The following is a 140,867-nucleotide window of genomic DNA, read 5'->3' as shown; positions in this document are numbered from 1 at the left end:
TGAGGCAGGTGGCTACTAGGAGCAGGGCTTTCTCCGCTGTGGCACCCCGGTTGTGGAATGAGCTCCCCAGAGAGGTCTGCTTGGCGCCTATCTGTACTCCTTTCATCGCCAGCTGAAGACCTTTTTATTCTCTCAGTATTTTAACACTTAATTTTAACTTAAATTTAAATTTTACTGTTTTAACTCTGTATTTTAATCTTATATCAATTTTGCTGCATGGTTTTATCCCGGTTGTGCTTTTTATACTGTATTTTGTATTTGTGCTTTTAACCTGTTGGTTGTTTTATTATGGTTTTAATTTTTGTGAACCGCCCAGAGAGCTTTGGCTATTGGGCGGTATAAAAATGTAATAAATAAATAAATGATGATATAATATATTTATTTCTTACCCCCCCCTTTCCCTCTGGATCGAGGCAGGTTACAACATAGAATACAAAACATTATAAAATACATAAAACTGATTAAAACATATAAAACCACTACATTATTAAAATAATCATCAGACATCTTAAAATTCGACTGGGTAGGCCGGAACTGAAAGAGGTTTTGTTAAGGGAACCTGCTAAATTTGGCCAGTGCGCGTGGGTGCAAATTTTATTTGGTTCAACTTTTGATAGAATATGAGCTGAAAAGAATTTTGATGTGGCAGAAATGGCACCTGTTAGATAACTTCCATTGCTGGAAGTGGGTGAAAAGTAGATATTTCTATTGGATTTTTCATTTTCCCATTTTTTGTGTGGTTGGATGGTTCCCATTTTGTGTAGAGTACTCTTCAACCGTTTTCTGTTTACCGCAATATAAAAAAGACAATGTGGAACCATCCATAGCTGCCTGGTCTAGGAACTTAGCCTTCATGAGAGTTTTAAGAAATTGTTTAAAATGTTAGCTTCAATCTCCCCGTTGTGTTGGAGAGGATGCGATGAAAAGGGCTTTTACTTACATATGTGGTGGGAGTGTAAGGCCCTGAAGCACTTCTGGGAAACCATCTTCAATATAATTTCTAAGGCCACTGATCAGATAATCTTGCCAGAACCAAGCCTGGCCCTGCTGGCCCTGCCCAACGCTCTAAACCCCTCCCTTACCCATAAAGAATTGGTATTTATTCTCCTTACGGCAGCTCGTTTAGAAATCACCGAATATTGGAAAGATCCGAAGGGCCCTACACTCACTGGATGGAAAGGGAAAGTGTGGGATATAGCCTGCTCTGAAAAATTAACCTACCACCGCAGAGTCTCGTCGGGCCAACTTAGCTATGACCCATTCAGTGAAATATGGTCTCCTTTTCTCGATTATATCAATGGTACAGATGTGGCATCCAACTCTGGTTTAACAAATCTTCCTCTGACCACAGTAAATTGAAGGAAACAAGCTCGGTTCAGCATCTACAGAAATCGTGTTTGTGTATTTATTAGAAACGTTGTCTGACTTGTATGTTTTTATATATTTTTTTAACTTTTTAAACCGCTTTGTTAAATAGAGTTTAATAAGGTATAAATTTTTTTAAAAAATTAAAAATGTTACCTGTTTTTATGGTTTTAAATTTTGTATATCGATTTTTAATGTTCTATCTTTTAATCTTTGTAAACCGCCCAGACAGCTTTAGCTCTGGGGCAGTATATAAATGTAATTAATGATGATGATCTGGATTCCTTCTAACTAAAAGGCCCTGGAGGAAAATGGCTTCAATTTGGCCTCCAAAATCTTCCACCCAATTTGTGGGTCAGCTGCAAAAAAACAAAAAAGCCTGATAGAACTGGTTTTATTTTTCTATACCCAAAAGGAAAGCCATCCAAGCAAGGACATTGATAGGCCTACACCCTTGATGGGAACCAGACCCAGAATCTATTTCCTATTTATTATAAAGATCCCTGAGTGTCCATTGGTATCAATGGAAGATTTTTTCCTTCAAAGCCAAATTGCCATACAGGGCACAGTTTTCTAGATTTTGAGGTGGGAAAGGAAGTAGTAACTCCTGCCGTTCCCACATGCTGCAATAGACCCTACAAGTTAGGGTGACCATATGACCAGATTTGCCTGGATTTGTCAGGGTTTTTGATGACAAATCCGGGAGGGGGAGGGGAAATCCGGATTTTCCCAAAGTGCAGCTCTAATGGGAATTAATAAAAATGCTTATAACTCTGTCATTTTTTAAGATAAAGACATGAAACTTGGCACAATGGTAGCTCTTAGGAAGGGCTTTAGTCATACCAAATTTGAAACAGATCTGTTCATCCATTGATTTTTTAGGGTTTTTTTAAAATTGAGGTTTTAAAATTATTATTTTTAAAATCATATTTTTTAAAGATAAAGAGATGAAACTTTGCACCTTGATAGGATTTAGATAGAGCTTTAGCCACACCATAGAATCATAGAATCATAGAATAGCAGAGTTTGAAGGGGCCTACAAGGCCATCGAGTCCAACCCCCAAATTTCACCAAATTTGAAACAGATCTGTTCATCCATTGATTTTTTAGGAAATTTTTTTTAAATTGAGGGTTTTAAATTATTATTTTTCAAACTGTAATTTTTAAAGATAAAGAGCTGAAATTTGGCACCATGATAGCTTTTAGGTAGAGCTTTAGCCATACCAAATTTGAAACAGATCTGTTCATTCATTGATTTTTAGGAATTTTTAAAAAGTTCAAAGTTTTAAAATTATTGTGTTTTAAAACTGCTGGAGCCATATCCTTCGAACTCAGGTTGTCAAACCTCCTCTTTGGGGTTTTGCATATTGAGCAGTTTCAGCCCTTGGCATTAAGGGGATCTCCAGTCTTTAGGTAAACTGCCACAATGCCCACCCTAACGTTAGAGTAGAGAAACTTGTGACAATTATACACAAGCTTTTTTAAAAAATTGAAATTAAAAAAAGCCAGCCATCTGGCCGGCCAGTAGCAAACCCTGTTAACAACAACAGCAGCTTGCAATGAGTGAAGATACAGTCAGAAAAGATATTTGAGGGAAGGGGAGAATGTATCACACAAAGCATAGCAAAAGCTTCAAAGTACAGCAAAACCTACAAAAGTAGGAGTGAGTGAAGTTAATTTCAGATACATTGAATCTCTCACTTCTTTATTTCAGTGATTTTAAAATTAAGATGCTATGTAGAACAGATTTGTCTTAAATGTGTGCTGTAAAATCAGACATGTGACCAAGGCTATGTTCGGGTGGGCACTTGGTACTGGACACGCCCCCTTGGGGGCCAACCATGTTGTCCTCCTTTTTGGTTTCCAAAATATGGTCACCCGACTACAAGTAGGCACTAAACCTTCTAGCAACATCCCTGCATCAAAGACCTCAGTGTTTGTTGAAGTGATTCAGTCCTGATTTTTCCCTTGTACGGTTTTTATACCGTTTGTTTTATACTTTGAATGGTTTTAGTTTTTGTGAACCGCCCAGGGAGCTTCAGCTATTGGGCAGTATAAAAATGCAATAAATAAGTAAGTACACAATCCATCAATCTTTATTTACGGTCAACAGACCACCATTACAGCATATAAGTACACGGACGTTAATAAAAAATACACGATGGTAAAAAAAAGAAGGGATACAAAATCTGTAAAAAATGCTAATCAGTAGGTTTAATGATCAGACATTCATAAGTGGTCTATGAGAATAGCCAGATTAAAACATTTGGCCACTTGCTCAGTAATAGGCTTATTGATACCGTGAAGTAAGATCATAGAATCATAGACTAGCAGAGTTGGAAGGGGCCTACAAGGCCATCGAGTCCAACCCCCTGCTCAATCCACCCTAAAGCAGGATGGAATGAAGGAATCCACCCTAAAGCAGCCCTGACAGATGGTTGTCCAGCTGCCTCTTGAAGGCCTCTAGTGTGGGAGAGCCCACAACCTCCCTAGGTAACTGATTCCACCGTCGCACTGCTCTAACAGTCAGGAAGTTTTTCCTGATGTCCAGCTGGAATCTGGCTTCCTTTAACTTGAGCCCGTTATTCCGTGTCCTGCACTCTGGGAGGATTGAGAAGAGATCCTGGCCCTCCTCTGTGTGACAACCTTTTAAGTATTTGAAGAGTGCTATCATGTCTAAGAGACTCAGAGCTTTATCACACCAGCGTTATACCGTGCAATCACTGTGAATTGCACACAAAGGACTCGGAAGTCTTCCACCTTATAATCTGCTTTGATTGTGAAGTACTCCCATGCATTCTGCTTTAATTGTGCTTCAAAGCCAAAAGATTCGCCATATTTAGCCCCTACTCAGAAGAGCATATCTTCTGAGCTGCAGCTGGGGCACAGGAGCAGGATTTTAAACAAATGCTTACATCTGTGTAAGATTTAAAGATAAAAGCACCAACATTGGCACATTAATAGATATTAGGCAGAGCTTTAAGCATACCAAATTTGAATTGAATTGGGTCATCCATTGATTTTTTAATGATTTTTTTTTTTACATTTCCCCCCTTAAACTCACTTCCTGGTATTGCTGTCGCCCGGTAGCAAAAACAACAACAACCGTGAAAGCTAAGTGCTACGGGGATAATCCGAGGGAAGCACGTACGTGGGATGACGTTTTCAGGAGAGCAACCAGGGGAACGCTGTATAATATTAGGTCTTTCCTGGCCTCTTGATAGTAACTGCAGTAAAATAGTACATGCAACTAGACTCCACCCCGACGTCATTACAGGGGCAGCCTCTAATATTCTTTGGGATTTTCTTGAATCTGCCCTCCAGTAGCTTAGAGGGGAGAATATTGAATCTTGCTAAGGAGAATGCCTTCCTGTATTTAGGGATATAAGGACGGTTAGCCAAAGTACACAATGAGGGACAGAATTGGGATCTTCGGTGACCAGGCACTATTGCTTTTAACCCAAAAGGGCTTTCCTCTGTGACTTCAGGGGGAATTTCGAGAGGCAGCTGAGAGTTCGTCCATGCCAGGCGGAGCGGTGTGTGATGTTGAGCAGGGACTAAAATGCAGAGGAACAAAGCAGGATGATGCTGAGGCCAGCCCACTGGGTAAGGGAGGGACGTGCCTTTTTTGTGCCTCGGTACTGGGGTGCCCTGAAGGTCCCGTCTGATCTGGGTTCAGTGGTAGCTCTTTCTCTCCTTTCCCAAAGCCCAGGGGTCGTTTGCTTCAGAGTACATCATACACTTTTCCCCAGCCTTGGCTACTAATGTCACTTAGGGTGACCCTATAAAAAGGAGGAGTAAAAAACAGCCAAAGGCAAGGGCGGAACCAAGTAGTCTTCTACAATAATATTATTACCGTATTTCTTCGATTGTAAGACGCCATCGATTGTAAGACGCACACTAATTTCAGTACCACCAACGGGGGGGGGGGAAACCCTAAGACACACCCGCGATTCTAAGACGCACCCCATTTTTAGAGATGTTTATATGGGGGGGGGAGTGTGTCTTAGAATCGAAGAAATAGGGTAGTAAAAGTTTTATTAAAGTGCCAGGTGCCTACGCCTAGCAGCTTCTGCAGACAACTGCGCTAACGTTATAAAGCCCTGAGGAAGAACGCAACCTGCGTTTGAAACGCGTAGGCACCTGGCACTTTAATACAACTTTTACTAATAATAATAATATTCTACTGTTACTTTCTACTGTTAGTTTTACCCTATCCTGTGCCTGCTTACCCTACCCTGTACCTGTTTGCATTCTCTTCCCCTCCTTATTGTTTTACTATGATTTTATTAGATTGTAAGCCTATGCGGCAGGGTCTTGCTATTTACTGTTTTACTCTGTACAGCACCATGTACACTGATGGTGCTATATAAATAAATTAATAATAATAATAATAATAATAATAATAATAATAATATTGTAGAAGAATACTTGGTTCCACCCTTGCCTTTGGCTATTACTCCCCCACACTGGAGGCCTTCAAGAGGCAGCTGGACAACCATCTGTCAGGGATACTTTAGGGTGGATATCTGCATTGAGCAGGGGTTTGGACTTGATGGCCTTGTAGGCCCCTCCCAACTCTGCTATTCTATGATTCTATGATTTCGGAGGGCCTTGAATCCATTCTGAGTTTCAGTCAGAACCAGCCAACACTCTGAAGGAACTATCCTAGGTGCAGAAGCCTCTATATTCTGGCTGGTTCTGACAAATGGATTAATGGCCCCTCCACAATCAGAGCCACCAGCCCCCACTGATATTTTTTTTTTTTATCGTGTTCGTTTCAATTCTCCCAACCTAGCCCCTTTCCCTCATTTCTTAGACTACAGCGCCCTCTGGTGTCTTTAAATATTTCCTGCAGTCCTCATATTGCATTTTCCCCTTCGCCTGGCACTTCTTGGATCCTGAGAGCCTGTTTCAGGAGGTAATGATAGGCTATAACCTGGAGCACCACTGGATCTATCCTGACCAGAACAATAAGGGTGCTCCAGCTAGATCTCCAGTCCTGCCTCCATTCTTCCCCTCTTTTCCACACTAGAGGCCTTCAAGAGGCAGCTGGACAACCATCTGTCAGGGATGCTTTAGGGTGGATTCCTGCATTGAGCAGGGGGTTGGACTGGATGGCCTTATAGGCCCCTTCCAACTCTGCTATTCTATGATTCTATCTCTGTCTAATCAGGGTTTGTCAAAGTCATCTAATTGCTAGAGGTGTAACATCCCTAATGCTTCTTTTAACCACATGTTTTGGCAATGCGCAACAGTTGCCACTTTTGGAGAGGAGATTATATGAATAAAACTTGTATTGGAACACTCTTTAATATTTACCGATGTAATTATCCTCTTAAATTATCTACCTTCTCCCTGGAATTTTGCACACGTTCAACGCAAACAGATTAGATTGTCTGTGCCCTTTTGGCAGCTAAAAAGACTGATATTACATAAGGATAAATGCTCACCTCCTACGCTACAATGGATTGAAGACCTTACACCACTTTCAACGTTTGAATGGATGGTATAGAGTCACCATCTACAGATGGATGCTTATTTGGATATTTGGTCTGCTTTTGTTAAAGTTTATGTATAATTCTTAGAAAGAGATATTTTCATTTCATAGGCATGCATTGAAATTGATATATTCCAATTTATATAGCTGCATTTTTTTTCTTTTCCTCTTTTTTTTTTTTTTTTTTTGGTTAAATTGAAATTTCACAATAAAAATGAATTAAAATTTAAAAAAATCCCTGTATAATAGCAGCAGCAAAAGCATGGAAATGTGGCCTATCGCTTCAGGCCCAAACGTATCGGGCTGTCTATGCTGTGGAATTGACACAAGCCACAACCATGCCAAGTTCCCCACAATAGGATCAAAACTCCAATGCCTCTTTATATATACACCCAGCCAGCCCCTGAGTTCTTCAGGCCTTATTTGAAATAGCATGGCAGCAGGCCTCCTCTGTGGCAGCCCCCACCCTCTCCCACGTGTGCTTTGGACTACTGCAACCTTCTTCTCTCTGGCCTTCCTTCATCTCACATCAATCCGCTGGTCTCTGTCCACCACTCTGCCGCTAAGATCATCTTCTTGGCCCACCGCTCTGACCATGTCACTCCACTTCTGAAATCTCTTCATTGGCTCCCAATTCACTCCAGAATCCACTATAAACTTCTCCTGTTGACCTTCAAAGCTTTTCACGGTCTAGCTCCTGCCTATCTCTCCTCTCTCATCTCACACTATTCCCCCGCTCGTGCTCTCCGCTCCTCTGATGCCATGCTTCTCGCCTGCCCAAGGACTTCCACTTCCCTTACTCGGCTTCGTCCTTTTTCTTCTGCTGCCCCTTACGCCTGGAACGCTCTTCCAGAACACTTGAGAACTACCAACTCAATCACAGCTTTTAAAACTCAGCTAAAAACTTTTCTTTTCCCTATAGCTTTTAAATATTGAGTTTGTTCTGACTCTATACTGTTAGCTTCACCCTACCTGGTGCCTGTTTACACTTCCCTGTGCCTGTTTGCATTCTCTTTCCCTCCTTATTGTTTACTGTAACTTTATTAGATTGTAAGCCTATGCGGCAGGGTCTTGCTATTTACTGTGTATAATCTGTACAGCACCATGTACATTGATGGTGCTATATAAATAAATAAATAAATAAATAAATAATAATAATAATAATAATAATAATAATAATAATAATAATAAAACCTATGCAAGCTTCATAGAATCATAGAATAGCAGAGTTGGAAGGGGCCTACAAGGCATCGAGTCCAACCCCCCGCTCAATGCAAGAATCCACCCTAAAGCATCCCTGACAAATGGTTGTCCAGCTGCCTCTTGAAGGCCTCTAGAGTGGGAGAGCCCACAACCTCCCTAGGTAACTGGTTCCATTGTCATACTGCTCTAACAGTCAGGAAGTTTTTCCTGATGTCCGGCTGGAATCTGGCTTCCTTTAACTTGAGCCCGTTATTCCGTGTCCTGCACTCTGGAAGGATCGAGAAGAGATCCTGGCCCTCCTCTGTGGGACAACCTTTTAAGTATTTGAAGAGTGCTCTCATGTCTCCCCTCAATCTTCTCTTCTCCAGGCTAAACATGCCCAGTTCTTTCAGTCTCTCTTCATAGGGCTTTGTTTCTAGACCCCTGATCATCCTGGTTGCCCTCCTCTGAACACGCTCCAGCTTGTCTGTGTCCTTCTTGAATTGTGGAGCCCAGATTTAAGATTTAAGCCCAGATTTAAGCCCAGATTTCAAACACCTCTTGAAAACGTATTTGTTGACACAGGTTTATCCTGACTTGTAAGGGACCATGAGCCTTTCTATACAAAGCTTTTAGTGTGAGTGCGTGATTGTTTGCGGGTCCATTCCATGACGTCATCATCCTCCAGGGCCTCTCCCGGGCTTTGCAAACATTATCACTTTTCTTTCCTACCGCCAGTATCAAAGGCAGTATGCCTACGTATACCAGTTGCTGGGGAACATGGGCGGAAGGGTTCTGTTGCACCATGTCCTGCTGTGTTGGTCCCTGGTCGACAGCTGCTTGGCCACTGTGTAAACAAAGTGGAGATGGTCCCTTGATCTGATACAGCAGGGCTCTTTTGATGTTATAATGTATCCCAGCGCAGTTTAATGCCGGAGGGAGGATTTGCAGTGCAAACCACTGCATTCCTTAAACATGAGGAAATTGTGATCTTGATGGAATTATGCATGGTATGGCGAATATGGATAGGTAGGCTGACCATATGAAAAGGAGGACAGGGCTCCTGTATCTTTAACAGTTGTGTTGAAAAGGGAATATCTGCAGGTGTCATTTGTATATATGGGGAACCTGGTGAAATTTCCTCTTCATCACACCAGCTAAATCTGCAGGAGCCCTACCCTCTTTTAAATCTGGTCACTCTCGTATAGCGCCTGCAGCTTTAACTGTTGTGATGAAGAGGGAATTTCACCAGGTTCCCCATATATAGAAATGACACCTGCTGAAATTCCCTTTTCAATACAACTGTTAAAGATACAGGAGCCCTGTCCTCCTTTTCATATGGTCACCCTAGGATAGGGAGACATTTTTCTCCCTCTCTCAAAATACTAGAACCCAAAGGGGTCATCCCATGAAGCTGATTGGTGGGCGATCCAGGACAAATAAAAGGAATTACTTTTTCACACAGCGCAGAGTTAAATTATGGAACTCACTGCCACAAGATGTAGTGGTTGCCACCAATTTTGGATGGCTTTAAAAGGGGGTTGGATCAATTCCTGGAGGCAAAGGCTATACATGGCTACTAGCCCTGATGGTTGGGTGCTATCTCCAGTATTCGAGGCAGTAAGCCTGTGTGCACCAGTTGCTGGGGAACATGGGTGGGAGGGTGCTGTTGCACCATGTCATGCTTGTTCATCCCTGGCTGATGGCTGGTTGGCCACTGTACAAACAGAGTGCTGGACTAGATGGACCCATGGTCTGATCCAGCGTGGCACTTCTTATGACAACTCCCATCAGCCCCTGCTGCCCAGGGACAATGGGAGTTGGAGTCCAGTGGCATCTAGAGGGCCACAGCTTCCGCACTCGTGTTCTAACCCTCCTTTTGATCCACCTCTCTCCTTTCTCCCTCACACACAGATACCCTATTTCTTCGATTCTAAGACACACTTTTTTCCCCCATATAAACATCTCTAAAAATGGGGTGCATCTTAGAATCACGGGTGTGTCTTAGGTAGGGTGATCCTATGAAAAGGAGGACAGGGCTCCTGTCTCTTTAACAGTTGTATTGAAAAGGGAATTTCAGCAGGTGTCATTTGTATATATGGGGAACCTGGTGAAATTTCCTCTTCATCACAACAGTTAAAGCTGCAGGTGCCCTGCCCTCTTTTAAATCTGGTCATTGTAGAATAGCTCCTGCACTTTAACTGCTGTGATGAAGAGGGAATTTCACCAGGTTCTCCATGTATACAAATGACACCTGCTGAAATTCCCTTTTCTATGAAACTGTTAAAGATACAGGAGCCCTGTCCTCCTTTTCATATGGTCACCCTATCTTAGGAGGTTTTGGTTTTTTTCTGTTGGTGGTACTGATATTAGTGTGCGTCTTACAATCGATGGCGTCTTACAATCGAAGAAACACGGTATATATTTTTCCCCTATTGCTTTCTGGTGGGGAGCCGCCTTAAGGGTTAAACGCACAGAGAGGGAGCATGGCTAGAGAGGCGACGAGGGAGGAGGGGCCCTGCCAGCAATCCCTGGGATATGGGGGTTTTGAAGAGGTTTTGAATTTCCTTGCAGCAGAAAGCAAGACAGGAGGAAGAGGAAGAGGACCCGGCCTGGAGAGGTCTGTGCAAAGGGTTGGAACTGAGGTTGGGGTGCATTTGCAAAAAGGGGGGAAGGGATCATTGCAGGAGGCTGCATGGGGGTCCCCTTCCCCCCCTTCCTTCTGCTCCCCCCACCACCACTTTGCTTCCTTGCAAAGAAAATGCCTTTGCAAGGATCGTCTTTGCAAGGATCGGGCTCTCTCCCTGCGCCCACCCCTGTCCCTGGGGCCAGGCTGAAGATTTCCACCAAACGAGCCTGTCTCCTTTGGATCTGTTGGTCTTCCCATCCTGCATCCCCCCTACTCGGTAATCCCTGGGATGTGGGGATTTCCTACACTTAGTGTGTGTGTGTTTTAGGGGGGAATGCACTCTGCACCGGCTCAGGAGCACATTTACCCCTTCGGTTCTCTATTTATTTTTGCTTCATGCATCCTAGGGGTTTACATAAGAAGAGCCCCGCTGGACCGCACCAAAGAGCTCAAGTTAAAGGAAGCCAGATTCCAGCTGGACATCAGGAAAAACTTCCTGACTGTTAGAGCAGTACGACAATGGAATCAGTGACCTAGGGAGGTTGTGGGCTCTTCCACACTGGAGGCCTTCAAGAGGCAGGTGGACAACCATCTGTCAGGGATGCTTTAGGGTGGATTCCTGCATTGAGCAGGGGGTTGGACTCGATGACCTTGTAGGCCCCAACTCTGCTACTCTATGATTCTATGAAAGGGCCATGTAGTCTAGCCGTACCAAATTAGCCACCCGGGGGGCTCTTGGTTGCCCGCAAAAGCAGGATGGTGAGGGCATTAGCCTTTGGTGCTCAGGGGCACTTTGGCTGTGATCTCAGGGCCAGCATATGGCCACCACAGGCTCGTAGCCAGTGCTACCCCGCCCTCCTTGATTCTTTCTCCTTTTAAAGCCATCTGAGACTCCAGTGTCAGAGGCAGTAAGCTGGGGGACATGGGTGGGAGGGTGCTGTTGCATTCGTGTCCCGCTTGTGGGTTGACAGCTGGTGGGCCACTGTGTGAACAGACTAGATGGACCCTCGGTCTGATCCAGCAGGGCTCTTCTTAGGTTTTTAAGAGAATGGTAGCAGTTCGCCTCCACACACGCTGCGCGCATTAATAATGGAATGACACGCCGCTCTGCACATGCCAGAGAAAGAGGACTGTACCACTTCAAACAGCAGTAGCAAACTGACGTAGCGGGAGTGCTTAACTGGGAGTTATATCCCTGAAGTGCTGGCTTTCCGCTTTCAGGGAGGGCTTTTTACACGCAGAAGTGTTCAAAACTGCTGACGCGCACACATGTAGTCTGAAGGGCTACAGTCTTGAAATGGTGGTCTTCTGCATCATTTGTTTTTGCTCCAAGGGGAACCCATTCATTTGCTCTAAATGAAACACCATTCCTATCCATGGTGGCTACATAACCACGGTTTAAACATGCTCGCTAACCTTTTACTGCGAAAAGGTTAGTGGCCTAACCATGGCTTAGCATGTCATCTGAACAGGCCCAACAAGTCTTGGGGCACCGTAAGGGCTAACATTTCTTATGGCATTCGTTTTCATGAAGTACAGCACACTAGTTTTTGCCATAATTCAAAGTCGCCTTATACCAATCCATGTAGCTTAACTACATTTTGCATCCACCCTCTTATTATGCATTGTCCTTATAATTTCTTTGTTTTTATATCTTTATTACCTGACTTTTATAGCGCCTTTTAGGGTGGTGTATGAGAGTTCATAATAAAATATCCATCCAGTTAGAACGTCACTACGCCTCCTTAAAATTGGGCAGAACCAGTTTAACCATCAACGGCAATTAATAAAAAGCAGACTGAAATAAAAATGCCATTTCACAAAAGTTTCCAAAGACGGGACCACTCACAGAATTTTTATAGTTAGTTTTAGCGCAGTAAGGGCCGGGAAGAGGAGGGGAAATGTACTGTAATTCCGTAGCCAAATAATTTTTAACACATTCAAAGCGTTCCCCCCATCATTAGAATGTGAAATTGCCAATTTGCCAAAGCGTAAGAGCTGCAGGAAAAAAATAGAAATAAAATGTAACATATAACATGTGGCAAAATATTTCTAAAATGAAAAGTGGCTAGTTTATTGGAGTTTTTATACATTTAAGAACATAAGAACAGCCCTGCTGGATCAGACCAAGGGTCCGTCTAGTCCAGCACTCTGTTCACACAGTGGCCAACCAGCCATCAGCCAGGACCAACAAAGCCGGACACGGTGCAACAGCACCCTCCCACCCATGTTCCCCAGCAACTGGTGCACACAGGCTTACTGCCTCACATACTGGAGATAGCACGCAACCATCAGGGCTAGTAGCCATGGATAGCCTTCACCTCCAGGAATTTATCCATCCAAATTGGTGGCCATCAACACATCAGACATATCACATTGCAGCGATATGGCTGCAAGAAAAGCAAATGCTATTTTGGGCTGCATTAATTGAAGTATAGCTTCCAAATCACGTGAGGTACTGGTTCCTCTCTATTCGGCCCTGGTTAGGCCTCATCTAGAGTATTGCGTCCAGTTCTGGGCTCCACAATTCAAGAAGGATGCAGACAAGCTGGAGCGTGTTCAGAGGAGGGCAACCAGGATGATCAGGGGTCTGGAAACAAAGCCCTATGAAGAGAGACTGAAAGAACTGGGCATGTTTAGCCTGGAGAAGAGAGGATTGAGGGGAGACATGAGAGCACTCTTCAAATACTTAAAAGGTTGTCACACAGAGGAGGGCCGGGATCTCTTCTCGATCCTCCCAGAGTGCAGGACACGGAATAACGGGCTCAAGTTAAAGGAAGCCAGATTCCAGCTGGACATCAGGAAAAACTTCCTGACTGTTAGAGCAGTGCGACAATGGAATCAGTTACCTAGGGAGGTTGTGGGCTCTCCCACGTTAGAGGCCTTCAAGAGGCAGCTGGGCAACCATCTGACAGGGATGCTTTAGTGTAGATTCCTGCATTGAGCAGGGGGTTGGACTCGATGACCTTGTAGGCCCCTTCCAACTCTGCTATTCTATGATTCTATGATCTTGTGGTAGTGAGTTCCATGATTTAACTGTGCGCTGTGTGAAGAAGTCCTTCCTTTTATTTGTGCATTGATTTGTGACCATTCTCTTTTTCATTGACTTTTCTGTCTCTTTCTCCAGGCAGAAACTTGGCGCGCCTACTTAGATCGCTGCCCTGTATTCTAGAGTTTTCTGTAGCACGGCGTTATTTTTGTGGGGGGCGCTCGAGGATGAAAAGGGGGGACCGCAACCCCGCAGGCCCCACATCGGTGGACATAACTCAGGGAACCGGGAAAGCCCCTCATGTCCTCCAGGCTGGGAATATCAGAGAATTCCTGAAAAGGATGCCGGGAGAACAGATTAAGGAAGAACCAGGGGAGAGTTCCCTTCAGTTGTGGGAGGTCCAATGGCAGGAATTCCTGAAGACGGTGGAGGCTCCTCACCCAGGTTTGGGGATCCCAGGGCTTCCAGAGAAGTCCTCCCCATGGGACGACGCCAAGGCCTTCCTGGCCTCCTTCGAGCAAGTGGCCGAGGCCTGCCGGTGGCCCAAGGAAGAGTGGGCGGCCCGACTCCAGCCGGCCCTCAGTGGAGAAGCCGAACAGGCCTTTCGCAGGCTGCAGGCCCGAGACAGAGAGGACTATGGGATGGTGAAGGCGGCCATCTTGCGAGGGGACGCCCTCAGCAGAGAGAAGGTCCGCCAGCACTTCCGCCGCTTCTGCTACCAGGAGGCCGAGGGGCCGCGGTTTGCTTACATCCGACTCCAGGAGCTTTGCTGCCGTTGGCTGAAATTCGAACGGCACTCCAAGGAGCAGATCCTGGAGCTGCTGATCTTGGAGCAGTTGTTGACCATCCTGCCCTCCCACATCCAGAGCTGGGTCCGGGAACGTGGGCCAGAGACCTGCTCCCAAGCGGTGGCCCTGGCCGAGGACTTCCTTTTGAGACAGGAAGTGGACCAGAGACAAGAAGACCAGGTGAGGCCTTCTCACTGCGTGGTTCCACCCCTCTCTGAGGGAGTCAATAGTTCAGGGTGGACAACTTGCATCCTTCTAGATGTTTCCGGCTACATTTCCCATCATCCTTGTATGCTGGCTATGACCTCTGGGAGTTGTAGGCCAAAACATCAGGAGTTGTCCACCCCTATAGATGATTATTTATGGTTCTTCATAGACTGACGAAACGGACATTGAGTTTGGGAAGATTCTCATATATCTTTCTAAATGTAGATACGTCTGGAGTCCCTGAAGTGTCCTAGCGAAGTTTCTGCCAGGATCATGTTTCAGTTGCCTGTTGCTCCTTTGTGCCTGTGAAGGGGGAAATGGTGGTGAGGCCTCTGGATTGGCAGGCCCCTCTTGCCTTCGGCTCCGCCCACCCCTGGAAAGCTCCTCCCAAATTGAGTTCGGCCCTCAGACTAAGAGAGGTTCCCCACCTCTGCCCTAAGCTGATAGGAATCCTTTCTGCTTTTTTCAGGTGACCTTTGAGGAGGTGGCCGGGAGTTCCTCCGAAGCGGTCCAGCCTCCATCCGCGGCCGAGCAGAGGCAGCTGTGCATGGCGACCAAGCAGGAAGTTGATGACGGAGATTCCAACCTGTTGGGTAAGGAGGGAGGCGCCTTTTAAGACGGTAGCGCTCGCACTGGTAACTTCTAGGCTCGACTTCTGCAATGCACTCTACATAGGGCTACCTTTGTGCCTAGTCCAGAAACTTCAACTAGTTCAAAATATAGCTGCCAGGCTAGTCACCGGTACACCAGTCTTAAAATCTCTTCACTGGCTGCCAATTAGTTTCTGGGCGACGTATAAAGTGATGGTTATCACCTTTAAAGCCCTACGTGGTTTGGGTCCAGGCTACCTGCGGGATCGCCTTCTCCTATACAATCCGCCCCGCAGACTCAGGTCCTCTGGGAAGAATTTACTCCAGCCAACAAAAACAAGGCTGACAGGTATTACCCAGAGGACCTTCTCTTCTGCCACTCCCAGACTGTGGAATGGCCTGCCGGGAGAGATTTGTCAACTTAACAGTCCTCCAGAATTTAAGAAAGCCGTAAAGACTGATCTCTTCCGGCAGGCCTACGCAGTGAAATTTTAGTATGCTTTTAGGATGTTTTAAGGATGTTTTAACAATATATACTATGTTTTTGATCAGTATTTTATACTTACTGTTGTTCCTCGCCTCGATCCAAATAGAGAGGCGGGTAAGAAATAAATTTATTAATAATAATAATAATAATAATAATAATAATAATAATAATAATTTTATCTGTCTTGAGCTCTTGGATGCTCAGCGTGTCTTTTCTTGGCTGGCCCTACACCTTCTGGCCCCACAGATGTTTTGACCTGCAATTTCCGTCATCACCTAGCATTGGCTATGCTGGGTAGCTGAGAAACAGTAGTTTTTGTTCTGTTTTATTTCTTTAGGGTATTCCCATTGCAAAATAGTTCTTGGAACATTTGTGTGCCTTCTATGACATCACAGTAGCATACCCAATGCTTAGAGCCGCACACAATTACCCTTTGACAGCTCAGGAAGAGGGGACCCGGTCATCCCCCTTAACAAGGTGATCGAAACTCCACCCCCTTTCAATGGCTCCCGTTCGCAGAAACAGGGGAGTCCGGAAAAGAGGGTGGACCCTAGATCAGTCTTAAAACCACTTGCTGGAGACTCAGGGGTGTGTGCAATGAAAGCGGGAGACCCCACAAAGGTCACTTCAACACTACAAACCCTGAGGATATCCTTGCTAAGGGGCTGATCGGGTCCCCTCTTCCTGAGCTGTTAGAGGGTAATTGTGTGCAGCTCTAATCATTGGGTAAGCTACTGTGATGTCAGAGAAGGCACATGAACGTTCCGAGGCGATAACCAGCACTTTATACTTCGCCTGGAAACTAATTGGCAGCCAGTGAAGAGATTTTGAGACTGGTGTAATGTGGTCCCACCCACCCCAGGTGTACCGGTGACCAACCTGGCTGCCATATTTTGAACTAATTGAAGTTTCCAGACTAGGTACAGAGGTAGCCCTATGTAGAGTGTATTGCAGAAGTCGAGCCTCGAAGTTACCTGCGCGTGCACTACCGTCTTTAGGTCTTCTGACTCCAGGAAGGGGCGCAGCTGGCGTATCAGCCGAAGCTGATAGTAGGCACTCCTGGCTGTCACATCTATCTGGGCTGTCATTTGGAGCGACGGATCCAGAAGCACCCCCAAGCTGTGAACACAGTCTTTCAGGGGGAGTGTAACCCCATCCAGAACTGGTTGACACACCTCCAAACCCAGTTTGCGGCCTTTGACAGCAAGCACCTCCGTCTTGTCTGGATTCAGCTTCAGTTTGTTTTTCCTCATCCAGCCCATTACCGCCTCCAAGCATTCATTCAGAGGAGACACACTATCCTTAGCTGACGCTGTTGTCGAAGGCATAGAAAAATATATTTGGGTGTCATCGGCATACTGATAGCACCCCGCCCCATGCCTCCAGATGATCTCTCCCAGTGGTTTCATGTAAATATTAAATAGCATTGGGGAAAGGATGGCATCTTGTGGTACGCCACACAGCAGCTCCTTCTTTGAGGAGCAGCTATCCCCAAGCATCACCATCTGGGACAAAGAGGGACAATCACATGGGCAGAGAAGCGATGGTAAGCAAACACGATTCCCCCCCTCCCCATGTGATGACAATAGTGGTGTCAACAGAAAAGGCCACAAAAGGCAAAAAGAAATGAGAGAACACTCTTTTGCCTGCTTTCCCTTCCACACCCAGAACAGGGCATTGCTGGTCCGTGACACTCCCCGTAAGTTCCATTTTTCTCTAATTCAGGGACTGAGTTGTTTGGGATTTGTCATTTATTTCTCCAGCGGTCAAAGGGTGGATGACCATAAATGAGGAGGAGGAATATGCACCAGAGGTTCCTGAAACGGGATGTCCACACGGGACGTCAGTGTGGAAAATAGAGGAGACCCTTTCCCAGTGTTGCATGCAGGAAAATACCCCGGCGAGTCAAGAAAGACCTGAGTGCCCACAGGAAACCCACCTGGTGGAGGAAGCCAACACGTCGGTTCCCTGTGGAGGGAGCTGCAGGATCCCCAGTGAAACCACGGCCCCGGTAGGACTCGACCCCGGAAGGAAACGAAACCCTTACGGATCGTACCCTAGAAGTTCCGGCATCCCTCCAAGAACTCGCACCGGAGGCAAACCGGTCAGGTGCCACATCTGCGGGAAATACTTCCTTTGCAGCTCCAAGCTCGCCGTCCATCAGAGGAGCCACGTCGGAGAGAAGCCCTACAAGCGGCTGTATTTGTGTAACGCCCAGCACGTGTGCCCCCCCAACCTCAGCGCGAATTGTCCGGGCCAGGCCACCGTACTCCACAAAATGGTCCCACGGATCCGCGGCCAACGGTGGGAAGGCAAAGAGGTGGTGGCCCTCTTGAACGGCATCAAGGCCAGCCCCGCCTTGGCCCTCCTCATGAGCAGCAGCTCTCAGAGGGGGCAGCAGCACTGGGAGAAAATTAAGGACCAGCTCCAGGCCCAAGGCTACACCAGGAACATCGACCAGCTGAGATCAAAGTGGAAACAGCTGAAGACGGACTTTTTCGCCGCCGGCCGGCCCGCTGCAGAAGGGAGAGAGAGGCCCAGCATCATACCCCCTTATTTCAACCGGATGAGGGGTGTGTGGGATGCAGCAGGGCGGCCCCCCTTCAAGGACCGTCACCTGCCAGGTAAATCGAAGCGTTTGTTTTGTGTGAGCTGGGCAGGGGGAGGCGGACCAGAGAGTTCGGTGCCGCTTTTGACGAACTTCCTGAACAGGGAACTGCCATGAAGCTGATTGGTGGGAACGGCCATGAAGCTGATTGGTGGGGGATTCAGGACAGACCAAAGGGAGGACTTCTTCACACGGCGCTGTGTTCACTACCACAAGATGGAGTGGTGGCCGCCATTTTGGATGGCTTTAAAAGGGGGTCGGATAAATTCCTGGCGGAGAAGGCTATCCATGGCTACCAGTCCTCATGATCATGTGCTACCTACAGCATCAGAGGCAGTAGGCCTATGTACTATGGTGACCATATGAAAAGGAGGACAGGGCTCCTGCGTCTTTAACAGTTGTAGAGGAAAGGAAATTTCAGCAGGTGTCCTTTGTATGCATACAGCAACTGGTGAAATTCCCTCTTCATCGCAATAGTTAAAGCTGCAGGAGCCCTCCTCTCTTTTGTATCTGGTCAAGAGGGCAGGACTCCTGCAGCTTTAACTGTTATGATGAAGACAAAATTTCACCAGGTGCTACGTGCGTTCAAATGACACTTGCTGAAATTCCTTTTTCTATGCAACTTTAAAGATACAGGAGCCCTGTCCTCCTTTTCATAGGGTCACCCTATATGTACACCAGCTGCTGGGGAACATGGGTGAGAGGGTATTGTTGCATAGGGTGACCCTATGAAAAGGAGGACAGGGCTCCTGTATCTTTAACAGTTGTATTGAAAAGGGAATTTCAGCAGGTGTCATTTGTATATATGGGGAACCTGGTGAAATTCCCTCTTCATCACAACAGGTAAAGGTGCAGGAGCTATACTAGAGTGATCAGATTTAAAAGAGGGCAAGGCACCTGCAGCTTTAACTGGTGTAAGGAAGAGGAAATTTCACCAGGTTCCCCATATATACAAATGACATCTTCTGAAATTTCCTTTTCAATACAACTGTTAAAGATACAGGAGCCCTGTCCTCCTTTTCATAGGGTCACCCTATCCTGGTTACATTCTCGGGGTGACATGGCCATCAAGGCTCCACCAACCCCTAGGCTCAGCCTTCCAAGGGCAGCTGCTTTTAGGGGGGCGGGGAGCTCTCACTTTCTGTCTCCCAACTGGGAGCAAGTGTCCAAAATTATGCATGGTGTGGAGAATGTGGATAGGGAGACATTTTTCTCCCCCTCTTTCGTAATACTAGAACCCAAAAGGACCAATCCCATGAAACTGATTGGTGGGAGATTCAGGACCAGTAGAAGGAAGGACTTCTTCTTTTTCACACAGCGCAGAGTTAAACTAGAATCAAAGAATAGCAGAGTTGGAAGGGGCCTACAAGGCCATCGAGTCCAACCCCCTGCTCAATGCAGGAATCCACCCTAAAGCATCCCTGACAGATGGTTGTCCAGCTGCCTCTTGAAGGCCTCTAGTGTGGGAGAGCCCACAACCTGCCTAGGTAACTGGTTCCATTGTCATACTGCTCTAACAGTCAGGAAGTTTTTCCTGATGTCCTGCTGGAATCTGGCTTCCTTTAACTTGAGCCCATTATTCCATGTCCTTCACTCTGGGAGGATCGAGAAGAGATCCTGGCCCTCCTCTGTGTGACAACCTTTTAAGTATTTGAAGAGTGCTATCATGTCTCCCCTCAACCTTCTCTTCTCCAGGCTAAACATGCCCAGTTCTTTCAGTCTCTCTTCATAGGGCTTGGTTTCCAGACCCCTGATCATCCTGGTTGCCCTCCTCTGAACACGCTCCAGCTTGTCTGTGTCCTTCTTGAATTGTGGAGCCCAGAACTGGGCACAATACTCTAGATGAGGCCTAACCAGTGTCTTCTGAACATGTCCCGGCTTTCTGGCTTAACCATTGTGGTTAAAGCCCTGGTTTAAGGTGTCTTCTAAACACGGCCCAGCTTTCTGACTTAACCACCATGGTTAAGTATAAACTTTATTGCTTGTTAGCCAATCAGGCCATTCGCAAACAAATAAAATAGTAGCAGAATAACATACTAACATAATAACATAATGGCATATCCAAACTCAATCTCACCACAGTCAGAAGAATAATACAAGCTAATAATATAAAACTGATAGTAGGCTCAATTGGAGTACCTGTACTGGCCCGCAAGTAATCTCAGATTAGTAAAATTTAATCCTATATGGCAAACAGAAGCTTCCGTACCTCCAGCGCCCGCTGTACAAATTTTGCAGTCCTGTACGATATATAATGATCAGAGCCTAACAATAATATCTGGGTTACATTTTTAGGTGACATGTGGTTGAACCCGGGAATCAGGGGCACAAGGTTTAAGGTGTCTTCTGAACGGGCCCAAACAGAGGTCAAATTGTTTTCTCCGTCTGCTTGCAGCTTCGTACCGAGCCCGAAGGCGCGAACTGGAGCGATGCGAGGAAGATGACGACGACGATGAAGTGGAGGTGCAAGGCCCTTCCTGCTGACAAATAGACGTCCCGAACTCGAACTAAGGAGCAACAACCTGCGTCGCCTTGTGTGTGTGTGTGTGGTCCCGTACACCAGCAGTGAAGAGATGCAAACAGGGGGGCACCGTCAGGAGCATGAGCGGCCAGTGTAAGGAAAATAAACTTGAACCTTCATGATAATGAACTTCTATAGATCACCCTTGTTAGCGCTGACTATGCTCAACATTCCGTAGCTGGTAAGGCTGACAACAGCCCTGAGAGGTAGGCCGGTACGTTGTATTATCCCTTTATTTATCTAGCTGTTACATAGGCCATGTGAACACAGAATCATAGTAGAGTTGATCACCCTATAGTTTGCCACTGTGTGAACAGAGTGCTGGACTAGACGGCCCCTTGGTCTGATCCAGCAGGGCTCTTCTTATATTTTTATGAAGCAGAATGCAAATCATAGAATCATAGACTAGTACAGCTGGGCTCTCCCACACTAGAGGCCTTCAAGAGGCAGCTGGACAACCATCTGTCAGGGATGCTTTAGGGTGGATTCCTGCATTGAGCAGGGGTTTGGACTCGATGGCCTTGTAGGTCCCTTCAAACTCTGCTATTCTATGATCAAGGTTCTGGAAACAAAGCCCTATGAAGAGAGACTGAAAGAACTGGGCATGTTTAGCCTGGAGAAGAGAAGATTGAGGGGAGAGCACTCTTCAAATACTTAAAAGGTTGTCACACAGAGGGGGGCCAGGATCTCTTCTCGATCCTCCCAGAGTGCAGGACACAGAATAACGGGCTCAAGTTAAAGGAAGCCAGATTCCAGCTGGACATCAGGAAAAGCTTCCTGACTGTTAGAGCAGTACGACAATGGAATCAGTGACCTAGGGAGGTTGTGGGCTCTCCCACACTAGAGGCCTTCAAGAGGCAGATGGACAACCATCTGTCAGGGATGCTTTAGGGTGGATTCCTGCCTTGAGCAGGGGGTTGGACTCGATGGCCTTGTAGGCGCCTTCCAACTCTGCTATTCTATGATTCTATGCTTTACAGATATAACATGATGCATCAACCTGCATGGTCACCAATGGCAAACTACTGGTTTCCTAACAAAACTGTACATGAAAATTACTCCTGATGCAATCATATCACCCTTTTACAAGAAATAATTTCTAACGCATGATACACATAAATCAAAACCACAGTTACAGTTTATTGACACATCAGTATAGTAACCTTGTAAACTAAGTTTATAATACGAGGTTAAGTCTGTTGTTTTCTTGTTCTTATCAGCGTTGTAAAGTTTATTAACAGGCCTCTGGTTTGTTTGTTTGGTTTGCACGGTAGCTTCTTCGGGAAAAAAACACAATAACGAATCGGCTGAAACCCATGGATTATTGCGGGGTAAACACCTCCAAAATGCAAAACAGCCGGTATGCCTTGAGCTTGGAGAAACGCGAATAGCAGCTGAGGACCTTATAGGCCCCTTCCAACTCTACTATTCTGTGATTCTATGGAAGCGGCCTACAAGGCCATCGAGTCCAACCCCCTGCTCACTGCAGGAATCCACCCTAAAGCATCCCTGACAGATGGTTGTCCAGCTGCTTCTTGAATGCCTCTAGTGTGGGAGAAGAGCCCACAACCTCCCTAGGTCATTGGTTCCATTGTCGTACTGCTCTAACAGTCAGGAAGTTTTTCCTGATGTCCAGCTGGAATCTGGCTTCCTTTAACTTGAGCCCGTTATTCTGTGTCCTGCACTCTGGGAGGATCAAGAAGAGATCCTGGCCCTCCTCTGTGTGACACCCTTTCAATTATTTGAAGATGAGCCTGACACATCTCTCCAAACCACAATAAGGCCGTAGCTAGACCTAAGGTTTATCCCAGGATTGTCCTGGGGTCAAATCTGTTCATCTAAGTGCCACACAGGGCATCCAGCGCTTGGGCAGGAACGAACCTGGGATGATCTTGGGATAAACCTAAGGTCTAGCTACGGCCTAAGTGACTAGCAATTGCCCATCCAGTTTGTAAATGTTTAGAGATTTTTTAAAAAATCCACAAGCAAGACTTTTAAATGTGAAACACCAGGGAGTGGAACTGGTGTTTTATGCTGAAATGTTTCGCATCATAAATTCTGTTTGTTTAGAGAGAGAGAGAAATCTTTTAAGATTTATAAACTGGATGTGCATTTGCTGTTTTTTATTGTGGGGTCTTGCTGTTTTTTAATTTAGAAATAAATAAATGTAGCTCACATGAAGAAGCTCTATTCACCTGGCCTGACTCTTTTTTACTTTAAACTAGAGATATCCATCTCCAGGTAATCCAGCCCTATGTGGGCTCACCAGACTTCTGCAGTACACGAAACTCGGCCTGCCTCTGCAAGCCAAGCTGTGCATTTTTTCCCCGAATTCCAAGGGCTTTTGATTTTTTAAAAAAATATATATTTATTTTTATTTGCAGAAATAAACATTTGAGTAATTTGCACACATTTTGGCCACTGTGCGCAGAGTTGCGCAAATCGCTGTCCAAATTTGTGCAAATTATTCAACCTGCAACTGCAATTTGCACAAATATCTATTTCTGCGGAAGAAGTGTTTAAGAACATAAGAATTGCCATGTTGGATCAGACCAGGGATCAATGTAGTCCAGCACTCTGTCAAACCATCTGTCAGCCAGGGACCAACAAGGCAGGACATGAGTACAACAGCACCCTCCCACCCATGTTCTCCAGCAACTGGTGCACACAGGCTTACTGCCTCGAATACTGGCACACAACCATCACGGCTAATAGCTATTGATAGCCTTCGCCTCCAGGAATTTATCCACCTCACCCCCTTTTAAAGCCATCCAAATGGGTGGCCATACCCACATCTTGTGGTAGTGAGTTCCATAGTTTAACTATGCGCTGTGTGAAGAAGTCCTTCCTTTTATTTGTCCTGGATCTCCCACCAATCAGTTTCATGGGATGAGCCCTTTGGGTTCTAGTATTTTGAGAAAGGGAGGGAAATGTCTCCCTGTCCACATTCTCCACACCAGGCATAATTTTATACACCTCTCTCATGTCTTCCCTCAGCCTCCTTTTTTCTAAGCTAAACAATCCCAGTTGATGTAACCTTCCCTCCTAGGGGAGATGCTCCAGACCCTTCATCATTTTAGTTGCCCTTTTCTGCACTTCTTCCAGCTCTATAATATCTGTGGTGTAAAAAAAATTGTTTTTTTTAGTTTGCGCTAGTTTGGCATATATTATTGCAACCTTGGGAGTTTCTGAAACGTAGTAAGAGCCCGAATAAATACAAGGTTATTTTGCAAGTTATTCTTGAACGTCATTTCTTTCCTAACGCTGATATTTTTCTTGCCTTGGCAGTTGACAAGTTGGTGTTCCAGATTTATGGGGCTCAAGAAGCAGGTGACTCTCCCGAGATGGGGAAAACAAACAGTCAAAGATCTCTTTCTCTCTCTCTCTCTCTCTCTCTCTCTCTCTCTCATGGATCAGGCTGTAGCCCACCTTCGCCTCCAGTGGGGATGAAGGAAGAGGCGGTCCCTAAACAGGAAGATGCTTTCCTGATCTCTCCCACACCAAGCTGTCCTTTTATTTTTGTTTTTCTTTACTTCAAAGGCCCATTCACAACACGTACTCCCATTTTCCCTAGTCGGAAAACATTCCCCACTCCTCCAAAGGCTCTTATGCATTGTTAGAAAAGAAATAAAAGCTTTTTAAAATGCTGGTTTTGAATCTTTTGTGTGTTTTGGGGTAGTGGTTAGGGTGACAATATGAAAAAGAGGACAGGGCTCCTGTATCTTTAACAGTTGCATTGAAAAGGGAATTTCAGCAGGTGTCATTTATATATATGGAGAGCCTGGTGAAATTTCCTCTTCATCACAACAGTTAAAGCTACCCTCTTTTAAATCTAGTCACTCTAGTATAGCTCCTGCAGCTTTAACTGTGATGATGAAGAGGGAATTTCACCAGGTTCCCCATATATACAAATGATACCTGCTGAAATTCCCTTTTCTATGCAACTGTTAAAGATACAGGAGCCCTGTCCTCCTTTTCATATGGTCACCCTAGTAGTGGTTGAGACGAGAAATATGTCCCAATGACAAGAGCAGCTCTGTGGGGCGCTCTGGGTGTGGGGCGCTCTGGGCCCCTGCTGGGCTGTGGGTCTTTGGCAGCTGCCTGACCAGAAAAGCTATTTGTAGAGTGACCATATGAAAAGGAGGGCAGGGCTCCTGTATCTTTAACAGTTGCATAGAAAAGGGAATTTCAGCAGGTGTCCTTTTGTATGCATGCAGCACCTGGTGAAATTCCCCCTTCATCACCACAGTTAAAGCTGCAGGAGCTATACTGCAGCTATACTGCGACCTGATACAAAAGAGGGCAGGGCACCTGCAGCTTTAACTATGGTGATGAAGAGGGAATTTCACCAGGTGCTGCATTCATACAAAAGGAACCTGCTGAAATTCCCTTTTCTATGCAACTGTTAAAGATACAGGAGCCTGGTCCTCCTTTTCATACGGTCACCCTAATATTGTGTGCTCAAAATGCCAGGAATACGCTGGTATTTAGCAATCAGGAGAGTTTCCTCCCTGCTTTTTCACTCAACCTTTGATACCTTCCTAACTATATAAAAAGGGGAATCCTGAAGAGGAAAGCTGCTTCCCTAATTCCAATATCCAGCCTTCCCTGACCTGAAGTCCCGCGAGGGGGAGGGGAGGGGGCACTCCTTCCAGAGGCACAGAAAAATGCCTCAGAAGGGCCTCTTCTGGGCGGACGCCATAGGAAAGATTTTTTTCCTCTCCTCCCCGGAAAAGTGCCCCCCGCTGAAACTGCCCCCCCCCCTGCTGCCACCGCCTTTCCTTACACTGCTGCTGCCGCCGCTGCCTTGCCCCATTGCTGCCCACCTAGCCAGCCAGCTGGGGTCATTCTCTTTGGTGCACGTATGCACGCCCTGCCTCTCCCAGAAGTCCCAAGTCTCCAAAGACTTCTGGCATGAATTGTCTGAAGTCCCGTGAAACTTGAGACTTCTGGGAGAGGCAGTTTCCGGAGGCCTGGAGAAGCACACCCTACTCCAACCCCCCACTGCCAATCCAGGGATAAAAGGGCCTCTATTAAGAAGCCCTTTCACCCCTTGTTTAATATAGTGGGGAGGGGTCAGAGCAGGACACATGTTTCCCAAGCCTCCAGAAAGTGTGCAGATCACCTACACCATTAGCGTGGTTGGGAAGATAAGCTGCGCACGTGATGGTATCCTACCAGCCACGCTAATGGCGTAGGCGATCTGCGCACTTTCCGGACCCGGAAAACACGAGCCCTGCTCCCCTCCCCCGGGCACCTTTTCTGGACATAAGATAAAAAATTAAAATTCCTCCCGCACCCCTACTAGGCATAAAAAGGAGGACATATCCGGGCAAAACCAGACAGTTGGTCACCGTACCATTCATAGCCTTCTCCAGGAATTTATCCAACGCCCTTTTAAAGCCATCCAACCCAGACCATGTTGCTCCTTGTATGCATTTTATATGTTGAAAATATAAAATCCAGGTGCTGACACTATTAAGGGAAAGTATAGTAAACTTTGAAATTTCATAACTCTTTTGTTAAGTTGTGACAAAGAAATCTGAAAGCACCGTTCCCTATCAGGTTAGGGGAAATTTCCCTAAGAGTTGTTAATGGCACAAAGCTATTGTTGTTGTTATTATTGTTGTTATTATTATTATTATTTGTATCCCACCTTTTGCCCAATGCTGGGCCTCAAGGCGACTTTACTAGGGTCACCATATGAAAAGGATGACAGGGCTCCTGTATCTTTAACAGTTTTATAGAAAAGGGAATTTCAGCAAGTATCATTTGTGTATATGGAGAACCTGGTGAAATTCCCTCTTCATCACAGCAGTTGAAGCTGCAGGAGCTATACTAGAGTGACCAGATTTAAAAGCGGGCAGGGCACCTGCAACTTTAACTGTTGTGATGAAGAGGAAATTTCACCAGGTTCCCCATATATACAAATAACCCCTGCTGAAATTCCCTTTTCAATGCAACTGTTAAAGATACAGGAGCCCTGTCCTCCTTTTCATATGGTCACCCTAGACTTTACAGAATTAAACATCTACAGTTAAAAGCTATAAATAGAAACGTACAAAAGTTAAATACGTTCCTATATTAAAACATTTAAAATACATGACAATTTCAAAAGTCCTAGGCTTAGGCTTATTCACCAAAGGCCTGCCGGAACCATGAATGTTTAGACAGAAAAAAAAGCCTACAACTCCCAGCATGCCCCAGCCAGCAGGGAGTGCTGGGAATTGTAGGCCTTTTCTTGTCTGATGCACAGGACCCGCCCTAAATTGTCAAGCGAGCTCTTTGGAAAGCTTGAAAAAAGGGTTAAGCGGACAGAGATTCTCTTCCTAGAGAGGGCAGCAGAGAGATGGAATAAAGCTCTCTTTTTTCATCTCTCTCTCTCCTCCCACCCCCCAGCCTCTGTCTCTCCTTTTAGGAGGAAGCGAGGGAGCCTGGAATTGGGAGGTTCCTGGAGGGGGTGAGCATGCAAAGGCTGGGGGTGGGGGGAGAGAAGGGGGGCTTCTGCAAAAGAGGAGGGAGGGAAAGCAGCACCAAGAAAGGGGGGCAGAAAAGAGAAGGGGAGAGACCTTACCCACCCTTTTTGGGGGGTCCTAATCCCTTGCTGGCTTCCTTTCCGGTTGCATCCCTGAAAATCCTTTTCTAAATCCCCCCACTGTCCATACATCACCTGCCCCTTCAACCATGCACTTTTCTTTCCTCCAGATTTCCTTTGCAATCTGGAAGAGGGTGGAATGGGGGGGGGAGCTTCCTTCCCCCTCCCCCTCAATCCAACGCCCCCACCCCACTCCCAGCATCCATTTCTAGCTAGGCTGTAGGGCAGACATGAGGGCTGGCTCTCTTCCAAGGGCTGCCCGTCAGGCGCAGGGCAACCCTATGGAAAGGAGGACAGGGCTCCTGTATCTTTAGCAGTTGTATTGTGAAAGAGGAATTTCAGCAGGTGTCATTTGTACGCATGCAGAAGCTGGTGAAATTCCCTCTTCATCCCAACAGTGAAAGCTGCAGGAACCCTGGCGGCTTGACCAGATACAAAAGGGGGAGGGCTCCTGCAGCTTTAACTGCTGGGATGAAGAGAGAATTTCACCAGGTGTACAAATGACACCTGATGAAATACCCTTTGGAATACAACTGTTAAAGATACAAGAGCTCAGTCCTCCGTTTCATATGGTCACCCTAGTCAGGTGGGAGAGACGGAGCTACCAAGAAAGGTGCAGGACGGGAACCGATGGGTGGAAAGGGCAGATTTGGGGGAGACATTAGGAGGGACTTCCCAACGGTAAGAGATGCACAGCTGTGGGATCGAGCAGTGGCGGGGGGGTGGAGTTGGGAAACCCATTTGCCCCAAATATAGAGCCACACCATGTGCACATTGGAACAAACCCAGGCCGGTCCAAGACATAGCCTGACATAAAGCCCTCTCCCGTTTCGTGTAGAAAAGCTGCCTAAACTGTTTCTTCAACACTGGTGATGGAACAAGCATCCTCATAGAATCATAGAATAGCAGAGTTGGAAGGGGCCTACAAGGCCATTGAGTCCAACCCCCTGCTCAATGCAGGAATCCACCCTAAAGCATGCCTGACAGATGGTTGTCCAGCTGCCTCTTGAAGGCCTCTAGTGTGGGAGAGCCCACAACCTCCCTAGGTAACTGATTCCATTGTCGTACTGCTCTAACAGTCAGGAAGTTTTTCCTGATGTCCAGCCGGAATCTGGCTTCCTTTAACTTGAGCCCGTTATTCCGTGTCCTGCACTCTGGGAGGATCTAGAAGAGATCCTCCATTGAACCTGAAGGCAGCAGGCTTGCTTAAGGGACATAGGGCAGGCCGTGAGGCACACAGCTCTCTCCAACACCTTATTGCCACCTCCTACCATTTGCTGCCTGAGGCGGCTGCTTCCCACTTCCTAATGGTAGGGCCGGAACAGGTGAGCCCGGCTGACTGGATCACTGAACAGGAGCCCCTACACGCAGCAACAGTTATTTGCAGTTTCTACTCCTTCTTCTTTCTTCGTTTTAATAAAATGTGAAATTATACATTTACAAATATAATTTGTCATGCGTAAGAACATAAGAAGGGCCCTGCTAGATCAGACCAAGGATCCATCTAGTCCAGCACTCTGTTCACACAGTGGCCAACCAGCCATCGACCAGGGACCAACAAGGCAGGACAAGGTGCAACAGCACCCTCCCGCCCATGTTCCCCAGCAACTGGTGCACACAGGCTTACTGCCTCGAATACTGGAGATAGCACACAACCATCAGGGCTAGTAGCCATGGATAGCCTTCTCCTCCAGGGATTTATCCAACCCCCTTTTAAAGCCATCCAAATGGGTGACCATCACTACATCTTGTGGTAGTGAGTTCCATAATTTAACTATGCGCTGTGTGAAGAAGTCCTTCCTTTTATCTTTCCTGATCTCCCACCAGTCAGTTTCATGGGATGACCCCGCGTTCTAATATTTTGAGAGAGGGAGAAAATGCACAAATCCAAATGTTCCTGCAATAGGCATAACTGTATCATACAGCCAATGTCTTTTCTTCCTCTTCATTGCTATTTTTAAGCAAAGGTGCAGTCTGCCATGAAGCTGGGAATTTACTTGTGTTCATGCACTACCCCCTCTTCCATTTCCATCTCTTCCTCCAGGCAGAAGCTCGGCACGCCTATTTAGATGACTAGAATTTATTCTAGGACTTTCGAAACAGTGCGTCGCTACTCTTTGTGAGTCACCGGAGGACAAAAACATGGAGACCCAAGACCTCACGGGCTTTAGACTCGGCGAGTCTCCAGGAGGAATGAGAGAAGCCCCGCACGTATTCCAAGCTGGGAGTATTGGAGAATTCCTTAAAAAGAGACCAGGAAAGGAAGTCAAACAAGAACCAGATGATTGGGAAAGCCAATGGCAGGAATTCCTGAAGACGATGGAGTCGGCTCATTCAGGCTGGGGGGTCCCGCTTTTGTCTGAGGATCATGTAATCTGGGAAGACGCCAAGGCCTTCCTGGCTTCCTTCGAGCAAGTGGCCGAGGCCTGCCGGTGGCCCAAGGAAGAGTGGGCGGCCCGACTCCAGCCGGCCCTCAGCGGAGAAGCCGAACAGGCCTTTCGCAGGCTGCAGGCCCGAGACAGAGAGGACTATGGGATGGTGAAGGCGGCCATCTTGCGAGGAGACGCCCTCAGCAGGGAGAAGGTCCGCCAGCACTTCCGCCGCTTCTGCTACCAGGAGGCCGAGGGGCCGCGGTTCGCTTACATCCGACTGCAGGAGCTTTGCTGCCGTTGGCTGAAATTCGAACGGCACTCCAAGGAGCAGATCCTGGAGCAGCTGATCCTGGAGCAGTTGTTGACCATCCTGCCCTCCCACCTCCAGAGCTGGGTCCGGGAACGTGGGCCAGAGACCTGCTCCCAGGCGGTGGCCCTGGCCGAGGACTTCCTTTTGAGACAGGAAGTGGACCAGAGACAAGAAGACCAGGTGAGCCATCTCGCTGTGTAGTTCCCATGATGACCTAAGATAGGGTGACCCTATGAAAAGGAGGACGGGGCTCCTGTGTCTTTAAGAGTTGCATAGAAAAGGGAATTTCCGCAGGTGTCATTTGTGTATGCATGTCGCACCTGGTGAAATTTCCTCTTCATCACAACAGTTAAACAGTTAAAGCTGCAGGAGCTATACTGCAGCTATACTGTGACCAGATTTAAAAGAGGGCAGGGCTCCTGCAGCTTTAATTGTAGGGATGAAGAGGGAATGTCACCAGGTGCTGCATGCCTACAAATGACACCTGCTGAAATTCCCTTTTCAATACAACTGTTAAAGATACAGGAGCCCGGTCCTCCTTTTCATATGGTCACCCTACCTAAGATCTTCGCCCATCTCTGGTAGTAGTTTCTGGCTGTTGTTGCTGTTGTGATGTTGACTGTTGATCCTTTGGTGTTTTTGCCCTGCCCACTTTTGCCTTTGGAACGTAGCCTCCAAGAGTTTCTTCAAAATAGAATTTGCCTCTTGCAGCCCACCCTGGATTAAGCTTTAAGCTAGGGTGACCCTATGGAAAGGAGGACAGGGCGCCTGCACCGTTAACAGTTGTATAGAAATGGGAATTTCAGCTGGTGTCATTTGTATGCACGCAACACCTGGTGAAATTCCCTCTGCATCACAGCAGGTAAAGCTGCAGGAGCTATACTAGTTTATTTATTTTATTTATTTATTTATTTATTTATTTAGAGTATTTTTATCCTGCACCTCAGCCAAAAGGCTCTCGGAACAGCTTACAATGTATCAATAAAGAAGACAGTCCCTACCCTCAGGCTTACATTCTAAAAAAAAGACATGACACACAAGGAAAAGTGATTCCATTGTCGTACTGCTCTAACAGTCAGGAAGTTTTTCCTGATGTCCATCCGGAATCTGGCTTCCTTTAACTTGAGCCCATTATTCCGTGTCTTGCACTCTGGGAGGATCGAGAAGAGATCCTGGCCCTCCTCTGTGTGACAACCTTTTAAGTATTTGAAGAGTGCTATCATGTCTCCCCTCCATCTTCTCTTCTCCAGGCTAAACATGCCCAGTTCTTTCAGTCTCTCTTCATAGGGCTTTGTTTCCAGACCCCTGATCATCCTGGTTGCCCTCCTCTGAACACACTCCAGCTTGTCTGCGTCCTTCTTGAATTGTGGAGCCCAGAACTGGATGCAATACTCTAGATGAGGCCTGACCAGGGCCGAATAGAGGGGAACCGGCCTTGCTTGCAGTTCACCCAGTGGAGGCTGGAGGCTCTGACACCTGTGGAGCCTTGAATCTACTCCAGGTTTCAGCCCAAACCAGCCAGACCTCTAAAGGTTCAGATGCACCTTAGATAGCTCCTTCAACGGGTCTGCCAACAAGCTTCATCCCACGTACCTGCTTCTCTCGGATTATCCCCGTAGCGCTAAGCTTTCGCGGTTGTTGTTGTTTTTGCTACCGGGCGACAGCGATCCTTTGCATACCAGGAAGTGAGTTTAAGGTTGGAAGTGTAAAAAAAATCATTAAAAAAAATCAACGGATGACCCAATTCAATTCAAATTTGGTATGCTTAAAGCTCTCCCTAATATCTATTACTGTGCCAATTTTGATGTCTTTATCTTTAAAGCTTACGCAGATGTAAGCATTTGTTTAAAATCCTGCTCCTGCGCCCCAGCGGCGGCTCGGAAGATACGCTCAAAAAGTAGGGGCTAAATACGGCGAATCTTTTTGATTTATTGCACAATTAAGGCAGGCTGCATGGGAGTACTTCACAATCAAAGCAGATTATAGGGTGGAAAACTGCTGAGTCCTTTGCATGCAATTCAAACTGATTGCACAGTATAACGCTGGTGTGATACAGCTCTGAAACCCAGACCAGATTCACCACCCACTGACATCGAAGCCACCAGCCTCCACTGGATTCAACACTTTTGGGAGGAGGGGGGACGATCCTGGACTTACCGGCTTCCAGGATCGTTCCAGGGCGTCCAAACAGAAGCGTGACGTCCTGGAAGGGAAGAGGGACACACCACCCGCGGTCCTTGGGATCATCCCTGGACCGCGGGTAAAACCAGGATAACCGAGGTCTTGATCATCCCAGGGAAATGTAGGGATTGTCCCTGCCTGCTCCCGGGATCCCCTGTGTGTCATTTGGAGGCACAGGGACGATCCACGGACAATCCCGGGGGAAAAGGCAGGTGTAGAAAGGCCCCAGTCTAGACTTCCCAGGACAGTTGTGGTACCCTGAGATAGATCCTCTCTGCCATTGCAGGTGTCATTGGAGGAGGAGGAGGAGGAGGAGGAGGATGTGAGTTGCTCTGTAGCAGGCCAAGCTTCGTCCGATGCTGAACAGAGTCAGCTCTGCACAGAGATGAAACAGGAAGATGACGAAATGGAGGCCAACCTGTTGGGTAAGGTGGAATATGCATTTTTTGTGCCTTTAGAGCTTGGATGTTCTGATTATTATTATTATTATTTATTTATTTATATAGCGCCATCAATGTACATGGTGCTGTACAGAGTAAAACAGTAAATAGCAAGACTCTGCCGCATAGGCTTACAATCTAATAAAATCCTAGTAAAACAATAAGGAGGGGAAGAGAATGCAAACAGGTACAGGGTAGGGTAAGCAGGCACAGGGTAGGGTAAAACTAACAGTATAAAGTCTGCACAACATCAAGTTTTAAAAGCTTTAGGAAAAAGAAAAGTTTTTAGTTGAGCTTTAAAAGCTGTGATTGAACTTGTAGTTCTCAAATGTTCTGGAAGAGCGTTCCAGGCGTAAGGGGCAGCAGAAGAAAATGGACGAAGCCGAGCAAGGGAAGTAGAGGCCCTTGGGCAGGCGAGAAACATGGCATCAGAGGAGCGGAGCGCACGAGCGGGGCAATAGTGTGAGATGAGAGAGGAGAGATAGGAAGGAGCTAGACCGTGAAAAGCTTTGAAGGTTAACAGGAGAAGTTTATATTGGATTCTGAAGTGAATTGGAAGCCAATGAAGAGATTTCAGAAGCGGAGTAACATGGTCAGAGCGGCGAGCCAAGAAGATGATCTTTGCGGCGGAGTGGTGAACAGAAACCAATGGACTGATGTGAGAAGAAGGAAGGCCAGTGAGAAGAAGGCTGCAGTAGTCCAACCGAGAAATAACCAATGCATGAACAAGAGTCTTGGCAGAAGAGACAGACAAAAATGATCGAATCCTGGCAATATTATACAGGAAAAAACGACAAGATTTAGCTACTGCCTCAATATGAGGAATAAAGGAGAGCGAGGAGTCAAATATAAAGCCAAGGCTACGAGCTTCCTTGACCGGAGTAAGCGTAACATCATTGACAGTAAGAGAGAATGAGAGATGAGGAGAAGGTTTAGGAGGAAAAACGAGCAATTCAGTCTTTGCCATATTGAGTTTCAAACGACGATGAAGCAGCCAAGCTGAGATATCTGAAAGACATGCCGAGATACGATCGTGAACATCAGGAGAAAGTTCCAGAGATGACAGATATAGTTGTGTATCATCGGCGTACAGATGATATTGGAGGCCATGAGATTGAATAAGCTTGCCCAAGGGCAACATGTATAAGGAAAACAACAACGGGTGTCTTGCCTGGCTGATGTGTCTTGCCTGGCTGTAGCAGTGTTTCTAGGCCTGGGTCCATAGGGCCGTGCCTTGAATCTATTTCCCAGGGTCCCAGTTCTATTCTACAGGACCAGGGCCGGCCCTGCCATTAAGCAGAGTGGAGCAGTGGCCTCAGGCGGGAAATGCTGGGAGGTGGCAGCAAGGTGTTGCAGGAGAGACCTGTTTAAGCCATGTGGCATGCCTGCACTGCTTAACTTAGCTTGCTGTCTTCAGGTGCAGTGGAGGATGCTGTGCCACCATCTGTGTTGAAGGCAAATTCATCTACCCACCCAGCTGGCGTTTGCACATGGGATAGGAGGGGCGGCACCTTGTTCTTGGCCGCAGGCAGCAAAATGCCTTGCAGCAGTCCTCTACAGAGCCCTACGCCTCCCTTTTTAAGCTGATGCAAAGGCAAGGAGCCTTTGCTAGGAACATCTTTAGATTACTGCAGTGCCCTCTACATGGGGCAGCCTTTGAAGATGGTTCGGAAGCTGCAGCTCGTGCAGAATGCGGCAGCCAGATTGATAGCTGGAACAGGGAGGTTTGAGCATATAACACCGATTCTGGCCCGCTTGCATTGGCTGCCTATACGTTTCCGAGCCCAATTCAAGGTGCTGGTTTTAACCTATAAAGCCCTACATGGCTTGGAACCGCAATACCAAGTACATTGTTGGTGCTAAATAAATAAATAAATAAATAATACCTGATGGAATGCCTCTCCCGACATGAACCTCCCTGTACACTGCGCTCAACATCCAAGGTCCTCCTCCGAGTGCCTATTCCGAGAGAAGGTCGGAGGATGGCAACAAGGGAGAGGGCCTTTTCAGTGGTGGCCCCTCAATTATGGAACCATCTCCCTGACGAGGCTTGCCTGGCGCCAACATTGTTATCTTTCAGGCGCCAAGTCAAGACTTTTCTCTTCTCCCAAGCATTTAACAGCATTTAACGACGCTAAGTTTGTTTTCTAACGAACCCCAGAACTGTTGTTTTTTAAACCGCCCAGAGAGCCCTGGCTATGGGGGCGGTATATAAGTATAACAAATAAATAAATAAATAAATGGATACTGATGTTTTTATATTGTTGTTTCTATGTTTCTAAGGGTTTTTAAATTTTGTATATTTTTTAATGTTTACTGTTTTAACTTTTGTGAACCGCCCAGAGAGCTTCAGCTGTGGGACGGTATATAAATGTAATAAATAAATTAAATAAATAAATAAATCTTGTCTGCAAACCCCCACCCCCTCTCCCAACTCTTTCAGGCTCTCACAGAGAGCTCCCCCGGCTTCTCAAGGCCGAGTCACGGGGACTGGAGCTCTCCTCTGGGAACTCCGACAGAGAGAAGCTCAAACAGATTCTGACAATCCAGAGGCCCAAACCCTTCCAGACTATGAGGGAATCTACACAGCGTACTGAGGATGCTTGCATGCGCCCCCAGTGCGCCCCCAAAGCGATCGTGTAGATTCTGCCCATTAGAGACGGAGGAAGAGGAGGAGGAGGAGGAGGCTGGGGAATCCGGCTGCGTCCTTGCCGCCACCGCCCACCTACCTACCCGCCGGCCGGGTCGAAGAGCTCGGCGGAAGAAGGCGGGGTGGAGAGCGGAAAAACTCTCCGACCCAGCTGGCTCTTTCGCCGGCAGCAGGAGGTGGCGGTGGCAAGGACGCGGCCGGATTCCCCAGCCGCCGCCTCCTCCTCCTCTTCCTCCATCTCTAATGGGCAGAATCTACACGATCGCTTTGGGGGCGCACTGGGGGCGCATGCAAGCGTCCTCAGTACGCTGTGTAGATTCCCCCTACGTCTAATGAAATCTTAGCTAAAAACTACAAGGCCTCATGGCAGTGCTGAAACTATCCCTGACAAAGAAGGAGGTAATCAGCAGGCTATGGGGAATCCCAGGCTTTCTAGAAGTGCAAAGCATTTTTAAATCCCTAACGCAGGGGTCCCCAAACTTTCTGAACCAGTGGGCACATTCGGGGATTTGAGCAACGGCTAAGGGCACCACCACAAAATGTTTCCCGTCACCTCTGTGAATCTCGGACTGTGTTTTACTCAGCAAAAGCCTCTGTTGGACACTGCAACATCTCTTTAATAAGGGGATGTCTTATATACATACTGCTTGTTTTAAATATATGTTTTGGCAGTGTCCACGGCTTGCATCTTAGAATCATAAAATCATAGAATAGCAGAGTTGGAAGGGGCCTACAAGGCCATCGAGTCCAACCCCCTGCTCAATGCAGGAATCCACCCTAAAGCATCCCTGACAGATGGTTGTCCAGCTGCCTCTTGAAGGCCTCTAGTGTGGGAGAGCCCACAACCTCCCTAGGTAACTGGTTCCATTGTCGTACTGCTCTACGTATGTAACACACTCTTCTTTTAGGAAAGAGGATGTTACACAGATAAACTTTGTACTGGAACAGTCCTTCATATTCACTGATGTACATGCTTTTAGGGTGACCCTATGAAAAGGAGGACCGAGCTCCTGTATCTTTAACAGTTGCATAAAAAAGGGAATTTCAGCCGGTGTCATTTGTATGCATGTCGCACCTGGTGAAATTTCCTCTTCATCACAACAGTTAAAGCTGCAGGAGCTATACTGTAGCTATATTTTGACCAGATTTAAAAGAGGGCAGGGCACCTGCAGCTTTAACTGTTGTGATGAAGAGGGAATTTCAACAGGTTCTCCATATATACAAATGACACCTGCTGAAATTCCCTTTTCAATACAACTGTTAAAGATACAGGAGCCCTGTCCTCCTTTGCCATACGGTCACCCTACATGCTTTTTCAAATTATTCACCTGCTACTATCAGCATAAATGGATTATCTGTGCCTTTTTGACAGCTAAAAGACTAATATTACAACACTGGAAGGAGAAACGCTCAACTCCTATAATGTAATGGATTGAGGACCTTAAAATGCTATAAATATTTGAAAGGATGGCATGTAGATGCCACCTTCAAATGGAGTCTTATTTGGATCATAGAATCCTAGAATAGTAGAGTTGGAAGGGGCCTACAAGGCCATCGAGTCCAACCTCCTGTTCAATGCAGGAATCCACCCTAAAGCATCCCTGACAGGTGGTTATCCAGCTGCCTCTTGAATGTCTCTAGTGTGGGAGAGCCCACAACCGCCCTAGATAACTAGTTCCATTCCCTCCTCTATGTGACAACCTTTTAAGTCTTTGAAGAGTGCTCTCATGTCTCCCCTCAGCCTTCTCTTCTCCAGGCTAAACAGGTCCAGTTCTTTCAGTCTCTCTTCATAGGACTTTGTTTCCAGACCCCTGATCATCCTGGTTGCCTCACTAGGTCATTGGTTCCATTATCGTACTTCTCTAACGGTCAGGAAGCTTTTCCTGATGTCCAGCCAGAATCTGGCTTCTTGTAAATTGAACCCATTATTCCGTGTCCCGCACTGTGGGATATTAGGTCGTCTTGTGTTAAAGCTAGTTAATTGCTAGGAAGTTGTATGCATTTCATATGTATTCATTGCTATGGATATATACAAATCCATTGTATATATATTTAAAAGGAGGTGAAATTTAAAATAAATTAAAGAAGTTTTCATATCGGGGATGCTTTCAAAGGTGCCATTAGATGTGCATGTTCATGCCATGCTGGAGACTCCTGCCCTAAGGGGAAGGGAACCCCCAAAACTGTCCAATGCACACTGAATAGAACATGTGAGGTCCTGGTTCCTCTCTATTCGGCCCTGGTTAGGCCTCATCTAGAGTATTGCGTCCAGTTCTGGGCTCAACAATTCAAGAAGGACGCAGACAAGCTGGAGCGTGTTCAGAGGAGGGCAACCAGGATGATCAGGGGTCTGGAAACAAAGCCCTATGAAGAGAGACGGAAAGAACTGGGCATGTTTAGCCTGGAGAAGAGAAGATTGAGGGGAGACATGAGAGCACTCTTCAAATACTTAAAAGGTTGTCCCACAGAGGAGGGCCAGGATCTCTTCTCGATCCTCCCAGAGTGCAGGACACGGAATAACGGGCTCAAATTAAAGGAAGCCAGATTCCAGCTGGACATCAGGAAAAGCTTCCTGACTGTTAGAGCAGTACAACAATGGAATCAGTGACTTAGGGAGGTTGTGGGCTCTCCCACACTAGAGGCCTTCAAGAGGCAGCTGGACAACCATCTGTCAGGGATGCTTTAGGGTGGATTCCTGCCTTGAGCAGGGGGTTGGACTTGATGGCCTTGTAGGCCCCTTCCAACTCTGCTATTCTATGATTCTATGTTGTCTGTACGTGGAGAAATTAGTGGAAAGGAATGAAGAGGGTGGAATTTTGAAGAGAAACACTCCTCACCGCAACATTTTTGGTGCAGGCCCACTTTGTCACAGACTAAGTCGTTTGAAAATCTCTCATTTATTCTCCAGGAGATCAAGAGTGGATGACCCCGGATGCTGAGGAGAAATACGTGCCAAAAGATTCAGAACTGAGACTGCCGTGGAAAATGGAAGAGAATCCTTCCCAGTGTTGTGACAAGGAAGGGACCCCAGCATGTCGGAAAAGGGGCGAGCGTCGGCAGGAAACCCAACCAATGGAGGAAGTAAATGAATCCATTCCTTGTGGAAGAGATGCCATAGGTAAGAAACGAAAGCCCTTTTGTCTCTTGGGTTCTTTTGTCTCTTGGGTTCTCGGATGCTTATCTAATTTGTTGTTTATTTATTCCAGCAACTACTACACAGGAGAACGAAAGTGAGTGGGATCCATGCAAGATATCGTCAGAAAGAGTTGGCCGTGAGGAGTTGAAAGGGAACATTTGTAATCAAGGTGGATCAGAAACACAAGAGGGAAAGAGGAAGGATAATCCCCTTCTGGGTCCGAGTGGGGAATTCAGTGGGAATCCAATCCAGCAAAAAAAGCTAACAGAAAAGAGAAGAAATCAGTGCCTTAACACTCCTTGGAGATGCCATGCTGGAGAACCCACTGGGAAAAGTTTCAGTCGGAGCAAAAACCTTCCTGAACGTCAAACTCTCCACAAAGGGGAGAAACCGTACAAATGCTTGGAGTGTGGAAAGACCTTCAAGCAGAAGAGGAGCCTGGCTACACATCAAAGAATGCACACAGGGGAGAAGCCGTATCAATGCTCGGAGTGCGGAAAGAGCTTCAACCACGCCTCAAGCCTCACGTCACACAGAAGGATCCACACAGGGGAAAGGCCCTATAAGTGCTTGGATTGTGGGAAAAGCTTCTGTCAAATCGCCAGCCTTACTTCTCATCAAAGAACCCACACCAAGGAGAGGCCATTCAGCTGCTCAGAATGCGATAAGAGCTTTTGTAGTCGTTCGGATCTGGTTAAACACAAGAGAATCCACACGGGGGAGAAACCCTATAAATGCTTGGTATGCGGAAAGACTTTCAGCCAGAGGACACACCTTATTAAACATCATATAATCCATACCGGGGAGAAACCATACAGCTGCTCAGACTGCGGCAAAAGGTTCACTGACAAATCAAGGCTGACTCGGCATCAAAGGATCCACACAGGGGAGAAACCCTACAAGTGCTTAGAGTGTGAGAAGAGCTTCAATCGGAACACAAACCTCGCTTCACATAAATTAATTCACACAAGAGACAAGCCGCGTTACGGCTGCTCAGACTGTGGCAAAAGCTTCTCTCACAAGTCAAGGCTTCTTGAGCATCAAAGAATCACACATGGGAAGAAGCCCTATAAATGCTTGGTGTGCGAAAAGAACTTCGGTCAAAGAAAAGATCTCACTTCACATCAAAGCATCCACGTAGATCGTAGCAGTGTCCAGACTGAAGTTTATCTATAATTTACTCCATATTTCCTTTTTTTTCCCCCATTTAGAAACATTGGCCTGGTTCAGAGGACGCTCTGGGCTTTGTGGTTAGTTTAACCATGTTCAGCTGTGGCTAACGCTAACCCCATGCGGAATGCTTGCAGGCAACACTTTTAACCCTTTTGTGGTTAAGTTTTCCTTAGTGAGCCTAACCACAATGTGGTTAACAGGGCAGATGGTTAGGGAAAACGTGTGTCAGACGAGACCGTAAACCATGGTTAAGCATTCCGTTAACCATTTTGTGGTTAAGCAGCATGGTTTAGTGTGTTGTCTGAAGGGGGTCACTGTGATATTTAAAATTGAGGCCTTTGAAGTATGTAGTTACACTTGCATTATTATTATTTAGTTTGATTGATTGATTTTGTTTTATTTTGTTGAAACTTATAATTAAAAAATTGATCAATCCGTGCTACCACTTGCAGCAGAGGGCCAGTGAGCAAGTAGGCCATGGCATTGCCGGCTCCGCCTTCTCACCACCACTAGGGTGACCATACGAAAAGGAGGACAGGGCTCCTGTATCTTTAACAGTTGCATAGAAAAGAGAATTTCAGCAGGTTCTTCTGTATGCATGCAGCACCTGGTGAAATTCCCTCTTCATCACAACAGTTAAAGCTACAGGAGCTATACTAGAGCGACCAGATTTAAAAGAGGGCAGGGCACCTGCAGCTTTAACTGTTGTGCTGAAGAGGGAATTTCACCAGGTTCCCCGTATATACAAATGACACCTGCTGAAATTCCTTTTTCAATACAACTGTTAAAGATACAGGAGGCCAGTCCTCCTTTTCATAGGGTCACCCTAACCACCACCCTTGGCTTGGCTAGAGGAAGAGGCAGTGCAAACAAGCAGGTTACAATGAAGAAGAGGATAGCAATTATTATTATTATTATTATTATTATTATTATTATTATTATATCGTTTTGTTACAAAGCGCTGTACATGAAGTAAAATAGGTCAGCTGTTTACAAAATACAATAAATGCAATAGTTCTAATTAAGGTCGGTCAACTGGATTTAAAAGAATATAACAATAAAACTTAAAAAAAAAAACCATATAACGTGTGTCCTGACCACCGCAAGGACCGTCAGCGTGCTCTACCTCAGGAACAACCAGCCAACCCCCTTTATTCAAAGAGGAAGGTTTTCAAACCTATATTTTATTTTATTTACAATATTTATATACCACTCCCCATTGAAAATTTCGGAGCGCTGTACAAGATTAAAAAAAATAAAAACAGAATAAAACACTTCAAAATCGATTTTAAAAGAAGCAAAATGTACAGTGAACCGTGGCTGGTTATTAAGGAAAGGCTTCCAGGAATAATGACGTTTTCAGGAGGCGCTGAAAGGGATACAAAGTTGGCACCTGCCTGACCTCCAGAGGAAGGGAATTCCATAGGAAGGGGGCCACCACGCTGAAGGCTCTTCCCCTGGTGGACTCAAATCGGAGGATGGGTCTATGTGGAACCACCAGGAGCAGGCCCTCGGAGGACCTCAGTGATTGGGCAGGTTGGTAGGGGAGAAGGCGCTCTCACAGGTATCCTGGTCCCAAATTGTTTAGGGCTTTGTACACAAGTACAAGAACCTTAAACCTGGCCCAGTAGCGAATAGGCAGCAAGTGCAGTTCCCTCAGCAGAGGAGTTACATGCTGGAAAGGGGCAGCTCCAGACAACAGCCGAGCTGCAGCATTCTGCACTAGCTTCTTGAACAACTCCCATCTCTCAGTTAACCGCAGTATCAGGGGGAGTGAATTCCACAGCAAAGGGGCTCTTGTTCATGGGTTCCTGCCAGGTCCTGGCCCCTTGGAAGGTGCCCAGCTAAGCCTACCCCTGATACCAGCCCTGGCTCCAATTGTTTGATGATTTTCTTGCAAATGTGCTTTTCTCATTGATTGATAATTTTTTTAGGGTTTTGTTTTTGTTTTTTAGTTTTCTCTCTTTTAGTGTTCACCTTGGATCCTCACCCACCTTGCACCCAACACCATTACAGGACCTAATAGTGCCATCCACAACATCAGGGTTTCATTCCCTTAATCATCTTCCAATGCAATATATGTCCATCTTCTGTCAGCAGTGCCCTTCAGCATGCTCTTCAGAACGCTCTACAGAAAAGAATCTGGCAACAGAAACAGCAATATTCAAAAATACAGTGGAAGAACACTTAAGCCTCCCAGGACACTCTGTCACTGACCTTAAAGTGACCATTGTGGAGCAAAGAAACTTCAAAGGAAGATTAGAGCAAAAAATGGCTGGGTTAGAATTCGTCAGCAGGTTCATTTCCATCACCAGAGGGTTGAATCAGGATAAAGGTTTTTTTATCACACTACATGTATTCGTTGGCTTATCTTGTGCCAGGGTGTTTGTCTTATCTGGAGTAACTCCACCGTTAATGACCATTGTTATTGAGGCAATCGGCATTTTCTGCATTGAATTTCCTTCTGACCTCACTGTTCACTATTCTTTCTCCCCTACATCACCACCCTATGTACTGTATATAAACATGAAACTCTCCCTAATATTCCGTGCATCTGATAAAGTGGCTAAAGTCCACAAAAGCTAATGCCAGAATAAATGTGTCAGCCTTTAAGATGCCACAAAACTCTTTGTAGTTTTTCCTGCCGTAGATGGAGTGAGGCTACCCTCTGGAAATCTAGACTAGGTTTTGATAGATGGGTTCTGCCATGTTATTTTCATATCCTAATTGTTCTTGCGGTTCACTACCAAAGCTGTTTTTAAAATCTCTTTTCATTTTCTAGAAGTATTGTAACATAAAGTCAGTGTATGCCTTATGCATCCGGTGTCTGTGGCGAGGCGCCCCAAGAAAGCCACAAAGGGCCTGTTCAGACAACACACGTTAAGCCATGGTTAGGCCGCTAACCTTTTTGAAGCAAATGGTTAGTGAGTTTGTTTAAAGCGTGGTTGTGGTTAGGATTCGTTCACACAACATGCTAAGCCGTAATATTTAGCACAAAATGTTTAACCACCGTGTCTTAGCGTGTCATCTGAACAGGGTCAAAGAGCCTAGCAAAAAGCCTAGCGTGAGGGCCAAATATGTCTTTAAATCCATATTTATCAGCTATGACTTTTTACAGTTGAGAAGGCGGATGAACCCCAGCCTGGACTTTTTAAAAGTCTCCTACGCTACAGTCCCAATCCGGATATGCGCGTGTGTGGAGTTTATGGAGAGAGAGGCTTGTAACGAGAGAGCACAGACAAATCGTTAAGGACAAACTGCTTCAACACTAGGGTGGCCATATGAAAAGGAGGGCAGGGCTCCTGTACCTTTAGCAGTTGCATAGAAAAGGGAATTTCAGCAGGTGTCATTTGTATGCATGTCGCACCTGGTGAAATTTCCTCCTCATCACAACAGTTAAAACTGCAGGAGCTATACTGCAGCTATACTATGACCAGATTTAAAAGAGGGCAGGGCACCTGCAGCTTTAAATGTTGTGATGAAGAGGAAATTTCACCAGGTTCCCCATATATACAAATAACACCTGCTGAAATTCCCTTTTCAATACAACTGTTAAAGATGCAGGAGCCCTGTCCTCCTTTTCATATGGTCACCCTAGTTTATGGAGAGAGAGGCCTATAACAAGAGAGAGCACAGACAAATCGTTAAGGACAAACTGCTCCAACACGAGGGTGGCCATATGAAAAGGAGGACAGGGCTCCTGTATCTTTAACAGTTGCATAGAAAAGGGAATTTCAACAAGTGTCATTTGTATATATGGAGAACCTGGTGAAATTCCCTCTTCATCACAACAGTTAACGCTGCAGGAGCTATAGTAGAGTGACCAGATTTAAAAGAGGACAGGGCCCCTTCCAACTCTGCTATTCTATGATAAAAATGCCAGGAATATGCTGGTTTTTAGCAATCAGGAGAATTTCACCCTATTCAACACAGAATGCTGGCAAGAAACGTCTAAATCAGGAATATAACAGCAGCCTTGAGCAGCTTATCAACTGATTCTGGCTCCTGACAAAGGATTTAACAATCCGAAACGTTGAGTTTCTTGGATATCAATAAAAGCTTTCCACAAATCTTACAGCACCAGAGCCTGTCTCTCAGCCACACCTATAACAAGAGAGAAACAGGCCTACTTTGTGTGATCAGGAGTTGACAAAGCATTCCATGTTTTCCTAAACTGAATCACCGTCCTCTCTGGAAAATGTCCTGCCTCGCTGAGGTGCTGGAATAGGTCACAAAGCTTACTATCACCTCATATTCTTCCCAGTAAAACCACCCTTCCCAAACCTCATGCCCTCCAGATATTTTGGACTAGGGTGACCCTAGGAAAAGGAGGACAGGGCTCCTGTATCTTTAACAGTTGTGTTGAAAAGGGAATTTCAGCGGGTGTCATTTGTATATATGGGGAACCTGGTGAAATTCCCTCTTCATCACAACAGTTAAAGCTGCAGGTGCCCTGTCCTCTTTTAAATCTGGTCACTCTAGTATAGCTCCTGCAGCTTTAACTGTTGTGATGAAGAGGGAATTTCACCAGGTGCTGCATGCATACAAAGGAACCTGCTGAAATTCTCTTTTCTATACAACTGTTAAAGATACAGGAGCCCTGTCCTCCTTTTCATAGGGTCACCCTAGTTTGGACTTCAACTTCCATGAGCTCCAGCCAGCATGGCCAATAGTCAGGAATGCTGGGAGCTGTAGTCCAAAACATCTGTTGGGCACTGTATTGGGGAAAGCTGCAGAAGACTGAGATGGCTGGGACATTAGCAAAGCCATGGAGGACAAAGGCCTGTTTCAGTGAAGGCAGCCAGTAAAAATAAAGAGGTGAAGACCACAAGAGGGAATGAGGAAGAAGGGGGCTATGTTGGCTGGCTTGTTAGCCTTACTTCTCCCTCTCATGGGGTAGGCCACAGCCTGTGCCATTGTTTGGAAAGAGTTCTGGTTAACTAGGGTGACCATATGAAAAGGAGGACAGGGCTCCTGTATCTTTAACAGTTGTATTGAAAAGGGAATTTTAGCAGTGGTGTCATTTATATATATGGAGAACCTGGTGAAATTTCCTCTTCATCACAACAGTTAAAGCTGCAGGAGCCCTGCCCTCTTTTAAATCTGGTCACTCTCGTATAGCGCCTGCAGCTTTAACTGTTGTAATGAAGAGGGAATTTCACCAGGTTCTCCATATATACAAATGACACCAGCTGAAATTCCCTTTTCTATGCAACTGTTAAAGATACAGGAGCCCTGTCCTCCTTTTCATATGGTCACCCTAGGTTAACACACCTAAAAAAGAAGATGTTTGTGTTGGGAAAATAGCAACTAAAATGGTCAAAGGGCTGAAGCAACTCCCCCATGAGGAAGGTCACAACATCTGGGGCTGTTTAGCTTAGAAAAAAGGTTAGTGAGGTGTACCAAATTATGCATAATGTGGAGAAGGTGGATAGGGAGACATTTTTTTCTCCTTCTCTTATAATACTAGAACCAAATGGGCTCATCCCATAAAGTTAAATGATGGGAGATTCAGGACGTATGAATGGAAGGACTAGACTATAGCTAGAGTGTCCAGATACAAAAGAGGGCAGGGCTCCTGCAGCTTTAACTGTTGTGATGAAGAGGGAATTTCACCAGGTGCTGCATGGGTACAAATGAGAACTGCTGAAATTCCCTTTTCTATGCAACTGTTAAAGACACAGGAGCCCTGTCCTCCTTTTCATATGGTCACCCCAGTAATTGGAACAGAATGGGAAACAACCCTTGATTAGCGTGTCGTCCGAACTCAGCCAAGGTGTGCCCCCGTGTGCGGCTTTCGCCGGACGCGTTTCGAAAGGGTTAATCTGAGCGAGCTCTGCTTCCTAGAGAAGGCCAGCTGGAGAGAAAGAGATGAAAAGAATGAGCAGCCGATGCCCCTTTTTCCTGTAAAGGGAGGAGGGAGATTGGCTTTGAATTTCTTTACAGCTGCAGAAAGAGGAGGAGGAGGAGGAGGAAGAAAAAGAAGCTCAGCTAAGAAGGTGAATGGAGGGGGCGGCAGGCAGAGGATAGAGGGAGGAGAAGATTTCTCTCCACCCCTGAACCAAAAAACCCATTCCTTGCAGATTAGGCGAAAGAGGAAGACCCTTTTTGTCTAATATTCAAAGGGATGTTAGGGGTTATCCATGTAGTTTTGTATAGGGTGGATTGTGGGGTGGGGTGCTTTGCAATCCCATATGGACTCCCTCCCCCCCCCCCAGCAGCCTCTCCCAGCCTGGTGCCCTCCAGATGTTTTGGACTTTAACTCCCATCAGCCCCGCCAGCAGGGCCAATGTTTAGGAATGCTGGGAGTTGTAGTCCAAAACATCTGACCTATATGGACCTCCTTCCAGCAGCATCTCCCAGCCTGGTGCCCTCTAGTTGTTTTGGACTTCAGCTCCCATCAGCCCTGGGCAGTAGGACCACTGGTCAGGAATGCTGGGAGTTGTAGTCTGAAACATCTGACCCGTATGGACCTCCCTCCAGCAGCCTCTCCCAGCCTGGTCCCCTCTAGATGTTTTGGACTTCGACTCCCATCAGCCCTGGCCAGCAGGACCAATGGTTAGAAATGCTGGGAGTTGTCATCCAAAAGAACTGGTGAAGACTGCCTTACAGACTGGCAGATGCGCTCTCTCTCTCTCTCTCTCTCTCTCTCTCTCTCTCTCTCTCTCTCTGTGTGTGTGTGTGTGTGTGTGTGTGTGAAGTGGATCGTGGTCAGGCCCATCTTTTAATGTACCACAGGAACTCTTCATCTTTTTGCAACTTTCTGTAAGGGTAAATGGGTAAGGCAGTCCTGTGCATGTCTACTCAAGAGAAGTAAGCCCCATTGAGTTCAGCAGGACTTGCTACTCAAGAGAAGTAAGCCCCATTAAATTCAGTAGGGCTTGCTACTCAAGAGAAATAAGCCCCATTGAGTTCAATAGGACTTCCACCTAGAGTGACCCTATGAAAAGGAGGGCAGGACTCCTGTATCTTTAACAGTTGCATAGAAAAGTGATTTTCAGCAGGTGTCATTTGTATATATGGAGAACCTGGTGAAATTCCCTCTTCATCACAACAGTTAAAGCTGCAGGAGCTATACTAGAGTGACCAGATTTAAAAGAGGGCAGGGCTCCTGCAACTTTAACTGTTGCGATGAAGAGGAAATTTCACCAGGTTCCCCACATATACAAATGACACCTGCTGAAATTTCCTTTTCAATACAGCTGTTAAAGATATAGGAGCCCTGTCCTCCTTTTCATATGGTCACCTTACACAAAATAGTTAATGGAATGCATTAAGATTCAGAAATTTCCTGACTATTGAACATGTTTTAAGTATAATTTCTGGATGTTGGTGTGGATGTATTTTGGGAGGCTTAGTTTCTAAAGGTTTTCTGTAAAAAAGAGGGGGGAAACATTGAGGTGATGCCGGTGACTGAAGGAATAATTGTAACTTTTTCCTGTTGCCATATTATTATTATTATTAATTTATTTTAGTGGTGCTAACCCTACTGGGGGTTGACCATTTATCTGAGTCAATTCTCTATTTTCCAGGCAGGAGTTTAGTACCGCTGTTTAGCTCGCTGTCGCGTATTCTAGAGCTTGCCTCAGCATGAAAATGGAAGAGCAAACTCCCTCAGCCCGGAGGCAAGGAGAAACTTCGGAAGGGGCAGGGAAAATTCAACACGGCCTCCAGAAGGCTGCAAGTCGCAAAGCCAGGGCAGATTTGGAGGGAGGAAGCGACCCCTGTGAAGCAATGCATTCTGGGAATACTGGGGGACCCTTCAAAAGGGCCGCCCCACGTCAGGTGAAGAAGGAATCAGAGCAGGGCTTGGCGCGTTGCTGGGAAACCCAGTGGCAGGACTTCCTGAAGACGGTGGAGTCCCCTCACTCGGGTTGGGGGGCATCACAGTCGCCGGAAGAGCCCACCCCGTGGGACGACGCCAAGGCCTTCCTGGCCAACTTCGAGCAAGTGGCCCAGGCCTGCCGGTGGCCCAGGGAAGAGTGGTCATCCCGACTCTGGCCAGCCCTCAGCGGAGAAGCCGAGCAGGCCTTTCAGAGGATGGAGAGGCAAGACAGAGAGGATTATGGGAAAGTGAAGGCGGCCATCTTGAGAGGGGACGCGCTGAGGAGAGAGAAGCAGCGTCAACATTTCAGGCATTTTTGCTACCAGGAGGCCGAGGGGCCAACCGGCGCTTACAGCCAGCTCCAGGAGCTTTGCCAGGGATGGCTGAAGGTGGAGAGACACTCCAAGGAGCAGATCCTGGAGCTGCTGATCCTGGAGCAGTTCCTGGCCATCCTGCCGTCAGAGATCCAGAGCAGGGTCAGGGAATATAGCCCGGAGACGTGCTCTCAGGCGGTGGCCCTGGCTGAGGATTTTGTGCTAAGCCAGCGAGAGGCCGACCATTATGAAAACGAGGTGAAGTCATGTCACTGGGATTGTAGGGTGACCATATGGAAAGGAGGACTGGGCTCCTGTACCTTTAACAGTTGCATAGAAAAGGGAATTTCCGCAGGTGTCATTGTTATGCATGCAGCACCTGGCGAAATCCCCTCTTCATCATAACTGTTAAAACTGGAGGAGCCCTGTGTGGAGGAACCCAAAAGGGTGGTTCCCCTTTTGTTCGCTGAGTGATGGTCAAAGACTCTCAAGACACAATTTCTCTCTCTTTAGAAAAGGTTTATAACGAGCAGCCTGCAGTGCTGCAAGGTGGCAACCCCTAGAGGACCTGAAGGACTGCCCGCTAATTTCAGGAAAGACTAACTTATTTTTATTTATTTATTTATTTATTAAAAATGGTAAGCGTTAAAAGTATACAAAATTTAAAAACCATCAAAAACATTAAAAAACAGTATTAAAACAACAGTATCCATTTAAAAACAGCAATTCTGGGGTCCATTAAAAATAAACTTAACATTGTTAAATGCTGTTAAAATGCCTGGGGGAAGAGAAAAGTCTTGACCTGGCGCCGAAAAGATAACAATGTTGGCGGCAGGCGAGCCTCATCGGGGAGATCGTTCCACAGTCGGTGGGCCACCACTGAAAAGGCCCTCTCCCTTGTTCCCATGAGTAGGCACTTGGAGGAGGACCTTAGATGTTGATAGGGTCAGTTCCCCCTAGAAACAATGGCAGAACCTTCCAGCCAATCATAATACAGTTTTGCAATACAGTAACCAATGATAGACAAGGCATTTATGCACGTGCAGAGTGCAAATAATTCTAAGACCAAAAAAAAAATACATAGATGGGTATTGCAATCATTTAAGCAACCATACATACATCTGTTTCTTTTTTGTGGTTTAGCTTGCTTTGAAAATATCTCACTCCACCCTCTAACTGTTTCTGTTAAGACACCGTCCTGTGACATGTATTTCAACATAGACCATCAGTTGTGAAAGTGGTTGCAGTCTTAATATATGTTAGTTACGCTGAAAGCATAAATCTTATGATTTATAATGAAAAGGCCAAAGCAGTTTATTTTCTTATACCTGTGGGCATAGGTAAAAAGATGCCACCCATCTTGATTTCCTCGACACCTGCCCATTTTTATATCTGGTTACGCTGAGCAGGGCGTCCGGGGAGTCGGAACGCACTCAGCCTCCTGGACGTCAGCTTATTTCCTTCAAGTTGGGCCAACTCCATGTGCATCAAGTCGAGCCAGTTCGTGGATTTTCCGGATGTTGTGTTTTTATCTTTTTGCAGGAATGAACATTTCCACAAATTTTGCTTCTTCAGTACACATGATTTGCACAAATTTCGGCTGTGGGTTGTGTAATTGGCTCACCTTTTGGCTGTCATTTGCTCAGATGGCGGCGGCTGAAATTGGCGCACATTGCAGGTGCGATGTGTGCAAATTTCTGTGAATGAAAAAAAAACCACCTGAAAACGTTCCCGCATTTGGGGGGGGAAACGGGGGACACCATGAAAATCCCCAAATGGGTTGCCACTGCTTTGGCGCCGAGGTGGGTCAGGCAACCCCCAAAGCACCTCCAAGCAGAATCGAGGCTGCTTCAGGGGCTCCGAACCGGCCTCCGAGGTGGATCGGGGGTGTGCACAGCCCTAGTCTTTTGCAGATTCAGGAATTTCCTGACAATTGAGCATGTTTTAAGTTTCACTGCTTTCTGGCTGTTGGTGTGGATGTATTTTGGTAGGCTCAGTTTCTGGTGGTTTTCTGTATAGTTTTTGGATGTGATGCCGGTGACTGATGTGACTAACAGAATAATTGTGACCTTTTCCTCTTGCCATATTTCTTTGACTTCCATGGCCAGTGGTGTATATTTTTCTCTCTTTTCCTCTTCCTTTTCAACAACATTTTTGTCATTCGATATTGCTATGCCGATGAGGTATGTGTGTTGTTGTTTTGTCTATGACCGTTCTGTCTGGTTGGTTGTAAGGTATTGTTCTGTCAGTATGAATTGTTCTATCCCAGTATATTTTATGCTCTGCATTTTCCAAGATTGTTTCGAGTGAATATGTATAGTATGGTGTAGGTTGTTTGATAAGGTTGAATTTGATGGCCAGTTGTTGGTGAATTATTTTTGCAGCTGTATTGTGTCTGTCCGTATAGTCCATTCCTGCCAGAATTTTACATCCTTCTGTTACATGGTTTATTGTTTCTTGGAATTGGCATTTCCTGCATAGGTCTGTTATCTTTTCTGATGTATTTTTGGTAGTTCTTGGTTGCTATAACTTGATCCTGTATAGCATTATTATTATTATTATTATTATTAATAATAATAATAATAATAATAATAATAATAATAACAATTTATTACAATTATAAATATATCATTATACATCACTATTATTATAAATCATTATTATGAAGTTCCTAACATCTTATATCGGCCTTCATCAACATGGGGCCCTCTGGATGTTTGGGATTACACCTCTCGTAAGACCAAGCGACCAGGGATGATAGGAGCAGTAGTCCCCAATATCTGGAAGGGACCACCTTGGGCGGAGAGTGTCCTATGTAGTAATAGAGAGCTCATTGCTTGAGTCTGGATCCTTAACTTAGCCAAAACAGCACCACCCATGTGCAAGAAGGAGGCATCTGTAAGGTCAAGGGCACCTCAAGATTGCAAGAAGGCCACACACAAAAACATTAGGGGGGGGGAGGGGAAACCAAAAGTGGGAGAAGAGACGGACCCCAAAACAATTCTATGAGGGCTGAGCGTGCTCAGTCGGCTCAGAATGCTGGCTGACTGTTGAGGAGAAGGAACGGTATATTGGAAAAGGGCATGGCTGGCTTTTTTGGTTCAAGTCCCACTTGTGTTTATTTATTTCTTAAACATGGTCCTGGTTTCTCAACTGTACATAGCAATGGAGCTCCTAGATTCAGGGCGAGAGACCCTGAACACCCTTCCACCCCAAATTCTCTCTCCCAACCCTGTCGTTCTACACTGACAGAGTTCCTCTGTGCCTATTGCAGGTAGCCTTTGAGGAGGAGGCTGCGGGCTCCTCTGAAATGGGCCGGGATCCGTCTGAGATCGAGCAGAGCCATCTGGGCCTAGAAACCAAGCAGGAAGAAGAAGATGGGGAGTCCATTCTGCTGGGTAAGGATGTCTCACTTTGAATGTTGGATCCCACTGCGTACACCAGTTGCTGGGGAACATGAACACACACCGCTACGTGGAATGGAGTGGACAGACACCTCCCTCTGGGGGCTATTGGGGTGCACCATGGTAAGGGTGTAGGGGTGCCAGTGAATGTGGCTTCACTCAGACAGGGTGGGCATAATTCTGACAAGGCTTCACTGTATCAAACAAAGGGATATTCGGTAGTAAATAGAGAACTGTTTTTATTGATCTGAGGTGTCGTTTCTCCAGTTGGTTTGGTTTGGCTTTCTCTCTTTATTTCAGTAGGTGATGTGTGGGAGAGCGAGGACGAGGAGGATCTCCCTGGGATGTCATCCGAAACAGGCACACATGAGGTGTTGAAAGAGAACTTCTGGAATCAAGACGGATCAGAATGTCAGGAGGGGATTCACCTAGAGAAGGGGAACAATAAAGACATTCCTTGTCAGGATGGGGACTTCCATGAAATCATAATTCAAGACGACGAACAAACAGAGAAGAGAAGGAGTAAGTGCCTCAGTGCACACTGGAGAATCCACACAGGGGAAAAACCCAGCAAAAGCTTAATGTTTGGGAAGAGCTTTAATCAGCACAGAAACATGACGGAATATCAAATGCTCCACTCCGGGGTGAAGCCATATAAATGCCTGGAATGTGGAAAGAGTTTCAGTCAGAGCACACACCTTACTTCACATCAAAGAATACACACAGGGGAGAGGCCATACAGTTGCGCAAATTGTAGCAAGAGCTTCAATCAGAGCACCAGCCTTATTCAACATCAAAGAATCCACACTGGTGAGAAACCCTATAAATGCTCTGAGTGTGGAAAGAGCTTCCGTCATAGCACAAGCCTTACGTCACATCAAAGAATCCACACAGGGGAGAAACCATACAAATGTTCTGATTGTGGGAAGGGCTTCTGTAATCAATCCGGCCTTATTAACCATAAGACAATCCACACAGGGGAGAGGCCATATAAATGCCTGGAGTGTGGGAAAAGTTTTAGTCAGAGCACACACCTGACTTCACATCAAAGAATCCACACAGGGGAGAGACCGTATAAATGTTCAGACTGTAACAAGACCTTTTGCGATCAATCGGGTCTTGTGAAACATCAAAGGATTCACACCGGGCAGAAGCCATATAAATGCTTGGCATGCGGAAAGAGCTTCAGTCAGAGCACAAACCTTATCAGACACCAGAGAATTCACACAGGGGGCGAAGCACCCATATTGATGTCAACATACCCATAAGGCAGCAGAAAGGCCCCTGTTCCAAATGCCTTTGGTTTCCAAGACTTGGAAGTTATAGTTTTATCAAATATGGTCCCTTCAGTAGTTGCTACTTTGTGGAAATCCCTGTGTCAGGCTTGTGACTCATTTGTGGTTTTAACTGGTTAGTTTCAATTGCATGTTTTAATTAATGAGTTTTAACGGTCAAAATACTTTAATTCGTGTTTTATTATTTTATGTAAACTGCCTAGCGAATACTTCTGGATCGGGAGTGGAAATTATGTCACAAAATAGTTGGGTGTATGGAATGTGCTCCAATCAGAGCTCTTGTCTAAATTCACATGAAAGAATGTACGCGGGGGGGGGGGGAGGAATAGATACATAAATCAAGCTTCCCCCCGCCCTGCAACACACATTGGTGTTCTTTACACAAGAAGAGCTAACTCATTCTCAACAGTTGAATGTGGGTTGTTGTTAACCTGTGGGTTGTTAGTTGAACCATGGGTTAGTGTGTTGTCCAAACCCAGAACATTTTCTGTGAGGTGGCTTGTTAACCACCCAGACTGTTGGGGAAATACCCCAACCTGATAGGGAAGGAACCACTCCACGACCGATCCAGGCACAGAGACTCCTTTATTAGATGGATGCGCAGAGGAGACAGCTCTTACCTGATAGAAATCGATGGCAGAAACTCTCTAACCATCATCCCCAGCCACATACATTTATAACCTTTCAAGCCCCTCGATGCGTTATACAAGAGTCCCTCCTCCCATCTTCTACTGATTACATATTTTCTACATTTTCCATAAACTAACCTTTTTACGAAAAACTATGTTTCAGGTTATGGCAACTGTGTCCCTGGTATGTAACTTCTTGAACTTTTGATAAGGCCCCTGCCACGGTCGACCAAGGATGTCTCCAGCCAGCTGCAAGACACTCCTGAGTGCCCATTGGGGGTAGGGGTCTTGTTGATAAGGCTTGGAGGTCCCTCTATGTCTGGAGCCAGTTCTGGGCTCCACAGTTCAAGAAGGATGCAGACAAGCTGGAGCATGTTCAGAGGAGGGCAACCAGGACGCCCAGGGGTGTGGAAACAAAGCCCTGTGAGGAGAGACCGAAAGAACTGGGCATATTTAGCCTGGAGAAGAGAAGATTGAGGGGAGACATGAGAGCACTCTTCAAATACTTAAAAGGTTGTCACACAGAGGAGGGCCAGGATCTCTTCTCGATCCTCCCAGAGTGCACGACATTGGCAATTCAGCATCTGTGGCTAAGAAGGCGATTCTCACCTAAAGAGATCCACACCATTGAAGAGGATAACGCCAGAATGGCACATTTATTGATGTTTACACAGATTCAAAAGTACAAGCTAGTTTAAGGGGAGCAAATGGAGACTTAAAAGTAGTTTCAAGACTTTTAAGGTCCTCCTTTCCATAGGGTCACCCTATAATCCCAGTGACATGATCTCGTTTTCATAATGGTCAGCCTCTCGCTGGCTCAGCACAAAATCCTCAGCCAGGGCCACTACCTAGCGTGACCATATGAAAAGGAGGACAGGGCTCCTGTATCTTTAACAGTTACATAGAAAAGGGAATTTCAGCAGGTATCATTTGTATGCATTGAGCACCTGGTGAAATTCCCTCTTCATCACAACAGTTAAAGCTGCAGGAGCCCTGCCCTCTTTTGTTGTAAACCGCCCAGAGAGCTTCAGCTATGGGGCGGTATATAAATGTAATAAATAAATAAATAAATATTGTATCTGGACACACTTGCTATACTTTAATGGTTGTGATGAAGAGGGAATTTCACCAGGTGCTGCATGCATACAAACAACACCTGCTGAAATTCCCTTTTCAATACAACTGAAAGATACAGGAGCCCTGTCCTCGTTTTCATAGGGTCACCCTACCACTCCCTGAGAGTACGTCTCCGGCTTACATTCCCTGACCCTGCTTTTTCATAGGGTTACCCTAATATTGCTGACATTTACATATTGCTGGAAGTACAACCACCCATGGAAAGGGTCCTGTTGTGGGGGACAGCTGGGGTGGCAGGTACAACTTCAACGTTTTAAGCATTATTTAATCATCCTGGGGGGTTGTGGCAGAAGTTCATTAATAACACTGCATACAATGACAGCATTTTGCTGTAAGTCATTCTCAGCCGCCACCCCACTCCCGGCAATATTTCAGGATAAATATGTGGATAACACTGGACTATATTCCAGGATTGCCGTAAGGCACTTCAGCCCCTCCTGCAATGTTTCAGGAATCCTATGCGGATTATAACACTGGACCACATTGCAAAGTTGTTGTAAGCGTCTCTGCCAACCTCCGCCATAATGCACATTTTATTTCTCCCAGCCTCTCATTGGTCATACATGCCGGACAATTTAAAATAATTTTTTTAAAAAAATACAAACCATTTTTTTTTAATTTCTCCAAAAATTCATATTCCCCACCCCCCATGGAGGAAGATGTAGGTAAGAAAAAGAACATGCATGTGGGGAGGGGCTTCTCTAGGGCTGGGGGTGGGTTGGACTGCTGCTTAATCACAGCTAGTCTTACTTTGTTTGTTTTTTTCATTGAAAAAACTGTCCGCCCCTCTAATCAGATTCACCATGCAGTCCTAAACTTGTGTAGTCATCAGTAAGCCACATTGAGTTCAGTGGGACTTACTCTCAGAGAAGTGTGTATAAAATTGCAGCCAACTCAAAAGATCACCAAAAAGTGTGCAAGCTTTTGAGAAGAGATCTGATGAAGAGATCTGTAGATCTCTAAAGCTGGCACCATTTTCGTGATCCTTGACTTGGCCTACTGCGGATTTTGTCATTTTTCTTATAGCCATCATAGCTGCCTTGGGTTGTTGTTTTTAATAAAATTGCAGCCTCACGCACCATTAAATAACTCCTTTTTTTAAAAAAAAAAATAGCCTAGGAGTCTGATCCTCAGACAAAGAGATTGTCAGTCTAAATTTTGTACGTCTATGATGCAAAGGGAGGGTGTCTCTGAGCAAAGGGTAAAGAGAAGAGGTGTGGGAGGGACAGAGCAAGCAAACAAATAAAAATCCAAGCCCACCTTGCCTACTAGCAAGAGCTCAGTGAGGAACAGAGCCTGGATTCCTAGAGAGGCATGGCAAATCATAGAGATAAGAAATAGTAGAGTCATGTGTCACTTCGGAGTTTAGATAGGAAGAGCCATTTCATAAACCACCCCCCGGTGTGGAAATGACAGCTGTCCATAGATGTCAATGGACAAATCCAAAATTTTAACATAGCTCTGAGTGACTGGACACCAGTTAATCTCCCCAAACAACACAAATAAAATAAAATACCTGCTCTATCTAATCCAAGTCTTCTTTTGTGTCAATCATTTCTTTACTTTGAGGGAAATTCCTAAACATTTTGTACAAATTCCAATGCCATTGCATGCCACACACGACCCCTTATATTACAACTTAGAGCAGGGATAGGGCTTGTAGGTGTTTTGGACTACAGCTCCCATCAACCCCACCCAGCATGGCCAGATGCCTGGGATTATGGGAGTTGCACTCCAAAACATTTGGAGAACGCAATGTTGCCTAACCCTGATCTAACCTGTAATTGAGAGGTTGTGCACAGAATGTTTTGGCACTGGAATTTGTATTGGTTGGTGTAGCTGGGAGTGAGGGGTTTACAACAGCCCTGCAGTGTAGCTCACTCCAATTATTGCAGATTTAGTGAGGGGTGGGGCTCAGCTTTAACAACAACCCTGCTGTGTAGCGCCGTCTTAATCTTGCACACTGGAGTCTGGTTGACAGTGGTCTATAGCACTGGTACACGACCTGTGGATGCATTTGGGAATTTGAAATACTGCTGTGAGCACCACCACAAAATGCCTAATCTACCTTTCGCATCTATGATTCTCAGGCTGCATCTTATTCAGCAAAAAGTTTTGCTTCGTTTCTATTGGATACCACAACATCTCTTTAATAAGGGATTATCTAATTCAGTTAATTGCTGGCACTGCAATACAGCTAATGCATCTTTTGAGCATATGTTTTGGCAGTGTCCAGTCATTGCTTCTTTCTGCAGGGAGGATATTATTAAGCAGAAAAACTTTGTACTGGAGCAGTCTTCGATATTCACTGATGTACCCGCTCTTTTAAATTATTTCCTTGTTTCATGGAAATTAACAAATGGTCAGGCGTAAATGGATTTTCTGCACCCTTTTGACAGCTATTGCAACATCAGAAGGATAAACACTCCCCTCCTATAATTGAGGACTTTAGAACACTGTAAATATTTGAAACGGTGGCACTGTAAATATTTGAAACGGTGGCATCACCTTCAAATGGGTATTTATTTGGGTATTTGATCCCGTTTTGTTGCAGCCCATATGACATATGATTACTAGAAAGTTCTGTGCATTTCATACAAATCCATGTATGCATATTTTTTAAAAATGTGGATTTTTTTTATTTAAAAAAATACAAAAAATTGGGTGCCTGCAGGCACCACGTTGGAGACCCCTGATCAAAGTGTAGTTCAGTCTTGCAGGATGGGGGGTCAGGTGGTAACCAAGAGAATAGTGTACAACAGCATAGCATAGTGGTTAGAGTGTTGGACTGGGACTAGGAAGATCCGGGTTCTAGTCCCCACTCGGCCATGGAAGTCACAGGGTGACCCTGGGCCAGTCACTAACTGTCAGCCCAACCTACCTCACAGGGTTGTTGTTGTGGTGATAAAATGGAGAAGAGGAAGATTATGAACGCTGCCTTGGGTTCCTTGGAGGATAAAAGGCAGGATATAAATGCAATAAATAAATAAATACCTTGCAATATGGTCCATGCTAGGAGTTGTAGGACATTTTTTCCTACTCCAAAAAATGTTAGGGCTTTTTTTTCTGGGGCATGCTGGGGGTTGTAGGGCTTTTTTCTTACAAAAAAATGGTAGGCCTTTTTTCTGGGGCATGCTAGGAGTTGTAGGACTTTTTTCCTACAAAAAAAATGGTAGGCCTTTTTTCTGGGACATGCTGGGAGTTGTAGGACTTTTTCCTACAACAAAAAAATGGTAGGCCTTTTTTCTGGGGCATGCTAGGAGTTGTAGGACTTTTTTCCTACAAAAAAAATGGTAGGCCTTTTTTCTGGGACATGCTGGGAGTTGTAGGACTTTTTCCTACAACAAAAAAATGGTAGGCCTTTTTTTCTGGGGCATGCTGGGAGTTGTAGGACTTTTTTCCTACAAAAAAAATGGTAGGCCTTTTTTCTGGGGCATGCTGGGAGTTGTAGGACTTTTTTCCTACAAAAAAAATGGTAGGCCTTTTTCTGGGGCATGCTGGGAGTTGTAGGACTTTTTTTCCTACCCCCAAAAATGTTAGGGCTTTTTTTCTGGGGCATGCTGGGAGTTGCAGGACTTTTTTCTTACAAAAAAAAAATGGTAGGCCTTTTTTCTGGGGCATGCTGGGAGTTGTAGGACTTTTTTCCTACAACAAAAAAAATGATGTTGTTTATTCGTTCAGTCGCTTCCGACTCTTCGTGACTTCATGGACCAGCCCACGCCAGAGCTTTCTGTCGGCCGTCGCCACCCCTAGCTCCCCCAAGGCCAAGTCTGTCACCTCCAGAATATCATCCCTCCATCTTGCTCTTGGTCGGCCCCTCTTCCTTTTGCCTTCCACTTTCCCTAGCATCAGCCTCTTCTCCAGGGTCTCCTGTCTTCTCATTATGTAGGACTTCACCCACCCACCCCGTCTAAACAGGCACAGGATTGCGCCCTTATTTTGTTGGTTGGGGAAGCAGGGAAGGCATGCTGATTGCCCAACACGCCTGCAGTAAAATCTTGGATCCCTTCATTCTTTTCTATGGCTCTGGCTGGGCAGAGGGGGTAGGGGAACTTCGGTTGAAACCAGAAAGAGCCCGTCGTGCATCAGTCTACCTGCTTATATATCTATGTTCCATATTCGGGTCCGCCCCCTTTTTCCCTGCTCTAGTCCTCCTCTCCTCCCCACCCCGTCCGGAAATTAACTCAGTGGCTGCTCTTCTTTTGAATGAGCTTCCCTCCCACCGCTGGAGTTGCTGCTGCTGCTTTGTGGTCCTTTGCTTGGCTTTCTGGGTGAGTTTAAAGAAGAATTACTGGGGTTTTTTTCCTTCTTTTTGGGGTCCCTCCAGAGGAAAGAGAAGCAGAAAGGAGATCTCTGGCTGGGGACGAGGAAGGGGTTCAAGGAGGCAGGACAAGAGGTGGTTTACTTGGCTGCTGCATTCAGGGCTGTCCTTGTAGCAATACCAGTCGCATGCATGGCTGGCTGGCTGGAGAACGCTTGCGAGTGGCTAGTCCAGCACATCTGGAGGGCGCCAGGTTGGGGAAGGCTGTTGCAAGGGAGGATTCTGGGAGAGCTGCTCCTGGGATCCCCAAAACAGGGGGTGAGGGGGGGGGTGAGGGCTTTAAAGGGCTTCCCAAGCAGATTGTGGTAGAGGTGGATTTCAAAGAGATGTGATTGAGGGAGGGGGAACCTGAGAGGGAAAACAGTGAGGCTGCTTTAAGGATCTTCTTTTGGAGGGATGACAGCTCCAGGAGAGAGCAGATGGCACACAGAAAATCCCCGTTTCAGTTCTTGACATCTCCAGTTTCACTTGGCTATTTTAAAAAAAAAAAGGTCATACAAGAACCTAAGAAGAGCCCTGCTGGATCAGACCCAGGGTCCATCTAGCCCAGCACTCGGTTCACATAGTGGCCCACCAGCTGTCGACCAAGGACCCACAAAGCCAGATACGGTGCAACAGCACCCTCCCACCCATGTTCCCCAGCAACTAGTGTATATAGGCTTATTGCTTCGGATGCTGGAGGTAGCACTTAACCATCAGGGCTAGTAGCCCTTGATAGCCTTCTCCTCCAGGAATTCATCTACCCCCTTTTAAAGCCATCCAAATTGGTAGCCAGCACTACATCTTGTGGAAGTGAGTTCCATAGTTTATGCTCTGTGTGAAGAAGTCTTTCCTCTTACCTGTCCTGAATCTCCCACCAATTAGCTTCATGGGATGACCCCTTTGGGTACTAGTATTTTGAAAGAGGGAGAAAAGTGTCTCTCTATCCACATTCTCCACACCATGCATCATAAGAACATAAGCAGAGCCCTGCTGGATCAGACCAAGGGTCCATCTAGTCCAGCACTCTGTTCACACAGGGGCCAACCAGCCATCGGCCGGGGACCCACAAGCAGGACATGGTGCAACAGCACCCTCCCGCCCATGTTCCCCAGCAACTGGTGTACACAAATCAAATTTTATTAAGGCAACCCAGCATGGGTTTTAGCCAGATACAAGAGTCATGATATAAAAATATTACATTACAGCATTGTATTAAACTTCAAATATTGAACTTTTACATATAAAATATCATATATAGTGCTGGGATTTTTACCAGCAATCTTAGTTATCATCAGGGGACACTAAGTCTTTCCTAATTTTTGCTGCTTTCACTGCAAAGCAAGCCAGGTTTAACAAGATGGATTTCGCAGTGTTTTGTAAATAGGTAGCCAATTTTATCCAGATCTGTATAATGAGTAATTGAAGCCAGAAATCTCGCTAGATGTTTATCCCTAGGGGTGTTGTATAGTTTACAGTATAGAACATATACTGTGCCGCTTCTGAATCGGACAAGGCCCGAGGGAGGAGGCTGCAGAGACGGAGCTCCAAACATAACCTCCCAAAGATAAGAGTTTTAACTTTAATTTTATACGGACATTTTAACTTATTTCTATCTCATTTACTATCAACTGGTGTACACAGGCTTACTGCCTCGGATACTGGAGATGGCACACAACCTGGAGAAGAGAAGATTGAGGGGAGACATGAGAGCACTCTTCAAATACTTAAAAGGTTGTCACACAGAGGAGGGCCAGGATCTCTTCTCGATCCTCCCAGAGTGCAGGACACGGAATAACGGGCTCAAGTGACAGGAAGCCGGATTCCGGCTGGACATCAGGAAAAACTTCCTGACTGTTAGAGCAGTGCGACGGTGGAATCAGTTACCTAGGGAGGTTGTGGGCTCTCCCACACTAGAGGCCTTCAAGAGGCAGCTGGACAACCATCTGTCAGGGATGCTTTAGGGTGGATTCCTGCATTGAGCAGGGGGTTGGACTCGATGGCCTTGTAGGCCCCTTCCAACTCTGCTATTCTATGATTCTATGATCAGGGCTAGTAGCCATTGATAGCCTTTGCCTCCAGGAATTTATCCAACCCCCTTTTAAAGCCATCCAAATGGGTGGCCATCACTACATGATCACTACACCATACCTTATCCTGAATAGAAGAACACCAGGCAAATCAACTTCTGGTCTCATCCTATTCTTTTTTTAAAAAAAATGTGTAAAGGAGCTTTGGAGGGCTGTGTATATTCTCCCTCTTTTCTGAAAATTTTTTTTTTTTTTTGCTCCTCCTTCCTCCCTCCAGGACAAAGCCCAGTTCAGGGATAAGGTTATGGCCTTGAAGCAGCCGTCGAGGTCAGGATTTGGCCTCCCGTCCCTGGTGGGGCCAGAGCAACGGCATCGTGCGGGCTTCAAAGTGGAGAGTCAAGAGACAACGGTCCTCAATTCAGGGGGGGAATTGGGGCATGCAGGAAGTGCTCCCATAATGCGTGAGGGGAAACGTGTTGGTGTGGTGCTGCAAAGGTCTCCAGGAGAGCAAGTGAAAAAGGAACCGGGGGAGGGGAACCTTCAACGTTGGGAAGTCCAGTGGCAGGAATTCCTGAAGACAGTGGAGACCCCTCGTTCAGGCTGGGGGGTCCCACAGTTGCCGGAGGAACCCAGCCCGTGGGAGGACGCTACAGTCTTCTTGGCCTCCTTCGAGCAAGTGGCCGGAGCCTGCCGGTGGCCCAAGGAAGAGTGGGCAGCCCGACTCCTGCCGGCCCTCAATGGAGAAGCCGAGCAGGCCTTTAGCAGCCTGGAGGCCGGAGACAGAGAGGATTATGGGAAAGTGAAGGCCATCATCTTGCGATGGGACGCTTTGGCCAGGGAGAGGTGGCGTCAACACTTCAGGCATTTCCGCTACCAGGAGGCCGAGGGGCCCAGAGGGCTATACAGTCAGCTCCAGGAGCTTTGCCGTCAATGGCTGAAGGTCGAGAGACACTCCAAGGAGCAGATCATGGAACTGCTGATCCTGGAGCAGTTCCTGACTGTCCTGCCACCAGAGACACAGAGCTGGGTGAGGGAGCATGGCCCGGAGTCCTGCTCCCAAGCGGTGGCCTTGGCAGAGGAGTTCTTGCAGCTGCAACGAGAAGCTGACAAGAGGCTGGAACGAGAGGTGAATGGGATTTTGTTTTGTTCTTTATTTGAGTCTCCTGAATAGGGTTGCCAACTGACCAGAAAAAACTGGGGCGGCCTGCGCCTGGGCCCCTTTCACAGCAGCCTGGCCGGCAGAAATCAGCAGCTGACGCTTCTCACCACATGGAGATAATGCTGCTGTCCGCAAGGTAGCCTGCTGTTAAAGTGCAGAGCACCATTTGGTAGAACGGAAATTGGCAACTTTAGCCGCAAAGTCAGACTTGACGTTTTCTGGCACGTCCCTGTCGTTGGCTGGTTTCTTGGCTTTTGCGCAGCTCTTTCTCCATGATGCTGGGAGTTCTGGTATGTGGGACTCCGCCCCCTTTTGCTTTGGCCCCGCCCAGCACTGGAACATGGCCTCCAAAAGCTTCTCTGAAATTGAATTTGTCTCTCTGGCTGAAAGAAGTTAGACACCCGTAGTGCACACCATACTTATCTAAGCAGACGCATGACTCGATAGCAGCTCTGATGGGTTTGCCTAGAGCAGGACCTCTGACCTTAATCTGTGTAGTGGAGAGCCGGGAAAGCTTGTATTATTATTTATTATTATTACATTTATATCCTGCATTATTTTTTCTTCTTGCAAAAAACTCAAGGCGGCTTACATGATCTGCCTCCTCTCCAATTTTATCCTCACAACAACAACCTTGTGAGGTAGGTTGGGCTGAGAGCCTGTGACTGACCCAAAGTCACCCAGTGGGTTTCCATGGCCAAGTGGGGACTAGAATCTGGATCTCCCAGGTCCCAGTCCAACATTCTAACTGCTATATCACATTAGTAGTATTATTATTATTATTATTATTATTATTATTATTTTCATTTCTATACCGCCCAGTAGCCAAAGCTCTCTGGGCGGTTCACAAAAAAATACACATCTCAATACAAGGTGATGAAAACAAAATATAAAATCTCTAACCTCTTTAAAACCGTCTAAACTATTAAAACATTTTCAATATGATACTGGATAGAAATAAATGCCCCATTGTGTTTATTTTATTGTTTTATTATCGTTTTATTTATTTTCAATATTTATATACCGCTCCCCATTCAAAATTTCGGAGCGGTGTACGAGATAAAAGAAAAACAGAATTAAAAACTCATTAAAATAGATTTTTAAAAGAATCAAAGAGCAAAGTGAACCGTGGCTGGTCATGAAGGGAAAGCTTCCTGGAACAAGGACGTTTTCAGGAGGTACCGAACGGAATACAAAGTTATTTACAAAATGTGTATACCGTTTCATATCTAAACCAGATTGGACCTGTTCAGATGACACTTCAGGGACTGTAGTTAACGAAATTGTGGTTCTCTGGCCCTGACCATGAGCCATGCTGTCACACACAACACTAGGGTGACCATATGAAAAGGAGGACAGGGCCCTGCCCTCTTTTAAATCTGGTCACTCTAGTATAGCTCCTGCAACTTTAACTGTTGTGATGAAGAGGGAATTTCAACAGGTTCTCCATATATGCAAATGACCCCTGCTGAAATTCCCTTTTCAATGCAACTGTTAAAGATACAGGAGCTCTGTCCTCCTTTTCACATGGTCACCCTACACAACACTTTAAACCACGGTTAGAGCCACTAACCCTGCTGCAGACGGTCCGATTGGGGTTAGAAAGAGACCAGGGTTTAGCACAACACATCACACACAACAGTTGCTGCTTCACCAAAAACCTTAACCTAGGGTGACCATATGGAAAGGAGGACAGGGCTCCTGTATCTTTAACAGTTGTATTGAAAAGGAAATTTCAGCAGGTGTCATTTGTATATATGAAGAACCTGGTGAAATTTCCACTTCATCACAACGGTTAAAGCTGCAGGTGCCCCGCCCTCTTTTAAATCTGATCGCTCTAGTATAGCTCCTGCAGCTTTAACTGTGGTGATGAAGAGGGAATTTCACCAGGTTCTCCATATATACAAATGACACCTGCTGAAATTCCCTTTTCTATGCAACTGTTAAAGATACAGGAGCCCTGTCCTCCTTTTCATAGGGTCACCCTACTTAACCAGCAGGGTTTAAGGGGTTTTCTAAACACGCCCATTCTGGAGCAGTGAACATAAAAATGGCCTGGGAGTGGAGGACAGTCTTAACCTGGTGCCGAAAAGCCGAGTGTTGGTGCCCGGCGGTCATCAGTGGGGAAAGGGTTCCATAATCGGGGGGGGGGGATCACTCACAAGGCCCTTCCCCCTCGTTGCCACCTTCCAAGGCCTTCCGGCTTTTGCTCCCATATGTTGAAAGCCAATCCTTCTAACGTTTCAGGTGCCTAGCCCTGTGGTGGAATCGGTCTCCGAGGCGGAGCAGGCCCCATCTGACAGAGGGAAGAATGTGCCGTGCGGAGAGGCCAAACAGGAGGAGGAGGAGGAGGGAGAGGATGGCGAGATCGGGTCCCATGCTGAGCCACTAGGTAAGGATTCCTGGCTCCTGATTTCTGAGGTACTGAAAAGAGAGTAAAACTCTGGTGTTCGATGAAGTAAATGAATGGTTTCAATAGTTTTCTTTCAAAAATAATCCAACGATTAAAACAATAGGAAAAACCATGTATTGGGAGCTCAACGTTTCAGACCCAGAGTGGTGCTTCCTCAGGAGATAGAAGTCAATACATCGAGATATTCGAAAGCTGCACATATTCAATATTTTCACAATCCATTAGAAAATATATATCAACGTATCTTGAAAAAACAGGAACAACACCCGTTGTGTGATGATTTATACAACAATATAGACCTGCCCTCGTAGTTTTCATACTGAAATGGACTTTGAACATTATGCTCATTGTGTGTATGGAGTTGTATACCATAGAAACATAGAATAGCAGAGTTGGAAGGGGCCTACAAGGCCATCGAGTCCAACCCCCTGCTCAATGCAGGAATCCACCCTAAAGCATCCCCGACAGATGCTTGTCCAGCTGCCTCTTGCAGGCCTCTAGGGTGGGAGAGCCCACAACCTCCCTAGGTAACTGGTTCCATTGTTGTACTGCTCTAACAGTCAGGAAGGTTTTCCTGATGTCCAGCTGGAATCTGGCTTCCTTTAACTTGAGCCCGTTATTCCGTGTCCTGCACTCTGGGAGGATCGAGAAGAGATCCTGGCCCTCCTGTGAATGACAACCTTTTAAGTCTTTGAAGAGTGCTCTCATGTCTCCCCTCAATCTTCTCTTCTCCAGGCTAAACATGCCCAGTTCTTTCAGTCTCTCTTCATAAGGCTTTGTTTCCAGAACCCTGATCATCCTGGTTGCCCTCCTCTGAACACGCTCCAACTTGTCTGCGTCCTTCTTGAATTGTGGAGCCCAGAACTGGACGCAATACTCTAGATGAGGCCTAACCAGGGCTGAGTAGAGAAGAACCAGTACCTCACGTGATTTGGAAGCTATACTTCTATTAATGCAGCCCAAAATAGCATTTGCCTTTCTTGCAGCCACATCGCACTGTTGGCTCATATTCAGCTTGTGATCTACAACAATTCCAAGATCCTTCTCGTTTGTAGTATTGCTGAGCCAAGTATCCCCTATCTTGTAACTGTGCATTTATTTATTTATTTATTTATTTATTTACCACTCCCCATTGAAAAATTTCAGAGCGGTGTACAAGGTAAAATGAAAATAAAAACAGAATAAAACAGTTAAAACAAAATTTAAAAGAAACAAAAACAGAAATCCAAGGCTGCATGTTAAAGAAAGGCTTCTTGGAATAAAGATGTTTTCAGGAGGCGCCGAAAGGAGTTCAAGGTTGGCACCTGCCTGACCTCCAGAGGCAGGCAATTCCACAGGAGGAATTTGGTTTCTATTTCCTAAATGTGGAACTTGGCATTTATCCCTATTAAATTTCATTGAATAATTTAAATTTCACCACTTAAACATTATCCATTTATAACATGATTGAAAGCTATCAAGTCCTTCAGACCTAGAATTTCTCCATACGGCTTTAATAGTTCTATAGTTTCTATAGAAATTCTTAATGCCTTCTTTGTTCTATCTAAAAAGTCTGTGCTGCGTGTCTTTCACATTAGAGGTCAATACCGTTCTTAAACGTTGTCAATCATGTTATAAATGCATAATGTTTAAGTGGTACACAACTCCATACACACAATGTGCATAATGTTCAAACGACACCGAGTGAGCTTCCATGGCCGAGTAGGGACTAGAACCTGGGTTTCCCGGCTCCCAGTTCAACACTCTAACCACTACACCACACTGATCCTTGGAGCCCATGTATGTATGCAAAGCCTATACTGTACCACTGAACTGTGGTCCGTCCAGTGGAGGTTGGTGGCTCCGATGTCAGTGGGGATGTGAATCCCCTCTTGGTTTCGGTCAGAAGCAGTCTGAACTCTTGGATAGCTCCTGTAGAGTTCTGACTGGTTCTAACTAAAACCTGGAACGGATGCACCGCCCCATTGACATTGGAGCCAGAGGCCAGAGATCCATCTCTTTTGCAGGGGTGTTAGTTCCGTTTGATTGCTTCTTAGAGAGGCTCAGTTCTTCCTTTTCTCCATCTTCTCCATCTCCTCTCTTTAATTCCAGCAGGTGATGTGTGGGAGAGTGAGAATGAGGTGGAACCAGATGGGGTCTCTTCAGAAACAGCAGAGCCTCAAGAGCCGGAAAAGAGCATTGCCATTCCAGAGGGACCAAAGAAGCAAGAGGTTAAACACAAAACAGAGAAATGGAAGAAAAAAACCAGTAGTGGCCAGTGCGGTGGCTCCCAAGAAATCCAAACCCAGCAAAAAACATACAAAGGGAAGAGATGGATTAAGTGCCCTGTCTGTGGGAAAATCTTCTGCCGACAGACGAGCTTTAATGCACATTGGAGGATCCACACAGGGGAGAAGCCAAATAAAAACTTGCATTTTGGGAAGAGCTTTGGTTGGAGCACAAGCCTTACATCACATCAGAGAATCCAAACAGGGGAGAAAGCTTATCAATGCCCGGGCTGCGACAAAACCTTTTCTGATCTGCCGAGGCTCAAAAGGCATCAGAGAACCCACACGGGAGAGAAACCGTACAAATGCTCATACTGTGGAAAGAGCTTCAGTCAGAGGCACCACTGTGCCTCCCATGAAAGAATCCACACAGGCGAGAAGCCATATAACTGCTCGGATTGTAGCAAGAGCTTTTGTACCAAATCGAGTCTTAATGCACATCGAAGAATCCACACAGGGGAAAAGCCCCACAAATGCTTGGAGTGCGGGAAGAGCTTCAGCAAGAGTACTAACCTTACTTCGCATAAAAGACTCCACACGGGGGAGAAACCTTACAAATGCTTGGTGTGTGGAAGGAGCTTCAGTCGGAGTGAACACCTTACTTCGCATCAGAGAATCCACACGGGGGAGAAACCATACATCTGTTCATACTGTAGCAAGAACTTTTGCAGTAAATCCAGCCTTAAGGCACATCAGAGGATCCACACAGGGGAGAAACCATATAAATGCTTGGAGTGTGGTAAAAGCTTCAGGTGGAGCACATACCTTGCTTCACATCAAGAAATCCACAAAGAGGAGAAAGAGTATAAATGCTCAGAGTGTGGAAAGAGCGAACACCTAACTTTACATCATGGAATGCACACAGAATAAAAGCTATGCAAAGCCTGTCTGAGCATTCAAACCTTATTTGCCATCAGAAAACTCACACAGCCAGAGACACTGTATACTTGTTCAGAAAATGGCAACATGATCAGACAATGGGCAGCTTGTGATGCGTGTCTGTGTATTTAGACATGAGCAGCATTCAGAACGGGAACCTTTTGAGTGTGGGGGAATCCTTAATTTTGCACCAGGAAGTCTTGAGAGACAAGCAGTCACGTAACTAGCAGGGCTGCAGTGTTTACCCAGTTAATCATTCAGGCTGTTCCATTAAATAAATGTTTAGTAGACTAAAAAGGGGGCCCAATTAATTGAGCAACAGATATATTAAGAAAAGAATTGTTACGTTTTAAGACAAGGGCTTATAAAACTGCACCACTTTAAAAGAGAGATTCTCCCTTCCCTCACACAAAGGCCTCTTAGACTATTATTTATTTGTTTTTTTATTTATTTATTTATTTATTTAAAACATTTATATCCCACCCTATATCAATAAGATCTCAGGGCGGTGTACAGATAAAAACGTACAGTATAAAACAGCAAATCTACACAGCGAAAAACAAATTAAACCATGAACCAAGTTAAAACAATATATAATTTAAAAGCAGTAAAACTATTAAAACAGTTAAAACAATGTGCCAACTTAGTGAATTCAGCCATTAAGAACTTCATTAAGAACTTCAACTAGTTCAAAATATGGCAGCCAGGTTGGTCACCAGTACATCTAGGGGTGAGCATATGACCCCAATATTAAAATCACTCTGCTGGCTGCCAATTAGTTTCCGGGCAAAGTACAAAGTGTTGGTCATTACCTTTAAAGCCCTACATGGTTTGGGTCCAGGTTACCTGCGGGATCGCCTTCTCCCATATAGTCCGCCCCGCACACTCAGGTCCTCTGGGGTGAACATACTTCAGTCAGCTAAAACTAGGCTGACATCAGTTTCCCAGAGGACCTTTTCTTCTGTCGCCCCCAGATTATGGAATGGCCTGCCGGAGGAGATTCGTAAAATTAACTCTGTGTGATTTTAAGACAGCTTTAAAGACTAGCCTTTTCCAGCAGGACTATCCAGATCAATGTAAAATCAAGAATTTTTAAGATGTATTAATTCCTGTTCTAATGTTGTTCCCCACCTCGATCCAAAGGGAGAGGCGGGTAAGAAATAAATTATTATTATTATTATTAATTATTATTATTATTATTATTATTATTATTATTATTATTATTATTCTCTTTGTTAAAAAGCCATGTTTTCATTTGGCGCTGGAATAAAATCAGCGTTGGCGCCAGTCGGGCCTCCAAGGGGAGGGCTTTCCACAGTCGGGGTGCCACAGCAGAGAAGGCCCTCTCCCTTGTCCCATCATAGCGTATATGTTGCATTGATGGGATGCAGAGAAGGGCTCCTCCAACAGATCTCAGGTCTCGGGCAGGCATATATAAGGAGAGGCGCTCTCTCAAGTATCAAGCTCCCAAGCTGTTTAGGGCTTTAGACGTCACTACCAACACCTTGAATTCCGACCGGAAGCGTATAGGCAGCCAGTGCAATTCCTTTAAGACCGGTGTTATGTGGTCTCTGTAAGATGTAACCACCAGTAGTCTAGCTGTGGATTTTGCACTAGCTGCAACTTCCGAGTCATCTTCAAGGGCAGCCTCACGTAGAGTGCATTGCAGTAGTCTAATCGGCTACTTAATCTAATTAGACTAACGGCTCAACCCTACCAGGATGCCCATCTTCGCCTCCGCTCTCCTCCTGCTCTGCATTTTTGCTAGACGGGCTTTTTCGCCCATCTAGCTGAGGCTCTGTGGAGTGAGAAGGAAGGAGGCTGGGGAGGCAGGAAGATTCTTTGTAAGCCAGACTCCCAAGTCCCCTCCCCTCCTCTCCCTACCCACAGAACTGCCCCCTTTCCCTCCTCTCCGAGCATTTTTTAACCTAAAATTTTGGGGGGACTTCCGCAAACCTTGGTTTTCCCCCAAGCCTGCTGATAGTTCCCTCTTGTGCAATGAGTGATGCCATTTCAGCTGCTTAAGGATTGGCGCTCACAGACTGAACATCCAAGGGAACGACACGTGTGAATTCTAAAAACAAATAAAATACGTTCCTTGCTGCAAAAATACTGCATATGCCCATGTGCAAATTTCATCTATGGATCAATAGCTTTAAAAGTGATTTAGGGTACAATCATAGAATCATAGAATAGCAGAGTTGGAAGGGGCCTACAAGGCCATCGAGTCCAACCCCCTGCTCAATGCAGGAATCCACCCTAAAGCAGCCCTGACAGATGGTTGTCCAGCTGCCTCTTGAAGGCCTCTAGTGTGGGAGAGCCCACAACCTCCCTAGGCAACTGATTCCATTGTCGCACTGCTCTAACAGTCAGGAAGTTTTTCCTGATGTCCAGCTGGAATCCGGCTTCCTTTAACTTGAGCCCGTTATTCCGTGTCCTGCACTCTGGGAGGATCGAGAAGAGATCCGGGCCCTCCTCTGTGTGACAACCTTTTAAGTATTTGAAGAGTGCTGTCATGTCTCCCCTCAATCTTCTCTTCTCCAGGCTAAACAGGCCCAGTTCTTTCAGTCTCTCTTCATAGGGCTTTGTTTCCAGACCCCTGATCATCCTTGTTGCCCTCCTCTGAACACGCTCCAGCTTGTCTGCGTCCTTCTTGAATTGTGGAGCCCAGAACTGGACGCAATACTCTAGATGAGGCCTAACCAGGGCTGAATAGAGAGGAACCAGGACCTCATGCGATTTGGAAGCTATACTTCTATTAATGCAGCACAAAATAGCATTTGCCTTTCTTGCAGCCATATCGCACTGTTGGCTCATATTCAGCTTGTGATCTACAACAATTCCAAGATCCTTCTCGTTTGTAGTATTGCTGAGCCAAGTATCCCCTATCTTGTAACTGTGCCTTTGGTTTCTATTTCCTAAATGTAGAACTTGGCATTTATCCCTATTAAATTTCATCCTGTTGTTGACTAAGCATCCTATGCATGCTTAGTCAGGAAAAAAGTCCTACAACTCCCAGCATCCCCCAGCCAGCATGCTGGGAACTGTAGGATCTTTTTCTGTCTAGCCATGCATAGGATTTTGCACATGTCACCTACTTAAGCAAACCAGTTTATGATTTGTAAAAAAAAATCTATTTTAATCTATTGATTATCTCTACATGCACTTGCATCTGTGGAAAAAACACAATACCTTGGAAGTAAAAAAGGGCATGCTTCGTTTTCAGGTGATGCATGACTATGTTGCATCTTAAAGAAGTTATTCTCCCTCCTATCTCAAACCAAAGTTTAAATGTCTTGTGTCACTCTTTGTTCCTCCCCATAATTGCCGTATTTCTTCGATTGTAAGATGCCATCGATTGTAAGACGCACACTAATTTCAGTACCACCAACAGGGGGGAAAAAAACCTAAGACACACCCGCAATTCTAAGACGCGCCCTGTTTTTAAAGATGTTTATATGGGGTAAAAAGTGTGTCTTAGAATTGAAGAAATACGGTACAGTATAGTTTTAATTCTGCATTGTTACTTGGCCTGATTTATGCAGATTTCAGAATTCTGCACTTCCTAGGTACAGAATTTAGAGTTTTCGCTAAGTGTAGAGTATTTTTATTTATTTATTTATTTGTTTATTTATTTATTACATTTCTATACCGCCCAATAGTCAGACCTCTCTGGGCAGTTCACAAAAATTAAAACCATTCAAAGTATAAAACAACAGTATAAAACCATAATGTAAAATACAATATAAAAGCTCAACCAGATAAAAACAGCAGCAATGCAAAATTACAAATTTAAAACACCAAGTTAAAATTTATTTATAGACTGTTAAAATGCTGGGAGAATAAAAAAGTCTTCACCTGGCGTCTAAAAGCATATAATGTAGGTGCCAAGCGAACCTCTTTAGGGAGCTCATTCCACAGCCGGGGTGCCACAGCAGAGAAGGCCCTGCTCCTGGTAGCCGCCTGCCTCTCTTCCTTTGGCAGAGGCTTGCAGAGAAGGACCCCTGAGGATGTCCTTAGGGTCCGGGCAGGTACATATGGGAGGAGGCGTTCCTTCAGATAGCCTGGCCCCAAGCCGTTTAGGGCTTTAAATGTTAATACCAGCACTTTGAATCCGGCCCAGACCTGGACTGGCAGCCAATAAAGCTGGAAAAGGACTGGCGTGATGTGGTATATTATTCCGCCCCATTACTGTATGACAGTAACTGGTTGTAAATCATCACCATCATCATAGGCTGTCCCGATTAACGAAATCTGTCCATCTGATGTATGAGAATATCAGTGTATAAGCCAGAGGTGCACAACGTGCAACCCTCCAAGGCCTTAAATGTGGCCCCTCCAAGGGAGCACTAAACCCCAGTCACCATCAAAACCTGCCCTCTCCTGAACTCTCCACCCTCTCCTCTAAAGATCCTCGTACAGAGCGCTCTTTTCCCCGGCACTGCTAGCAGTGAGGAAAGAGTGATGTGTCTCAGCCGTTCAGCCAGCCATGCCCTCCTGCATGATATTCCATTCCATTCCCCCCTCCCACCTGGTTTTCTCTCCTTTCCCAATAGGCATTCAGATTCTGTAGCCACTGACCATGCTCCGAACTCACTCGGATATCTTTGGAGTCCTGTGCCCCTTATGTTTCGTTTCTTTTGTTTCCTTAAAAACACTCTGCACTTCAGCAAACCTCAATGTTTCCGCAAGCCTGCCAATTCTTCCTCATGCGCATGTGTGACTCCACATGTTTGTGCATGGCCCCCAATGCTCAAACCAGCATCACACCTGGCCCTTAGGGCTGAATAAATTGTGAACCCCCTGGCATAATCAATTTACCTGCAGAAATTTGTATATGAAAAAACTGCCGAAAAATGCATACCTCCTGTATTTTTTACATGATACTTTGGAAGAGTGCCTCTTCCAAGGATGATGGAGAGTGCCTCTTCCAAGGATGATGGAGAGTGCCTCTTCCAAGAATGATGGAGAGTGCCTCTTCCAAGGATGATGGAGAGTGCCTCTTCCAAGGATGATGGAGAGTGCCTCTTCCAAGGATGATGGAGAGTGCCTCTTCCAAGGATGATGGAGAGTGCCTCTTCCAAGGATGATGGAGAGTGCCTCTTCCAAGGATGATGGAGAGTGCCTCTTCCAAGGATGATGGAGAGTGCCTCTTCCAAGGATGATGGAGAGTGCCTCTTCCAAGGATGATGGAGAGTGCCTCTTCCAAGGATGATGGAGAGTGCCTCTTCCAAGGATGATGGAGAGTGCCTCTTCCAAGGATGATGGAGAGTGCCTCTTCCAAGGATGATGGAGAGTGCCTCTTCCAAGGATGATGGAGAGTGCCTCTTCCAAGGATGATGGAGAGTGCCTCTTCCAAGGATGATGGAGAGTGCCTCTTCCAAGGATGATGGAGAGTGCCTCTTCCAAGGATGATGGAGAGTGCCTCTTCCAAGGATGATGGAGAGTGCCTCTTCCAAGGATGATGGAGAGTGCCTCTTCCAAGGATGATGGAGAGTGCCTCTTCCAAGGATGATGGAGAGTGCCTCTTCCAAGGATGATGGAGAGTGCCTCTTCCAAGGATGATGGAGAGTGCCTCTTCCAAGGATGATGGAGAGTGCCTCTTCCAAGGATGATGGAGAGTGCCTCTTCCAAGGATGATGGAGAGTGCCTCTTCCAAGGATGATGGAGAGTGCCTCTTCCAAGGATGAGGGAGAGTGCCTCTTCCAAGGATGAGGGAGAGTGCCTCTTCCAAGGATGAGGGAGAGTGCCTCTTCCAAGGATGATGGAGAGTGCCTCTTCCAAGGATGATGGAGAGTGCCTCTTCCAAGGATGATGGAGAGTGCCTCTTCCAAGATGTCATCTTTCCTTTACAGTTTTTCAAAAATACATATTTTTGATTTCAAACATTTCATTAGAAACATTTAGCAGTTCACAATTCATAACCAACTGTAAGTGGGCTGAAAATCATGAGTGTTGTGTTCATTTTACACATCATTAGGATACATACAAGGACATCAGCTACCCCCTGAAAAGGAATCTAAAATAGTCATCCGATTTACCTGCGGTAGTTTAAGTTAGCTCAATAGATTCTCCCATAGGTGTCTCCTCCGCAACTTTTATAAATAGTTAAAGAAAAACAATATTTAGAAATTTAAAAATTGTTAATCTCCTTAAATAAAAACAAAGAAACTGAAATAAACGGATTTGAGGGGAGTTTTAGTCGTGTGTCGTCCCCCCCAAATGTATCTTTGAGTAGTAAAATACTCCCAAAACAAAATAAAGACACTTAATTTTGCATCCTTTTATCATGGAGCATCTTTAATCCCAGATTTGGGACAAAGAAGTACGACAATAGCAAAAAAATCAGTGGAGCCCAACCCCCTGCTCCACCTTAAAGCATCCCCGACAGATGTCTGTCCAGCTGCCTCTTGAAGGACTCTAGTGTGGGAGAAAAGCCCACGACCTCCCTGGATCATTGGTTCCATTGTCGTACTGCTCTAATAGTCCGGAGGTTTTTCCTGATGTCCAGCCGAAATCTGGCTTCCTGTAACTTGAGCCCATAATTCCGTGTCCTGCACTCTGGGAGGATCGAGAAGAGATCCTGGCCCTCCTCTGTGGGACAACCTTTCAAGTCTTTGAAGGGCGCTCTCATGTCTCCCCTCAATCTTCTCTTCTCCAGGCTAAACATGCCCAGTTTTTTCAGTCTCTCCTCATAGGGTAGAAAGAATTGGGCATGGCATTCCATGCATGGCATGGGGCCAAAATACCAGCAAACTTTAGCTTGACGCTCTTGCTGCCAGTGAATAAGCCTTAGGGGAGGCATTATTTTAGAATGGGGGAGGAAATTATCAATAGCTGTGGGGAAAGGGTGGAGCCAGGGAACAGAAAGTGGCCATTTTGAGAAACTTCTCAAGTGGCCGGGAATTGGCCTGCAAGCATACGGTTCTGCCCTCCTGCTATACACACACAAAAACACTGTAAATGGTAGTCGGCTGAAATTTGGTAAAACTATTCCCAAATTAACTTTTGTAAACCGCCCAGAGAGCTTCGGCTATGGGGCGGTATATAAATGTAATAAATAAATAAATAAATATTTACTGACATGCAGGTGGCAATTTCCCAGAAAGGCTATTGTTAAGCTATGGAATTCACTACCACAAGATGGTCACCAAGTGGGATGGCTTTGAAAGGGGGTTGGACAAATTCCTGGAGGGGAAGGCCATCCATGGCTACTAGCCCTGATGGCTATGTGCTACCTCGAGGATCAGATGGGTGGGAGGAAGCTGTTGCACTGTGTTCTGCCTGGTTGACAGCTGTTTGGCCCCTGTGTGAACAGAGTGCTGGACTAGATGGAGCCTTGGCCTGATCCAGCAGGGCTCTTTTGGGGTTCTTACGACAACATTGTTGGGCTGCGAGATCTGGGTTCCAGTCCCCACACAATCATGGAAGCTCACTGGGTGACTTTGGGCCGGGAGATCCGGGTTCTAGTCCCCACTCGGCCATGGAAGCTCACTGGGTGGCTTTGAGCCAGTCACAGACTCTCAGCCCAACCCACCTCACAGGGTTGTTGTTGTGAGGATAGAAATGGAAAGGAGGAGGATTATGTAGGCCGCCTTGGGTTCCTTGGAGGAAAAAAGGCGGGATATAAATGCAATAAATAAAATAATAAATAAGATCATAGAATCATAGAATAGCAGAGTTGGAAGGGGCCTACAAGGCCATCGAGTCCAACCCCCTGCTCAATGCAGGAATCCACCCTAAAGCATCCCTGACAGATGGTTGTCCAGCTGCCTCTTGAAGGCCTCTAGTGTGGGAGAGCCCACAACCTCCCTAGGTAACCGGTTCCATTGTCCTACTGCTCTAATAGTCAGGAAGTTTTTCCTGGTGTCCAGCCAGAATCTGGCTTCCTTTAACTTGAGCCCATTATTCCGTGTTCTGCACTCTGGGAGGATCGAGAAGAGATATGCAGGTTGCTTACCTGTAACTGTAGTTCTTCGAGTGGTCATCTATGCATTCACACATATGGGCTTTGCGCCTGCGCAGAGACCAGACCGGAATCTCCAATAGCTTAGGGAAACGCTTTTGGGCGGGAACCCCTCCCCCACGCTACCGCGCATGTCCACGGGGTTCCCGCCCTTCCCCCAGTTTACAGGAGTCCGACATCGTGCCCCCATAAACATGAGTGTAAATCAATAAATAAGATAAAATAAATCTATAGTCCATTATGTCATTATTAAATATCACACCACCAAGAGGGGATGGTGGGTGGGTTGTGTGAATGCATAGATGACCACTCGAAGAACTACAGTTACAGGTAAGCAACCTGCATTTCTTCATCGTGGTCTCTATGCATCACACATATGGGCGAGTAGCAAGCTCACATACCTTGGAGGTGGGTTGGTGTACTATTTCAACACTTCCGAGAGCACCGCCCTTCCAAACGAACAGTCATGCCTGGATCGAGTGTCTAAGCTGTAATGCTTGACAAATGTAGAAGGGGTGGACCAAGTCGCAGCCCTGCAAACGTCCTGAAGTGGAACACCCCTGCTGAAGGCCACCGACGTCGACATTGCTCTGGTTGAATGAGCTGTCACAGGTCGATGTATCCCTAGTTTAGAGATAGAGTAGGCAAGCTCAATTGTCTCTACTATCCAGCGTGACAATCGCTGGCATGACACTGGGAGTCCTTTATAAGGCTCACCATAACATACGAATAGTTGTTTGGATTTTCTAAATCCTTCAGTTCTAGCTCTATAGAAAGAAAGAGCTCTTCTAACGTCCAGCATGTGGAGAGCAGTGTCTGCAGACGTTGTAGGGTTTGGAAAGAAGGCTGGCAAAATAATGTCCTGAGCCAAGTGAAAGGGTGTCACGACCTTGGGTAAAAAGGATGGGTCTGTTCGCAACACGACCTTGTCATTATGGAAAATTGTATATGGCGCATCAATTCTTAGAGCTCTAAGCTCACTTGCACGCCTTGCTGAAGTTATGGCTACCAGAAACACAGTCTTGAGAGTCAAGAGTCTTAAGTCCGTTGTAGCCATGGGCTCAAAAGGTTTCCTTATCAATGCATGGAGCACCACCGACAAGCTCCACGATGGTACGATGTTTCTAGTAGTCGGTATGGTGTTTTTCAAACCCCTTAAAAATTCCTTGGATGTAGGATGGGTGAAAGGCGAGAAGCCTTCTACACCTTCATGAAAAGCAGTGATGGCAGCCAAATGGACTCTGATGGACGAAAGTCCTAAGCCTCCTTGGAACAGTGAGAGTAGGTATTCTAGAATCACAGACATGGGACAAGCCTCAGCGATGTGATTCATTTGCACCGCAAATTTAGAAAACCTCTGCCACTTAGCCGCATATGATTTCCTTGTCGAAGGTTTTCTCGATGCAGTCAAAATACTCTGTACCGTCAATTGTTCGGTATCGGAGGTTATGGTAGTATTCTCCATGCCGTCATCTTGAGTGTCGAGAGGTCTGGGTGTCGAACTCTGCCTTGGTGTCGAGACAGAAGGTTCGGTATCGATGGTAGCTCGATGTAATCCCTTTTCGACAGTCGAAGAGCATGAGGGAACCATGGTTGTCGAGGCCACCACGGCGCGATCAGAATACAGTTTGTGCCGTCTGTTCTTATCTTGGCCACGACTTTTGTCAGTAGTGGGAACGGTGGGAAAATGTATAGTAGTCCCCCTGTCCAGGTTCTTGCGAAGGCGTCTCCTAGCGAGTTCCTTCCGCTTCCTGCTCTGCTGCAGAAGTTGGTACAAACTGCGTTTTCTGCAGTGGCAAAGACATCGACAACCGGATCGCCCCAATACCGAAAGAGGTCGTTTCTTACTTTGGTATCGAGCTCCCACTCGTGGTCGACATGGAAGGACCTGCTTAGGGAGTCCGCTACGATGTTCTCCTTCCCTGCTACGTGGATCGCAGTCAGGTAAGTCTGTCTCTTTATGCACCAGTTCCAAATCCTGAGTGCAGAACGGGTTAAGGGGTATGACCTCGTTCCCCCTTGCCTGTTTATGTAGCAGACAACAGTGGTGTTGTCTGTTGCAATCAGAACGACCTTGCCCTCGACGATCTGGGCAAACGCTTTCAAAGCATTTTCCACAGCCAAGAGTTCTAGGTGATTGATATGATCCCCTTTCTGCAGAGGGGACCATCGACCTTGGACGGTGAGCGAATTGCAATGAGCTCCCCATCCATCGAGAGAAGCATCTGTCGTGATGGTAAGCGATGGTGCTCCTTGCCGAAAAGGAATCCCTTCCAGGAGGTTTCCCATCGAAAGCCACCATCTCAACGACGCCCGGACCTGACTCGGTATCGAAAGGTAAGTCCTGCGAGCGTTGCGTCGAAGATCGAAGGTCTTCAAGAACCACCCTTGAAGAATCCTCATTCGCAATCGGGCGAATCTGATGACAGCGGTCGTCGCCGCCATCAAACCCAGCAATCGTTGGATTGTCCATGCCGAAGGTCTTGCCTGGGTTTCGACATCGAGAATCAGGTCTCGAAGTGTTTTTGCCCTCGCAAACGGGAGGTAAGCTCTTCCATCTCGAGACGACAGAGTCACTCCTATGAAGTCTATCGTCCGCTGAGGAGTCAGTATAGATTTTTCCTGATTGACCCACAGGCCAAGGGATTCTAAAAGTTCTAGAGTCGTGGCTATATTCTCCTGGAGCGTGTGACTGTCCTCCGCAACCAGGAGCCAGTCGTCTATGTATGGATAAACATGTATTTCCTTCTTCCGCAGGTGGGCACACACAACAGCCATCACCTTCGTGAAGACCCTCGGCGCCGTCGCGAGGCCGAAAGGAAGGACGTTGAATTGGAACTGCTCGACGCCGATGGAGAACCGTAGGTAAGTTCGATGCGACTTCCTGATGGCGATGTGGAAATACGCATCCTTCAGGTCTACTACCGCGAACCAAACCCCTGTATGCAACAGTTGGAGGATAGAAGTGACTGTTGTCATACGAAACTTCCTTGGGGTGATGTATTTGTTCAGTTGTCTTAAGTCCATGATCGGTCGAAGACCTCCATCTCTCTTCGGGACCGTGAAGTAACGGGAGAAAAATCCCTGGTTGAGTTCCTCTGTAGGTACGGGAGAGATGGCTCCCTTCGATAGTAAGGTCTGTACCTCGAGCAGCAGAGGAGGGGATGGTGCTGTTATCTTCACTCCCGAAGAGAAAGGAAGGGCATCGAATTCGATGGCGTAACCCGTCTTGATGATAGTGAGCACCCAGGAGTCGGATGTTATGAACTCCCATTGATGGTACTTGGGTGCTAGACGGTCTGTAAAGGGTAGTAGGCCTGGTACGGAGAAGTCAAAGCCGCTGCCTCTTTGAGAAATCCGGCTGATGTCTGCTTTGCTGGTATCGACCTTGATAAGGTCTCTTTCTCTGCATCTGTTGTTGCTGTTTTGGAGGTTGCTTGTCAAACTGGGGACGCTGTTGGATCTGCTGGTACGGTTGTCTAGTCCAGCGCCTTTGCTTGAATTGTGGTTGGGGTTGTGAGAAACCCATCTTTTTGGCGGTCGTGCGAGCCTTATAAATAGAATCTAAAGACTCGTCGGTTTTGTTGTTGAATAGCCCCTCTCCGTCAAAAGGCAGGCTCTCTATTCTGGTCTTAGTTTCGTTTGTCAAGTTGGCTGATCTCAGCCAAGCATGACGTCGAAGGGCTATAGAACCCATCATTGATTTGGAATGGGAATCCGTTTGATGTTTTGCTGAGTTTAACTGTAGATGGGCTATTGCCGTTGCCTCAATGTGGAAGATTCTCGCTAACTCCCGTTTATCTTCAGGCAGATGGTCAGATAGAGAATTCAATTTTTCCAGGATGAATATCTGGTACCTGGCCATGGTAGCCTCGTACGCAGAGGTTCGTATTCCAAGAGAAGATGAAGCATACACCTTCCTGCCCAGGTAGTCTAACTTTCTACCTTCTCTGTCAGTAGGGGCTGAGTGCACCTTCTGGGATCTTCCCTGAGCAGATTCCACAATTATGGAATTCGGTTTCGGGTGCTGGAATAGAAACTCGGCATTGGCTTCCTTGACCTTGTACATTGACTCCAATCTTTTTGATGTGGACTGAGCTGCGCAAGGATTTTTCCATGAGATCTGTGCAGTCCTTCGTAGTGTAGGAGGGAAAGGAATAGCTATGGTAGAGCTAGACTCCGTTCGAGTCACATCATAGATCGGGTCATCGTCAATCTCTGTTGGCTGGTCGATGTCGAGACCTAGAGATTTTGCCATTCGGAGTACCTGATCTGAGAATTTTCCCACATCTTCAGATGCAGAGACAGGCTCATGAGCATTTACAATGTCATCAGGTGAAGGCATAGATGGGGCTACAGATACTACGGAGTCTGAGTCAGACCTGTAGTCCTCATCCGGAGAGTCTTGAGCCGCCCGCACCGTCTGATGTGCTGGCTGCAAGACCAATTCTTGCTGAGGTGAAGGAGCGACAACCGTAGCGGTCGGTATCGAACGATGTTCTATTCGCTCAACCCTGCTATCACGGCTGCGAGGCGTATAGGATCGAGGATCTGGAGGAACCTGCAGGACTCTCGAATTCGGAGGAGGTTGTGCAAAATGTTCATATCGTCTGTGGTCAGATGGGTAATAGTCCTGGGGCCGATAATACTCCCAATCATAAGGGTAGTCACGTTGGTGTTCAGAGTATTGAGATACTCGATCAAAATCCGGACCAGGAGATCGGTGCCGTCGATCAAAAACCGGGCCAGGAGATCGATGTTGCCGACGTGGAACAAGCCTAGTCGACTCTTCCAGCTCAGTCGTGCACGGTACCTGAGCCGATGGTATGGACACAACCGATGTGGAGTCCCGAATTTCACCCTCCGACATGGAGCTCCTCGCAGTCGGTAAGGGTGCTGGTAGCGGCAATTGCGTCGATACCGAGGTCGGCGCCGACCTGGTAGGCTCAGCGGGTATCGAAGATAGGGTATCGACCCTCGAGGTGGAGCATTTTTCAGCGTCCTTCCTCTTTTTCTTCTTTTTCTTAAGCTGTTCCGCCGATTTAGGGGTCCGAGCCTTTTTCGAAATCTTCTTGGCTGCGGAAACCGCTAGGGATCGGCCTGGCGTCAGGGGTATGGCCCTGTTATCCGCCATCAACTCCTCACCAACCACAACCGATTGAATTTCTGGGCTAAGGGATTTTTCCATTGCCCTCGAGGAGTGTTGTTCCTTACGCTTATGAGGCGTAGGTTCAGTTGCCCGCAGAGCCTTTTCCCACAGTATAGACCGCAGTCTATCTGATCTATTTTTCCGTGTTTGTTTGGTAAACGCCATACAATGGTGGCACTGTTGGACTTTATGCGCCTCGCCCAAACACAACACACACAGCGAGTGACCGTCCTTAGGTGGCAATTTAGCGCCACATTTCACGCACTTTCTGAAGGGGGCCCTTACGGCCATGCGCCTCAGGCGCCTCAGGCGATCAGTGATCGTTGGAAAAAAAGTAGGAATAACAACAATATATATATATATATATATATAAGAATTTTTTTTTTGTTTGTTTGTTTTTCAGGTAAGACAAGAAAGAGAAAAAGTGCAGAAGAGAAGTCAAAAACGAGGTAAAAACGGTAAGTAGCAAACAAGCTGGAGAGAACACGGTTTCTACGTCTAAGCACGATGGCGGACGACGAAGAACTGGGGGAAGGGCGGGAACCCCGTGGACATGCGCGGTAGCGTGGGGGAGGGGTTCCCGCCCAAAAGCGTTTCCCTAAGCTATTGGAGATTCCGGTCTGGTCTCTGCGCAGGCGCAAAGCCCATATGTGTGATGCATAGAGACCACGATGAAGAACCTGGCCTTCCTCTGTGTGACAACCTTTTAAGTATTTGAAGAGTGCTCTCATGTCTCCCCTCAATCTTCTCTTCTCCAGGCTAAACAGGCCCAGTTCTTTCAGTCTCTCTTCATAGGGCTTTGTTTCCAGGCCCCTGATCATCCTGGTTGCCCTCCTCTGAACACTGCATCTTTTTAGATTACCAGAAGACATCTAATCAATTAGGAAATGTTTGGGTTAGATTTGAACATTGCAGCCTCAATATATGCCATCTCATTTGGATGACCAGGTGGATGGTCTTTCTCACAGTGATCACGAGTTGCTGCCATTGCAGTGCAAGGAACCTTTATTGTACATGCTCAGGCTGGTTGCATCATTCAATGGACGGAGTTCCAAACAGTGAGTTTTCTTTTTAAAAAAAGAAAAGAAAATAGTAAACAATGACTTAGGTAAATAGTTAGCAAAATGCATTTTTCTTTTGCTTGCTAAGATGCCTTCACAGGTCGTTTGTCATTCATTGTTGTTGTCTGAAGAAGGATTAGATTTTTTTTCCTTTTTGTGACACATGATGAAACTGTGCAGTTCCCTGGATCCCAGCTCTGCCCGGCCAAGCAGTGAGGCTCTAAAACAATAAAATTCATATATACCCATAACCATCTCAGTTTTGCTTCAGTACCTGATGTAGACAAAACAATTTGCACCAATTTCATGCAGAGCAGTAGAACAGAGGGGAAATTTGCGCAAATTTCGTAGCAGGAAGAATAGAAATTAAAAGCTTGTGAACACCTTCCCATGTTCATAAGGACTCGGGAAATTATTTCCTTTTTGCGATCCAATGCCGGAGAAAGGGAGTTTCCTTAGTCAGCCAGCAAGTGCAGTGGATTAATTACAGAATGGATGCTGACGAGGATTTCTGCTGCAAAGACCCCTGCAGGGCCGGTGCTACCATAGGGGCCACTCAGGCGGCCGCCTAGAGCGCCAAGCTAAGAGGGGCGCCGGGCACAGCGCAGCATTCACACGCTTTGGCTGTGAGCCAGCCTGGCCCGAGGATTCAGCTGGGCTTGGGTGGGCGAGATGGCGCCCACCCAGCTGAAGCGAAGCCAGGGACGCTGGATTGGGGGTGGGGCGGCTCCATGTTCGGACTTCCAGAACGCACCCGGAAGAGAGAGAGAGAGAATGTATGGGTGAATGGCACGCATGGGGTCTTTGAGTAAATGCATGTGTTCGTGTGTTTGTTTGGAGTGAGTGATGCTGAGTGTGTGTGTGCGCGCGCGCGTGTGAGTTGGGGGAGATGATTTGGAGGTGATATTTATTTATTTATTTATTTATTTATTACATTTCTATACCGCCCAATAGCCGGAGCTCTCTGGGCGGTGATATTCCTGTTAAATAATGCATTTTAGACCCATAGATGTTCCTTTCCAATTTGTTTGCTATAATTGGCATGATGTATTTCTTGCACTTCAAAATAAATTTAGCAGTTTCAAGTTTTTATTTTTTCCAGGAAACATATGTTCTTAAAAATCAAAGTTGACATTTTTTGGGTGTGTGTGTGAAAGTAGCTCACCTTGCCTAGGGCGCAAAATAGCCTGGCACCGGCCCTGGGCCCCTGGGACACATGTCTGGAGGACTGAGAGAGAAACAAGGCACAGGAAGCCACCAAGTGGACAACCATCTGTCAGGAGTAAGGGGCAAGCCACCCACCCGCCGTGGCTTCTTCTCAGGGTAGCTTAGCGTAACATGCGAATGCACCCAGTAGCTGGGGGATAACTGGATTTTCCCAGCAACAATATATTATTTGTTCCCTGCTGTAATGCAAAGTATTTTGGGGTGGCTTGATCTAAAATGGGCGAATAAGACCCATGAGCTGCACCAAAGACCTGCCCCTGACTAGACCTGATTTATTGATATGGATCAGTGAAGATCTCCCCCTTAGAGGAGAGGTAGAGTCAACAGGAACCATGCCATGTGTCATGTCTAACCCTACTGCCCCTGTTTTGGGAGAAGGTGTTTCAGGTAATCTATCAGAATCAGATTCGGAACTAGAAGACGCAGCGCCAGACACCAGCCAGCCTGTACCAGTGGGGGAGGAAGCTCTCACGGGCGATTCCCCAGCTGGAAGTCAGCCCTCTCCAGAGCTTATCTCCTCAAGGCCAAATCCTACACACTCAGGGAGAGCACCCCGACAAGCTAGCTGATGCTAGGGTCCGCTGGAAGCTAAAACGCACGGAGCGGAAGGAAGGCGTGAGAAAGTCAGTCCGACTAGGATTGTGCCAGAACCTGCCTCCACACCAGGCTCTCTGAAGTTACGGCGTTTGGGAAGGGGCTTCCTGTTCTTCTTGGTCAGACAATTGTCTCACTTAGTTTGCATAGTTTTGCCTAGGGGGAAGTTTCCAAGAGATTAGACTCTCTTCAAGTAGAAGAGATGTTTGTTGCTTAATAAAAGCTTTGCAGATTACCTAGCCGGCCTCGTCATTTGCCTCCCATCGAAAGCAGGAGTTTTCTGAGAAACACAACACCATTTTAGCTGGCTCCCCAAAGTTTGTTGACCACCGAGAGGTTCTGCAGCCTTCCAGATGTGTTGGGACTACAACTCCCATCATCCCAAACCAGCGGGAGTACCCAAACAGATTAGGGAAGCTTGCGCCAGGGCAAAGGTAAAGAACCTTTTTCATCCTGAGGGTCGAAATTCACTTCTCAGGGGCCGCATTCCAGTGGCACTCAGGGGCAAAAGGGGCGGGGACAAACAGACCAGCATACTTTAGCTTCAAGCTCCTATTGCCTGTCATTAAGCCTTAGGAGAGGCACTTCAATCTTTTAGAATAGGGGGGACTTCACAAAAGATGAGAAGCCACCAAATGATCAATCATGGGGGAAAGGGGCAGTGACCAATTGAGGAACACCAGAGGGATGGATTAGAAGCCCAGGTGAGCCAGATTTGGCCCTGGGCTTAAGGTTTTGCACCCCCATGCTACGGGATGGGAAGATGATGTTATGGAGCAGGAAAGCTGTGGTTCTTGAAGAGCCAGATTTGGGGGGGGGGATCTGCCCTTCCGCTCCCCACCAGCTCAACCACAAGTCTGGATTACTACAACACACTCTATGTGGGACTGCCCTTAAGACTGCTCCAGAAGCTGGAGCTAGTGTAGGATGTAGCAACTTGGCCGTTATTGGAAGCTGCCCCCTTTTCCGTATGTAATTCCTTTGCTGAGGGAACTGAACTGGCTGCCTACTGGCTGTCAGACCAGGTTTGAGGTTTTGGTACTCGTGTACAAAGCCCTAAACTTGGGACCAGGATACCTGAGAGAGCGCCTTCTCCCTTATCAATCTGCCTGATCCGTGAGGTCATCAGAGGCCATGCTCCTGGTGGTTCTGCATGGACCTATAGCCCAATAGGAGTCCATCCGGAGAAGAGCCTTCGGTGTGGTGGCCCCCTTTCTGTAGAACTTCCAGCCTCTGGAGGTCAGGCAGTCGCCAACACTGTGCTGCTTCCGGCATCTCCTGAAAACCCTTTTCCAGGTAGCATTCCTCAACCGACCAGCCACCCTTATTAGTATTGTTTTAAATTGAGCCATTGTAATTTGCCGTTTAAATCTTTTTACTCATTTTATTCCTACGTTCACCGTTCTGGAATCTATTTTAGATAGAGCGCGGTCTATAAACATTGTACTCCTTTCGGCGCCTCCTGAAAACATCTTTATTCCAGGAAGCCTTTCCTTAATATGCAGCCTTGAATCTCTGTATTGGCTTCTTTTAAAATTTGTTTTAACTGTTTTATTCTCTTTTTATTTTCATTTTATCTTGCACACCGCTCCGAAATTTTTCAATGGGGAGCAGCATATAAATACTCTAAATAAATAAATAATAAATAAATATTGTAAACAAACCTGAAGGAAATGGCCATCACTGACTTACAAGAGCCAAAGAGAAAGAAATATTTAAAAAGCTATTCTCAACCCTCCACGTTGAACAAATCAAGAACACCTCCCTTACGAATCCTCTGATGGTTTTTATTGATTATGAAGCCTTTGAAATGGTGAATTCGCCATGGAGAGGCACATACAAATGAAGAAAAATCCTACTCCCGCTTTTTTAAAAAAATTGTGTATGACTACAAAGAACGCATGAGAGCATTTTCACGAACAAGGCAAAAGTCCAGAAAAGGGCAACTAAAATTATGAAGGGGCTGGAGTATCTCCCCTATGAGGGAAGGTTACAACAACTGGGATTGTTTAGCTTGGAAAAAAGGAGGCTGAGGGGAGACATGATAGAGGTGTACAAAATTATGCATTTTATGGAAAATGTTGATAAGGAGACATTTTTCTTCCTCTCCCATAATATTAGAACTCAAAGGGGTTATCCCACGAAGCTGGTTGGTGGGAGATTCAAGAGAAATCATAGAATCAGAGAATAGCAGAGTTGGAAGGGGCCTACAAGGCCATCGAGTCCAACCCCCTGCTCAATGCAGGAATCCACCCTAAAGCATCCCTGACAGGTGGTTGTCCAGCTGCCTCTTGAATGTCTCTAGTGTGGGAGAGACCACAATCTCACCAGGCAACTGATTCCATTGTCGTACTGCTCTAACAGTCAGGAAGTTTTTCCTGATGTCCAGCCGGAATCTGGCTTCCTTTAACTTGAGCCCGTTATTCCGTGTCCTGCACTCTGGGAGGATTGAGAAGAGATCCTGGCCCTCCTCTATGTGACAACCTTTTAAGTATTTGAAGAGTGCTATCATAAAATAAAAGGACTTCTTCCACTCAACGGTTGGGTTTGTAGGGGGTACTCCACCACACAACATGTTCTAACTCCACCGTTGTGTGACTGTGGGCTACCGTGGAGTTGAGTAAAATCCATTGCGATGTTGGAGTGACAGTTCCCCCGCCCTCTCTCCTCCCCCCGATGGTATCCCATCAGCCATTGCTGGGGAAAAAACCACAATCCCGGCAGCTCTCCTAGAGCGGCATGTGCTCCTTTCGCCGCTCTTGCCAGGAAACTCTGTATCTAGTGGGAAAAGTCAACGCAATGGGAAACTCCATGGAGCCCTCCACAGGCAACACAACAGTTGTGCCGAAACTCTCCTCTGCACAGCATGGATATTCTGCGTGGAGTGTTTCCCCCCCCCCCCAAAAAAAAACCCTCCACCGTTGCGTGCTTTCCTGCCAGGCAACACATTTCTCAATGGTGGTGTAAAAACTCCGCCGGGGAGCTCTAAAAAAACCACGTTGTCTGAACTGAGGGGAGTTGTAGAACTTTTTCCTGTTTAGGTTTGCGCCCTTAAGCATTCCCATCCTATTATTGGAAAAACGACACTCTATTCCCATATGTATAGAAATCCTTTCCTAAACTTCTTAGCTTCAGTTATTTCGTCTCTAGTGGTAGTGTCAATCCCATCCCATGCCTTGGTCTTCTTTACCAGGCTAATGCAGTATATAAGATATACCAGGTTTATTTTGGTGGCAGTGGTTTTATAGAATCGTAGAGTTGGAAGGGGCCTAAAAGGCCATCCAGTCCAACCCCCTGCTCAATGCAGGAATCCACCTTAAAGCATCCCTGACAGATGGCTGTCCAGCTGCCTCTTGAAGGCCTCTAGGGTTGTAAGCCTGTGGGCAGGGACTGTCTTAAGAAATCTTTTGTAAGCTGCCTTGAGAGCCTTTTTGGCTAAAGGGTGGGATAAAACTGCTAAAATAAAAAATAAAAATAAGGGTGGGAGAGGGTTTTTTGTTTGTTTGTTAAGACAGCCTTGTGGAGGGGAGTTCCGAAGATCCAAGCCTCAAAGTGTTAAAAAGGAAACAGCATGGAAACCCTTTGTGATTATGCCACATTTGGGAACAGAAGTGGGATAACTCAAAAGTTGTTCCTCCAGGGTTCCTTCACGGGAGGTAACGTTTTAAAATATCTGACCAGTATTTGACAATATCTGAGAGTGCATGACAATATTTGAGTTTAATTTGACCAAATCTATTTTGACAAAAGCCCAGACCTAAACAAGGGAGAAGAAGGTCTGCTTGAGGAGTAGGTGTGGTGAATGAAAATGTGGAGGTGGTGCCAGAGGATAGACAGTACTCGACATTCGTCTTTTCCTCAAACCTGAGAAGCCTATAGCCAGTTACCAAGTACCAGCAACATGTACTACTGCCCCTGATTGTATTTCCACCAGAAACCGTTCAAGCATTTATAATGTTGCCCCTTTCTGCAATGATGGCAGTTACACATGTGGCTGTAATCCCTGCTGGAGCGGAAGCTCATCTGGTCACCAGGAGGCAAAGTCAACTCGCCATAGGCGACAAGTCAAGAGACTAATTACTAGGATGCTCACAAGTCTCGTAAGATGTTGCCTCCAGCTGAAGTTTCTCCCCACGTTCAAAAACATTGATAGTGTCGCTCAATGTGTACACTTTCTGATGTGCTATGCATGACGCATGCTGATGTAAATTTGGGGCATATTCGGGGCATTTATATGGGTTCTCCTCAACATGAATTCTCTGATGGTGAATAAGGCTGGATTGCTCTGAAAAGCTCCTGTTACAGTCTACGTTTTTATACGTTCTCTCTCCCATGTGTATTCTTTGATGGGAAGCCAGGTAGGTGCTTCGACTGAAGCTGTTTCCACACTCCATGCATTTATGCGGTTTCTCCCCCGTGTGGATTCGTTGGTGTGAATTAAGGATTGCCTTCTGACTGAAGCTCTTCCCACACTCCATACATACGTACGGCTTTTCCCCAGTGTGAATTCGTCGATGTTTAATGAGGGTGGACAGATCGCAGAAGCTCTTTCCGCAGTATGAGCAGCTGTAGGGTTTCTCTCCCGTGTGGATTCTTTGGTGCGAAGCCAGGAGATCACTCCGAATAAAGCTCTTTCCGCACTCCAGGCATTTATACGGTTTCTCTCCTGTGTGGATTCTGAGGTGTATTTTAAGGCTTGACTTATAACTGAAGAATTTCCCGCAGACATTACACTTATACTTCCTCTTTTCGTTCGCTTTGTCTTCTGGGGCGGAAGCATTATGGAACCCGGCACCCTGACAAGCAATTGGGTTCTTCTTCCACTTGTCTGTTTGGTGATTTCTCATCCTCCTCCTTGGTGCACCTTGATTTCCAAGGATCTCTTCCAGCTTTTGGTGCTCAGCCATTTCTGACGGGACCCTAAGCAGTTCCCTGCTGTTCTCACTCTGCCAGGAATCACCTGCTGGAATGGAGAGAGGCTTGAAAAAGGCAGAAGGGAGAACACAGCCTCCAAACTAGGAACTGAGCTGAATTAACCAGGCTTGTAAATAAACCCCTAAAAGTTTCTAGCCTGCAAACAATTTTACTAGCCTACTAAGCTGCCCCAGAATACTGTGGCCAGAGCCTATATGCATAGGCTCTAGAGGCACCTTATTATATTAAAAAGTTTTTAATACCGTATTTCTTCGATTCTAAGACACACTTTTCCCCCCATATAAACATCTCTAAGAACAGGGTGCGTCCTAGAATCGCGGGTGTGTTTATTATTTCTTAGAATCAAAGCTTTTTTTCTGTTGGTGGTACTGAAATTAGTGTGCATCTTACAATCGATGGCGTCTTAGAATCGAAGAAATACAGTATAAATATGCCCTTGTGGCAATATACTTAATTAACCTAACAGCAAGAGAATATTTTAATATCACGTGTTATCTTATTGTATTTTATTGTATTATCAGTGATACAGCGCCCAGAGGAAGGCCTTAGAATAAAGTATAGGCCGAAATGTGTCGGGCTTCTTGAAAATAAATATTTTGAGAACTCATTTCTCTTCCTTCTTGTCATGCCTAGCCCTGCTCCCCCTGGGTTGGAGGAAGGTGTTTCGGGTGATCAATCAGAATCAGACTCTGAAGTAGAGGAGTTGGCACCAGAAACAGGCCAGCCTGTACCAGCGGGGGAGAAAGTTCTCACGGGCTCTTCAGCTGGGAATGACCCCCCTCCAGAGCTTATCTCCTCAAGGGCAAACAATACACCGTCAGTAGGAAGCCAATATTCTTCCGAGGAGGAGGGCACGGAGAGGCTAGCCGATCTTAGAGTACGCTGCAGACTAAAACAGGTGGAGCTAAAGGAAGGCAAGAGAAAGTCAGCCCGGCTGGCATCCCATCAGAAGCTGCCTCAGAACTAGTCTCTCTGAAGTTAACGTGTCTTGGGAAAGGGCTTTCCATTCTTCTTGAAAGGACAATTGTCTCGCTTAGTTTGCATAATTCTGCCTATGGAGAAAGTTCCTAAAGATTAGACTCTCTTCAGGCGGGAAAAGATGTTTATTGCTTAAATAAAACATTGTGGATTACTTAGCAGGCCTCGTTATTGTCTCCCAAGAAGGCAGGAGGTTTGGAGAAACCCAACACTTCTGACCTGTTTTGGATGTTTACCTCCTTTTGGTTTTGGTTTATCACTAAAAGTTAGCAATACAGTATTTTTTCCCCTAAACATCTGTTGTACTTCTGCAAACCTCTGGGTTACCCCAAGACGACTGATACCGGCCTCTTCTGCATGGATTTATTTATTTTATTTTATTTTATTTTAAATTTATTTATTTATTTATTTATTACATTTTTATACTGCCCAATAGCCGAAGCTCTCGTTGTGCCATTTTGACTATATGAAGATCCATATTCATAAAGCTGTTATCATTATTAGTGCATAACAGAAGGGGGATAATGATAATGATTTATTTTTTAAAAAGCATTCAACTGCCTCAGAACGCAAGTGCCACACATTTTTTTCAGTCGCCTGGTATTTCACTTACCATGTGAGCCCACGTTTCCAGCATCAGACTCCTGCTTGACTACCATGCACAGAGGCCTCTTCCCGGCCTCCGAGGAAGCCGGCTCTGCCTCCGCCTGGGAGGCGACCACTTCTGGCAAGGGCACCGCTGCAGTCGCCACCTGAAACAGCAAGAAGGAGCAGACCCTGAAACCGCACCGAAAAACTGGGAATGGCAGAACAACAGCAGAGAAGAAGGGGACTGTCTTTATCTGCCCCCCCCCCGGCACTCTCACGTCCAGCAGGCCCACTGGATTCCGTCTTGCGGGATGATCAAGACCTCTTCAGGTTTCAGCTGCACCTGAGGCAGAATGAGGTGGTTGGATGCTGAGAACGGGATGTCCATAGAATCATAGAATAGCAGAGTTGGAAGGGGCCTACAAGGCCATAGAGTCCAACCCCCTGCTCAATGCAGGAATCCACCCTAAAGCATCCCTGACAGATGGTTGTCCAGCTGCCTCTTGAAGGCCTCTAGTGTGGGAGAGCCCACAACCTCCCTAGGTCACTGATTCCATTGTCGTACTGCTCTAACAGTCAGGAAGCTTTTCCTGATGTCCAGCTGGAATCTGGCTTCCTTTAACTTGAGCCCGTTATTCCGTGTCCTGCACTCTGGGAGGATCGAGAAGAGATCCTGGCCCTCCTCTGTGTGACAACCATTTAAGTATTTGAAGAGTGCTCTCATGTCTCCCCTCAATCTTCTCTTCTCCAGGCTAAACATGCCCAGTTCTTTCAGTCTCTCTTCATAGGGCTTTGTTTCCAGACCCCTGGTCATCCTGGTTGCCCTCCTCTGAACCCGTGTGTGTGTGTGTGTGTGTGTGTGCGTGCAACTGTCTAATTTCTCTGCAAGTAAAAAACCAAAACCCGAACCCAAACCTACCATCTTCCTTTCTGAAGTGCTACAAATTCTACTCGTAACGAATTTATGTGGGAAGCGTTCAAAAAATGTAGTTCTCTCACTCATCACCCCCACTTGCAATCCTTCCTGTGGACCCAACCCTCAAGATCTGTTAAATTGGAGGGTACAAGATTGGGCCTTTTCAGTATTTGTGGAACTCCCCCACCATAAGGAGATGCATATGATCTCTTTACTTCCTTTTAGTGTTGGATAATAGGAACTCTTCTGGCCTCCAGATACTAGGGGGCAATACAGAACGTGTTCCAAGGCCAACAGCGGCTTGTCTAGCTCATCCCTTGTTGTCCTCTAGCTTCCTCTTCCTTCTTCCTCTTTCTGCCCTCTTGCCTTTGCAACAAGCACACGTCATGTGTTTCTCTAATGTGCATTAAAGCACTAATAAAGTTGATGTGAACTTCTTTTTAAGCTGGCTCGAGCCTGCGCTTATTGTCACAAATACCAAATGCTATGCTGCCGCACTTTCTCTGTATACAAAGCAATTCTGCTGTAAGTCACATCACACTTTCCAACATTTAGAACGGGCCTCGAAACCTTTTTAATATTTCAAGCGGCTTTTTAAGAATATCTGGCACTCTGTTTGGTCTTAACTGCTACTGTTGTTAACGTCATAACATTTTACTCGTTTTAGAATGGCAGTTTTATTGATTTCTGATAACCTATACATTCTTGTACAGACATAAGCCTGCTTGGGATGAGGTGGCCTATAAACCTTTGAAATAAACGCATTAGTCCTTACCATTTCAGGATGTCACCACCTTGCTCTGCTTACAGGTATAGATGGGGCCTCAAAATGGGCCAAACCTCTCCCCATAGGCCGTAATACATTCAACAGCAGCAGCAGGGGGGAAAAGGTCTCACCTGTTGTTCCCATCGCAAAGACTCTCTTTGCATCCAGAGGAAATCCTCAGCCAGGGCTACCGCTTGGGCACAGGACCCCGGGCCACGTTCTCTCACCCAGCCCTGGATCTCCGGGGGCAGGACAGTCAGGAACTGTTCTAAGATCAGCAGCTCCAGGATCTGCTCCTTGGAGTGCCTCTCCACCTTCAGCCATCGCCGGCAAAGTTCTTGGAGCCGGTTATAAACCCCTCTCGGCCCCTCGGCCTCGTGGTAGCGGAAATGCCTGAAGTGCTGGCGCTGCTTCTCTCTGCTGATGGCATCCCCTTGCAAGATGGCCGCCTTCACTTTCCCATAATCCTTCCTGTCTCGGCCCTCCAGGCTGCTAAAGGCCTGCTTGGCCTCACCGCTGAGGGCCGGCAGGAGTCGGGTCACCCACTCTTCTTTGGGCCACCGGCAGGCTTCGGCCACTTGCTCGAAGGAGGCCAGGAAGGCCTTGGCATCGTCCCATGGGGTGGGCTCGTCTGGCATCGATGGCGCTCCCAATCCTGACTGAGGAGACTCCACTGTCTTCAGGAATTCCTGCCACTGGACCTCCCACCGCTGAATTTGCCCCTCGCACGGCTCCTGTTTAATCTCCTCTCCTGGTTTCCGCTGAAGGAATTCCCGGATACTCTTCTCCTGGAGGATAGAAGCTGCCTCCTCAGCAGCCATTTTTCTCTCTCTTTACTCCGGCTCAAGAGATGGAATCTCCCAAACACATCCAACAAGAGAAGGGACCTCTGGATTCGTCTGGTTTGGGTTTTCTTGCCCACGTCACCGCAAAAGGCTTATCCCACGACAACCCCCGGGGTCTCAAATACTCCGCATTAAAAAGAGAGCGACAAGTTTCCCTAAGGGAGAGAGCAGAATTTGGAAATGGGAGAAGCTATGTACACAGAGGCCTTGCTGAGGTAGTCAGCCTACGGTCTGGGCTGTACCGCTTCTGACCGCAGTCGGAGGGTCCTGTGACAGAATGCTCCGCCGCTCAAAAATAAAGCAAAACAACTCCTTGCACCTAGAAAGCTAGCATGACAAAAGGAGAAGTCTGGCTAATATGACTTTAGCTGTAAGAATGCACATTGCACAAACCTAGAAATCTATGGGACGAGTCTCTTTATTACAGGTGTATTTATAAAATATGGGGGGGGGGGTTTGATACTTAGGGACAAAGTTACAGCCACTGAACATTACAAAACGGGGAATCTAAACACTTCCAAAAGTCCGGAATACTTTTAAACCGTGCTGGAACAAGTCAGCTTCATAACATATGGTTTAAAATGAGCTTGTTTCAAACTAAACCATAGTTAAGATTAACCATAGTTTGATGGTCTTGATGCCATGACTGGTGAAAAATCTATGGTTCCCCAGAATAACTTTCCGGGGGGTGGGGGTGTAATGTCTCGAACATGATCCCTTTGAAGTGGCAACTGGTCCCCACTCTTTCTGCATTCAACACAGGGATCAAGAGACACATCTCTTTAACTTGCCTTTTTAAATGGTTGTCATGGCCTTTAGAGGTTGTGTTTTGCTATGTTGTCTTTTGTCATTACGCTTTTTTAAAAAAATTCTGAAATCTCTGTAAATCACCTTGTTGGCTTCAGAAAAGTTGTATAGAAATGCAATAAAGAAAGAAATGTTTAAAGTTTCAAGAGCCTTGAAAGGAAGGCCTCATGGACTCCAGCTCTGATGCTGTTTTACTGAAGGCATACCCGGACCCTGGATGGAAGCAGGAGCCCCTAACCCACCCACTCCAGCCTTACCACCCTCCATCCTGAATGGGAGAAGATAATCGCAGGATCATAGAATCATAGAATAGTAGAGTTGGAAGGGGCCTCTAAGGCCATCGAGTCCAACCCCCTCCTCAATGCAGGAATCCACCCTAAAGCATCCCTGACAGATGGTTGTCCAGCTGCCTCTTGAAGGCCTCTAGGGTGGGAGAGCCCACAACCTCCCTAGGTAACTGGTTCCATTGTCATACTGCTCCAACAGTCAGGACGTTTTTCCTGATGTCCAACCGGAATCTGGCTTCCTGTAACTTCAGCCCGTTATTCCGTGTCCTGCACTCTGGGAGGATCGAGAAGAGATCCTGGCCCTCCTCTGTGTGACAACCTTTGGTTTGGATCAGGCAACCCCAGACCTTTAGCTATATCTGCCTTCCAACAGAAACGTAGTACGGCAGCAGAAAGAACAGTTTAAAAACAGAGGAAGTGGTTTGAGAACTCACATTCAAACTGCTGATTTGACATTTAAAGCCCTAAACGGTTTGGGGCCTAGTTACTTGAAGGATTGCCTTCACCCATATCGGCCTGCCTGCACTTTAATTTCAGAAAGAGAGGCCCTTCTCAGTTGCCCACCTGTGAGAGCAATTATGTGGGTATCCACATAGGACAGGGCCTTCTCTGCGGTGGTCCCAAACCCATGTACCATCCTTGCAGGCTTTCAAGAAGGGCTTAAAAACATTTTATTTTACCATGGCTTTCCCATGATGTATACTGTTATTGCTGATATTGCTGTTCCTGCTGGTTTTATTGTTTTAATTGCTATTTTATTGTGAACATGTTTTATTGCTTTTAATAGTTTGTTTTAATATTTTATGTATTTTATTGTTTTAAGACGCCTTGTGAGGGACTCTGCCCTGAAAGGTAGCCAGGAAATGTTTTAAATAAAATAAATAAATAAAATTATCTCTCCGGAAAACAAATCCCTCAGAAAATGCACCAGATACAAGTTCAGACCCCTTTCCCCTAGACTTAAAACATTCCATTTCTTTTTTATCCTTAAGAGATCCCAGTAGCTGTTATGTAGGCTTATGCTCCCACCCCCCGTTAAATGAGAAGCCAAAGTCTCAAACCACTAAAAAAAACCACCCTTCACTATAATGCTTGCTTACAAATGCCACATCAGCTTTTTAGCAAGCTTTCTCCCTCCTTTACGGAGACCCATTAAGTAAGAATTACTAGTTCGACATACTAGCCTTCCCCGGCTTCCAGAGGTTTTGAACTTCAACTCCCATCAGCCCCAGACAATGGTCAGGAATGCTGGGAGTTGAAGTCCAAAATCTCTGGAGGTCACCAGTTGCGGGAAGCCTGTTATCAGATAACTTAGTAGGGTGACCCTACGAAAAGGAGGACAGGGCTCCTGTATCTTTAACAGTTGCATAGAGAAGAGAATTTCAGAAGATGTCATTTGTATATTTGGAGAACCTGGTGAAATTCCCTCTTCATCACCACAGTTAAAGCTGCAGGAGCTATACTAGAGTGACCAGATTTAAAAGAGGCCAGGGCACCTGCAGCTTTAACTGTGGTGATGAACAGGAAATTTCACCAGGTTCCCCATATATACAAATGACACCGGCTGAAATTCCCTTTTCTATGCAACTGTTAAAGATACAGGAGCCCTGTCCTCCTTTTCATATTGTCACCCTACCCCATATGACATGCTAAGCCACCACAGTGAGATCGAAACGCTTCAGTATCATGATTTAGGATGACGTCTGAACAGGCCCTGTATGTAACAGGCCATTAGACTAAAACAGTTGTGGTTGCCTCTGTTACAGTGGCTTACAACGAGACCAACTTTCTTTGGGTCAAACTTTAATGTGAACTTCAACTCCAGCCAGCAAGGCCAATGGCCAGGAATGTTGGGAATTGTAGTCCACAACATTTGGAGGGCACCAGGTCAGGGAAAGCTGCTATATACTAATTAAAAATCCAATTCTCAAATGATGATCCTTACACAGCCAAAACAGCACCACCCACCCACGACACGGAGATATCGGCCGACTTGGGGAAAACATAAAAATTAAATTAGTACAAAAAAGCTTCAGGGGAGAAAACCCTAAGGTGGGGGTGGAGTGGAACCCCCCCCCCCGCAAAAAAATACAGCTCTTTGAAGACTGAGCATGCTCAGAGGCCATGTAGTGCTAAGTGATTTGGGGGGGGGGGAATGGGGTTTCTTTTTTAAAAAGTCATGGCTTGCTAGCTCCCTGAACAGGAACACTCCACACTGCAACATTTTGTTGCAGGTTCCACTTGTTTATTACATTTACATCGCAACTTTTCTCCAAAAAGTTCAAGTCAACATATAACGTTCTCCCTCACATTCCATTTTACTCATATGACAACTCTGTGAGGTAGGTTTCGACACACACAGAGAGACAGAGAGAGTATGTAACTGGCCAAGGATGATTGATTTTTTTCCTTCCTCCCGATTCCATTTCTCTCACCTTGGCTTGGGTGGCTGTGTTTTTAAATAGCTTTTATTTGCATCTGTTTGTAAATGGATTTATTATGATGCCCTAAGCCACCTTGAAGGCTCTGTACATAGGAACATCACCTGGTCAAAGAAATCTTAGGGCGCAATTTCCTCCAAGGAAGTTGGGAGTCCACCCCACAGGACCCCACAGTGTCCTCTCCCACACTAGAGGCCTTCAAGAGGACAAGCATCTGCCAGGGATGCTTTAGAGTGGATTCCTGCATTGATCAGGGGGGTTGGACTAGATGGCCTTATAGGCCCCTTCCAGCTCTGCTATTCTATGATTCTATGACACAACAGGTCTTACATCAAAGTAGAAATGTATAGGATGCCATGGTCAGCTGTTGTAATCCTCCCTCAAAGGGGAGATGCTCCAGCCCCTTGATCATTTTAGTTGCCATTTTCTGCACTTTTTCCAGCTCTACAAAATCTTTTTTGTTTTAGATGTGGTGACCAGAACTGCACACAGTATTTCAAGAGTAGTCGCACCACAGATTTGTATAAAGGCAGCGTGATCTCGGCAGTTTTATTCTCAATTCTTTTTCTAATAATGCCTAACATGGAGTTTGCCTTCTTTACAGCGGCCGCACACTGGGTGGACATTTTCATCAAGCTGTCCACCACAACCCCAAGATCTCTTCTTTCATCGATCACCGGTAGCTCACATCCCATCAGATTATACTTGAAGGTGGGAATTTTTGCCCCAAGGTGCATCAATCTGCACTGCTTACATTGAACATCATTTGTCATTTGGATGCCCACTCTCCCAGTTCGAAGAGATCCTTTTGGAGCTCCTCACAATCCCTAAATAATTTGGTGTCATCAGCAAATTTGGACAGCTCAAGTCCTAATTCTCTTTTAGAGAGCTACCCAATGCAGCTTCCATAAAATATCTATCTATAAAACCAGCCTCTACTCCGCTAAACAGAAGCTCTGTGTAAAAGAAAAGGACTTTGGGAGAGATGCCTCTTCTAAAATGTTGGCTGCTATGTGCTTATTAAAAGTAGTTTTTAAAAGTCTTTTTTTTTAAAATTTTGTCAAATAAACCAGGGAAGCCTTTTGAGTCACTTAAAAAGACGTCTAAGGGTGCCATCCTATACAAGTTGAGACAGAAAAAAAGTCCTACAGCTCGCAGCAAGCGCTAACCTAGGGTGACCCTATGAAAAGGAGGACTGGGCTCCTGTATCTTTAAAAGTTGCAGAGAAAAGGGAATTTCAGCTGGTGTCATTTGTACATATGGGGAACCTGGTGAAACTCCCTCTTCATCACCACAGTTAAAGCTGCAGGAGCTACACTAGAATGACTAGATTTAAAAGAGGGCAGGGCACCTGCAGGTTTTACTGTTGTGATGAAGAGGAAATTGCCCCAGGTTGCCCATATATGCAAATGACACCTGCTGAAATTCCCTTTTCAATACAACTGTTAAAGATACAGGAGCCCTGTCCTCGTTTTCATAGGGTCACCCTAGCTAACCAGACCCGGGTTCAAATCTGAATTCAGCCGGCAAGCTACCACTAGGTAAATTTAAATCATCGTCGTCTAATCTACCTCGCAGGGCTGTTGTGTCGACAAAATGGGAACGGGCGGCTGGGAGAGAAGAACCATATATGCCAGCTTGAGCTCTTCGGAAGAAAGAAGAGGCAGTAATGGAATAAATAAAGTCCTCCTTTGGAGAATGGGCAACTAGATCCCTCCTCTCTCTCGCCATGATTTTGCTTGCAAGCAAGCAAACTCTCTCTCTCTCTTACTGGGCTAAGGGATCCCTTGGTTCCTTGATCCCTTACTTTATACCCAGGCGAGGATCGCCTCCTTCATCCTGCTCCTCTTGGACATGCAACTCACCCGGTCGCCCGCTCCAAAAGGGATCCGTTTCCTCCCAGCTTCCGAAGCTGCAGCCACTCCCGGGGGCGAAGAAAAAGTACATTCAGAAGACTCACTTTGCAAGGGAGTAGGCAGGGCAGGAAGAGGCGGACCCAAACCTTGGGGCTCTGGTCTAGGAATCGGAACTCTCTCCCACCCCACCCCCACCCACCCCCAAAAAAGACTGGGGTTTCTGAACGCAAGTGCAGTTTTGCAGGAGTCTGTCTGTCTTGCATCCTTTACGTTCCCTCGTGTCTGTGCATTCGCAAAACCACAAAACTGCTGTTATTTTTGCACAAAGAAAACGAGCTTGGCTGGTCACCGTTTGCAAGGGTTTCTGGGAATTGTAGTTCCCAGCAAGGTGGGGGGGGCGGGAACCTCTGTGGTTATTATTGTCACAGAGGGTTAGCCGTGTTCCTCTGTGGCAGCAAAAGCAAGAAAAGAGTCTTTGTGGCACCCTAAAGATTAACATTGAAATCCTGTGCTGGTTTACTGGGAAGCCAGTCTCCTGGTGAAATCCCCTCTTCATCAGAGCAGTTTCAGCTGCAGGAGCCCTGCCTAGCATGACCAGATACAAAAGAGAGCAGGGCTCCTGCAGCTTTAACTGCTGTGATGAAGAGGGAATAATAATAATAATAATAATAATAATAATAATAATAATAATAATAATAATAATAATAATAATAATAATAATAATAATAATAATATTCTTACCCACCTCTCCATTTTGATTGAGGCGGGAAACAACAGTAAGTATAAAATACTGATTAAAAACATAGTATACATTGTTAAAACTTCCTAAAAAAACACCCTAAAAGCATCCTGGATTTCATCAGGGGCTGCATGCATACAAATGACGCCTGCTGAAATTCCCCTTTTTCCTCTACAACTGTTAAAGGTACAGGAGCCCTGTCCTCCTTTCCATAGGGTCACCCTAGAGCCTAACCATTTCATAAACCTTGTGTCTGACAGGGCTAGGGTGACCCTATGAAAAGGAGGACAGGGCTCCTGTACCTTTAACAGTTGTATTGAAAAGGGAATTTCAGCAGGTGTCATTTGTATACATGGAGAAAATGGTGAAATTTCCTCTTCATCACAACGGTTAAAGCTGCAGGTGCCCTGCCCTCTTTTAAATCTGGTCACAGTATAGCTGCAGTATAGCTGCTGCAGCTTTAACTGTTGTGATGAAGAGGAAATTTCACCAGGTTCTCCATATATACAAATGACACCTGCTGAAATTCCCTTTTCTATGCAACTGTTAAAGATACAGGAGATAACAGTTGCATAGAAAATTCCCTTTTCTATGCAACTGTTAAAGATACATATGGTCACCTTAGACAGGGCAGCTATGTCCATCTGCACTCTGATATCCAATAATCCACAGTTCTGGTGGTCACCACGTTGAGGAAGGCTGGTTTATGTTCTTAAGTTGTTATATTGTATAAAGAAGTTAGTTTCTTAAATTTTTAAATATTTAAACAGCATTTTAACAGCATTTAACAACCTTAAGTTTGTTTTTAATGGACCCCACAATTGTTGTTTTTAAATGGATACTGTTGTTTTTATACTGTTTTTTATGTGTGTGTGTGTGTGTTTTAAATTGTATACTTTTAATGTTTACTATTTTTAAATGTTGTAAACCGCCCAGAGAGCTTCGGCTGTGGGGCGGTATATAAATGTAATTAAATAAATAAATAAATAAATAAATAAATAAATAAGTGAGCACAACAATAATAATCTAAACACACACAGGCGTAATCTACACCAAGCAGGATAACTTGTGGTGCATAGATTGATGAAAAAAATGTCAAACCAGAATGCGGCAGTTGTAGAGAAGGCAAACTCCATGTCAGGCATGATTAGAAAAGGAATTGAGAATAAAACTGCCAGTATCATACTACCAACTTTAAAATCACTTCACTGGCTGACAATTAGTTTCCGGGCGAAGTATGAAGTGTTGGTTATTACCTATAAGCCCTACATGGTTTGGGTCCAGGCTACCTGCGGGATCGCCTTCTCCCGTACAATCCGCCCCGCAGACTCAGGTCCTCTGGGAAGGGTTTACTCCAGTCAGCCAAAACTAGGATGGCAATGATTACCCAGAGAACCTTTTCTTCTGCCACCCCCAGACTGTGGAATGGCCTGCCGGAGGAGATTCGTCAACTTAATGCTCTCTCTGAGTTTAAGACAGTTTGTGAACCGCCCAGAGAGCTTCGGCTATTGGGCGGTATAAAAATGTAATAAATAAATAAATAAATAAATAAATAAATAAATAAATAAGACAGCTGTAAAGACTAGTCTCTCCCAGATGAATTTTAAACCTAAGAATTTTAAGATGTTGTGGTTGTTATTTTAATATTGTATTGGTTTTATACGCTCTTTTAACTAATTTTATGTATTATATTTTATTTAGTGTTGTTCCCCGCCTCGATCCAGACGGAGAAGCGGGTAATAAATAATTATTATTATTATTATTATTATTTATACAAATCTATGGTGCGACCACACATAGGCCTACTCTACACTAAGTAGGATATTGCAGTATGAAAACGGTATATAAAAGGTAGGAGCCACACCAAGCAGGATATAGTGGTATGAAAGCGGTAGGTGCCAATGGGCCCCAACAGTTGTGACTGCACTCCAAGACCGCTATAAAGCAGTAGCGTGGCTCCTGCCTTTTATTAGGGTGACCCTGTGAAAAGGAGGACAGGGCTCCTGTAGCTTTAACAGTTGTGTTGAAAAGGGAATTTCAGCAGGTGTCATTTGCATATATGGAGAACCTGGTGAAATTTCCTCTTCATCACAACAGTTAAAGCTGCAGGTGCCCTGCCCTCTTTTAAATCTGGTCACGCTAGTATAGCTCCTGCAGCTTTCACTGTTGTGACGAAGAGGGAATTTCACCAGGTTCCCCATATATACAAATGACACCTGCTGAAATTCCCTTCTCTATGCAACTGTTAAAGATACAGGAGCCCTGTCCTCGTTTTCATAGGGTCAACCTAACTTTTATATACCGCTTTCACACCACTTTCATAGTGCAATATCCTGCTCCGTGTAGATGAGGTCACACACACGTAAATCCGTCCCTCCCAGTTTTTCCACAGGCGACTAGCTTCTCTCAGGGTTAAACTGACAGAGCGCTTTGAGAAGCCAAGAAATATGTGGGAAGGAGTGTGTGAGGGACTTGCTTGAAGCCCCTTTCCTGTAAGGGAGGGAAGGGGAGAGATTGAATTACATTTGAATTCCCCAGCAATTATCAGCTGAGGCAGAAGAAGATTTGGACTTGGAACTCGGGAAAGGTGAGCTGGCCTTGCAGAGACGAGATGAGAGAAGAAGCAATGACAGGCGAAAGGTGGCCCTGGAGAGAAAGTATGTGTGTTGGGGGCAAAATGACCCCCGCTTTGCACCTCTAAATCAGAGCCGGAGGTTGCGGGGAATCATAACAAGGCAGGCTTGTTTGCAGCGTCTTCCAAAATCCACGCATCCCCTCCTTTGCGTTTCCCCCATTTTTCTCCCTCTCTCATAATACTAGAACCCAAAGGGGTCATCCCATGAAGCTCATGGGTAGGAGAGTCAGCACAGATTTTTTTAAAAAGAACTTTTTCACACAACACAGAGTTAAACTAATTTATTTATTTATTTATTACATTTTTATACCGCCCAATAGCCGAAGCTCTCTGGGCCGTTCACTCTGGATGATCTCACTTTCCTCTTATTTTGGTAGAACGTGTTGTTTTATTTATTTCTTTAAACGATTTCACCGCAGCGGTTGTACTTTGTGCATCCAGGCTTCGCTGGCAATGCTAAGCCCCTGAGTCAGCCCAACTGAACTGAAATGCAATTACATTAAGCCTGCTGCCTAGCAACTTTAACATGTTTTCCCTACAATTTCAGGAAACCAGACACCCAAATGCCGCTCCTACAATCCAGAGGCCCTTGAGCTCCAATTTTCCTTTACTGTGCGCTTGGATCCTTTCATTTATAGACACACACAGAGAGAGAAAACTAGGTGGAAAGAAACTATCTAGAGTGACAAGATACAAAAGAGGGCAGGGCTCCTGCAGCTTTCACTGTGGTGATGAAGAGGGAACTTCACCAGGTGCTGGCAGCATGCAAATGACACCTGCTGAAATTCCCGTTTCTATGCAACTGTTAAAGATGCAGGAGCCTTGTCCTCTTTTTCACGTGATCACCCTATATTATTGCAGAATGGGGAGGGGGGAATCAAAAAAACTTAAGACGCAATCCTATGCGTGTTTAGACCAGGTCAGGGTGAAGGCCTGCAACTGTCAGCATGTGTAGTAAATTTGTTAATGAGCAGAAATATGGACCTCACAGAGTCTCAAAATGCTGCTAAGAGTCCTGAACAGCCTAACACAGTGAGTAGATTTTAGCCAGCTTTAGCTGACCAGAGCAGGCCTCATTCCCTGGATAGGCCTCTTGACCAGATACGAAAGAGGGCTCCTGCAGCTTTAGCTCTTGTGATGAAGAGGGAATTTCACTAGGTGCTACATGCATGCAATTGACACCTGCTGAAATCCCCTTTTCTATGCAACTGTTAAGGATACAAGAGACCAGTCCTTCTTTCCATATGGTCACCCTATCTTATAGCTATGTCACCCTATTGAAGAGGGAATTTCACCAGGTTCTCCATATATACAAATGACACCTGCTGAAATTCCCTTTTCTGTACAACTGTTAAGGATACAAGAGCCCGGTCCTCCTTTCCATAGGGTCACCCTAATAATATCAAAGATACAAAAATTATTTCCCCATCCCCTTGCAATTCTGCTGTACACAAACATCAGTTCAGTTTAGCTTATACAAGGTGATAAGAACCATAAATAGTTGTTTTAAATGGATGTTGTCTGTTTTTGTTTGTATTTTATGCTTTTTATGGTTTTAAATGTTGTATATTTGTTAATGTTCATTGTTTTTAGCTTTTGTAAACTGCCCAGAGAGCTTTGGCTATGGGGCGGTATATAAATGTAAATAATAATAATAATAATAATAATAATAATAATAATAATAATAAATCAGATCTCTATCATTCAGCTTCCCAGCAGAACAAACTGACTCTTTTTGTTGTCCCTGCTCTTAGCTAGGGTGACCACATGAAAAGGAGGACAGGGCTCCTGTATCTTTAAAAGTTACATAGAAAAGGGAATTTCAGCACGTGTCATTGGTATATATGGAGAACCTGGTGACATTCCCTCTTCATCACCACAGTTAAAACCCTCTTTTAAATCTGGTCACTCTAGTATAGCTCCTGCACTTTAACTATGGTAATGAAGAGGGAATTTCACCAGGTTCCCCATATATACAAATGACACCTGCTGAAATTCCCTTTTCAATACAACAGTTAAAGATACAGGAGCCCTGTCCTCCTTTTCATATGGTCACCCTATCTTAGCCCTCTCGGAAACCGAAGGACCCTGTACCAGAAGATACATTCCCTGCACCTGCTTAGGGAAACGGAGACGCGCTTGCCATGGTAGATGGCCCAGCAGTTGCTGCAGCGGGTGGATCGGGCCTCTGGTGTGGAAACGCACCCATTGGGCAGAGTCCTCTTTGTGAGGACTCCGCCCAAGGCATTAAATCATCTAGTTTATAGGAGTTGATATCTCCATCTCTCATCTCATTTTCCTGATGGGCTTGGAATGTCACCAAGAGACCATCTTTGGCCCTGAGGGTTCATCCTATTGGCTGTAAGAGAGGAAAAGGAAGTAGAGCAAGAGTAGTGGTGGTGGTGGTGGTGGTGCAAATGACACGTCTTGCTCTGTCCTCCCAGGCCAGAGACTGAAAGAACTGGGCATGTTTAGCCTGGTGGGGATCTACACTACTGCTTTAAACCGTTTTATAACAGTTTTGACAACTGTTGGGGCCCAGGACACACTGCATATACAGATTTCAAAACATTTTCAAAGCGCTTTAAAGTGCTTTAAAAGCAGTAGTGTAGATCTCCCCCAGGAGAAGGGAAGATTGGGGGGAGACATGAGAGCACTCTTCAAATACTTAAAAGGTTGTCAAACAGAGGAGGGCCAGGATCTCTTCTCGATCCTCCCAGAGTGCAGGACACGGAATAACGGGCTCAAGTTAAAGGAAGCCAGATTCCGGCTGGACATCAGGAAAAACTTCCTGACTGTTAGAGCAGTACGACAATGGACTCAGTTACCTAGGGAGGTTGTGGGCTCTCCCACCCTAGAGGCCTTCAAGAGGCAGCTGGACAACCATCTGTCCGGGATACTTTAGGGTAGATTCCTGCATTGAGCAGGGGGTTGGACTCGATGGCCTTGTAGGCCCCTTCCGACTCTGCTATTTTATGATTCTATGATTCTATGATTCTAGATCCAGCCCTGCAAGTGGGCCAGAAGTGTTGGATCCTGGAATGGATCTTGGTTATGTTTTCCATTGCTTTGTTAATTGCTGAGGATCTGGAAGAACAGAAGACTCAGCAGAAACTTAAAAGTCAACTCTACACCTGGACATTGAGTGTCATAACTGAATAATTGTCTAACTGATTGTCTTCAATTAAGGGTTGCAAGGAGTTGCATCATTGTACAGGTTGTCTATAAAAGTAAATGTGTTTTCATGTTCACTACTACTTCCATGTCCCTTACCCAACTTGATGTGAGCTGTATTGACTGACCGGTTTGTAAGTATTTGTATCTGTACTGCCATAACTAAATTATATATTTATTTGCCAGTAAAAAGGTTTATTTTAACCTACATGAATCTTTGTCTTAATTAACGTCTTTGCTGTCTCTTGGCTGAGAACCGCTGCAACCTCTGCTAGTCTCTGGAAGGCCCAGACAGAGACTTAACACAAAAGGTTATGTGTCAGAATCCCAGTCTGTGCCATAACTAATCAGTTTTTAAAGCCATAACTCAATAGGTTATGGGCCCAGTACTCCAAGCTGAGCTATAACGCATGAGTTTTCTCAGCAAGTGCAGTAGGACTAAAGAATTAAGCCGCGGTTGATTAAATCCCTGAGCGTCTTTGGAAAAGTCGTTGGGAACAGACAACAGAAGCTATTTCGGATAGCAGTGTCTGGAAAATCACACGGAAAAGGACTGGCAAGAGTGGTTTGAATTTAAGAGGGCACTGAGGAATCTGAATCTGGATAGCTGGTCAGGCCCTAAGAGAAATTAAACCACTGAAGGGGTTGTAAACCAGAAACAACCTGTTAAATTGAAATTATGGCATTAAATGTTTGGAACACTGTCCCTGTTGAGTTACTTACAGACGAAAATTATATGTCATGGTCATTTAAGATAGAAATGAGCCTAAGAAATCTTGGACTGTGGGAAGTTGTAATAAATGCCCCAGTAGAAGATTTGAATGCAGCCGATTTACGTGAGTGGGCCAGAAGATGGAACAGGAGGCCCCCATGAACCATCAAGAGAGTAGAAACATCTCAGGAGGCTACGGGAAAGCTTCTAATATGCCAAACTTTCTCCAGAAAATGACGGAGAAGAGCGAGGAGGTATCCCAGCTTTGGGAAATGGGATCAAAGGAGATCCAGGTGCGACTCACAGGCTGGGGTCCGTTTGAGTCGTGGGATGATCAAAGGGCTCCCCGGGCTCCCTTTGAAGGAACAGCTGGCAAGACCCAGCACCCTAAACAAGAGGGGGTGCTCCAACCCCGCTACTCCTTCTGCAGAGGATCTCCACAGATCTACAGCGTAGAAGCCAACGGGAACAGGAAGGAGGAGACTCCGGAGGATGGCATCCTAAGAAAAGAGACATGACGTCAACATTTCAGGGAGTTCCGCTACCAGGAGGACAAGGGGCCCCGAGGGGTTTACAGCCACCTCTGCAACCCGTGCCACCAGTGGCTGAAGCCGGAGGACCACTCAAAAGAGCAGATCTGGGAGTTGCTGATCCTGGAGCAGTTCCTGGCTGTCTTGCCACAAGAGATCCGGAGCTGGCTTAGCCAAAATGGCCCAGATGGCTGTATTCAAGCAGTGATCCTGGCAGAAGATTTCCTGTGGGGACCACGCAAGGCTGAAAGGCGCAAGGAGCAGGAGAGAGAGTCCCATCTGGATAATCCTGAGTGGGCCAGGAACTCATTATTATTATTATTATTATTATTATTATTATTATTATTTATTGCATTTCTATACCGCCCAACAGCTGAAGCTCCATGGGCCATTTCTACACCTGCCTTTTTCCCCAGGATCATCCCTGGATCACCCCTGTACATCCAAATGACACATAGGGGATCCCGGGAGCAGGCAGGGACGACCCCTCTGTTTTCCTGGGATAATCCTTAGGTGTAGGAAGGGCCATAGAGTAAGATTTTCTTCCTGTCTAAAGGTTAGAAAGAGAAGATGCAAGGCTGGCTGGGAGTGACACTTTCATATTTGCTGCCCGACACAGTCGTTAGCACAGTCTACTTATTATGCGTTTTTAAAATCAGGGCTGCCATATCTAGTTAATTAATCAGCTCGTTAATCAGATTTGCAACAGACAAGAGGCATTCCCTCCTACGTGACTTAGGGCTCATCTGCACCAAGCAGGATATTCCACTACGAAAGCGGTACCGTATTTCTTCGATTGTAAGACGCCATCGAATCTAAGGCGCACACTAATTTCAGTGCCACCAACAGGGAAAAAAAGCTTTGATTCGAAGAAAAAATAAATTTCTCCAATCAGCCAGCAAAGCAATTTTACGGTACATACACGCAGCGGAGGGGGAGAGGAACAGGGAGCGAGCGAGACACAGACATGCACGCGCGCACCCACACGCACACGCATAGAGGCAGGTTACATGAATGGGAAGCAGGAACCAATCGTCCCCTGCCTGGGAACGGACAGCCACACAGGCATTCAAAAGCTGGTCTGCACCATTCACACGGACGAGGGGGTGGGCGGGCGAGCCCAACCAGCGCTGCTCAGGTGATTCTTCCGCTTCCCATCTCCTTAACAGAGGCGAGGCCGAGCTCTTTGGAAGCTCGCTGGCCTGCCGGAGCTGGGGTCCCTCCCAGCCGGCTCCTGGCGGCAACGTTTGAGATGCTCCGAGACGTTGCCCCTCTTCCCCCCCCCCGCTTCTCTCTCCACTCCCTTCTCTCTTGCTCGCTCTTCACCCCCTACCCTCTTTCCCCGCCTGTCCCGCTGCAGACTCGACAAATGTAATTACCGTATTTCTTCGATTCTAAGGCGCCATCGAATCTAAGGCGCACCCAATTTTTAGAGCTGTTACTTTAGGGAAAAAAGTGTGTCTTAGAATCGAAGAAATACGGTATATAAAAGGCAGGAGCTGCATTAACTGCTTTATAGCGGTATTGAAGTGCACTGACAACTGTTGGGGCCCATTGAGACGTACGATATGTACCTCTTTCATACTGCTATATCCTGCTTAGTGTGGCTCCTGCCTTTTATACATTGCTTTCATAGTGGAATATCCTGCTTGGTGTAGATGAGCCCAGAGACTGCAGGGATGCCTCTTCTAAGATGATATGAGAAGAGTCATTCCCTTCTGTGTGAGTGAGAGAGGAGGTGGAAGTTTCTCTTCTGTAAAGATATTAGAAGAGGCATTTCGTCCTGTGTTAATTAGATGTGGGGGATAGTGCCTCCCCTATAATGGTAATAGGGGAGGGATTAACCTTTGTGTACGCAAGAGAAGGGAAATCCCTCTTGTAAAGTTATATTAGAGGAGGCATTCCCTTCTGTGTGAGTGTGAAAGAAAAAGTGGAATGCCTCTTCTACAATGGTTTTGCAAGTCATTCCCTTTTGTGTGCATGAGAGAGAAAACTGGGGGGGGGGGGTTACTGCCACGACACAGGCTCTGAACACCAGGCCTGGCCGTGGCTACTCCCTGCTCAAGCCAAGCACCACCGCTTGATATGCCTGAGGCAAGGGATAAAAACCACCTTCCTCCAAACTATGTGGAGAAAGGGATTAAATGGAGAAGGATTTCAATATATAAAATAAAACACTGTGAGTTATATGTGCTTAGGTGAATTATTGTCAGAGTGGGTGCTAAATGTGTAAACTTCAGATGATAAATGCCAAACAGACACGTGGGATTTTTGTGGTAGTTCAAAACAAAATGATTAAAATTTTATTTTTAAAAGTTCACAAGCTTTGTTTCAAATAAAACCTTTTTGAAACCTTTCATCCAATCCTTTCACTCATTCACATACGCACTTTCCTTTTTCTCACACAATCAATCTTGAACTTTCTTTATTATCAGTATTGTTTAATATACATCAACTATGTGCACACCACACTCCAAAGACACCACTCTCTACCCTGAACCTCAAATTTCCCAGAACTTAAGTACTCTACACACAGAGAGCACTAAAGACTCTAAGAGTACCTAACAAGTCCCCCTCAATCCTTCCCTTATATATGACTCCTCCCCATCCCCAGACATTCTAACTCCGCCCACTCAGGCCAACATTCTAAACTCACCACAGACGTACATTTGGGAACTGACTTGTGGGGTGTAACGCCACAATCGCACCCTTAAAATAAATAAATAAATAAGGTGCAATCCTATGTATGTTTAGATGGGGGGGGGGGGTCCTACAACTCCGAATATTCTGCAGCCAGCCATGTAGGACTAGAAGATGTAGGTCCTTTTTGACCTAAACATGCCTAAGATTGCGCCCTAAGCAGATCTCTTCCCGTCCTCTTAATTTATCGCGTGGCAGGCAGAAATCCGTCAGGAGCAGCTCCCCTTCCTTCCCTATCAGCAGGGGAGTGTAACGAGGTGGGGGGAGAAACGTCCTCAGTGCAACAGCGGGAGAGAGGAGCCGGGCGTGAGAAAAAAGAGAAACAAAATCCCGGGGTCGGGGTCGGTGGGAGAAAGGTTACAGAATCCTGTTCCAGACCTCTTTGCATTTAGATGCGCTAACTGAAAGAGGGCTCACTCCGGCTTCCTAGAGAGGCCGGTGGGTGGAATGGCTCATGATGTCAAGGGCTAATCCAGCCCCTTCCTGCTCGGGCCCCCTCCCTCCTCCTTCCCCTCGTGCGTGGGAAACTGGAGTCCGGATTTCCCAGGAGCTGGAAGAGAGAAGTTTGCCTGTCTTGGGTGGGCAAAAGATGGGTGAGTCGAGCGGGCCTGGGGTAGGGGGGACCCGCCTTTCCCTTCCCCCCCCACTTGTCTTTTCATGATTCCTCCTCCCTGCTTTCACACCACCACCCCTCCACTCCTGCCTTGTCCATCTAACTGCAGATTGAAAAATAAAACCCATCATCCTCATCTTTGCAAGGATTTGCATTGCATTGCATGCTTTCCTTGGAGAACGCGCAGCCTCCGCGGAATGGAGCAAGCGGAAAGAGCGTGGCGCAGGCTGGCTGGCTGGCTGGCTGGCAGGCACGAGCGCTCAGCGGGGTGCCAAAGGTGGGGGCGCCCGCGCTTGTCCCGTGACGCTTTCCTGCCGGCTGGTGGGGCGGGGGCGGGGGGGGAGCCCAGCCCAAGCTTCCTCTAGTGAGCCTGCGCGGGGGTCTTCGCCTGGACATGCTCAGGAGCAGCGAGTGAAGCCGCCGCTTGCCCTTACCGCTGCCCTCAGTGCTTGGATTTGAGGGAGGGGGGGCTCATAGAATCATAGAAAAGCAGAGTTGGAAGGGGCCTCTTAAGGCCATCGAGTCCAACCCCCTGCTCAATGCAGGAATCCACCCTAAAGAATCCCTGACAGATGGTTGTCCAGCTGCCTCTTGAAGGCCTCGAGTGTGGGAGAGCCCACAACCTCCCTAGATAACTGATTCCATTGTCGTACTGCTCTAACAGTCAGGAAGTTTTTCCTGATGTCCAGCTGGAATCTGGCTTCCTTTAACTTGAGCCTGTTATTCCGTGTCCTGCACTCTGGGAGGATCGCGAAGAGATCCTGGCCCTCCTCTGTGTGACAGCCTTTTAAGTATTTGAAGAGTGCTATCATGTCTTCCCTCAATCCTCTCTTCTCCAGGCTAAACAGGCCCAGTTCTTTCAGTCTCTCTTCATAGGGCTTTGTTTCCAGACCCCTGATCATCCTGGTTGCCCTCCTCTGAACACGCTCCAGCTTGTCTGCGTCCTTCTTGAATTGTGGAGCCCAGAACTGGACGCAAGACTCTGGACGCAAGACTCCTCCATAAACAAATCGCAGAAGTGGACGGGTGTCTTTGGGAAGGATTGGGGGTGAGGAGAGGGGTGTTTTTTTTAAGGGACTGGAGCATGAAAGGTGCATTTTGTGGGGAGCCACTCTTATTTTCCTGCCTCTCCCACTCACCAACCCTAGGGTGACCACATGAAAAAGAGGACAAGGCTCCTGTATCTTTAACAGTTGCACAGAAAAGGGAATTTCAGCAGGTGTCATTTGTATATATAGAGAACCTGGTGAAATTTCCTCTTCCTCACAACACTTAAAGCTGCAGGTGCCCTGCCCTCTTTTAAATCTGGTCGCTCTAGTATAGATCCTGCGGTTTACAAAAGTTAAAAACAGTGAATATTAAAAAGTATACAGAATTTAAAACCATCAAAAGCATAAAAACAACAGTATCCATTTAAAAACAACAGTTCTGGGGTCCGTTCAAAACAAAGAAACAAACTCAGCGTATGTTGTTAAATGCTGTTTAACATGACAGCCAAAATGACTGTCTGTGCCTTTTCATCATTGCAGACTTTTAATGCCCTGAAAATATGCTATTTTACTTCACACTTCACCTGATAACATTCACTATTGTTGCTGTTTGTAATTGCTGTTTTTATTGAGGTTTTTATTGCTGTTTTTACTGTGTTTTATTGCTTTTTAAGACTGTATTGGTTTTCGTTATGTGTTTTATTATTGTGCACTGGCTTGGAAAGGCGCATGCCCTGAAAGGCAGCCAAGAAATTATTATTATTGTTGTTTTTGTTGTTATTATTATTATTATTAATAATAATAATACCCTATTTCATCGATTCTAAGACACACTTTTTCCCCATATAAACATCTCTAAAAATGGGGTGCGTCTTAGAATCGCGGGTGTGTCTTAGGTTTTTTTTCCCCTGTTGTGCGTCTTAGTGTGCATCTTACAATCGATGGCGTCTTACAATCGAAGAAATACGTAATAATAATTTTTCTTTCCCTTCAGGGGAAGACCTAGGCCTCTAGGCAAGGAACATCATTGACTTCTATGTAGTTTCCTGCAGAACCACAATATTCTCCGTGTTCATCAAGAGAGAGAAACACACACACCCAAATGTAGACAGGGGAAACCTGCAGCCAGAAACTGGGTTTTGAAACAGGATTGTCTGAGGCAAAAGGTTTGGGGTTGAGCTTGGATAAAAGGCTGGTTCTGTCCAGAGCAAAAGAGAGAGGAAGACAGCGGCCCACGTTGGTCCTCACACTTCTGGGGCTGAAGGCCGCCGCCTCAGAACAGGAATGAAAATGGAGGACCGGGACACAGAAGGCCTCAAACCATTGCCAGGGTTGGAAGGAAAGGTCAAGGGGTCTCATGCCGTCCCATTTGGGGCCACGAGGGCGTTTCTCGGGTGGGCGCCATCCCAACAGGTCAAGCAGGAGCACGACGAGGGGCTGCCTCAGTGTTGGGAGACCCAGTTGGAAGAATTCCCTAAAGCCGGAGAATCTCCTCAGTCTGGACGGAGGAACGTGCAGCTGCTGGAGCCCAGCCCCTGGGACGACACCAAGGCGTTCCTCGCTTCTTTCAAGGGGGCCGTGGAAGCCAGCCGGTGGTGTCGCGAAGAAGGGGGGCACCGGCTCGTTCCGGGACTGGAAAGGGCAGGCTTCGGAGCAGCGAAGGAAGAGATCCCAGGAGGGGAGGCCCTGAGCAGGGACACGCTCCGCCAGCGCTTCCGGGAGTTCCGCTACCAGGAGGCCGAGGGGCCCCGTGAGGCCTGCGGGCGGCTCTGGTACCTCTGCCATCGGTGGCTGAAGCCGGAGAGGTTCTCCAAGGAACAGATCCTGGAGCAGGTGATCCTGGAGCAGTTCCTGACCATCCTGCCGCCGGAGATCCAGAGCTGGGTGAGGGGAAACGACCCGGAGGCTTGCGCCCAAGCGGTGGGCCTGGCCGAGGATTTCCTGCAGATGAAACAGGAGGCCGAGAGGCAGGAGCAAAAGGTAAGAGGCAGTTCGCACGGCTGACGGTGGCCTTGGCAAACCATAAGGCGGACCATGGGTGCTGGCTATGCTGACTGTGGATTCTAGGACTTGTAGTCTAGCACACCTCCAGGTTGGGGAAGGCAGCTCTAACCATTAGCCTGCCTCCTGTTAGAAAGGCAATTAGCAGAGAAAAAGCAAACATTCAAAACAGAATGAGTGTTTACCAGTCCCACATGCACACAGGCTATCTTATAATGATAAAAGGCGATCACACTCTTCTTCAGTGAAAGAAAGAAAACAGTTTGCTCACAAATGTTCTTGCATAGACAATGCAGGTACAGCGTAGAGTTTCAAAGGAATTTGTTCAGTCCGTTTTGTGTTCCATTACTCCGGCAGGAGGGAGAAAGCGAGCACATGTGCTACCAGCAATGGAGGAAATCAGGGAGAAGGCGTGTAGAGGAAAGGGAGGAGCAAAAGGAAGAAATCACAGGAAACCACACTGTAGGCCATAGAGATCCTAAGGCTAGCTGTGGTCAAAATTTCCATGAATTAACTCACTGCAACACTGCCCCCTTCCAGTAACTTGCAGGCAAGGTTGCAATATTCCCAACAATCCCCATGGCCCCTACTCCTGAATACATGGGGAAAGGCTGTACGTCAGTGGATAACAGCACCTTCTTTGCATGGAGAAGATCTCAGGTTCAATTCTCACTGTTTCCAGTTAAATGTCTTTTTTCCTAAGTGTAAGCCGCTCTGAGAGCCTTTTTTGGCTGAGGAGCGGGGTATAAGTATGATAAATAAATAATAAAATAAAAAAATAGGTTCAGTCCCCATCATTTCCAGTTATGAACGGTGCCCCCTTTACTTCTCCCACCTCACTTATTTATTATTATTATTAATAACAATAAATTATTTCTTACCTGCCTCTCCCTCTGGATCGAGGCAGGGAACAACATTAAATACAATATCTATATCTATATCTATCTATCTATAAAACGCTTAGGTATGTTTCCGTAAAGGCTTCAGCTGATACAGGTTGCTAAGCCCCTTGCCCGACTCCTCCGGACTTTCCAAGGTAATCCTACCCCCATTTCTACCTCTTCGCTCCCCCCCCCCCATGAAGGGGGTAGCGCCACGGTCCAGATCATGAGTTATGAAGGGTGCCCCCCTTTACTTCTCCCACCTCACCTATTTATTTATTATTATTATTAATAAATGATTTCTTACCTGCCTCTCCCTCTGGATCGAGGCAGGGTACAACATTAAATACAATATCTATATCTATATCTCTATATATAAAACGCTTAGGTATGTTTCCGTAAAGGCTTCAGCTGATACAGGTTGCTAAGCAACAGTAACAACGTGTAACGTCAGCTGATACAGGTTGCTAAGCTCCTTGCCCGACTCCTCTGGGCTTTCCAAGGTAATCCTACCTCCGTTTCTACCTCTTCGCTCCCCCCCCCCCATGAAGGGGGTAGCGCCACAGTCCAGATCATGAGCGAGGCATGGGTGGCCGGGTGAGAGGCTGCTCACCTGCTGCGAGACCAGGCCCCAGCCTAATCTGATGCGAGCTGGGTGGGCAGCCCAAGGCTGACAGGAACCCCAGGGAGAGGGGGACACCTGCTCCCCCTCCCCCCAAACTCCCTGCCCTCCAGGTCTGTCAGACGGCACTGTAACGGCAGCCTCCAAGCAGCCCACACCCCCGCAATGATATTTAATTAATAAACTTTAAGATATGCTACAATGGCATATGTTACGCTGGGTACAGCTAGTAATACAAAAAACTGGTTAAAAGAATGTATAAAACCATTTATTTATGTACTTTATTTTATTTATTACATTCTTATGCCGCCTGATAGCGGGGACTAGAACCCAGATCTCCTGGCTCCCGGTCCAACACAGTGGGCCTGTTCAGACAACACACTAAGCTATGATTAGGCTGCTAACCCCTTTGCAGCAAATGGCCAGTGTGAGTGTTTAAACCATGGTTATGTAGTTACCATGGTTAGGAATGGTTCGCAGAGCACACTAAGTCATGGTTCACATGTCATGCTAAACCATAACGTTTAGCTCAAAATGCTTAACCACCGTGGCTTAGCGTGTCATCTGAACAGGCCACCACACTTCAAGAAGGATACAGACAAGCTGGAGGGGGTTCAAAGGAGAGCAACAAGGATGATCAGGGGTCTGGAAACAAAGCCCTGTGAAGAGAGACTGAAAGAGCTGGGCATGTTTAGCCTGGAGAAGAGAAGATTAAAGGGTGACGTGACAGCACTCCTCAAATACGTAAAAGGTTGTCATACAGAGGAGGGCCAGGATCCCTTCTCGATCATCTCAGAGTGCAGGACACGGAATAATGGGCTCAAGTGACAGAAAGCCAGATTCCGGCTGGACATCAGGAAAAACTTCCTGACGGTTAGAGCGGTACGACAATGGAACCAATGACCTAGGGAGGTTGTGGGCTCTCCCACCCTTAGAGGCCTTCAAGAGGCAGCTGGACAGCCATCTGTCAGGGATGCTTTAAGGTGGATTCCTGCACTGAGCACGAGGTTGGACTCAAAGGCTGTATAGGCCCCTTCATAGAATCATAGAATAGCAGAGTTGGGAGGGGCCTACAAGGCCATCGAGTCCAACCCCTGCTCAATGCAAGAACCCACCCTCTACGATTCTATGATTCTACACCACACAGGTGTATTGTCTTCTTCATTATTATTATTATTATTTTCTTCAGCATGCTCATCTGGAGAGTGACCCGGAGGCCTCCCACTTGGCCGTGGAGCACTTCCCTTTGTCTGATCCCATCCCGAGCCCGCCGGACGTGGACCTTCCCTCCCCGGAGCCCCGGAGGCGGAGGGACGCCTGGTCCCGCAAGGAGACCATTGCCTTCATCGACATCTGGAAAGCGGAGGACGTCCAGATCGCCCTGGGCCAGCAGTACCGCAACATGAAGCTCTTCGCCTGGATCGCCGACCGGCTGCGGGAGCGGGGCTTCGAGCGCGACGCCGAGCAGTGCCGCAGCCGGGCCAAGGACCTCAAGCGGGGCTACAAGGAGATCAAGTGCGGCAACCTCCACTCGGGCCGGGCCCCCAAGACCGCCCCCTACTTCAAGCTCCTGGAGCAGTTCCTGTGCCTGCGGAAGGGCATCGTCTGCGGCAAGGTCTGCGGCGCCGGCGTGGTGGAGCGCCTGGACAAGAGGCGGAAGCGGCTGCCCCTCAACCCCATGGCGGCCACCAGGATCGCCCGGGAAGGCGCCGAGGCCCCGGAGCAGCACTTCGTCACCCCGGCGCTGCGGGCTGCTGCCGCCACTCCCGAGGTGCTCCGGGCGAGCCCCAGCAAGCAAGGGCCACAGGCCCAGGAAGCGCCCAAGGACGACGACGACGACAACGTGCAGATTGTGGAGAAAGAACAGCCGCCTCAGAGCGCGGACCTCCCGTTGCAACCCAAGGAGATTCCAGCGGAAGCTCAGGCGGCCGGTGAGTGACCGCGGGGGCTCCTTATGCGGAAACGACGACGGTTCATCGATGGAAAATGGAGGCAGGATATATACACGCGAAGGAAGCTCACGCCTCCTTCCAGCTCAGCAAGCTTTCATAGCTGGGTCTTGATCGGGGGCCTCCACAATAGACGGAGGCCGTCCCTTTGGGCCAAAGCAGGTCCTCCAGGCCGGTGGCGTGCACAGTTCCTCCTGAAGCTAGGCCGAAGCCTGACGTTTGTACATTAGATCTTACAGGCTCTCCTGCTAGATGCCTGCCCCTCTCTCAGGAGCTGACAGGCTGCATCTCTCCCCCACCCTCAGAAGAAGCAGTGGGGGGAGCTCCCTGTCGCAGGTTCCCCCCAAAGCATCCCAGCTTGGGAAAATAATGGGCCTGGTTAGGAGTGAAAACCTCGCAGCTCTTTTTGAGATGAGACTCTATGAGAAAAAGGGGCGACATAACTATGAGAGGCCCATCCAGGGAATGAGGCCTGTATTGAGCAGGGGGTTGGACTCAATTTATTTATTTATTTATTTATTTATTTATTACATTTTTATACCGCCCAATAGCCGAAGCTCTCTGGGCAGTTCACAAAAATTAAAACCATCATAAAACAACCAACAAGTTAAAAATACAAATACAAAATACAATATAAAAAGCACAACCAGGATAAAACCACACAGCAAAATTGATATAAGGTTAAAATACAGAGTTAAAACAGTATAATTTAAATTTAAGTTAAAATTAAGTGTTAAAATACTGAGTGAATAAAAAGGTCTTCAGCTGGCGACGAAAGGAGTACAGTGTAGGCGCCAGGCGGACCTCTCTGGGGAGCTCATTCCACAACCGGAGTGCCACAGCGGAGAAAGCCCTCCTAGTAGCCACCTGCCTCACTTCCTTTCGATGGCCTTATAGGCCCCTTCCAACTCTAGTATTCTTTGATTCTTGTCAGCTAAACCTGCTGAAACCTATTCACTGTGTTAGGCTACACAGGACTCTTAGCAGAATTTTGGGGCTCTCTGAAGAAAATATTTCTGTTCACTTACAAACTCACTACAGCGTTTTATGTAGAGTTTCCCCCATTCCGAAAAGTTAAAATGGCTCTCCTAAGGCCTGCTTACTTTAGGGTGACCATATAAAAAGGAGGAGAGGGCTCCTGAATCTTTAACAGTTGTACAGAAAAGGAAATTTCAGCAAGTACCATTGGTATGCATGCAGCACCTAGTGAAATGCCCTCTTCGCCACAACAGTTAAAGCTGCAGGAGCCCTGCCCTCTTTTGTATCTGGTCACTCGAATATAGCTTCTGCAGTTTTAACCGTTGTGATGAAGGGGGAATTTCACCAGGTGCTGCATGCATACAAATGACACCTGCTGAATTTCCCTTTTCTATACCACTGTTAAAGATACCCGGATCTATTCTATTCTGTCAGGGATGCTTTAAGGTGGAGCCCTGCATTGAGCAAGGGGTTGGACTCAATGGCCTTGTAGGCCCCTTCCAACACTACGATTCTATGATGCAGGAGCCCTCTCCTTTTCATACGGTCACCCTAAGCTTTAAGCTCAAATCTGGTGATATTTGGGGGGCTGGACCCACCCCCTTTTCGTTTCGTCTGCCCACCCCTGGAATTTCTCCAAAATTGAATTCAGCCCCCAGCGTGCACCCTCGCCCTCCCCTTATACTTGAAACGGCCCCATAGGATCAGCTAGGCTGAATGAGTCGGGAGATCCGGGTTCTAGTCCCCCACTCGGCCATGGAAGCTCATTGGGTCACTTTGGGCCAGTCACAGACTCTCAGCCCAGCCTACCTCACAGGGTTGATGTTGGGAGGATAAAATGTGGAGGGGGAGGAGGATTATGTACACCGCCTTGGGTTCCTTAAGGAGGAAAAAAGGGAGGATATAAATACAATAAATTAATAATTAGTGAATAATGCTCAATCTTGATTGAGTGACTGATTGATACGATTATTTATATCTGGCCTTGCAGGAAAAAAACCTGCCAAGCAGGCTTCCAAGTAAAGCAGGTAAAAAAAGAGAGAGAAACGGGTTCTCAGGATGCAAATTATTTATTTTCTCAAAACCCGACACATTTTGGCCTGTACTTTATTCAAAGGCCTTCCTCGGGGGGCGGGTGTGGTTAGAAGATAGCTCCTGCAGAATTTCCTCTAGCAAAATAAATTGTCTCCTGTGATAATCTATAGCGATAAACAATTAATGCTCAAGATTGATTGATTGATACAGTTATTTGTATCCAGCCTTACAGGATAAAACCCTGCCAAGGCAGCTTCCAAGTAAAACAACGACAGATTATTTTTTAAAAAAAGTTATCAATCAAGATTAAAAAAGAAACACTGCAAAAGGATCCTTCCCACAAGGTTGTTGGCGGTATTTATTTATTTATTTATTTATTACATTTCTATACCGCCCAATAGCCGGAGCTCTCTGGGCGGTCCACAAAAATTAAAAACATCCAAAGTATAAAACAACAGTATAAAACCATACTATAAAATACAATATAAAAGCTCAACCAGATAAAAACGGCAGCAATGCAAAATTACAAATTTAAAACACCGAGTTAAAATTTATTTATAGATTGTTAAAATGTTGGGAGAATAAAAAGGTCTTCACCCGGCGTCTAAAAGCATATAATGTAGGTGCCAGGCGAACCTCCTTAGGGAGCTCATTCCACAGCCGGAGTGCCACAGCAGAGAAGGCCCTGCTCCTGGTAGCCACCTGCCTCACTTCCTTTGGCAGGGGCTCAAAAACCCTGTGGGGGACAGGAGGAACGTCCAGTTGGAGAAGGGGCTGAACTTACCTCTGCATGCCCCCTCTCTCTCCAGTCTTTACTGAGCTTTATTTGTAGTTCCTTTACGCTTTTCTTTCCTAAAGTAGGGTGACCCTATGAAAAGGAGGACAGGGCTCCTGTATCATTAACAGTTGCATAGAAAAGGGGATTTCAGCAGGTGTCATTTGTATATATGGAGAACCTGGTGAAATTCCCTCTTCAATAATAATAATAATAATAATAATAATAATAATAATAATATATTTATTTATTTATTACCCGCCTCTCCCTTTGGATCGAAGCAGGGAACAACATTAGAACAGGAATCAATACATCTTAAAAAAAATCTTGATTTAACATTGATCTGGATAGGCCTGCCGGAAAAGGCTAGTCTTTAAAGCTGCCTTAAAATCACACAGAGAGTTAATTTTACGAATCTCCTCCGGCAGGCCATTCCACAATCTGGGGGCGACAGAAGGAAAGGTCCTCTGGGAAACTGATGTCAGCCTAGTTTTAGCTGACTGAAGAAAGTTCACCCCAGAGGACCTGAGTGTGCGGGGCGGACTGTATGACTTGTAACTCTACATTACAACAGTTAAAGTGGCAGGAGCCCTGCCCACTTTTGTATCTGGTCACTCTAGTATAGCTTTAACTGTTGTGATGAAGAGGGAGTTTCACCGGGTGCCGCATGCCTACAAATGACGCCTGCTGAAATTCCCTTTGCTCTTCAACTGTTAAAGATACAGGAGCCCTGTCCTCCTTTCCATAGGGTCACCCTACCTAAAGACTTTTTGTCCTGCTGCAAAAGTTGGGGTTCTCCGAATTTTTTTTATTTATTTATTTATTTAAGGATTTTTATGCCGCCATTCAGCCAAAAAAGGCTCTCACGGCGGCTTACAAAAGTATTTCTTGACAGTCCCTGCCCACAGGCTTACAATCTAAAAGACATGACACAAAAGGAAAGGGGATTGGGAGGGAGGAGGAGGAGGGGGAAAAGGAAAGCAAACTCAGGCACTACAATCTTAGTTGGAAAGTTCAGCAGTTACAGTTGGTAGCAGGAGGGAGGGGGCTCTCAGCTGGAGCTGGACCCAGGCACGGTGGAGAGGTGCCTGGCTGCTGCTTCCTCCCTCACTGGTGGCCTCTGCAGAGACAGTTGACAGCAGGAGGGAGGGGGCTCTCAGCTGGAGCTGGACCCAGGCACGGTGGAGAGGTGCCTGGCTGCTGCTTCCTCCCTCACTGGTGGCCTCTGCAGAGACAGTTGACAGCAGGAGGGAGGGGGCTCTCAGCTGGAGCTGGACCCAGGCACGGTGGAGAGGTGCCTGGCTGCTGCTTCCTCCCTCACTGGTGGCCTCTGCAGTGACAGTTGGTAGCAGGATGGAGGGGGCTCTCAGCTGGAGCTGGACCCAGGCACGGTGGAGAGGTGCCTGGCTGCTGCTTCCTCCCTCACTGGTGGCCTCTGAAATCCCCCTGATACCTCCCTCTTGCGTGTGGCCGGTGACATTTCGGCTGCGTAAAGCACGGCACGTGAACCCCGAAAACAGGAAACGGAGGGAATGGGGGATGATGCTTCTCTCTTTCATTTTATTTGGTCCTTCCCCCCCCCCTTTGTTGCCCGCAGAGGCTGCAGATGAGCCCAAGAGGCTCCCGTTCTGCGGCACCGACCGCATGCGGTACAGGCGGGAGCGGAACTGGAGGCAGCGCCTGGAGTCCACCAGGCGCCTGACGGACTCGACGTCGTCGTCGTCTTCCAAGACGAACTCCGACCTAGTGGACACCCTCCGGCAGCTGCACCAGCAGGACCTGCGGGCGTTTGAAAACACGCGGCAGGAAGAACGGGCGGAGGACAAGCAAGAGCGGCAGCAGGAGCAGCAGGAGCGGCAGCAGGACCGGGCCACGACGCACCGCATGATTGCTGCCATCGAGCGCTCCCACCAGACCCTGGCCGATCTCATGGGGCGGCAAACATCCGCCATGGAGGCCATCGCCACGGCCTTTTCGGGCCAGAGGTACCCCTCCCCGGGCCCCTTTCCGGGCTGCGATACGTCCCCGGGGTTCAGCCCCCCGGGGTCCGCTCAGCAGCCTGCTCCTGACTCCAACGAGAGGCAGGCCGAAGCCTTCGGGAACGGTGCCACGGCGCCCCTGCGTTCCGCAGCTCCAGAGGAACCCGGGTCGCAAAACAATACCCCGGGGCTGGACCCAACGCCGTCCCTCCTTGGCCCTTCCACCAGCATCCGGGCCGAACCTAATCCCCTGCCCATCCTGAGTCCTGGGGGCGTCTCGGGCTCCTCGCCTGCCGCCCCTCACGCGGCCGGCACCAGTCCAAAGCAGGGCGCGAAGAGGAAAAATTGCGTCTGAGGAATCGCCGACCCGCACGCTATCGAATCTGACCGACTTGGATTTCCTTTCCAAGTGATCTTGTTCCGTTTTGAATTAAATATATCCGTTGGTTGTTGTTTCAAGTTCATTGTCCAGCTCGGTTGCTTCCCTTGCCAAAAGGGGTGTTCCGCTGCGCCCTAGGGAAATTCTCGGTCTTTTAAGAGTTTTGGGGCGTGTCATTCTCCCGCTAGTCCGATCAAACCAGAAATTCTGCTTCTACCTTTTTAAAATCTCCCAGAACAGCAGGAGAGAGAAAAAGACGGAAGGCCTCTCAGTCACTTGCCCAGCCAGCAAAGGGGTGATATCGGAGTTCTCTGCGTTTCAGGTGTGGGAAGAGAAAAGGGCAGGGAAAGAAAGTGGGTCGGAGGTGGCTGGGGACCAGATCCAGGCATGGTTTCTCGTTTGTTACCTTCAGCATTATCCCTATCCTTTTGCCACACCTCTTTTTCTTTGTCCCCGCCCACCGCTGGAATGTGGCCCCCTAAGAGCTTCTCCACAATTTGGCTCTTGGGCTGGAAGAGAGCCCCTGCCCCTGGTCTACTCTAAGTATGGCTAAGGTTGGATCCAACCCGTAATTAATTCCAGAAGGATAGCTGTGTTTGTCTGCTGCAGCAAAAACAAAGGGTCTTGTGGTACCTTAAAAGATGGACAAATGTATTCTGGCATCAGCTTTCGTGGGCTATGAAGTGGACAGATGCATCTGATGAAGTGGACAGTGTCCACGAAAGCTTCTGCCAGGATTAGGGTGACCCTATGGAAAGGAGGACAGGGCTCCTGTATCTTTAGCAGTTGCATAAAAAAGGGAATTTCAGTAGATGTCATTTGCATGCATGCAGCACCTGGTGAAATTCCCTCTTCGTCACAACCATTAAAGCTGCAGCAGCCCTGACTAGCATGACCAGATATAAAAGAGGGCATGGCTCCTACAGCTTTAATAGTTGTGATGAAGAGGGAATTTCACCCGGTGCTGCATGCATAGAAATGACACCTGCTGAAATTCCCTTTACTATGCAACTGTTAAAGATACAGGAGCCCTGTCCTCCTTTCCGTATGGTCACCCTACTTGAGTATTAGGGGCGAGATGGCTGTGGTCTCCGTGCAATGAAGAAGCAAGGGAAGGATGCACACCAGCAGAAGACACAGGTTTATTTCTGGGTGATAATCCTGCGGGCAACACGTTCTGAAGGAACGTGGATTCCTGCATTGAGCACGGGGTTGGACTCCATGGCCTTATAGGCCCTTTCCAACTCTATTGTTCTATGATTCTATGAAGCTTTGCCAATTCTGCTTCTACCGCAAAAGCAGTGAAGTTAAATGGCCATAGAGCTCTCGCTGTTCTAGCGTGAAAGATTTGGGCCAAAGCACTGGAGCGGAGAATGTGTAACCCCACCCCAATTTCTAAAAACATATTGGTTAAAAAAAATTAAAAGCCATACTTAACAGTCTGGCTGTGGCATTCTGGACCAGCTGAATTTTTCAAACTGTTTTCAAGGGCAGCCCCACATAAGAGCCTTTTACAGTAGTCCGGTTACTTTGGGGGTGGGAGAGGGCACATTCCAGTGGTAGGTGTGGCCAAAGAAAAGGGGTGGAGCCCCAATGCCAAAAATGCCAGCGTGGTTTAACTGAACATTCTTCCTGCAGGGAAGTAAGCTTTAGAAGAGTCATTTCAACATTTTAGAATTGGGAAAGAACTGCAAAAAGGCCGGAGCCACACACACACACCCAAATGATTGGTGGTCAGAGTAAAGGGGGTGGGGCCAGGGAAGGGGGTGGGGCCAACTGAGGAATGGCACCCCTGTTATAAGGGCTCCTTAACCGTTGTTGATAATACTGAGCGGAAGATGGACCAGATCCCTGTGGTTGGACAGGATTTGTGCTCCTCACCAGTGGCATCAAAAGCACAAGAGCACTTTGGAATAAGCCACAAGGAAGGGGCAAGCCTTGAAGGGTTATAGATCAGCCAGTGAGCAAGCATGCTGGGAGCTGTAATCAAAACTGGGAGGGCAACAGGTTGGGGAAGGGGGATATAAATCCAGTGGAGGCTCATGGCTCCGATTTCAGTGGGGCTGTGAATCCACTCTGGGTTTCAGTCAGAACTCTGAAGGAGCTATCCAAGAGGCTGAACCTATTTCGGGGATAGGGTTCAGCACCTTGGAGAGCTCTTTTTGATTTCTGTCTGGTGCTGACTAAAACCCAGAATGGATTCACAGCTCCACTGAAATCGGAGCCACCAGCCTCCCCTGGGTCCCTCTATTTCCAATGTTAAGGTGGTGCGTGCCATTCTATATGTAGCCAAAACGGCACCACCCATGCACAAGAAGTAAGGATCAGCAGGTTTGAGGAAACTCAAGAGAGTACAAAAACACAATTCAGGTGTGTGTTGGGGGAGCTTAAAAATGGGGGAACCCAAAACAGCCCAATGAAAAATGAGTTGAGGTGGAACATGAACAGAATATGACCAAGGATCCACTGAGCCCAGCATTCTGTTCACACCAAGGGAAACCCACAAGCACGACCTGAACACAACAGCACTTTCCGGCCCATGTTCCCCAACAACTGGCATACATAGGCCATGTTCAGAAGACACCTTAAACTATGGCTTTAACCACAGTAAATAAGGCTTTTCTGCTTTATTCACCATGGTTTAAGGTGTCCTCTGAACACGGCCATAGGTATGCTGCCCATGATACTGGAGGTAGCATATGGCCATGAGGACTAGCAGCTCTTCCTTAGAGCCAGTGTGGCGTAGTGGCTAGAGTGTTGGACTGGGTTCTAGTCCCCACTCAGCCATGGAAACCCACTGGGTGACTTTCGGCCAGTCACACACACTCAGCCCAACCTACCTCACGGGTTGTTGTGAGGATAAAATGGAGATGAGGGTTATTACGTATGTCGCCTTGGGTTCCTTGGAGGAAAAAAAGTCTGGGATATAAATGTAATAAATAGATAAATAAATTTAAGAGCATGAGAACAGCCCTGCTAGATCATAGTAAGAACATCAGAAGCGCCCTGCTGGATCAGACCAAGGGTCCATCTAGTCCAGCATTCTGTTCACACAGTGGCCAACCAGCCATTGGCCAGGGATGAACAAGCAGGACATGGTGCAACAGCACCCTCCCTCCCATGTTCCCCAGCAACTGGTGCACACAGGCTTACTGCCTCGAATACTGGAGATAGCACACAACCATCAAGGCTAGTAGCCATGGATAGCCTTAGCCTCCAGGAATTTATCCAACTCCCTTCTAAAGCCATCCAAATTGGTGGTCATCACTACATCTTGTGGTAGTGAGTTCCATAATTTAATTCTGCGCTGTGTGAAGAAGTCCTTCCTTTTATTTGTCCTGGATCTCCCACCAATCAGTTTAGTGGCATGACCCCGGGTTCTAGTATTTTGAGAGGGGGGGGGGAATGTCTCCCTATCCACATTCCCCACACCATGCATAATTTTGTACACCTCTATCAAGTCTCCCCTCAGCCTCCTTTTTTCCCAAGCTAAACAATCCCAGTTGATGTAACCTTCTCTCCTAGGGGAGATGCTCCAGCCTGCTGATCATTTTAGTTGCTCTTTTCTGCACTTTCCCCAAGTCTCTGCTTGAATGCAGAGCGGGGAGCAGTCCTCAACTGCAAGATTTCCCTCCACTCGTAATCTTGGGTTTCTGGTATTTGGTCTTCTCCCATGAGGAGGGAGAAGAGAAGTAGAGGGAAGAATAATCCGATGTTGCTCATGATGATGATGATGATGATTACGGTGAACATATGAAAAGGAGGACAGGGCTCCTGTAGCTTTAACAGTTGTATTGAAAAGGGAATTTCAGCAGGTGTCATTTGTATATATGGGGAATCTGGTGAAATTTCCTCTTCATCACAACAGTTAAAGTTTAACTGCTGAACTTTCCAACTAAGACTGTAGTGCCTGAATTTGCTTTCCTTTCCCCCCCCCCTCCTCCTCCTCCCTCCCAATCCCCTTTCCTTTTGTGTCATGTCTTTTAGATTGTAAGCCTGTGGGCAGGGACTGTCAAGAAATACCTTTGTAAGCCGCCATGAGAGCCTTTTTTGGCTTGAATGGCGGCATAAAAATCCTTAAATAAATAAATAAATAAATAAAGCTGCAGGAGCCCTGCCCTCTTGTAAATCTGATCACAATATCGCTCCTGCATCTTTAACTGTTGTGATGAAGAGGAAATTTCACCAAGTGCGATATGCATACAAAGGACTCCTGCTGAAATTCTCTTTTCTATGCAACTGTTAAAGATGCAGGAGCCCGGTCCTCCTTTTCATAGGGTCACCCTAACGATGATGATGATGATGATGATGATGATGATGATGATGATTTTCTGGCGAGGTCCTGTGAAGGGTTAAGGCGACCGAGTTTGCGGTTGCTAGAGAGACGAGGGAGGAACCTGAGAGTAAAGCGAGGAGGAGGAGGCGGTTGGAGGGGTTGCAAGTTCCTTCCTGTTGCTGGAGGGGAGGAGAAAGGGGTTAGTTTTAGGGTTGTGGGGGGGAAAAGGGTTTGCATGTTGGTTCCAGCTCGCAGGGTTTGCATTGCAGCCGTCCTGCAGCCCCTTTGCAAAGGTGAGTTATTGATCAGCTGCTGGGGAGGGAGGAGGGTGCAGGTGCAAAGACAGATGCTCATTAATAATACTAATTGATACATCCAGGAGAGAAATTGCAAGAGAGGGAGGAAAGGGGGGGCGGCACTGGAGCCGCTCATCTCTGTCTGATCGTGGTCATAATAATAAATAAGAACAGATGTTGATGTATGCAAGGCTTCCCCCATCAACCACCACCACATCTACTAAGGTTGTAGTTCATACAATGGGAGTTACTTCTGAGTAGCCCATGCACAGGGCGGTGGGCTTAACAAAGCAAGCCCGTGCATGGCTACAACGACGTGATCCCCGTTGGGTTCAGTAGGGTCGCGGCGCACGGCAGCTGTCTCCAACTTGGTGCCTTCCAGATAGGGGAGGGGGATTTCAAGTCCCATCAGCCCCGGACAGCATGGCCAGTGGTCAGGGATGCTGAGTGTTGTAGTCCAGGACATTGGAAGGCACAAGGGTCAGAGAAGCTGGGGTATGTTTGGAAAGAAGTTCTGCAACGCCCAGCATGTCACAGCCAGGCTTGCTGGGGGATGCTGGGAATTGTAGGCTTTTATTTCCCACTAAACATGAGTCGGATTGCACCCTGAGTGTGTCCATATCTCCCCATACATACTGCGGCATAAGAGTGTGGGACTAGGAGCCGGGGTGCCTTGGGTTCAAATCCCCACTCTGTCCTGAAGTTCACTGGGTGATCTCAAGCCAGCCAGCCTTGTAGCCTAACCTACCTCACAGGGTGGTTGTGAGGATAAAAATCAGGAGTTTCTGAAGAGTCACGTACAATGCCTCACGCTCTTTTATTTATTTATTTTAGTACATTTAATAATACCGCCCCATAGCCGGAGCTGGCTGGGCGGTTTGCAAAAGTTAAAAACAATGAACATTAAAAACTGATATACGAAAGTTTAAAACCATCGCAATCATAAAAATAATATCGATTTAAAAACAATATTGATTTTAAACAACTATTCTGGGGTCAGTTAAAAATTCAGCATATGTTGTTAACTGCCTGGGAGAAGAGGAAAGTCTTGACCTGGCACCGAAAAGATAACAATGCTGGAGCCAGGCGAGCCTTGCCAGATTATTATTATTATTATTATTTATTTATTTATTTATTTATTTATATAGCACCATCAATGTACATGGTGCTGTACAGATTACACAGTAAATAGCAAGACCCTGCCGCATAGGCTTACAATCTAATAAAGTTGTAGTAAACAATAAGGAGGGAAAGAGAATGCAAACAGGCACAGGGAAGTGTAAACAGGCACCGGGTAGGGTGAGGCTAACAGTATAGAGTCAGAACAAACTCAATATTTAAAAGCTATAGGGAACAGAAAAGTTTTTAGCTGAGTTTTAAAAGCTGTGATTGAGTTGGTAGTTCTCAAGTGTTCTGGAAGAGCGTTCCAGGCGTAAGGGGCAGCAGAAGAAAAAGGACGAAGCCGAGTAAGGGAAGTGGAGGTCCTTGGGCAGGCGAGAAGCATGGCATCAGAGGAGCGGAAAGCACGAGCGGGGGAATAGTGTGAGATGAGAGAGGAGAGATAGGCAGGAGCTAGACCGTGAAAAGCTTTGAAGGTCAACAGGAGAAGTTTATATTGGATTCTGGAGTGAATTGGAAGCCAATGAAGAGATTTCAAAAGTGGAGTGACATGGTCAGAGCGGCGGGCCAAGAAGATGATCTTAGCGGCAGAGTGGTGAACAGAGACCAGCAGACTGATGTGAGATGAAGGAAGGCCAGAGAGAAGAAGGTTGCAGTAGTCCAACCGAGAGATAACCAGTGTGTGAACGAGAGTCTTGGCAGAAGAGACAGACAAAAATGGTCGAATCCTGGCAATATTATACAGGAAGAAACGACAGGATTTAGCTACTGCCTCGATGTGAGGAGTAAAGGAGAGCGAGGAGTCAAACTTTTGTAAGCCGCCATGAGAGCCTTTTTTGGCTGAATGGCGGCATAAAAATCCTTAAATAAATAAATTAAATAAATAAATAAATATAAAGCCAAGACTATGAGCTTCCTTGACTGGAGTAAGCGTGACATCGTTGACAGTAAGAGAGAATGAGAGGTGAGGAGAAGGTTTAGGAGGAAAAACAAGCAGTTCAGTTTTTGCCATATTAAGTTTCAAACGATGATGAAGCAGCCAGGCTGAGATATCTGAAAGACATGCCGAGATACGATCGTGAACATCAGGAGAAAGTTCCGGAGATGAGAGATATAATTGTGTATCATCAGCATACAGGTGATATTGGAGGCCATGAGATTGAATAAGCTTACCCAAGGGCAGCATGTATAAAGAAAACAACAACGGGCCAAGCACCGAGCCTTGCGGAACCCCTACTGAAAGGGGAAAAGAGGAGGACGAGGTGCCGTTAGCCGACACGCTGAAAGAGCGACCCTCTAGATAGGAGGCGAACCTGTTATAGACAGAGCCACAGAGTCCAAGGTCATGGAGGGAATCTAAGAGAAGATCGTGATCAACCGTGTCAAAGGCTGCAGTTAGATCAAGGAGAATAAGAATGGAATAAAGGCCTTTAGACTTGGCAGTAAGAAGATCATTGGTGATCTTGGTAAGGGCTGTTTCAGTGGAATGCAAAGGACGGAATCCAGATTGAAAGGGATCCAGAGCAGAGTTACTAGAGAGAAAGTCAAGACAACGAGAGTAGGCCACACGTTCCAGGATCTTTGAGACAAGAGGCAACAGAGAGACAGGTCGGTAGTTAGACAGAGATAGTCGATCAAGAGTGGGTTTTTTGAGAATGGGAGAGACTGTAGCATGTTTAAAAGCAGAAGGAAATGAACCAGAGGACAGAGAAGAATTAATGATGTGGAGCAAGGACGGGAGGATAGCGGGGATAAGATTAATAAAGACGCGAGAGGGAATCGGATCACGGGAACAAGTGGAAGGCTTCGACGAGCGCAGTATCATCAGAGAGATCATTCCACAATTGGGGGGCCACCACTGAGAAGGCCCTCTCCCTTGTTGCCATCCTCCGAGCTTCCCTCGGAGTAGGTACTCGGAGGAGGACTGTAGATGTCTTCCAAGAAAAGATGGGACATAAATGGAACAGACAGATAAATTATCTCTGTCATACATTATATCAGAGAACTAGCCCAAGATCCTTTACCGTTGGCTATGCTACCTAGGGCTGGTGGGTGTTTTAGGCCGAAATGCCTGGAGGGCGTAACCCAGTGTCTTCCAGGTGCGTTGGCCTACAATACCCATCCTCCCCAGCCAGCATGGCCAATCGTGAGGAATTCTGGGAGTTGTAATCCAATATATCTGGAGGGCACCAGGTTGGGGAAGGCTTGGCTGAGAGAGCGAACTGTTATCTAGGATGTTACTGGTTCGAAGTCGCCCCTACTAGAAACACATTAAGTAGCCTTAGCCAAATTCCTCTCAGCCTCCATTCTCACAGCTGCAATATGGGTCTAAATAATATTGGCCTACCGCACAGGGCTGTTGTGCAATGTGTTGAGTGCTTGAAAATGCTGCATAAAGGTGGAGTTAGCCCTCCGTATGGAAGGCCAGGGTGAGGACTGGGCTAACTTTTGGATGGATGCTTTGGTTGCCATGTGTTTTAGGACAGAAACTTCATTTGCCATTATTTACTAGAATTATTTTGATGCCACATCTCAGGATACAAATTCTACCAAGGCAGCTTAGAATTAACACAAAAACAATAAAATTACCATAAGCATTGTTAAGTTCTTTTTTGAAACTTAGTTTAAAGAATCAAATCTATGCTGTCATAATGCTATTCTCAAGGGCAGTTTAAGGTGCAATCCTATGCATGTTTAGACAGGGGGTGGGGAAACTCCTACAATTCCCAGCGTCCCCCAGCCAGCCGTGCTGATTGTGGAATACTGGGATTGTAGGAGTTTTTTTCTGACTGAACATGCGTAAGATTGGAACTCCGTTTATTTTATTTATTTATTATTGCATTTATATCCCAACTTTTTTCCTCCAAGGAACCCAATGCGGCCTACTTAATCCTCCTCCTCTCCACTTTATCCTCATAACAACAACCCTGTGAGGTGTGTTGGGCTGAGAATCTGACTGGCCCAGAGTTACCCAGTGGGTTTCCATGGCCAAGTGGGGACTAGAACCCAGATCTACCGACTCCCAGTCCAACACTTTAGCCACTACACCACACTTTAGAGATCATAGAATCATAGAATAGCAGAGTTGGAAGGGGCCTACAAGGCCATCGAGTCCAACCCCCTGCTCAATGCAGGAATCCACCCTAAAGCATCCCTGACAGATGCTTGTCCAGCTGCCTCTTGAAGGCCTCTAGTGTGGGAGAGCCCACAACCTCCCTAGGTCACTGGTTCCATTGTCGTACTGCTCTAACAGTCAGGAAGTTTTTCCTGATGTCCTGCTGGAATCTGGCTTCCTTTAACTTGAGCCCGTTATTCCGTGTCCTGCACTCTGGGAGGATCGAGAAGAGATCCTGGCCCTCCTCTGTGTGACAACCTTTTAAGTATTTGACGAGTGCTATCATGTCTCCCCTCAACCTTCTCTTCTCCAGGCTAAACATGCCCAGTTCTTTCAATCTCTCTTCATAGGGCTTTGTTTCCAGACCCCTGTTCATCCTGGTTGCCCTCCTCTGAACACGCTCCAGCTTGTCTGCGTCCTTCTTGAATTGTGGAGCCCAGAACTGGACGCAAAACTCTAGATGAGGCCTAATCAAGGCCGAATAGAGAGGAACCAGTACCTCATGTGATTTGGAAGCTATACTTCTATTAATGCAGCCCAAAATAGCATTTGCTTTTCTTGCAACCATATCGCACTGTTGGCTCATATTCAGCTTGCGATCTACAACAATTCCAAGATCCTTCTCGTTTGTAGTATTATCACTGCTATGTAATATATACTGCCCCAGGGATCATCCATTTATGTTGACTGTGCAGGATAGAAATGATTTAAATAACTAAAATCAATATGATCAGTAAGATCAATTGCATAACAAGTGGCTTCGTAATGAATCGTTCCGAACAGCTTTATGGAACATTATAATGTCTGTGAGACCTTAATGTTTTTATATTCAGGCACCATTTCTGCTTATTAATAGCTTTACTAGTCTAATATTTCTAAGGTTGATATGATGGTTCTTTTTATGTTCTGAATTTTTTTAAAAAATTAAAACTCGGAGAGCTTCGGCTATTGGGCAGTATAAAAATGCAATAAATATTTATTTATTTATTTATTTATTACATTTCTATACCCCCCAATAGCCGGAGCTCTCTGGGCGGTTCACAAAAATTAAAACCATTCATAATATAAAACAACAGTATAAAACCATAATATAAATACAATAAAAAAGCTCAACCAGATAAAAACAGCAGCAATGCAAAATTACAAATTTAAAACACCATGTTAAAATGTATTTATAGATTGTTAAAATGTTGGGAGAATAAAAAGGTCTTCTTCACCTGGCGTCTAAAAGCATATAATGTAGGTGCCAAGCGAACCTCCTTAGGGAGCTCATTCCACAGCCGGGGTGCCACAGCAGAGAAGGCCCTCCTCCTGGTAGCCACCTGCCTCACAAATACGTAAAAATATAATAACAAAAAATATATTTTCCAATGAGCGGCAAAACAAAGAAAAAGAACCCAATTACAATAAAACCAAAAAACATTAACAAACCCGTAAGCCTAAAAATGTATAATTATATTAAAGTGAATTGTTGTTATTATTATTATTATTATTTTATCCCTCCAATACTCCAATGAGGTCAACATGGTTTACATAGTTCTCTCCACACTTCATTCTGTCCTCATAACAACCCTGTGAGGTAGGATGGATGGAGGCTGTGAGTGGCCCACGGTCACCCGAAATCATTACTTCATGGCTGAGTAAGTATTTGAACCAGCCTTTGTCTGGTGCTCTAACCATTGCACCACAGCTGTCCTCCGTAAATTAGTAAACACAATCAAAATAAATGATGTCCTTGCGCCATGCAGATCCCCTGTGCATCCAAAAGACAAACACGACTGTGCTGTTCTCGGCCTTCACTCCATCTACGTTTGGTGGGAATTGAAGCAGAGGTGGAACTGGGTTAAAGGTGCCCCTTGACCCGAGAGACAGAAGATGGCTTCAGAAGAGGAGAAAGAGCGGATGGATGTCCCTTTGAGCCTTCAGGAATATTTTCCAACTAAGGGACCAGGTGAGAAAATGGCGGAGCGGAGCCCGTTTGGTCCCAGTGGACGAGATGTTTCTGAGGGAACCGGAATGAGTAACCACGCCACCCTGGTGAAAAACGAAGACATATTGGCGTGTGAGAAAGATGCCGTGAGAATGGCGGAAATGTTTCCGTCGGAACTGGAGGACCCCCAGCTTCCGGACGCCCCGCGCTGGGAGGATATTTTTCTGACCTCCGTTGAACAAGCAGTCAATACCCAACCGGGTAAGTGGATGTCCCAACTCATCCCAGGCCTCAAAGAAGGACAAAGGTTTGAGGACAGGGACGCGGGAGACTTTGGGAAGGTGAAGGCGGCCATCTTGCGGGTCGACGCCATCAGCACGGAAGTCCAGCGGCAACACTTCCGTCGGTTTCTGTACAAGGAGGCCGACGGGCCCCGCGAGGCCTGCAGCCGGCTCTGGTTCCTCTGCCATCGGTGGCTGAAGCCGGAGAGACACACCAAGGAACAAATCCTGGAGCTGCTGATCCTGGAGCAGTTCCTGGCCATCCTGCCGTTGGAGGTTCAGAGCTGGGTCAAAGATGGCTGCCCCGAGACGTGTGCCCAGGCGGTGACTTTGGCGGAGGATTTCCTGCTGAGGCAGCAAGAGGCCGAGACGCCAACGCAGCAGGTGAGTTTTCGGTAGGTGGGTGGGTGCTGGTGAAACAGATGCTTTGGAGGTATTTATTTATTTACGACATTTATATACCGCCCCATAGCCGAAGCTCTCTGGGCCGTTTACAAAAGTGAAAAACAGCGAACGTTAAAAACAAACATACAAAATTTAAAATCATCAAAAGCACAAAACCAACAATATCCTTTCGAAACAGCTATTCTGAGGTCAGTTAAAAACAAACAAACTCAGCCCATGTAGTTCACTGCCTGGGAGGAGAGAAAAGTTTTGACCTGACACTGAAAAGATAACAATGTTGGCGCCAGGCGAGCCTCATCGGGGAGATCGTTCCAGGATTGGGGGGCCACCACTGAAAAGGCCCTCTTCCTTGTTGCCATTTTCCAAGCTTCCCTCGGAGTAGGCACTCGGAGGAGGACCTTAGATGTTGAGCGCAGTGTACGGGGAGGTTCATGTCGGGAAAGGTGTTCCATCAGGTATTGTGGTCCCAAGCCGTGTAAGGCTTTATAGGTTAAGACCAGCACCTTGAATTGGGCTCTGAAATGTACAGGCAGCCAATGCAAGCGGGCCAGATTGGTCTTATATGTTCAAACCTTCTGGTTCCGGTTATTAATCTGGCCGCTGATTTTTGCACAAGCTGCAGCTACCAAACTGTCTTCAAAGGCAGTCCCATGTAGAGCGTGTTGCAGTTAGAGATTTGTTGTTTTTTTCCGAAAAATTGAAAAAAAAATGAAGAAAAAACGGATTACGGGATGTTTTATTTTAGCATGATGAATAAAATGTTTAAGACAAGGTGTTCAGATATTTACTTCTCCAAATGATTTCTAAAAACTGTACAGTATCAGATTATTGCAATGTCTGTGCACCAAGGACAAGCAAGTCCTAGGTTGCAAACTGAGACTACAACTCTCAAATGCAAGCGCAAGATGCACTTCTGCCTCTAGGGGGCAGCACTGCCATTGAAGCAGAGACTGAAACTGATAGCTATAGGTCAGAAAATGACTCTGATTAAATTTCATGCACATTCATTGAATCTTGGTCCCCCACACATTTTCCTCAGTTCTTTTTATGGGAATGGGGGCTTTATGTCTTGACACTGAAGGACTAGTGGAGACATAAATAATTTCCTTTGTTACTAATGTTGGTGGTTTCTTCAGTTGTTGTTTTTTTAAATTGTTTTTTGCCTGCTTCTCATAAGCTGGCAGAACCAAAGAGGTTCCTTACAGTTCAAGTGTTCCTAACAGTTCAGGAGCTTGTAGCTCCATTTGTCACCCCCAAAAAAGTAAATTAAATTTGTAATAATTCATAGAATCATAGAATAGCAGAGTTGGAAGGGGCCTACAAGGCCATCGAGTCCAACCCACTGCTCAATGCAGGAATCCACCCTAAAGCATCCCTGACAGATGCTTGTCCAGCTGCCTCTTGAAGGCCTCTAGTGTGGGAGAGCCCACAACCTCCCTAGGTAACTGATTCCATTGTCGTACTGCTCTAACAGTCAGGACGTTTTTCCTGATGTCCAGCTGGAATCTGGCTTCCTTTAACTGTTTGAATACACTACTTTTAATATACCAAAATGTAATAATTTTATGCCAAACCAACTTGGACATAATTACATTTTATGTACACCATGTACACTGATGGTGCTATAATAATAATAATAATATAATAATAATAATAATAATAATAATAATAATGATGATGATGTTCCTAAAGTAACAAAGTGACTTTCAATCTGTAAAAAGTGTTAATATTGCATTATTTTAATTTTTCCGAAAATTTTCGTTTTTCCCTGAAAAAAACGGGGGGGGGAACGGTTTTTTCCCCCCGTGGCTTCAAAATTTCCGGAAATTTTACATCTCTAGTTGCAGTAATCTTAATTTGGGGGCTACCAGAGCATGAACAACTGAAGCTAGGTTATCCCTGTCCAGATAGGGGCGTAGCTGAGTATTTAAACACAAACGAGAAGGGCGTCTGTCGGGGAGGCTGTCATTGCAAGTTTCCTCCAGTGGCTTAGGAAGGGTTCTCATGACATGCTATGTCATGGTTCACACAGCTCGTTAAGCCATAGCATTTAGCTCAAAACGCTTAACCACGATGGGTTAGCGTGTTGTCTGAACAGGCTCCTTCTCTTGGCTACTTTGGGGTTCCCGTTCTGTTAGGTTCAGGGTTGAGGATTACCCAGTGTCGGTTCAGGAGTAGGATGCCACGCTCCCCGTCACGCTCCCCGTACCAGCCCTTGTCCCTGAATGGGATCCTTCCTTCCTGCTGTTTCAGGAACCAGGACTGTTTGAGGAGGATGGGGTGAGTTCCCCAACAGCAGAGGAACCTTCGTCGGACACCGACCAGCAGCCGCTGTGCCTGGAGATCAAACAGGAGGGCGTGGGGGACGTTGGCACGCTAGGTAAGGCATTGTGGTTTGTTTTTTTATCATTGGGATATTATTTATTTATTTATTTATTTATTACATATTTACATTGCCCAATAGCCGAAGCTCTCAGGGTGGTTCACAAAAATTTAAACCGTGAAGAGCATAAAAACAACCAACAATTTAAAACACAAATACAAAATACAATATAAAAAGCACAGCCAGGATAAAACCACACAGCAAAATTGATGTAAGATTAAAATACAGAGTTAGAACAGTAAAATTAAAATTTAAGTTAAAATTAAGTGTTAAAATACTGAGAGAATAAAAAGGTCTTCAGCTGGCAACGAAAGGAGTACAGTGTAGGCGCCAGGCGGACCTCTCCGGGGAGATCATTCCACAACCGGGGTGCCACAGCGGAGAAAGCCCTCATCCTAGTAGCCACCTGCCTCACTTCCTTTGGCAGGGGCTCACGGAGAAGGACCCCTGTGGATGATCTTATGGTCCAGGCAGGCACATATGGAAGGAGGCGTTCCTTCAAATAACCTGGCCCCAAGCCGTTTAGGGCTTTGAATGTTAATACCAGCACTTTGAATCGGGCCCGGACCTGGACTGGCAGCCAATGAAGTTGTAAAAGGACTGGCGTGATGTGATCTCGCCAGCCAGTCCCTGTTAGTAAACGGGCTGCCCTGTTTTGTACCAGCTGAAGTTTCCAGACCGTTTTCAAAGGCAGCCCCACGTATAACGCATTGCAGTAATCCAAACAAGAGGTTATCAGAGCATGGATAACTGTAGCTAGGCTATCTCTGTCCAGATAAGGGTGCAGTTGGTATATCAGCCTAAGCTGATAAAAGGTGCTCTTTGCTACTGAGTTCACCTGTGCCTCAAGTGACAGCTCTGGATCCAAGAGCACCCCCAAACTACAGACCCGATCCTTTAGGGAGAGTGCAACCCCGTCCAGGACAGGGCAAACATCACCTCGCCGGACAGATGAAAAGCATTTGTTAATAATGGATTTCAAAAACACAGCGCCACAGGAGTTGCCCGTGCCCTGGGGAGATCCCACATCCCGTGACCTGTAGGCTCAAACTAAGACCTGATCCACACAACATTAGCTATTTATTTATTTATTTAAAACATTTATATCCCGCCCTATATCATTAAGATCTCAGAGCGGCGTACAGATAAAAGCCTACAGTATAAAACAATAAATATGCACAGTTAAAAACAAATTAAACCATGAACCAAGTTAAAACAATATATAATTTAAAAGCAGTGAAAACAGTGCTGCAGTGCTGAATCATGATGGGAAGTTTGATTGAAATCGATGAAATAGTATTGAAGCAATATACCTTCAAAGAAATTGATTTGCCGGCTTTTTGGTTCGCTATACTTAAACACACGCACAAAAAGGTACTAGCCTTAACAGAATGCAAACGGTTGATAAAAACTGGGTTTTTTCTTATCATTCCCAAATAGAGTCAATAGGATACACAAGTGAAATGTTACAGTTTCAGTCAAGCCTCAACTGTAGCATATTGTACAACAAGCTCTTCGCTCCTCTGATGCCATGTTTCTCGCCTGCCCAAGGGCCTCTACTTCCCTTGCTCGGCTTCGTCCATTCTCTTCTGCTGCCCCTTACGCCTGGAACGCTCTTCCAGAACATTTGAGAACTACAAGTTCAACCGCAGCTTTTAAAGCTCAACTAAAAACTTTTCTTTTTCCTAAAGCTTTTAAAACTTGATGTTGTGCAGACTTCTACTGTTACTTTCTACTGTTAGTTTTACCCTACCCTGTGCCTGCTTACCCTACCCTGTACCTGTTTGCATTCTCTTCCCCTCCTTATTGTTTTACTATGATTTTATTAGATTGTAAGCCTATGCGGCAGGGTCTAGCTATTTACTGTTTTACTCTGTACAGCACCATGTACACTGATGGTGCTATATAAATAAATAAATAAATAAATAAATAAATAAATAATAATAATAATAATAATAATAATAATAATAATACACTATTAATTCTATTTGGGAATGATAAAAAAAATAGTCAGCCCCACTTGATAAACATTTTTTGCACATTCAAGCCTAGATTTTGGGCCACCGAACAGGACCTCCTAGTCGAAACGCGTCTGGCCATTAGAAAAAGAGCACATTAAAAAAAGAGGGCAGGGCTCCTGCAACTTTAACTGTTGTGATGCAGAGGGAATTTCATCAGGTGCTGCATGCATGCAAATGACACTTGCTGAAATTCCCTTTTCTTGTGCACCTGTTAAAGATTCAGGAGCCTTGTCCTCCTTGTCACATGGTCACCCTATATGATTGCAGAATGGGGAGAGGGGCGGTCAGATAAACTTTGCTTTGCTTTTGCTTTTTTAAAATCTAAAAGTGTTTTATTCTGTTTTTTATTTTGTTTTATCTTGTACACCGCTCCGAAATTTTCAATGGCGAGCGGTATATAAATATTGTAAATAAGTAAATAAACTTAAGACGCAATCCCCATGCATGTTTAGACCGGGGGGAAAAGGCCTGTGTAGTAAGTTTGTTAATGAGCAGACATATGGACTTCACAGAGTCCCAAAATGCTGCGAAGAGACCTGTGTAGCCTAACACAGTGAGTAGATTTTAGCCAGCTTTAGCTGACAAGAGTAAGCCTCATTCCCTGGATGGGCCTCTCGTAGCTATGACACCCTTTTTTCTCATAGTGTCTTATATCAAAATGAGCTGGGAGGTTTTCACTCCTAACCAGGCCCATTATTTTCCCAAGCTGGAGTGCTTTGGGGGGAACCTGCGACAGGGAGTTTCCCCCCCCCTCGCTTCTGAGGGTGGGGGAGAGATTCAGCCTGTCAGCTCCTGAGAGAGGGGCAGGCATCTAGCAGGAGAGCCTGTAAGATCTAATGTACAAACGTCAGGCTTCGGCCTAGTTTCAGGAGGAACTGTGCACGCCACCAGCCTGGAGGACCTGCTGCGGCCCAAAGGGACGGCCTCTGTCTATTGTGGGCCCCCCGATCAAGACCCAGCTATGAAAGCTTGCTTAGCTGGAAGGAGGCGTGAGCTTCCTTTTCGTAGGGTGACCACATGAAAAAGAGGACAGGGCTCCTGTATCTTTAATAGTTGTATTGGAAAGGAAATTTCTGCAGGTGTCATTTGTATATATTATTATTATTATTATTATTTATTTATATAGCACCATCAATGTACATGGTGCTGCACAGAGTAAAACAGTAAATAGCAAGACCCTGCCGCATAGGCTTACATTCTAATAAAATCATAATAAAACAATAAGGAGGGGAAGAGAATGCACCAAACAGGCACCGGGTAGGGTAAAACTAACAGTATAAATATATGGGGAACCTGGTGAATTTCCCTCTTCATCACAACCGTTAAAGCTGCAGTTGCCCTGCCCTCTTTTAAATCTGGTCACTCTAGTATAGCTCCTGCAGCTTTAACTGTGGTGATGAAGAGGGAATTTCACCAGGTTCTCCATATATACATATGGCACCTGCTGAAATTCCCTTTTCTATGCAACTGTTAAAGACACAGGAGCCCTGTCCTCTTTTTCATAGGGTCACCCTACCTTTACATGTGTATATTCTGCTTCCATTTTTGATTGATGAACTGTCGTCTTTTTGCACAAGGGGCTTGTTTCATCCTAGTAACCAAAAGAACCTGATGGATGACTTGGACTTGGCAGAACCAGAACCCAACTCAACACAGCCTGCCCCAGACAGCCATGTTAGCTCTGGAATGTTTGGAGTTGTGGGACTTTTTTCTGTATTTATACGCATAGGATTGGTGCCCTTAATACCAAAAAAAAAAAAAGTTTGAGAGTCCTTAGAATTCAGACCAAGCACTATCGAATTTCTGAACCGGTACCACGGAGCGCTAATACTGTTTATTAGTAAAGTTTCTGCTTTTGTTTTTTATTCCGTCCGTCCTTCATGAAACAATCCCAGGACCGACACAAATGGTTAAAAACAACAGCAACTCTGGCTTGGCTTCATAGCTCCAAAAAGCCTCTAAAATTATTTTGATGTGCGTGTTGCAGACGACATGATTGAAGCTGTCTGGTGCAGCGTCTCCCAAACAGGGGCCCTTCAGATCTGTTGGACAACAACTCCCATCACCCCCAGCCATTGACGCCCCTGGTGGCTGGGGGTGGGTGGGTGTTGTAGTCCAGCACCTCTACGGGTCACCCGGCTGGGAAAGGCTTGTCTAGTGTAACTTCCACTGTTGTAATGCTGTCTGTATACGTTGGGTTTGGTCCCAGAGTTTGCCATGCTTAGAGTAGACCCATTGAAATCCATGGGACTTAAGAGAGACATGACTACTTCAATCCCGTTGCTTTCGAAGGGTCTACTCTTAAGTGTGGGTCGCCAGCCCCTTTTCTGTTTCTCAGTCGTTTTGCTATGGCTTCTTGTGGGTGGTGCTAATTCTGTACTGTTTCTTTATGTTCCCCCAGGTAATCTGTGCATCATTGAGAATGATGCAGGGAGTCCACAGCCAGAGAAGAGCGACCACGAGCCATGTGGGGTAGCAGAGGGAGGCGTGGAACAGCCATTTCCCCTCCGTTGTGAGCAAGGAGATGCTTCTGAAAGTCAGAAGAGGCCGGAGAAACCACCGAAAAAAAACCCACGGAAGAGGGTCCAAAAATCCATTCCTTTGGAGGGGTGTTATGAAGATCTCACGGTGGCCGCACCAGAAAAAGAAACCAATGATGACGAGCCACCGATCAAGGTAAGAGTATGTGAAGAAAGCTTCAGCCAGGGTTCGGATCACGCAGGAGAGAAAATCCACAAGTGTTTGGTGTGCGGCAAGTGCTTCAGTCTTCGGTCGCGCCTCATCGTCCATGAGAGAACCCACACGGGAGAGAAGCCGTACACGTGCTCCGATTGCGGGAGAAGCTTCAGCGTGAGCTCCAGTCTTATAGCTCATCGGAGAACCCATACAGGGGAGAAGCCTTACAAATGTTCTCACTGCGCCAAGAGCTTCAGCGTGAAGTCGGGACTGATTGCTCACGAGAGGACTCACACGGGAGAGAAGCCGTACAAGTGCCTGTACTGCAGCAAGAGCTTCCGTCGCAATTCGGGTCTCGTTAGCCACCAGAGAATCCACACCGGGGATAAGCCATACCAGTGTTCGGTGTGTGAGAAAAGCTTCAGCGACATCTCAAACCTGATTACCCATCACCGGATCCACACCGGGGAAAAACCGTATAAATGCTTGGAGTGTGGGAAAAGCTTCAGCCAGAGCTCATACCTTAATAGCCACCAGAGAATCCACACGGGGGAAAAGCCGTACGAATGCTCTGAATGTGGGAAAACCTTCAGCGTGAGCTCTCGGCTTAGGAAGCATCAGAGAAGCCACACGGGCGAGAGACCATTTATATGTTTGGACTGTGGGAAAACTTTCAGTGAAAGCTCAGATCTTCTTGCGCATGAGAGGGCTCACACTGGGGAGAAACCCTATCGGTGTTCCTTCTGTGGGAAAAGCTTCTTGCGCAGTTCAGAAGTAGTTAGCCACGAGAGAATCCACACCGGTGAGAAACCATACCAGTGCGGAGAGTGTGGGAAAAGTTTCAGCGTGAGTTCACGCCTTAGCGCGCACCGGAGAATCCACACAGGGGAGAAGCCTTTTCAGTGCATAGTGTGTGAGAGAAGCTTCAGTTACAAATCACACCTCATTACTCATCAGAGAATCCACACCGGCGAGAAACCCTTTCAGTGCTCAGTGTGCGGAAAGAGCTTCCGGGGGAGTTCTAGCCTTGTAGCACACGAGAGGACGCACACAGGGGAGAAACCGTACCGGTGTTTGGACTGTGGGAAAAGCTTTACTCAGAGTTCAAACCTCATTAGTCATCAGAGAATCCACGCGGAAGGAAATTCCTGAAAAATTGGTCAGTTGCGCCTCAGTAGATTATCTAGCCTTCCTCCCCTCTCCTTTTCTTAACGAGACTTGGTTCTTTGGTACGTTGTTAGTGGCTCCTCGTCTCTCCCCTCTACTCCGAGAGGGAAATTTTTCAGCAGTTGTGCTCTAGCAATTAACTGTTCTCTTTTGCAGAGCAGGGCACTGGAATAAACCCCTTTAAAAATGAATCAGGAGTTTGCCAGCCATCCAAACCGAAACAGGTCGCACTTAAAGATTGAACATTTTTTTACTCTGTGAAGATTGATGCCTTGACTGCATAAAGGGACAGCTGGAGAGAAAATAATCTCTGAAATGCCTGTCGTGGCTCTGCTCTTTGGATCTCCGGATGTTTTTCTTCCTTTTTTTCCCAGAAGGAGGGAAATTGGGAGTTCGGAACGGAAGACATCAAGACACAGAAATCTACGAAGAGGGGCCTGACCTTGAGAAGCTAGACTGGAGCGCTTTGCCGTTTCTTTCTGCGTTACCTGTAAGATGATGGAGAATGCCGTCAGCTGAACGCCACTTCAAAAAAAGGACTGATTTCTGCACAACGGAAAGGCGCAAGCAACGTTCTGACCCCGGGGGCCGCCGGAGTCTTTGAGCGTAGAAGCGGAAAAAAGGGGGGACAACGCAGTTTTGTGAGCCTGCACTTAGAATCTCCGCTCTAAAAGATACCGTTCAGTTTTGTTTATGTCCCCCACCCCACAAAAAAA

At 46.3% G+C, this 140,867-nt stretch overlaps 7 protein-coding genes across 9 annotated transcripts; 6 read left to right on the top strand and 1 right to left on the bottom strand.

Moving 5' to 3' along the window:
- Nucleotides 1-13,851: 13,851 nt before the first annotated feature.
- Nucleotides 13,852-17,428, top strand: LOC134395675 (SCAN domain-containing protein 3-like). Its single transcript, XM_063121836.1, has 3 exons — nt 13,852-14,633; nt 15,130-15,253; nt 17,406-17,428. The coding sequence occupies exons 1-3, from the start codon at nt 13,893-13,895 to the stop codon at nt 17,426-17,428; spliced, it is 888 nt and encodes a 295-aa protein (XP_062977906.1). The 5' UTR covers nt 13,852-13,892.
- Nucleotides 17,429-17,505: 77 nt separating this feature from the next.
- Nucleotides 17,506-20,832, top strand: LOC134396251 (uncharacterized). The gene is made up of 2 exons (XM_063122672.1): nt 17,506-18,361; nt 20,741-20,832. Exons 1-2 carry the CDS (start codon nt 17,515-17,517, stop codon nt 20,827-20,829), a joined length of 936 nt encoding a protein of 311 aa, XP_062978742.1. The 5' UTR covers nt 17,506-17,514; the 3' UTR covers nt 20,830-20,832.
- Nucleotides 20,833-27,264: 6,432 nt separating this feature from the next.
- Nucleotides 27,265-39,768, top strand: LOC134396156 (zinc finger protein 397-like). 2 transcript variants are annotated; one of them, XM_063122548.1, is made up of 5 exons: nt 27,265-27,326; nt 29,506-30,323; nt 32,611-32,749; nt 38,323-38,532; nt 38,621-39,768. In XM_063122548.1, exons 2-5 carry the CDS (start codon nt 29,604-29,606, stop codon nt 39,724-39,726), a joined length of 2,175 nt encoding a protein of 724 aa, XP_062978618.1. In that variant the 5' UTR covers nt 27,265-27,326; nt 29,506-29,603; the 3' UTR covers nt 39,727-39,768. The 2 variants fall into 2 exon arrangements, with proteins under 2 accessions (XP_062978618.1, XP_062978619.1); XM_063122549.1 differs by lacking the exon at nt 27,265-27,326 and having other exon boundaries at nt 29,487-30,323.
- A 5,873-nt stretch (nt 39,769-45,641) lies between these two features.
- LOC134396185 (zinc finger protein 397-like) lies at nt 45,642-52,661 on the top strand. The gene is made up of 4 exons (XM_063122590.1): nt 45,642-45,722; nt 47,256-48,120; nt 51,137-51,260; nt 51,567-52,661. The coding sequence occupies exons 2-4, from the start codon at nt 47,314-47,316 to the stop codon at nt 52,532-52,534; spliced, it is 1,899 nt and encodes a 632-aa protein (XP_062978660.1). The 5' UTR covers nt 45,642-45,722; nt 47,256-47,313; the 3' UTR covers nt 52,535-52,661.
- Nucleotides 52,662-58,547: 5,886 nt separating this feature from the next.
- On the top strand, nt 58,548-67,632 carry LOC134396170 (zinc finger protein 397-like). Its single transcript, XM_063122569.1, has 4 exons — nt 58,548-58,598; nt 60,935-61,783; nt 64,064-64,208; nt 66,324-67,632. Exons 2-4 carry the CDS (start codon nt 60,962-60,964, stop codon nt 67,364-67,366), a joined length of 2,010 nt encoding a protein of 669 aa, XP_062978639.1. The 5' UTR covers nt 58,548-58,598; nt 60,935-60,961; the 3' UTR covers nt 67,367-67,632.
- Nucleotides 67,633-87,073: 19,441 nt separating this feature from the next.
- On the bottom strand, nt 87,074-97,887 carry LOC134396204 (zinc finger protein 24-like). 2 transcript variants are annotated; one of them, XM_063122614.1, is made up of 4 exons: nt 97,801-97,887; nt 91,687-92,555; nt 89,899-90,037; nt 87,074-88,335 (listed from the first exon to the last, which is right to left on the bottom strand). In XM_063122614.1, the coding sequence occupies exons 2-4, from the start codon at nt 92,374-92,376 to the stop codon at nt 87,446-87,448; spliced, it is 1,719 nt and encodes a 572-aa protein (XP_062978684.1). In that variant the 5' UTR covers nt 92,377-92,555; nt 97,801-97,887; the 3' UTR covers nt 87,074-87,445. The 2 variants fall into 2 exon arrangements, with proteins under 2 accessions (XP_062978684.1, XP_062978685.1); XM_063122615.1 differs by having other exon boundaries at nt 87,074-88,332.
- A 10,921-nt stretch (nt 97,888-108,808) lies between these two features.
- Nucleotides 108,809-140,513, top strand: LOC134395674 (uncharacterized). Its single transcript, XM_063121835.1, has 7 exons — nt 108,809-108,874; nt 110,878-111,863; nt 114,577-115,318; nt 119,722-120,452; nt 131,161-131,883; nt 134,158-134,284; nt 138,710-140,513. Exons 2-7 carry the CDS (start codon nt 111,168-111,170, stop codon nt 140,134-140,136), a joined length of 4,446 nt encoding a protein of 1,481 aa, XP_062977905.1. The 5' UTR covers nt 108,809-108,874; nt 110,878-111,167; the 3' UTR covers nt 140,137-140,513.
- Nucleotides 140,514-140,867: the final 354 nt, after the last annotated feature.

Source organism: Elgaria multicarinata, chromosome 3, assembly GCF_023053635.1.
Source record: "Elgaria multicarinata webbii isolate HBS135686 ecotype San Diego chromosome 3, rElgMul1.1.pri, whole genome shotgun sequence".
Classification (NCBI taxonomy): domain Eukaryota; kingdom Metazoa; phylum Chordata; class Lepidosauria; order Squamata; family Anguidae; genus Elgaria; species Elgaria multicarinata.
This window is presented reverse-complemented; position numbering and strand designations above follow the sequence as displayed.

What these genes read in the sequence shown, in the direction of transcription:
- LOC134395675 (XM_063121836.1), top strand. Translation starts at nt 13,893, where the DNA reads ATGAAAAGGGGGGACCGCAACCCCGCAGGCCCCACATCGGTGGACATA. An exon ending in ACCAGAGACAAGAAGACCAG is followed by an intron (nt 14,634 to 15,129) that starts GTGAGGCCTTCT and finishes TGCTTTTTTCAG; the next exon opens with GTGACCTTTGAGGAGGTGGC. An exon ending in CGGAGATTCCAACCTGTTGG is followed by an intron (nt 15,254 to 17,405) that starts GTAAGGAGGGAG and finishes TTCCACACCCAG; the next exon opens with AACAGGGCATTGCTGGTCCG.
- LOC134396251 (XM_063122672.1), top strand. Translation starts at nt 17,515, where the DNA reads ATGACCATAAATGAGGAGGAGGAATATGCACCAGAGGTTCCTGAAACG. An exon ending in CAAGGACCGTCACCTGCCAG is followed by an intron (nt 18,362 to 20,740) that starts GTAAATCGAAGC and finishes GTCTGCTTGCAG; the next exon opens with CTTCGTACCGAGCCCGAAGG.
- LOC134396156 (XM_063122548.1), top strand. Translation starts at nt 29,604, where the DNA reads ATGGAGACCCAAGACCTCACGGGCTTTAGACTCGGCGAGTCTCCAGGA. An exon ending in AATGGAGGCCAACCTGTTGG is followed by an intron (nt 32,750 to 38,322) that starts GTAAGGTGGAAT and finishes TTTATTCTCCAG; the next exon opens with GAGATCAAGAGTGGATGACC. An exon ending in TTGTGGAAGAGATGCCATAG is followed by an intron (nt 38,533 to 38,620) that starts GTAAGAAACGAA and finishes TATTTATTCCAG; the next exon opens with CAACTACTACACAGGAGAAC.
- LOC134396185 (XM_063122590.1), top strand. Translation starts at nt 47,314, where the DNA reads ATGAAAATGGAAGAGCAAACTCCCTCAGCCCGGAGGCAAGGAGAAACT. An exon ending in CCGACCATTATGAAAACGAG is followed by an intron (nt 48,121 to 51,136) that starts GTGAAGTCATGT and finishes TGCCTATTGCAG; the next exon opens with GTAGCCTTTGAGGAGGAGGC. An exon ending in TGGGGAGTCCATTCTGCTGG is followed by an intron (nt 51,261 to 51,566) that starts GTAAGGATGTCT and finishes TCTTTATTTCAG; the next exon opens with TAGGTGATGTGTGGGAGAGC.
- LOC134396170 (XM_063122569.1), top strand. Translation starts at nt 60,962, where the DNA reads ATGGCCTTGAAGCAGCCGTCGAGGTCAGGATTTGGCCTCCCGTCCCTG. An exon ending in ACAAGAGGCTGGAACGAGAG is followed by an intron (nt 61,784 to 64,063) that starts GTGAATGGGATT and finishes CTAACGTTTCAG; the next exon opens with GTGCCTAGCCCTGTGGTGGA. An exon ending in GTCCCATGCTGAGCCACTAG is followed by an intron (nt 64,209 to 66,323) that starts GTAAGGATTCCT and finishes TAATTCCAGCAG; the next exon opens with GTGATGTGTGGGAGAGTGAG.
- LOC134396204 (XM_063122614.1), bottom strand. Translation starts at nt 92,376, where the DNA reads ATGGCTGCTGAGGAGGCAGCTTCTATCCTCCAGGAGAAGAGTATCCGG. An exon ending in CTTTGCGATGGGAACAACAG is followed by an intron (nt 90,038 to 91,686) that starts GTGAGACCTTTT and finishes TTGCTGTTTCAG; the next exon opens with GTGGCGACTGCAGCGGTGCC. An exon ending in TGGAAACGTGGGCTCACATG is followed by an intron (nt 88,336 to 89,898) that starts GTAAGTGAAATA and finishes TCTCCATTCCAG; the next exon opens with CAGGTGATTCCTGGCAGAGT.
- LOC134395674 (XM_063121835.1), top strand. Translation starts at nt 111,168, where the DNA reads ATGAAAATGGAGGACCGGGACACAGAAGGCCTCAAACCATTGCCAGGG. An exon ending in AGCGGAAGCTCAGGCGGCCG is followed by an intron (nt 115,319 to 119,721) that starts GTGAGTGACCGC and finishes TGTTGCCCGCAG; the next exon opens with AGGCTGCAGATGAGCCCAAG. An exon ending in CCGAGACGCCAACGCAGCAG is followed by an intron (nt 131,884 to 134,157) that starts GTGAGTTTTCGG and finishes CTGCTGTTTCAG; the next exon opens with GAACCAGGACTGTTTGAGGA.